The 121,693-nt window shown below is 41.3% G+C and overlaps 1 protein-coding gene across 2 annotated transcripts; it reads right to left on the reverse strand.

Annotated features, from left to right (window-relative positions):
• Positions 1-17,019: 17,019 nt before the first annotated feature.
• Positions 17,020-115,849, reverse strand: LOC100662726 (aldehyde oxidase 3-like). 2 transcript variants are annotated; one of them, XM_064286338.1, is made up of 36 exons: positions 115,128-115,849; positions 113,510-113,577; positions 111,923-111,927; positions 111,337-111,433; positions 109,759-109,867; positions 107,898-108,024; positions 102,786-102,847; positions 100,086-100,166; positions 98,493-98,573; positions 88,409-88,553; positions 87,780-87,872; positions 84,280-84,431; positions 82,810-82,903; positions 81,010-81,119; positions 75,886-76,070; positions 75,406-75,568; positions 74,808-74,900; positions 70,467-70,636; positions 69,285-69,399; positions 68,456-68,578; positions 66,667-66,763; positions 64,922-65,046; positions 63,223-63,356; positions 61,223-61,310; positions 59,105-59,191; positions 56,787-56,978; positions 56,353-56,580; positions 51,778-51,873; positions 50,828-50,956; positions 49,261-49,335; positions 47,839-47,891; positions 38,286-38,400; positions 34,062-34,127; positions 32,224-32,412; positions 22,859-23,026; positions 17,020-17,073 (listed from the first exon to the last, which is right to left on the reverse strand). In XM_064286338.1, the coding sequence occupies exons 1-36, from the start codon at positions 115,182-115,184 to the stop codon at positions 17,020-17,022; spliced, it is 4,026 nt and encodes a 1,341-aa protein (XP_064142408.1). In that variant the 5' UTR covers positions 115,185-115,849.
• Between the last annotated feature and the right edge of the window lie 5,844 nt (positions 115,850-121,693).

The raw sequence follows: 121,693 nt of genomic DNA on the forward strand, positions 1-121,693 counted from the left end.
GAAATACTGCAGAAATAAATTAAGTCTAGGTAGGTGAGACAAGACAAGGCGCGATGGAAGGGGGACCTTCCTCCGCACTCCTCCACCTCCAACCCTCCCCCAACCCAACTTGTCCTCGGACTAGTGCCTGGAGCTTAGTCCATTTCCGAGGCTACTTCTCTTTCTTCCCCTTCCTGCCCTTACTGAGTGACTACTGTGTGCTAGATACCAAAACCCAAAAAATCAAACTTGTTGCCATCGAGCCCGTTCCAACTCATGGAGACCCCGTGTGTTACAGAGTAGAACTGCACCATAGGTCTTCTTGGCTGCAGTCTCTACCACTGGAGTCCCTGGGTGGTGCAAATGGCTCAGCGCTGGACTACTAACTGAAAGTTTGGTGATTCAAACACACCCAGAGGTGCCTTGGAAGTAAGGCCTGGAGATCTGCTTCTGAAAGGTCACAGCTTTGAAAATTCTATGGAGCAGTTCTACTCTGCACAGTTGGGGTCATCATGAGTAGGTATCAATTCAATGGCAACTGACAGCAACACAACAAAATTTACAGAAGCAGATCACAGTCCTTTCTTCCAGATGCTAAATACAGCAGGGAATAAAATAGTCTCTGCCCTTCTCAGGCAGTCGACAATAATGTCGTTGTGTGCCATCGAGTCTATTCTAACTCATAGCAACCTTACAGGACAGAGTAGAACTGCCCCATAGGGTTTCCTAGGCAGTAATCTTTGTGGGTGAAGAGTGCAAGGTCTTTTCTCCAGTAGGGAGGAGGGTGAGTTTGAACCACCTACGTTTTCGTTAGCAGCCAAGAGTTTAACCAATGAGATACCAGGGCTCCTTTAACAAACAATAAACCCATCAAGATACGTACATACAATAATGTCTGGTGGTGGTCAGAAGGAAAAAGAAAAACAAAGCAGACAAGTGCCTAGAAAGCACTGGAGGCTGCTCTATTTTTTTTTGGAGACTGCTCTTTTAGATCAATCACTTAAGGAAGACCTCTTAAGGAAAAGCATTTGAGTAGGAACCTGAAAGAAGTGAAGGGCCAGCAGGAGAATATCTGGGGGAAGAATTTTCCAGGTAGAGGGGAAAACAAGTGCAAAGGCTCTGAGGTGGGAATGTGCTTGGTATGGTCAAAGACCAGCATGAAGGAGCACGGCAAACATGTGACCCTAATACTCCCTAGCATGTTTTCTCCTTTTCAAAATAGGTGACTGAGAGCTCGACTTAACTAATGCCACGATGAACCTGTAAGTTTTTCTCCTTCCTCTGCCTCCCTTCTCCTTTCCACATAACTCTGTTACTGACTTTGTTTTGATCTGATGCTAATAACTTTGTTCTGTCAGACCACCTGTGACTTACGACCTCTGACCCCCCGCATGGAGATTAGAGCCCAAGTGTCTGACATGTACATCTTTAACCTGATAAAGAGATGTCCAGCATGTTTCTCCTTAGACTGAGAAAGAGTTTCTTGTCACTATCTTGCAATGAATATCTCCTCCAGACATGCCATCTGCAGGCTACAAAGGTACTTCGAACCCCTGTAAAAATTTTATATAAACTCTAACGAAAAATTGCTTTTTGGGACTCCCTGGAGACAGTCTGTGTCACTGTCAGAATCCATGTACTGTCACTTCCTAAATAAACTTTCTCACTCTTTCTGACTTCGAGTGTGTTTCGTTGGCTCGGCTGCTCAAGGGCATGGACCCTAATCGGGCATCAAGCAGTAATAATAAAAACAGGTACATAAACAGAAAAAAAAAAAGCAGTAATAATAAAAACAGGTACATAGGCTTGCTATATGTACCAGAGACTGTTCTCTGGATGCCTGTAATCCTCACAACAGCTCGGTAAGGTGTGATCATCATCTTCCTTTTACAGATGAGGAAACTGAGGCACAGAGACATTATGTAACTTGCTCAAGATCACAGAGCCACTGGTGGCAGAGTTGCTCCATGGTCTTTAATCTCCTTGCTGTGCTGCAGGAGGAAGCATGGTAGGAAATTACACAAAGGAGTAGCTAGTGGTCAGATTATGTAGGGTGGGCCTTGTAGGCACAGGAAGGGCAGTGCAGAACCTTCTAAATATGATGGGAAGCCATTGGAGGGTTTTGAGAAGGTAGTAAGAGGATCTGATATAAGCTTTAAAAAGATTGCTTTGGCTGCTTGCTGTGCAGAGAATGAAGGGTGGGGGGCAAGTGTGGAGGAAAGAAGATAGTTAGAAGTTAGGACAATGGCACAGCCAAGAGATGATGAGGCTTGGTGATGGTGGGGGAGGTAATGAGAGATGCCAGATTTTTTGATAGACTAGATGTGCTCTGTGTGTGTGTGTGTGTGAGTGTGTGTGTGTGTGAGGGAGAGAGTGAGAGAGAGGGAGGAGAGAGAGCTATCGCTAGAGTGAGCTTGAGCGTGAGAGCCAAGAGTCCAGGATGTATCCAAATCTTTGGGGCCGGGCAGTTGGGCGTGGTGAGTTTGCAGTGCCTAAAAACATGCAAATGGAGATGAATATTCAAGGGTGCCCCCTTTGCTTTCGGTTTTGAGGAAAGGGAGAGTTCCAGGTCTAGGGCAGGATTTCACCTTAGAGTCTTCAATCCAGTCATACTTTAAGCCTCTGGTTCTGACCTCACCAACTGGGCAATATGGCCACTTTGCTGCTCCCTCACTTCCCAGGTTCATCCCTTCTGAGTGCTCCCTGCTCAAACAGGGTTTTGAAAGATGAGTAGGAAGGAGCTCACCAGAAGCACAAAGAAAGGACATTTGCAGCTAGGGGAATCATTTGCATGAAGTTACAAATGTTTGAGACTTACGATTAGTTGATTTTATTCTTGCATATTTTTGTATATGTCTTAGAATAAGTACAACCAGAATGTTCCTTAGAAGCAAGGATGGCAAGACTGCATCTTACATACTTTGGACTTGTTGTCAGGAGGGATGAGTCCCTGGAGAAGGACATCATGCTTGGCAAAGTACAGGGTCAGCGGAAAAGAGGAAGACCCTCAATGAGGTGGATTGACATAGTGGCTGCAACAATGGACTCAAGTATAATAATGATTGTGAGCATGGCACAGGACTGGGTAGTATTTCGTTCTGTGGTACATAGTGTCGCTATGAGTGGAACTGACTCCACGACTCCATGGCAGCTAACAACAACAACGTTCTTACATATGAATTGTACAGGAACGAGTGCCAGGACTGTGAGTATCAACTGAGATCATTCGTTCAAAAATATTTACTGTGTGTCTGACAAGACCCTTGTTCTAATGGACCTTAGATGTGTGCATGTGCGTGCTTGAATCTGTGAAACTGCAAAGTACCAGAAAAATGTCATGTGTTTCTATTGTGGAGGATAATAAACAACTAGAGAAACAAGGTAACTTCAGGAAATAAAGTAATGTAATAAACAAACTAAGATAATGTAGAACGACTTAAGAGACCAGTCTGGTTCTGGTAGTCTCTGCCAGAGCGCATTTGAACTGAGTCCTAGATGGCAAGCCTGTCAAGAGGAGGCAGGGGGAGAGAACAGCAATGTAGGGGCCCCAAGGGAACATAGAGCTTGGTGTGCAGAAACAGCAGAAAGAAGGCCAGTGTGGCTGAGGGTGGAGAGCAGGGGGAAGATGGCATGAGGAAAGGTCAGAGAGATGACAGGGGCCAGGGCAAGGAGTTTGGAGGTTTCTATGTGGGAGGGAAGCCATTGGAGAGTCTTAAGCTGGGATGCTGTTGTTGTTACATGCCATCCAGTCGACTCCAACTCATAGTGACGCTACATACAGCAGAATGAAACACTGACGGTCCTGCACCATCCTCACAATCTTTTTTATGCTTGAGCCCATTGTTGCAGCTACAGTGCCAGTCCATCTTGTTGAGGATCTTTCTCTTTTTTGCTGATCCTCTACTAAGCAAGATGTCCTTCTCCAGGGACTGGTCCCTCCTGACAACATGTCCAAAGTATGTGAGACGTAGTCTTGCCATCCTTGTTTCTAAGGAGCATTCGGGCTGTACTTCTTCCAAGATAGCTTTGTTTGTTCTTTTGGCAGTTCCTGGTATATTCAACATTCTTCGCCAACACCATACTTCGAAGGTGTCAATTCTGCTTTGGTTTTCCTTATTCATCGTTCAGCTGGAATGTAACATGATGTAATTTACATTAGTTCTACCGTATAGAGAATAAACTATTGCTGTTAAAAGGGTAGCATGGGGACCAGATCTAAAGCTATTTCTGTATATTCTGGGCTAGAGGTGATAATGGCTTGGACTAGCATATAGGGCAACGCCTTCAGAGATGGAGAGAAGAGGACACACTGGCATGAGGTTGATTTAGGAAATAATATTGGAGTCATTATTACCTGTCCTTGAGCGTAGAGAATGTGATCCAGCTGGAGGTGGGCTCACAAGGACTCACAAGGAAGGACACATTAACTGGGCCCTGAGGTATAAAGACAATAGATAGGATAATCTTGGAAAATATATTTTAGAGAAACTTTCACAGAAGCCAGAACACAAAAGACTTTCCTCTCTTATCTTTTTCTACTAACATTTAGCGAATAGAAATTTGTTGAACCAATGAAGACCCTCCTGACTGGCCTTACTGAAATCTGTACCGATGATTGTTAAGAAAGACAATTCAAAATGTAGGATGACAGTTTCCAGGCAATCTGTGAAAAGGTGAAGCTTTCAATGGTTTTGCCCATTTGTAATGTTAATATATACTGATGACTGTAACCTTCCTTGTACTCAGACAGACATGGCTGTGGCAGCGTGCTTGTCCATTTTCCCACTTTTGTCTATTCTGTAATTTCCTTGGACTTAGACAGACATGGCCGTGGCACCATGCTTGTCCATTTCCCCCATTCTTGCTTACTCTGTAATATTTCCTTGGATTCAGGCAGACATAGCTCTGACAACATGCTTGTCTGCTTCTCAAGTTTCATCCTTTTTGAATATATGCTGAATAAAACTTTCTTTTTGCTTTACTAAACTTGGAGATTTTTTTCCCCTACAACAAAGTATGGAGGTAGAACCAACTGGACCAATTGATTAGATGGGGAAGGTATAAGAGAGACTTTAAAGGATGACTCCTAGGCTTCTGGCTTGAACAGTTGGGTGAATGGCAGTGCCATTTGCTGAGGTGGGGAGACTAGGAATGTAACAGTTTGGGCATGAGGGCAAGGGACTCAAAAGTTCTCTCTTGGATCTGTTCAAGTCTCCTGTTTGAGCTCCAAGGGCATATATCAGTTGAAATCTGGAGGTTAAGAGAGGAATCTGGACTGGAGGTATCAATTTAACTTATCAGAATATGAATGACATAGGCAAAAACTCTGTGGAAAGTGCTAGAAAAAAAATCTACATGTTCCTATTGTGGCAGGATCCTATTTTGAACTATTAGCTGATGTGCTTCCCCCTTGCAGCTTGTTTCCCACTCTTCAGGCATCAGAGAGGGCATTCCAGATTCCTGTCTTCCCGGTCAGGTTCTCCTGGCAGGAATGCAAGAGAGGTCAGTCAATACTCAGTTTGAATTTCAAAGTAGGCCTTTGAAATTTGTGGCAGAGACATTAGGAACAAAGATGAGTAACATGGTAGACAGAGATGCCTAAGTCTGAACGTCTTCTCCCAAAATCACTGCTCTGAATCTACTACAAAACTTGGTATTGCTGGGTTTTCTCTCAGTTGAGTAGAACTGAGTTTCTGCTGCCAAGTGGAATGTGGCTTAAGATAGAATTTATGTAATATATATGTCGTTGTTGTTGTTAGGTGCCGTCGAGTTGGTTCTGACTCATAGTGACCCTATACACCAGAGAATGAAACACTGCCTGGTCCTGCGCTGTCTTTACAATCATTGTTAAGCTTGAGCCGGTTGTTGCAGCCACTGTGTCAATCCATCTCGTTGAAGGTCTTCCTCTTTTCCACTGACCCTGTACTTTAGCAAGCATGATGTTCTTCTCCAGGGACTGATCCCTCCTGAAAATATGTCCAAAGTACATAAGATGCAGTCTTGCCATCCTTGCTTCTAAGGAGCATTCTGGTTGTACTTCTTCTAAGACAGATCTGTTTGTTCTTCTGGCAGTCCATGGTATATTCAATATTCTTCACCAACACCACAATTCAAAGGCATCAGTTCTTCTTCGGTCTTCCTTATTCATTGTACAGCTTTAATATGCATACGATCTGAATGAAAATACCATGGCTTGGATCAGGCACACCATAGCCTTCAAGGTGACATCTATATATCTATATCTGTATCTATATCTATCTATATATATATATAGACTCACTGCCACTGAGTAGATTCTGACTCACAGATTATATATATATACACACACTTGTATGTGTACATATATATGTTGTTAAGAGCCATTGAGTCGGTTCTGACTTATGTACAACAAAACAAAACACTGCCCAGTCCTGTGCCATCCTCATAATCATTGCTATGTTTGAGCCCATTGTTGCAGCCACTGTGTCAATCCATTTCTTTGAAGGTCTTTTTTTTTGATGACCCTCTACTTTACCAAGCATGATGTCCTTCTCTAGGGACTGGTCCCTCCTGATAACATGTCCAAAGTACATGAGATGAAGTCTCACCATCATTGCTTCCAAGAAGCACTCTGGCTGTACTTCTTTCAAAACAGCCTGTTCGTTCTTCTGGCAGTCTATGGTATATTCAGTGTTCTTTGTCAACATCATAATTCAAAGGCATTGATTCTTCTTCGGTCTTCCTTATTCATTGTCCAGCTCTTGCATGCATATGAGGCAATTGAAAATACCATGGCTTGAGTCAGAGGACCTTAGTCCTCAAAGTGACATCTTTGCTTTTCAATACTTTTTAAAGAGGTCTTTTGCAGCAGATCTGCCAATGCAATATGTCATTTGATTTCTTGACCGCTGTTTCCATGTGTTTTGATTTGGGATCTAAGCAAAATGAAGTCCTTGACAGCTTCAATATTTTCTCCATTTATCAAGATGTTGCTTATTGGTCCAGTTGTGAAGATTTTTGTTTTCTTTATGTTGAGGTGTAATCCATATTGAAGGCTCTGGTCTTTGATCTTCATCAGTAAGTGTTTCAAGTCCTTTTTGCTTTCAGCAAGCAAAGTTGTGTCATCTGAATATCACAGGTTGTTAATGAGTCTTCCACAAATCTTGATGCTGTGTTCTTCTTCAAATAGTCCAGCTTCTTGCACGAAGACTGAATAAGTATGGTGAAATGATACAACCCCGATGCACACCTTTCCTGATTTTAAACCACACAGTATCCCCTTGTTCTATTCGAACGACTGCCTCTTGGTCTATGTATAGGTTCCTCATGAGCACAATTAAGTGTCCTGGAATTCCCATTCTTTGCAATGTTATTCATAATGATCCATACAATCTAATGCCTTTGCATAGTCAATAAAGCACAGGTAAACATCTTTCTGGTACTTTCTGGTTTCAGCCAAGATCCACCAGACATTGGTCCATGTATATGTATGTAAGTATATTGTAGTTCTTGTTAGCCGCTGTCAAATCAGCTCTAAGACAATTGCGATTCACAGGATTGTCATTGGCTGATATTCAGCAGTAGATTGCCAGACCTTTCTTCCTAGTCTGTCTTTGTCTGGAAACTCTGCTGAAACCTGTTTAGTATCATAGCAACACAAAAGCTTCCAGTGACAGATGGGTGGTGACTGCACATGTGGTGCGTTGTCTGGGAATAGAACCTGGGTTTCTGGCATGGAAGGCAAAGAATTTTACAAGTAAATGCAATTCTCTCTCTCTCACTCTCTCTCCCTCCCACCCCCTCTCTCCCTCTTTCTATATCTGTGTGTGTGTGTCTGTGTCCATTTTTAAACTTGATAGACAGATAGCTGCCTTCAAGTCGACTCTGACTCAGGTGACCAATTGCCCTGGATTGAATTGTGTCCCCCCAAAAATGTGTGTATCAGTTTGATTAGGTCATGATTCCCAGTATTCTGTGGTGGTCCTCCATTTTGTTATAGTAATTTTATGTTAAAGAGGATTAGGGTGGGATTGTAACACCCTTACCAGGTCACATCCCTGATCCAACGTAAAGGGAGTTTCCTTGGGGTGTGGCCTCTAACACCTTCTATCTCTCAAGAGATAAAAGGAAAGAGAAGCAAGTAGAGAGTTGGGGACCTCATACTACCAAGAAAGTAGCACCAGGAGCACAGTGTGTACTTTGAACCTGAGGTTCTTGCCCTGAGATGCTCCCAGACCAAGGGAAGACTGATGACAAGGACCTTCCCCGAGTCCACAGAGAGAGAAGGCCTTCCTCTGGAGCTGGTGCCCTGGCTTCTAGCCTACTGGACTGAGAGAATAAACTTCTCTTTGTTAAAGCCATCCACTTGTGGTATTTCTGTTACAGCAGCACTAGGTGACTAAGACACCTATGTACAACAGAATGAAATGTTGCCCAGTCCTGTGTCATCCTCACAATTGCCAGCATGTTCAAGTCCATTGTTGTGGCTATTGTACCAGTCTATCACATGGAGGGTCTCTCACTCCCTCGCTGGCCCTCTACTTCACCAAACATGATGTCCTCCTCCAGTAGCCGATCTTCCTAATGACATGTCCAAAGCAAGCAAGTCAGACAATGTTCTGTTGTGATCTATAAGTTTTCATAGGCTAATTTTGAGAAGTAGTAGATTGCCAGGCCTTTCTTCATAGTCTGCCTTAGTCTGGAAGCTCTGCTGAAATAGGTCACTCTGCTGTATTAGAAATACTGGTGGTGTATTTTCCAGCATCACTGTAACGTGCAAACCACCACAGTACGAAAAACTGACAGATGGGGTGGGGGTGGGGTGGAATTTATGTAATCGCTAACATTTATTCAGAGCCCTGGTGGCACTGTAGTTAAGAGCTCTGCAGTTCTAATCCACCAGCTGCTCCTTGGAAACCCTATGGGGCAGTTCTACTCTGTGCTGTAGGGTTGCTATGAGTCGGAATTGACTCAACGGCAACGGGTTTGGTTTTTTTGTAACTTTTGTTCAGATGTGTCCCTGTATTATCTCATTTTATCTTCCTGACAATATCTGAGGTGGAACTGTAATCATCATTTTACCTATGAGGAATCTGAGGCACCCAGTGTTTTGGGCACCTGAGTTTATGCCCTGTGAAATTCCTATTAAAATTTCACTTGGCTTGTTTCCTCAACCACTTGGTGAGACAGAGAATAATTAGTTTCTCTGGAATACTGGGATAGTCTGCTTTAATGGAGTAATAAATTTTCACCATGTGTGAAATAGAAACTACCATAGCTTTTTAGTTTTGAGGCAATTTATTTGCTAGCTTTTATGCATCAAGTCTTCAAAAATTGTAAGGCCAGGCCCTGGATGCCTTCTAGCCCCCAGCTGGGTTGGTTTAGCTTTAACACTGATGGGGCTTCTTAAGAGGACCCAGCACCACCCTCCTGAGACACGTTGGCAATTCTACTTCCAGTCTATTTGGATATTTTTCAAACAGGTGGAGCTGTGGTGCCTCACTGGTAGATAGAAATGTATATATCTATGTTATGGATTGACCTGTGTCCCCCCAAAATATGTATTGAAATCCTGGCCCCTATACCTGTAAATATAATACCGTTTGGAAATAGAGTTTTCTTTGTTAATTTGTCATACTGTGTAGGGTGGGTTCTAAATCACTTCTGAGAGACAGATGTAGTAGCCACAAAGATTTCCGGCAGATACTAGAAGGTGAAATAGATAAGGAAGGACGTCCCCCGAGAGCCAGGCCCTGAATTTGGACTTCTAGTCTGCTGAACTGTGAGAAAATAAATTTCTGTTCCTTAAAGCCACCCACTTGTGGTACTTGTGTTATAGCAGCACTAAGTATAATAAAAAATGCCAAATGTCCTCAAAGTTTTTTTTTCTTTTCTTTTTTGTTTTTATTGTGCCTTAGGTGAAAGTTTACAGCTAAAGTTAATTCCTCATTCAAAAATTTCTACACATACTGTTTTTTAACATTAGTTGCAATCCCCACAATATGACAGCACACTCTGCCTTTCTACCTTGGGTTCCCTGTGTCCATTCGACTACTTTCTGTCCCTTCCTGCTGTCTCATCCTGCTTTTGGACAGGAGCTTCCCATTTGGTCTCATGTATTATCTGTTTTATAGTCCTGCCTAATCTTTGTCTGAAGAGGTCTTTAAAGATTTAATAGCACAGGCCCGTCTAGAGAACGAGAGCTATTGGTTCAAGCTTGTAATACTGGAGTGGTGTCATTTTTCCTAGCGTGTGAAAACCAGCAATTATATCTTGGATTTAGGTATTTCCTGAGCTTTAGGCTTAGATCTTGTTTGCTCAAATATGTAAAACTACAGACTTTTCATTGTCATGATGGTGAAGGCTCATCCTCCCTGGAAAAGCAGGCCATGTCGGGGGTTCAGCTGCCTTGCAGGTCTGAGACTTCATCATGGGATTGAATCTAAAAGCACCAGCTGTTTAAACCCACACTACGCAGAGCCCTGGTGGCCTACTGGTTAAGAGCTACTGCTGATAACCAAAAGGTCAGCAGTTTGAATCCACCAGCTGCAACCTGGAAACCCAATGGGGCAGTTCTACTCTGCCCTGTAGGGTCGCTATGAGTCGGAATTAACTCAAGAGCAATGGGTTTGCTTTAGTTTTTTAGTTTACAACACCCACACAGAAACAAGGCTCCTTGAGACAGAATTGTCTAAGGGGTACTGGTTTCCTAAAACAATTTCATAGCCTTTATATATAATTCACAATTTGTACTTGACTTTGCCGTTACTGAGTTCTGGTTCATTTATAAGAGTGACGCCCTCAGTTCCATAGACTCACACCACTAAGTGGCTGGCCAAGAACTCCATAGTATTCTCTTGCCCTGCAGCTGCTATCTACCCCAGGAGTAATTGTAAAATAAACTTCCCAGTCAGGAATGGGATCTTCCTGTGACAGTTCTCTGTGGGCGTGCTGAACCCGAGAGCCAGCGCAGACTTCTCTGCCATCACACCTACTCACCTGCGTGTTCATCGCTTCTCCAGCATCTCTGGAGACAAGCGGTTCTCAGCAAAGGGCGTTTCTGCTAGCACATTCCATATTGTCATTTGTAGCAAAATTGTGTTTCCAAGGCTCTTTAGCTTTTGCAGTTGGGATATGGATAAGACTGACAAGGGAGCTCTGTTTCGTCCTCCTTCCTCCTCCCCACCCTCTCACGAGGAGAGAGAATGTTTTCCTCCCCACACTGGTTTCTGTTGTCATTTGTTGACCACAGAGGTGGGTAATAGGTGGAGAGGAAACAAAGGAAAACAGAAAGAGATGGGGCTTAGGAAGGGAGACAGACAAGCCAGACCCAGGCCAGAATTTGAGTGGTTTCAGAGAAAGAGCAGTTGTGGGGCTTGAGAGAATTGTTAGGAAACACGGTTTTTAGAAGTGTGGTGACTTACAGAATTCAGTGAATATCTTTTAAGAGACACAAAGATTGGAAAACATTATTTTCAGTTACCAGACCGTTTCTCTCAGTGCAGCGAGGTACACGGACCTGGAATGTGAATCTGCGGCACCTGAATCTGGCCACACAGGGCTAGAACATGTATTGGTGATCCAACTGTACTTCGTTGGGCACACAACCAGTCATATTTCCATGGCGAGGGACCCCATGGGAGTAACCCTTCCTTTTATTGGCATGTTCAACTCCAGTCTCCCTCCCTACCACCTCTTTCTTGAGACCTGCCTGCCTGTGATTCTGGGATTCTGCTTTCTGAGGGCCAACATATCCATTAGGCACAGTGCCTAGGGCCCACAACACTTTTAGGGGTCCATGAAAAGCCTTTCATTTAAAACTGAACAAATGAATATGAACAAACCTGAATTATATTTCTCCTACCAATGCATTTGCAAAATATAATCATACAAAAAAAAAAAAAAAACCCTATATCGTATAGGAAGAGGCCCACAAAGGCAAAGTGCCTAGGGCCCACAAAAGTCATTCCAAAAAACCCGTTGCTGTCCAAAAAACCTGTTGCCGTCAGTCAATTCTGACTCATATGGTGACCCTATAGGACAGAGTAGAACTACCTCATAGGGTTTCCAAGGAGCCACTGGTGGGTTCAAACTGCTGACCTTTTGGATAGCAGCCGTAGCTCTCAACCACCAAAGTCATTATGAGGCCCTTATTGTACTCTAAAGAGGCCAGCTTCTGCACTATCTCCCAATCACAGGGCTGACTACAGTTCTGAGGGTAAGTCACATTAAGGAGTGGAATAGTTTTGAAATTGCTTGCCTGCAGACCCAAACCAAGTTCCTCAATCTGTTTTTAATAAATGAATGCGGTAACTTGATCTTCATCTGCGTAATTCCTCTATCCATCATTCAGTTGTCCCGAATTCGGGTGGTCCCCTGGAACCCTGGCACATCAGCATCACTAATCATTTCAGAGTCCCAGACACTTATTTCAATGGGTCAAACCCATTCATTCTTTTCATAAATTGCCATGTTTTAGTTATTCTCAACAGCTTTTGATTCAACCAAACTTAATTCGAATAAAAGTTTTCTTTTTTATTGCTTGAGGAACTTCAATTCTCTGTCCTAGGATTTGGATGTTATTTTGTAGCATGTGGCACACCCAGACAGATGTGAGCCTTTTAGGACCAAATTTGGCTAAGGGGACTTTGTATTTGGTTGTGTTCACCATAACCTTGGCTTTGATAGCCAGGTTGAAAGCCTATTCTTTCATAGATTTCTCTTTTCCATTTGAATTCCCTCAAACTTGTTTTCCACACTGCAATCAGAATGATCTCTTAAAAATACAAATCTAAATGTCACTCATGGGCCTAAAATCCTTCAGACACTTGCCCTGTATTTGGGAGGAAATAAAGATCCTAGCATGGTCCACACAGTGGATAGTCTGGGGGTCTGGTCCTCACTCCTCTCAAGGCTCTCCATCTCACTGACAATGCTCCCACCACAGGCCTTCTTCCAGTCACTGGACCACACCACACCTTTGCCATCCCAAAGATTTCAAGCATGCTATTCCCAGGCACAGTCTTCTGCAGCTCTTTCCCTGGCTAATAGCTCCTTATCCTTAAGGGCACAGCATTGCTGTCGCTTTCTCAAAGAAGTTGTCTCTGACCCTCAAATCTAAAAGTCCCTGGTTCTCTTCACTGACTCCTTCATTTTTCTTCTTAGCACTCATCTAAACTTGCAATGACGTTAGGGTGATTACTTATTTAATGTCCATCTCCTCTATTGGGTCATAAGCTCCATGCAGGTAGTGTCTGTGTCTATCTTGTTGACCATGTGCCCCCAATGTTAGCACAATACCTAGTTCACTTATGGCTTTATACAGACAAAAGGATTTTTTTGGAATGACTGAATCCATATTGTAATGAGATCTTTATGCTAAATTTACAGTGGGCTCTGCTATCAGTTTCCTGTTCCTTCTCACTAAAGAACTGATAATAAGCCTTTGTAGTGGACTGAGAGAATAATCTATGTTCTTTCCGGACCCTCTTCTGGGTGGCCCATGTTACTCTTGTCCTGCTGTGAGTTCCACTATTTATTTCGGGGCTCTCAGTCCTCATCACAGACATTTCTTAGCCTTTGCTTATGCACTTGCTCAAAGAAAAGTCTTTAGGCACAAAATCCCTACCAATTGATTTCTACTGAAGGCTTCTCTTTGGAAATTTCTGGATGGCTGTTTTACTTTTTAATGAAAAGGATTGCATGATGCTGCAGATCTGTCTAACTTGAGCCTCCTGTATCTGTGTTCTCCTTGGTAGCTGTATTCCTCTCTGCACGATTGGCATTGTCTCTGTAACTGCAATGGTAAGGAAACCTGGTTCTGTAATTATGATAAAAAAAATTATAATAAGAGTTACTATTTATCAAGTACTTACAATATGCGAGGCACTGTCCTAAGTATAAACTCACTTAATCCTCAAAACAAACTAATGAGGCAGGTATTATATTCCCCATTTATAGATTAGAAAAATTGAGACATGGAGGATTGAAGTAACTTGCCCAAGATCATACTCTAGTAGTAGTAGAGCCAGGACTCAAACCCAGGCAGCCTGGCTCTACTACTACTAGAGTATGATCTTGGGCAAGTTACTTCAATCCTCCATGTCTGGAGTACCCTGGCTTGTAACCACTATGTACCAGTGCCTCCCTAAGGACCTGTTGAACATCATGAAATTTCTGGACAGTTTCATTAATTAAATTCCCTTTGATAATAATAGTTCAGGGAACCCATCCCACCCCCACCCCATTCCCCTGGCCAATGTTGTAGTGTAGTTAGGGGTTAGGTATTTGGAATTTTCTTCTTGCTGTCAAGTAACTGCTAGCTTGGCCATTTACTCTTTCTCAAGTGGAACTAGCTGCTTTTTTGTCGGCAAGAAATGGAATTGACATATATGTGGGACATAAATAAGTTAGATGTTTATGATGATTCTTATATGCCAGAGTACTGGTCATAATAAAACCAAACCAAACCAAACCAAACCAAACCAAACCAAACCAAACCAAACCAAACCAAACCAAACCAAACCAAACCAAACCCGTTGCTGTCAAGTCAATTCTGACTCACAGTAACCATACAGGACAGAGTAGAACTGCCCCATGGTTTCCACGGAGCACCTGGTGGATTCAAACTGCTGACTTTTTGGTTAGCAGCCGGAGCACTTAACCACTATGCCACCAGGGTTTCCACTGGTCATAATAGGAACTAAAAAATGACTGTTTAATGAAGAAAATAATGTGAATGGGATGGCTTCCTCACTTTGGGCTCCTGGCTCATTTTCTATGTTGGAATCTATTTCTCTCATTTAACATAAGATATAATTAAAGTCACCAAAGAAAACCAAAGGATCAAAGCATAATGCAGGCAAAAAGTTAATCAGTTTTAAGTCTCAATAATCAAGAGCAGGTGAGTAAGACATTTCTTAATGGGTTTTGATGTGCCACCATAACCAAGTAGCAGCTGGATTTTCTCTGAGGATTGTCTTCCATGTGCATTACCTCACTACCCTTGTGCCTCTCCCAGGAAAGTTCTGATTCTAGCTGGGCAGACAAGGATCTTGTCGAGTCTTATTTGGCATTGAGGAAAGTGTATTTCATTCAGAAGTGATTTGAACAAGGGGGTATGCTTTAACAAGTATTGAGAGAATGCTGTAGTAATAATTCTGGTTGATTCAAGTGAAGGTGTGCTGTACTTTCTGGAGGTGAGGGAGATGAAATCTGGTTCCAGGGGCACAGAAAACAGTCCGTCATTTGACTTGACTGGCCTACCATCTGGTCTAAATGTAGTCCCCAGCTGAGAAGACACTGTGTGACAGTGCAGAGAGTTTGGGGACCCCAGTAGTTGGTGATACTTGACACTATTAGATGGTAAGAGCACAGCCCAGTGGCAGTCCCCAGCAAAGAGACTGAAAAGAGTCAGCCATACACTAGTGGGTTGAGAGCTGGGTACTGGTCTCAGCAATCAACTGGAACACCAGAACAAGAAACTGAGGCAAGAGTCTAGTTCCACGGGTTAGGCCAGCACACTTGGGGCAGGGGCAGGCTGTGGTTTTTTGAGTGCAAGGTGTGAAGCTCTAGCCTAGGACCAACCCTTTCCAGGTGTATTCTTACAAACTTCTCTTCTGGCCTCCCTGGGTCCAGGCCCCTACCTCTAGTCCATCCTTCATGGATTTTCTTACAGTCTTCTCTGATGGTATCACTGGTCTCCTTAAAGCCTTAATGGCTCTTTCGCTGTCAAAGCCAGCAAATCTTCTACTTGAAGCTCTTAACCACCTGGCAGTCTAAGAATTTTGTGTTGCTTAGATGTGTGTGTACGTTCCCGAAATAGAAGACTCAATCCCTGCCCTCAAGAAACTGATACCTGCACATACCAAAAAAAAACCCAACAAATCTATTTCCGTCAAGTGGATTCCGACTTATACCAACCCCATAGGACAGAGTAGATAGAACTACCCCATAGGGTCTCCAAGGAGCCACTGGTGGATTCAAACTGCTGACCTTTTGGTTAGCAGCTGAACTCTTAACCACTGTGCCACCAAGCCTCCATATTGTGACTCAAAAAAAAAATGTATAAAGCAAGATTTCACTGAGTACACAGGCAGCCTTTGCACCCTTCACTTGGCCCCCATACAATTTGCCCTTGAACTGGTGGATGTATGAGAGAGGAGCAGCTGAAGAGAAAAAGGTGAGAGAAAATGAGCGGAAGTTTTCAATAGGATATATTGAGTTGAATGTATTCATGGTGGTGTTATGTTGAAAATCACAGGCCATTAAAAGTGTGCATATGTATAAACCAGAAGGTTTAGATACTTAAAATATTAAGTGTTTGTGCCTTTTGAGTCTAATAATTAACACAAATACAATCACTCTTCATTTTGAACATGCACAGAGGGAAAAAAATTCAATGAATAGAATAATTAGGCTAAGCATCGCTTTGTTGAAGTTATGGTGATAAACATTTCCATAAAACTATTGTTTCCTTAAATTCCTCTCCAATAAATCATCTTAGGAAGTGACTCACCAACATTTTATTGAGTGAAATCATTGAGTCCCCAGTAATGGAGATCCCTAGAAAATCAGGTAGATTACCAATGAATAAGCAATGTATTAGCTCTTATAGTCATCTTGGATTATCACTCATTATACTCCAGTATTTAATACAGACTAATGATAAATGATAAAAGCTCAATCAAATAGATTTTTAGGTATAACATCTTAAATAAAAGACTTTGCAAACAAAGAAACGACCACAAAATCCTTTAACATTAATGGTCTAAGTATGCATTTTCTTTATAAAATCAGCATGGAAGTTCTGCAGACAAGTAAAAAATGCTAGATTGACAAAATTAAATGTCATATTTTTGTTGAAGCTCCAGGACCATAATTGCTTGTACATATAATCAGGGGGTATAAGGTAGTTCGTAAATATAAAAGTATTTAAGAATTATCCCCAGTTTTCTATACATTTTAAAGATGTTTATATATATATATATATTTTTTTTATATTAGTGACCTGCCGAGTCTTAAAATCCATCAGAAAATCTACTTCTGTTCTTGAACCCCACATTAGGCAACAGGGATGGACCAAGGCTTACAGCACGTAGAATCAATTTGTGGAATCTGAAAGACAAAATTTAGAAGACTTAAAGATGATTTAAAAATAGTAAAAATATTTAGAGCAAATCACCATAATTAGCAGCAAAGTAATTTGTTTTTGGAAAAGCATTTGATGTTTTTATTCCTCAAAATGTGCTGAACTTACATAAGCTTGTTTTCTCTCTTCCCAAACAGGTATTCATTATGTTGGTGGCTAAAGAAAAAGGATTCCTCATTCTCTGACACACCAAAGCAGAAACTAAGTGCATGCAATACTGACTCTAGCTGAAAAGAAACCAGGTAGGAGTGTTTGCAATACAGCAGTAGATATGGGGAATCTACAGGTTTAAATCATGACAAATGTCGTTCTTATTTAAATTTTTCCTTCTATGTTTATATTAATCCTATTTTGAATCCTTTGGCATTAATAACATTTTCTAGGAGGTTTTTATTAGTATGAGTAGAACACAACCAATTCAAGGTTAAAATTCCTGAGTTTAAATGGGAAGTAGACTTTCACCAAAATTGAAACAAAGAAAAATTATTCTAGGACAAAGAATGCTCTTTAGGTATGTCATGTTTACGCACAGTGAGTATTAAAAACTATAGAAACTTAAAAAAAAAAAATAGTACTTGAAGGAAAGGAACTGCCTGATAAAATCCAAGTAATAATTTTTTCCAGTGTGAGTTTGTTTGCAAGTGTAAAATAGAAGTTTTTTTTTTTTTTTGGTTTTAAAGAAAGCTAAAATAAAGAAAAAGCAAAGTCAAATTAGTATAAAATTAAATTATATTATCTTGTTAGAAAAAGTTTTCTATTAGTTTCCAAAAAAACCAAAAGGGTATGTAATCTTTAAAAACACTGGAGAGATTTGGGAACTGAGGAACAATTCTGAATCTGATAAGAAAAAAAGTGAAACGCACAAGTAAAACAGAATTTATATTTACCAAACTCTCCCATCAGCAGTCTTTCATTTAAATAAGAGAAACTTTACAGATGGATACTAAGCCACAAAAACCAAACCCGTTGTGGCTGAATCAATTCCGACTCATAATGACCTGATAGGACAGAGTGGAACTGCCCCATAGGGTTTCCAAGGAGCACCTGGTGGATTCGAACTGCTGACCTTCTTGGTTAGCAGCCTGAGCTCTTAACCACTGTACCACTAGGGTTTCCACAGATGGATACTGGGATTCACTAATATTTGGTAGGGTCAAAGTTTATCTTATAAGTAAGTTTGTATTTAGCGCACAGAATAGAACTTCCCCATTTATTTTTCAGTACTTGTCAGTTCCTGATAAGCCAAAAGCACAAGATGACATCCTCATAGCATAATTAGTTTAAAAGACATTTTCTCAGGCTTTATATAATTTCTTTACATATGCAAAGAGGTGTGATATAGAATAGTTATTCAGACAGGGTCTTTCCCACTATTAGACACCGTGGCATAGTTCAGTAGGGTCATTAAATTTAAGCAGGCAAAACCAGCTTGCAAAGTTCCAGCAGCCGGTAAGATTCTCAGTTTTCTGCATTTTGTAGCTGACAGTCATTTGCAGCTTTCTCTTCCGGTGATATGTACGGTAGGTTTATAGCAGATACACCAAGGGCAGAATTTTGCTGTCCAAATTCAACACCACTTAATAATTATTGATACTTTTCAAGAGCAAGGATATACAGTTTTCCAAAATCATTTTCTCCTACCAATAAAAAAGGGCGAATGTAATTCGAAGACTGTTTCTTCAAAGAGGTAAGCTAGACAGGGCTTCCAGGTGGCTCGTTCTGTATACTGTGCTAAAAAACAACGTCAGCAATTAAAGTTACAAGTGAACTTTGCAGTCTTGCTTACTCACCATCCTAGGCAGAACTTCCACACCTCATGTTATTCCAAGTTCTTCTTTACTGATTTCCTAAGTCCAGTCCCACTGCCTTGTCCTGTCCAGAGCATAGCAAACCAATACACTGAAAACAAGGACAGCCCCTCTGCAATAGTGAAATAATTTGTCCAGTTATTCTCAGGGAGGCCAGATTACTGGTGATATAATCCTCAAACGAACACTGGCACAATTTTGTCTTTGCTCAGTTTCAAGAAAGGCAATATCTTTTCCCCACTTGGAAAACAAGTATCTGCAGCAGTTAAGCTCTTTTCCCAGCACACAGCAGGCACTTGTTGAAGAAACACCCATTTCTTGAAAGCAGGATATACATCCATTTGGACTTGCATTAGAGACAGGTTAAAATGAGGATGAATTACGTAATGAGATTTATTTTGAGTTTTTTGGAAAACTTCCACAGAGGTGCGAAGGAAACATTAAGTTGTTTGAAGCCATGTAAGGAACTTTTCTTTACAGAATGGAAACCTTTGGCCCTTGACATACACAGTGTTCCATCTGTGTCTCCTACCACCATCCTGGCTGCTGTCCTGAGGACACAAATCAGCCAGGTCACCTCTACAGAGAATGATCCAAAGATCACACCCTCTTTTGGTCAGGAAGGTCCTGTTACATAAAATCCAAGCTACATTCTTTCCAAGAACCACCGAATCTACTGGAGAAAACAGTCAAATTGACCCGCATATATTTTGCTTAGATTCTCTTTGCCCCAGAACACTAGCAGTAACGCCATCACTTTTGCCTTCAGTCATCAAGACAACGGGTGTGCTGTTCAGAAGGGTTTCCTGGAGGGAGACTGAAGAGTTGCTGCTGCTCAGCCTTGTCACTGTCCCCTGTAAGCGGGCGCGGTGGCCAGACCTGAGGTGGCAGCGTCCCTGGTCCTGCATCCCCAAGTACTGCAAGATGGCGCCGCTGCGGGGTCAAGGTCAAGGGCACGGCCACACGCCCCAACCTAGGAGAGCAACGGCGGTTGGGGCTTCTGGGCCCCGCCACGTCCAGGTGTCTGGGACGTCACCCCTGGGGAGCCCGGGGCCTTCCTGGTCATCCAGTCTCCATCTCGCCCCGTGACCCGCTGGGGGTCTCTGAGAAGCGCGGTATGGGAGTTGGGACGGCCACACTTTCCGTTTGACTGTATCTGAAAAAGCAAACGTTTGTCTATCCAGGTTGACTCGGAAAATAACAGTAGAGCAGCAACGCTTCAGGGAAAACTGTAATTCGCATTTGTCACGAGGTGGTGTGTGGCCCCACGTAAATTCACAAGGCTTTTGGAGGCTCCAGTTGATTGGCGTGGTGGAGAGTTTGGGCACGGGAAGAGTCAGGGTCAAAATGGCCAGTTACCTCAGACCAGTGCTGATTTAGTTCACCAAGTTGGGGCCCAATGGCCTCCCAGGCAGGCACACAGTTTGTGAGTCAGCGTGCATTAGTTCTAAAAGTCACCAAGACATTCCCCAGGCCCACCCAAATTCTTATGACCTCCGTACCATCTGTTTAGGAAAGACTTCCTCCTATGCCCCTCATACAGCCAGGTCCCTTCTGGCATGAGGTCCCATGTGGTGGCTTCCTCTCTGCAGTGACTCACCCATCTGCATGTTTATGGTGGCATCATTCATGCCACTGCCAAGTGACATTTGTCTAGTAGTTGACAAGAGTTGATGATCCTTCACCCTGCATCTTGTGGGGGTGGTAAAGAGGGAGGAAGCCAGGAAAGAGGACCTGAGCACCCCTGGGTTTGGGTGCCTTCCTCCATGGTGGTCATGGCGGTGGGGTTTTCAGGCCAATAGTGGAGAGGTTTTCTTTGTGGTTTTTTTTTTTAAAGGAGGTGTATATGGGAGATGGGGCATAAAGTGGGGGTAATTTTCAGGACCTTTATAATCTTGCTGTCTACTGGTAACCTCCTTCGTGAAGCCCAGGTTGGCTTTGCCTGAAGGAGCGAAAGTTTGCTGGTGCTGTGAGTGCACATGCGGAGCCTTAGGACCCCACCCTTGGTTCCAAGGTATTTGGTGCCTCCTGCCTCCTAGTCCTGTCTCTCAGACCTGTCTTCCCATTTGGTGTCCCCATGGAGTAGTCCTGGCTTGCTCCTTCCTCTCTTTGCTTCTTCCATTTTTGTTCTCCTCTCTTCTACACTTTCCTCTTTTTGCCTTCTGCAGTCTCGCCCTCTGGTGAGTTTTATCTAATCTCATCGCTTTAATTACTAACTTGCAGTCATAACTCATAGATCTGTCTGCAGCCCAGACCTCTTGCCAATCCTGAATTAACTGCCTGTTACATAAATCCCTTGGCGACTGTTATTGTTAGGTGCGGTGGAATCGATTTTGACTCATAGCGACCTCACATGATAGAGCAGAACTGCCCCATAGGGCTTTCTTGGTTATAACCTATACGGAAGCAGATGTTTTTGATCTTTTTCCCTCAGAGCCTATGAGTGGGTTCAAATCACCAACTTTTCAGTTAGCAGCTGAGCGCTTAACTGTTGCACCACCAGGACTGACTACCAGATTATAAATCTAAAATCAAATTCACCACTTTCCCTTTGAAACTAGCTCCTTCTTCCCCCTGTATTGTCTCTTTCTGTTGAGGGCACCACTGTCCTTCCACTCACCTGAGCACAAATGTGAGGTCATCTCCAACTCCTTCTCTCCTGCCCACCCCATCCAATCACATGGCAGGTGCTGTCCTTGACTATCTTTCCTCTATTACCACCTTCACTGATCCCTCTCCAGCCTGTCACCTCTTGCCTGGACTATTACAGTAGCTTCTCCACTGTTCCTTCCCATGCCAATTTGTGTCATACAATCTGTCAGATTAGTCTTCCTGATAATCCCTCAAAGGCCTGCACTGTCAACAGAATAAAGCCTGAGGTCTTTATAAGAATATCTACGAACTGGTCCAAGCTGATTTTTCACTTTTATTTCCAACTTTTCCCCTTCATAATCTACCCTCCAGCCAAATCAAATTATCTACAGTCTGAGATACACCTAGTACTTTGCTGCCCCTCCATGTGTTTGCTTTGGCTTGATCATCCCTTCCTTCTTTTCTCCCTCTCATCTTTTCTCCCTCCCTCCCTTCCTTCCTTTTCTTTCTTTGCATGTATTTTTTAATCCTGGGCCCTGTGAAGGTTTATTTTTTAAGTAATTAAGGTTGATCTCCTCTCCCAGCCTCCCATATCCAGTAAATCTCTTTCAACTGCCGAATGCCTCAGAGTCCTTCCTTTTTTCCCTTAGTTCAGGATGTCATAGAGATTGTCCACAGCAGCACTGTCCAATAGAAAGAAAATGCAAGCCACTGTTGGAATCCACATATGGAATTTAAAAATCTCCTAACATTAAAAAAAAAAAGATGTAATTTTTTAACCCAGTATATTTAAACTATTATTATTTCAACATGTACTCAGTAGAAAAATTATTAGTGAGATATTGTACATTCTTATAGTAGCATGTATTTCACACGTATAGCACATCTCAGTCTGGACTAGCCTCATTGTAAGCGCTCAATGGTCACATGTGCTGGCTAGCAAATATTGTATTGGAGCCATAGGCAGGGCTTCCAACCTTTTTAGGTCACAGAACTCTTAGGAAATGAAAATATTTGGGCAGCACATCTGGGGTAAATGGATTGTGGCTGAAGGTTGCTGTGAGGCGGAAACGATCAATACAACCCATTTGGGACCCAGCTGGGAAGTACCATGTCTCGGCTCTTTAAAATCCATTTTCCCCTTTGACAAATTTAAAAACCTTACAGCTTGCTATATGAAGATTCAGAATAGGTGATTTTCATTTTCCAAATGATAGCATTATACATGTTGAAACTGTAAATCCCCTTTTAAATTGGCATATGATTCCCCCTGCCCTTATTATATGCACTGAGCATAATAATCACTGGAGGGGGTGCAGAGAATTCACAGACAGGAAGGAAGAGCCCATACCAGGTCTGTAAACTGATCCACACAAGCCATTCGAATCTGCTCCGGCGTGGCTGGGCTGTTCATTATCAAAGTTGGGGCCAGGCCCCTCTCCTTTCGAGCAGCAGCCACAGCATCAGTTATAGCGAAGAACACAGAAGAACCCAGAAACATTCCTGACTCTCCCAGGCCCTAGGTGTGGAGGAGACAAAATTAAAAGAGAGGATTTTTAGTAAGCATACCTTAGGACACCCAGCCCATGGGGTGTTGAGGAACCTTTGGGCCCTGAAGGAGCTCTGTCCAGGAGGTGGGTAGGCCAGGCTGTAATTCAGAAGTTGGCAAAGCTTGCCAAGCGATGAGAAGCTGGCTGAGGCCTGGCATGCACAGGCCCGAGGGGACCGTGCAGGGTGAGGCTGGTGACTCGAGAACTTCGGTATCACCCACAAAGCTAACTGGAACTTGAAGGATGAATAGGGTTTAGAAGCAGTTGCTTTTTGTCTGACACTCCTAGTTGGGCCCCTGCCAAGGATTTAGCCTCAGTACTTCAAATTAAGAAAATAATAGGCTTTAAAGAGCTTTTCCCAAATTATAAACTTAGGAATTATAATAATGAGTCAATGTTTTTTTAAGTTATACCTGGCCCTTGCTGGAGGCTGGTGGGCAGTACCTGCTATTGAGGGCCTCTGGGTTAGACATCCCCTGGGGCCTGTTCCAGTTCTGATGGTGTATGTTTCTCTGTCCTTCCCATTGCCAATTACTACTGACCTCTACCCTGGCCTTCCATCCTAAGGCATGATCTGCTTTGATAGCCTTATCCATCCTCTAGTTTCTTTCTCTGCCCACTCTACCTTGCTAAGCCCTCTTGCTGCTTCCCCATCCCCCCCAAGCTCCACATCTCCTTAAACATCTTCCTTTCAAATTGAACCCCAAGCAGCCTAGAACCCGGGCCCTGCTCAGCTGTGTCAAGGGGCCACTCACTCATCCTTGCATGTATTGAAGACACTGTCTCACGTACCGTCTGGCACTGTTTAGCCCTGGCTGGACAAGGGCTGCCAGCCAGCGGGGTGAAGTCCAGCCCACACTGCTCACCAGCCCTGACCTGGCGTGGGACACGTCCACCTGCAGGAAGGGAGCCTTTTGTAAGGTGCCCAGAGATGTTTCCTAGGCTACAGTAGCCTTGCTCGTTGTTAGTTGCTGTGGAGTCGAGTCTCACTCCTGGTGACCCTATGTGTGCAGAGGAGAACTGCTCCATAGGTTTTTTTGTTTGTTTGTTTTTTATTGTGCTTTAGGTGAAAGTTTATAGCACAAGTTAGTTTCTCATTCAAAAATTTATACACAATTTTTTTTGTGACATTGACTGCAATCCCCGCAAAGTATCAGCAGTCTCCCCCTTTCCTTTAAACTCTGGGTTCCCCGTGTCCATTCGTACAGTTTTCCTGTTCCTTTTCTGCCTTCTCATCTTTGCTTTTGGGCAGGTGTTGCCCATTTGGTCTCATATACTTGACTGAACTAAGAAGCACATGTGTTGTTTGTTTTATAGGCCTGTCTAATCTTTGGCTGAAAGATTAACTTCGTGAGTTGCGCAGGTCTGAGTTAGCAGGGTGTTGAGGGGCCGTAGTCTCAGAGGTTCCTCCAGTCTGTGTCAGACCAGTAAGTCTGGTCTTGTTTTTGAGAATTTGAATTTTGTTCTACATTTTTCTCCTGTTCTGTCTGGGACCCTCTATTGTGATCCCTGTCAGAGCAATCGGTGGTGGTAACTGGGCACTATCTAGTTTTTTCTGGGCTCAGGCTAGTGGAGGCTGTGCTTCATGTGGTCCCTTAGTGCTTTGGACTGATATTTGCGTCTTTGGTTTTTTTCATTTTCCTTTTTTCCGGACAGGATGGGACCAATAGATGTCTCTTAGATGGCTGCTCGCAAGCTTATAAGACCCCAGGAACTACTCACCAAAGTAGGATGTAGAACATTTTCTTTACGAACTCTGTATGTCAATTGATCTAGATGTTTCCTGAGACCATGGTCCCTAGCCCTCAGCCCCAGTATCTTGGTCCCTCAAGGTGTTTGGATATGTCTAGGAAGCTTCTATGACTGCTTTAGTCAAGTTGTGCTAACTCCCCCTATATTGTGTGTTGTTGTCTTTCCCTTCACCAAAGTTAACACTTGTCTACTATCTAGTTAGTGATTTCTCCTCCTCCCCCTCCCTTGTAACCATCAAAGATTTTTTTTTTCTGTGTGTAACCTTTCCTTGGGTTTTTATAATAGTGGTTTCATACAATATTTGTCCTTTCGTGATTTACTTCACTCAGCAAAATGCCCTCCAGATTCATCCACATTGTGAGATGTTTCATGGATTCATCATTGTTCTTTACTGTTGTGTAATATTCCATTGTGTGTATGTACCATAATTTGTTTGTCCTTTCTTCTGTTGGTGGCACTTAGGTTGTTTCCATCTTTTTCCTATTGTGAATAATACTGCAGTGAACATGGGTATGTGTCATGGATTGAATTGTGTCCCCCCCCAAAATATGTGTCAACTTGTTTAGACCATAATTCCCCGTATTGTGTGGTTGTCCTCCATTTTGTGATTGTAATTTTATGTTAAATAGGATTTTTTTTTCTTAGGATTAGGGTGGGATTGTAACACTCTTATCCAGGTCACATCCTTGATCTAATGTAAAGGGAGTTTCCCTGGGGTGTGGCCTGTACCACTTTTTGTTTCTCAAGAGATGAAAGGGAAGCAAGCAGAAGCCTGGCGTGGGGGTGGAGGGGTGGGGGGTTGGAGGGTGGAGGGGTGGGGGGACCTCATACCACCAAGAAAGCAGTGCTGGGAGCAGAGTGCATTCTTTCAACCCAGGGTCCCTGCACAGAGGAGCTCCTAGTCCGGGGAAAGACTGATGAGAAGGCCAACAGAGAAAGCTTTCCTTCCCCTGGAGCTGACGCCGTGAATTTGGACTTCTAACCTACTTTCTGTGAATAAATAAATTTCTCTTTGTTAAAGCCATCCACTTGTGGTATTTCTGTTACAGCAGCACTGGATGACTAAGGCAGTGTGCGTTTGTCTATTCTTGTAAAGCTCATTTCTCTAGGATATATTCCTAGGTGTGAGAGTGCTGGAGCACATGGTATTTTTATTTCTAGCTTTTTAAAGGAGCACCATATCATTATCCATAGTGGTTGTACCCTTTTACATTTCCACCAGCAGTGCATAAGAGTTCTAATATCCCACAACCTCCCCAACATTTGTTATTTTCTATTTTTTTGGTTAGTGCCAGTAATGTCAGAGTGAGATGGTCCATGGGGTTTTCACTGCTGTGACCTTTCAGAAGCAGATCACCAGGCCTGTCTTCCGAGGCACTTCTGGGTGGGTTTGAGCCCCCAACCTTTTGACCACTAGTTAAGTGCTTAATTGTTTGCTCCAGCGCTGCAGTGGTGACCAAAACCCACATGGCCCCTGTCCCAGCTGAGCTTAGATTCATGTGGGTGAGGGACACAATGAGTAGATATGCAAGCACACAAATGTATACTTAGAGTGGGGGGAAGGGCAACAAAGGAAGAATAACAGGTGCTATGAGACAGAAGAGTTGTGCCTGTCAGATGTGGGAGGGAGGGGAAATCCTGAGCAGGGGGTGGCATATGAAAAGGCCCTGACAAAGGGAAAAGCTGGGCTTACTCAAGGGGTGGAAAGAAGGGCTGTGTGGCTGGAGCGCAGTAATCGTGACACAAGTCGACCTGGAAAAGGTAGACAGGGGCTAGACCATGCAGGGCTTTGGAAACCACGTTAGTAATTTTGTGTTTTATTATCAGTACAAGGAGAAGCTATCAAATGGTTTTTACTGTGGATTATATAACTTCTTCCTATTAATGTCTTTTGTAGCTAATCTCTTGCCTTAACAGATCAATCATGCCTTAATTCATGTAACACATCTAGGATCCCTGAAGCAGCAACTAACGCTGGGAATTGGCAGGCAGTTGGGATAGTTATTTTGCCTCAAGGAGGCTTCAAGAGCCTTCGAATGACATCAGCAGGTAGCTAATTACTCCACCTATACTTGTTCAGTCTTGTCTTATAGCAGTGACCAATTGGCAGGCTCCTGCCTTCTGCCCTTATCAACTGGCAGGTCCTGGCAGTCAGGCTGGTACACAGGTGCTTCCCTTCCCAGCCCCCAAAATAGGAGCTGGCTAGAATGCTGGAGATGGGCAACAGGGATCCTAACCTTGTGATTCTTATACCTGCCTTCCGCATGGCACTGCCAATACATGGCCACATAGATTATTGGATTCTTTCAAGAATCCTGGAACAATAAGGGCTCCTGCACTCAGAGTGTCCTGCTCAAGGTCAGGTGGCTGAATGTGGTTGAACTGGAGCTCAGTTCAAGGTCTTCAGAGTCCATAGCCAGGACTTTTGCTACCATGCCTTGGCTGCCTGCATACAAGAGTTTCCAGGGTTGAGAGGCATCACAAGGCAATGAGACTTCAGGTCAAACAGGCCCTGTAGGGTGGCATTAATTATAGTCTGGAATCTAAACCTTAGCTCACCAGGCAAAAAGAAGTCTAACTGTATTAGGGCTCTAGAGTTGATTGGCCCCTGGAACACTAATCGAACTCCCCAGAGATTGATATATAAACCAGACCCATTACATTAACTTACAAGGAGAAACTAAACTGTGCAGAGAGGAATGGTCCCATTGCCAGGCTGGTATGCTCTTCCTGCAGGCAGATCTACGGGGAAGCCAAACTATGGGCTCCTCAGTGGGCTCAGAGTTAGACAGAAATATATTAAGTGATATTTCATTCCAGCCATAGAGAAACTTAATGAAATATGCCACTACTTGGCCAATAACAGGGTTCCAAACCCCCATATAGCAGGTACTTGATGTAAGTATTTATCAAATGAATAAATGAATGAGTAAATACCTGTCTATGATGAGTGTGGTTATTAGTGATAACAACGTAAATGCTATCAACGGCCTACACTTTTCATCAGTTTACCATGTGCAGACTCTCTGCCAAGCCCTTTGCCTGGATTGCATCCTTTAATCCTCACAACATCTCTGTGAGGTGGGCACTGCTACTGTCCCCATTTTAGATGAGGAATCTAGGACTTAGAGCAGTTGGGTAACTGCCCAAGGCCCAACAGCTAGTGAGCACTGGAGCTGGGACTGGACCGTATTCAGTCGGACTTGCAAGGTTACAGTTTAAGCCACGTACTAATCTGATTCAGCATTTCTCTCCTCTGGACAAGGCTGCGTCTACATAACCAAGTCTTTCCTCTTTGAGACCCATTTTCTATAGTTGATTATGACTCATCCCCTCTCTAGACACATTCTTCTTCAGATATGGAAATACTATTTCCTCTACAGGTAGTAATATTTGCTGATACCCCTGACTTTTATTCTGATAACTCAAGTAATATCCAAGTTACATGGTGATTTCTCCATGATGAGAAATATTGCAGGTGTCCTCCTGTCTCTAGTATGCAGGGTGCTCCCTTATTGCCTTAGAAGGCTCTCCTCCTTTGCCCCAGTTGGTATGTAGCCGCTATGTAATTTGGGTATTTAGACCTGTGAGTGCTAGACTCGGGGAGAAGCCCAGCAACCAAGACAGGTAATAAAGCCCAGTCCATTTGCACACATAAATGAAGAGTCCCAGGGTGCCAAGAACTCTCAGAGAGAAGATATTACACCACCCAGGGCAAAAGAACAAGTTCTACAAGAAAGTTGATAATCCTATTTCTCCAATGAAGTTCCCCTCCCTCCTCTCCATCTATGGCCTAGATGGGTGGGGAGGAGGAGGAAACTGGAACAGAATAGCATATGTTGTGCTGGGTCAAGAGGTTTCTGTTACCTATATGTGTCTTGGTTGAAAAATGAACACCTAAAAAAGTAAACCATTGAGAGAGAGTGTTGTAAAACATCATTACGGCCTTTTCCCTGTGTGGTCCTGAAACTGACAAGGTGACACACTCCCAAGTTACTTCCAGACAGACCATTGTCTTTTAAGTTATACTCCTGGGTCTCAAAAGGCCGCAACCATTGGAAGAGAGATTCTACAACTACTAATACCTTTATTTCTAGGATCTGAAAAAGGTTCCTAGCTGTCCCTCTTGTAAACCGCGGGGAGAGGGTAGAGTGTGAGAATCACGAGTCACCTCTACAGGCCTGATGAGAATCTGCAGTGGTCCAACCTTAGACACATTTGTAGAATTCATAGGATTCTACAGCTAGTCTAGAGTTCCCATGACCCGTTTCCCATTAAAACTATGCATTTCCTGAAATAGAATATTTTGATGCTATCAAATTAGATTCTGACAAAATATATCATGATACATTTTAATTATATATAAAAAAATATAGTTTTTATTTTGATGAAATCTGTTTAAAAGAGGAAAAAATTTAAGGGAAAATACAAGCCCCAAACTTTTGAGTTGCCTAGCCTTTTATGACACTATTAAAATGAAAAGATGGCTTCTTCCTAAACTTGTTTTGGAATGGATTTAAGTTCATGATGCTTGTTAGGGCTGCAGAAGAAGAATATATATCGTGCTATGTTGTTTATGAGATAAACTGTACTAGGATTCACACTTGACCTTGGTTATAGGATGTGGACACTTCAGAGAAATGTTTCTCACTTTTTTGGCCAATCAACTGTAAGATATATATATTATACTGTCTACTAGTTCACTCATGTGTTCAGCATGCATGTACAGATGCATACACACACACACAACCCTACACAGTTAAGAAATTGATCCCTCTCCTTATTATGTGTGAAACATTTTGATATTTTCTATGTTACTGTACTCTCTTCTACTCAATTAAAAAATGGTGGTAAATTAACTTTATGATCCTCTAAAGGACAGTGAACTGCAGGTTGCAAAACTCTTTGAGAAATTTTACCCATGGGACAGGAGAAAGGTAAAAGAAAGGATGATCACTTATCTTTCTCCAAAAAGTACAGCATATTGAGCTTTACACTTTTGTAGAAGATGATGAATTTCAGGGCACTGATGGAGTGGGTCTGGAGCCAGCTAGATTTGATTTGATTAGAGATAGAAAAGCTCCATCAACCTATCAAATATTTATTAAGTGCATACTGTGTTTAGCCACTGGATTGAGGACACAGGGTGAGTGACATCGGCCTTACCTTCAAGGTGCTTATAGATATTTACTAGTGGATTACCTAGTGAATCCCCAGGATAAAAGCCAAAGAGGTCCAGGGCAGAGTCACTAGGAACATCAACATTTAAGGATGAGCAGATAAATAAGCACTTGCAAAAATCAACCGACAAACCAATCATCACCAAAAATCAAAACAAAGAAAGAGAATCCCAAGAGAGAGGGAGAAATTTAGGAGGGTAAGACATCTCAGAAACCAAGGAATAAGAGTGTTTTAAGAAGGAGGGAGTGGTCAGCTGTGATGAATCCACGGAAAAGTCTAGAGGGTTATGGGCCAAAGAGAGCCCAATGAATCCAGCAGCAAAGAGGTCATTGGGGATCTTGGGGACAACTGTTTTAGTGGCGTGGTGAGAGCAGAGGCCAGATTAAAGGGATGAGAAGTGAGTGGGCTATAAGCTGTGTCAACCAGTTTAAGTGAAACACTATCCAGAGGCATTAGGCTTGAAATTATAAGCTCAGAGAACCAGAACAGGACCATAACTGTGTGTGCGTTGATATGTTGCTACATCACAAACAATGGTCAATTCTGTAGATGTTATCAAAAGGGTATGATTAAGTCCAGCCTCTTTGTGCCAACATATTCAACATAGACTAGAGATTAAGATAAACATGTCCATCTGGCCATGTCAGTCTTTAAAACTTGAAACAACAACAACAACAAAATCATGAAAAATGGAAGACTAGGTTCTCCTAGTAATTGGGTGATGCAAAAGGTTAAGTTTTCAACTACTAGTCAAAAGGTTGTCTGTTCAAGACCACCCATAGGTCCCTCAGAAGACAGGCCTGGTGATCTGCTTCTGAAAAATCACAGCCTTGACAACTTTATGGAACAGTCAGTTCTACTCTGCATGCATGGGGTCGCCATGAGTTGAAATTGACTCAATGGCAACTAACAACGAGATTCTCCAAGGCTGTAACTCCCCAAGCTCCACTCATATTAAAATAGAATCTCAGGTCTCAACCCCCTTATGTGACATTTAGGTACAGGCAGGCAGGGTTATGAATGTCTGACTTACATACAACCTATAGGTATGAACCAAACCTCATAAAGCTTATCAAATTAAAAATTCAAGGTACATACAAGGATTTATAATTAAAAGGGTGCTACTTTGCAACTTGCATAAAAACATTATTATTATTATTACTGTATTATGTTAAAGATGTTTTAGTATATATGGAAGTACTTCTTTAACTTTTTTTATGCATAGAAATGTATATACTATATACTAAGACAAACATTTGGCTAACTTACATTACATATAAACCTTACCTAAACATTCTGACTTATGTATAAATTCAACTTAAAGACAGTCTTAGGAATGGAACTGGTTCATAATCTGGGGACTGCCTGTAATTACATAAAACTCTCAGTTGCCTTAAGCAGAGATAATGAACAACATAAATATTCCTGAGAAAAGGCAGTATAATTGGCTTTAGACAGGAGGGAGTAAAGAGAAATTCGTGGAAAGTCAGATGTGGTGATGAATCAAATCATCCATAGACAGAAAGAATTGATTATATTACAAAATGGGTTGAGATTTGTGTACAATGACATCTCTGAGCTCGGCTTGGGATAGTGGAGCCATGGCTTCACATTGGAGGTGCTGAGGAGGGGCAGAGGGTCCCTTTGTGCATCACACGGGGGTTTGGGAGAAATGGAGGAATAAGCAATAAAGATGTAGGACTGGCTTTCTGTTTCAGCACCTATTGTCACATGAGGGGGAGAGGAGCTGAACTGTGAGGGGATATGAAATGATTCCGATTTATCTTTTTATTTGAGTACTGGCTCAAATGCATCCCTCTGAGTCAGGCATGAGAAGTGTATGGCTGACTTCTCTGGTGTTGGCCGGCATCACAAAGACAAGAAACCTCCCAAGATTCTGCAAAAGGGCACCAATATGGCTTCTGTGTTTCATCAAAAGACTTCAAGGGCTTCCAGACACTGAAATGGGTGTCCTGGTGCTAGAAATACCCCCGTGAGGGACTAATTATCGTAGCTGCCAGCTGTGAATTACTCTGTCCACCTTGGCATTATCTTAATGCAGTTTCCCCCTTATGTATTCTCTTTCATATTTTTCATATCTATTTCTCTCCAGGCTATAATCTCAGAGAGTTCCTTAATATGATTTGTGTTCTGATAGGGAGTTTGGTTTATTCAGTCATTAAGAGAAATTTATAGGTGACAAGTTATATGAAGACTGGCCTTAGATGCTTACCTTGGAGGAGTAGATTGCTATTGGATTTTGGGTTGGGGTCAACAGGGACACATGAAGCTTCTCTGGGATATCGGTAATTGAAGGAATTTTGTACTGCCTCGGACCCCGGGTGTATAGGACCCCATCAGGTGAATATTTCAGCTCCTCTAGGGTATAAAGTCCAAGGCCTTGAGTAAATGCCCCTTCAACCTGAGACAGAGAAATAAATGAGCCTTGCTTTTTCATGATGTACTGTGAATTTCCAAGTAACATCTAAAAATGTAGTTCCTGTAAGCAACTGACTTGCTTTGGAGTCCAGGTCTCTCTGGATCTCCATATCCTAGTTGCAGATGCAAGTAATGTCTTTCTGATATTCTTGGGTAAAATTCTTTAGAAAAATGCCTAGACTTGCCTGTAAAAACAAATAATACTAATATTTAACGGTCCCAGATAAACCATTGGCATAGTAGCGATTTTAGAAACAGATGTCCAATTCTCCCATCTCCCATCTTTGGGAATCAGGTTCATTCACCCCAATGTCACTTGTCCAGTTAGCAGGCTTTCTTTCAAGGTCTAAGGTTGGTGATCAAGGTCTTGGATCTTCTCCCTTAAGAGAGAATGCCCCAGCCAATTTCTTTACCAGTAGATTCATATCCCAGCATCATTCCCCTTCTTTCCCTGATTACAAGGACTAAATTCTAACACAATCTGATAGAATTTTTAATTTAGTGGTCTTTGAATAGAATTTAGTCCTCTGAAAAGGAGGCTCAGGAAGAATTAATGATAGAAATTTGCATGGTATGCTGAAATAAACTTTCAAACATTTTCTTTGTTCATATTTGTGACATGGTAAAACATTTTGCTTATATTTAAAATTTTAATGAGTACAATTGTGAAATATTTCACTTAGGAGTTAAGGCCCCAAGCTTTCACCATTGGCCCATTCACACACACACACACACATGCACACGCACACACACACACACACACACTCTGTAAAGTGATCATGGATTCTCATGTGGTTTCAAGTACCACTTCTCTGAGGATCATTCCAAAATCTACATCAACAGCCCAGGCTTTGAATTTTGGACTTGAAATCCAACTTTCTTCTTGATACCTTCACCTGGCTCTCCCCCAGGCACCCCAAAGTCAACAGAATAAACTGAACTCAATCTTACCTTTTAATTTTAAGTGCACTTCCTTCTTTACTTGAAATTTCAGTCCCTGGGATTACCACTCACATAGGTTTCCATGACAGAAATTCGGGTCCCATTTGTATTCCTTCCCTTCTCTCAACTACTGCCTCCTCCCACCAACCACTGCCAATTGTCGATTTTACCTCATAAGTATTTCTGAACATCTGTATCTTCTACCTCATTCCTACTTCCATTGCCCTAGTTTATGCCTCTGCCATCTCTTGCCTGTTTGTAACAAGTTCCTAACTCATATCCTTGCCTTTAGCCAGTCAGTCATCAGTCAACGGTTCCCATTATCTACCAGTGGGTACCACTCACTCCTGGGAGACTTATTGAAAACACAGATTCCTGGGCCCCATTTGATTCAGTGGTTCTTGGGTCAGGCCTACAACTATGTAATATAATCCATAAATGTTTGTTTAATGAATAAATAAAATTCAATTCAATTTGCCCATACTATTATGGGTAAAAAAAAAAAAAGAAGAAGAAAGACGGGAAATAATTTAAGCTAATAGAGCAAACTATTTAGAGACACCTAGAAAACAGAAGAAAGAGAATTGTGTCTCTCAACCTGTATCCAGAAAAGGTAAAATATTATATGATTAGTATATGGAACATCCACATATTAACTCATGGATACCAGAGAAGAAAGTATGCACATACCTGTCCTATGTCCACAGCAGGATTTATACTGAAAGAAGCATCCATGACAATGTCAGTTCTAATGTTCTATACAGAATTGAAAAGAAACAGGTGTTATGGTACGTGCTTCATTTTATGAGCAACAAGAATACTTTCTTATTCCGGAGTTAAAAGGGGATCAGAAAACATCACAGAAAAGTTCTACTCTTGGTAAGGGTCTTATAAAATATCAAATAATGTCAGTTAAAATATATTTCTTAAATAAAATTTAGAAATTATTGGCTAAGTATTGATTATGAAATTGTTGATGTGGATTCTAACAAAAATTTTACATGTTTATAAGTACCTAGTCCATCTTCCTATAAAATAGAAGTTTCAAGTCTCACCTTCGTTGGTCTTAATATTATATATAAAAAAAAAACTCACTGTCATTGAGTTGATCCTGACTCATAGTGACCCCACAGGATTTCCAAGGCTGTCAATCTCTATGGAAGCAGACTGCCACATCTTTCTACCACGGAGTGGATGATGGTTTTGAACCACCAACCTTTCCATTAACAGTCAATCACTTTAAGCATGGCATCGCAAAGGCTCCTTAATATTATATAGTGATCTAAAATAATGGTTATGAAGATTAAGTAATAATGTGGGCAAATGGTTATGATAGCAGCACATCAAGTAAAAAAAAAAAGGCTAGGAAACTATGTACAAAAATGAAAATCAATTTGTAAAAGTATATGGAAAAGCACTGGAAGTAAGTATACCAAAAATAATAATATGGAAGAGTTTTAGAAGATGTAACTTGTACAATGAAAACATGTTAAATATAAAATGTCCTAGGGATGTCGCATAGTGGCAGGGGTTATCTTTAGCCTCAGGGTTAATGAATAAAAACCAAAAGAACCCACTGCTGTTGAGTCGATTCCATCTCATAGCAACCCTATAGGACAGAGTAGAACTGCCCAAAAGAGTTTCCAAGGAGGGTTAATGAATAAATGCCATTCATTGAGTATTCACTATGTGTAAGAGATATTGCTAACACATTTATACTTAGCATAGCATTGAATCCATACAAGCACCCACATAAGAGATTTTAGTACTTTTTTTTTTTCCTTCAGAACTTTGCTTCGTAAAACCTATTCTTTCCCTCTGGTTATTTGATAATTTTCTTTGTGAAAGTTTATAGTTGAAAAACACTGTAAGTTTCTGTCAGAAAAGGGTATGGAAATCTAGGTTGACAATCATTTTCTCTCATCCTTTTGAAGATATTAATTACTGTATTGTTTTGTGACAGCTGTGCTGCTGAAGAGAAGTCTGGTGTCATTCTTTTATAAGTAGTTTGCCTTTTATCACTGGCGGCTTTTTAATATTTTATCTTTGTCTTTCATGTATCATCACAATGTGTTTAGATGGGTATATATCTTTATGTATCCTGCTCAGCACTTGGTGTGCCCTTTGAATTTTAAGACCAATATCTTTCAGTGTTAGAAAACTCTCAGCTACCATCTCTCTGCCATTCCCTTATTTTTTACTTCTGAAATGCCTATCAGATATATGCCTGGGAGTATCAGTTTGTCCTTTATGTCTCTTATTTCTCTTTCATAATTTTCATCTTTGTACTCTTCTGGGCTAAGTAAATTCCTCCGTATGATTTTTCAATTCACCAATTATTTTTGACTGGGTCTTGTCTAAAGTTTTGTAAGTTCAATGAATATTTTTTAACCATCAGGATATTTTTACTGGTTCTTTTAATATGTACTAGTTCTTGATTCATAGTCACTGACTTTTTCCATACCCCCCCCCCTTTTTTTCTAAACAGGTATTAAAAAAAAATCTTACACATATTTGTCTTAAGGTCACTTTGGTTTGCTCTATTATATTCATCCCCTGGTAATATATTCTCCTATTTGTTGTATTTCACAGCATTAGTTTGTGTGCTTTTAATTTTAGATTGCAAGCTCATCTGAGTGGAGTTTCTTTTATTTTCTTTCCTCCATTTCTCGGTTCTGGTAGTTTTGTGGTTGCCTTAAATTTGTCCCAAGTTCCTTGGTTTAGAATCAGATTTTCTGTTAGCAGCTCTGGACTCTTGGGTGTGTAGGAATATTGCTCCTGGCTTGGACCGTTTCCTAGTTTCCAGGCAACAAATGCTGTTTTCTCAAACTCAGGAAGAATGAGCAAGAAGCTCTGCCTCAGTCCTTATTTCTTACAGGTATTGAAGCTCTGTTCTCCTACAATGGTGGTGGCTTTTAGTTCCCATTTTCCTGAAAGAGCGGAACTCCTGGCTTTCTTGCCTGTTTCCCATCCCAGGATTTGATGGGTCTAGGACTTTAGCCCCTACTTATCACTGTGTGTCCCATTCCATTTCTATAAACTCTGATTTACGGATGAAAAAAAAAAGGCTTAGAGAGTATATGTCACTATACCAAGGTCACCTAGCTAATGCATGGTTAACTGACTATATAGGCCTGTCTTAAGCATTCAAAGTGCATACTCGTAACTACTTGCTACAACAACTTGCTTCCCTCTCTGACCATGAGCACCTCAGGAGCAAAAGCTATATCTTATTTGACTTTGTAGCCTGGGAGAAGGTATTCCCAGTGCTCAGTATATGGGTGCTGAACAGATCTAAACTACTGTTCTAGTAGACGAGACTTTGGGTCAAGTTCCAAATTTTTATTAAGATACTGACTTGGCAGCAGCCTCCTTTCCCTCAGGCCTAGACTAATATGTCCCTCTTCTAGAAAGCCACAGTGTGCTTTCTAGAAGGTTTTAATATGTTTATGTTTGTGAGAATTATTTTATTGCCAGAAGAAATAAGAATAGAAGATCTGTGGCTTTCTCTGGCTAGAAGGGCAGAATGACAAGGATGTCCTACCACATATGGAAATCCATTATACCCAACTCTTCCATAAGCTATCTTTATGTATTGGTATATTATGAACAAATCAGTAATGATTTGCCATTTGGGGTAGTTTATATTTCACTTTGTTCAAAACCTAGAATCACTGTGGTATAGTGAAAAGATTATGCAATTTAGAGTCAACAATTTTTAGTCTCAGTGCCACCACTTACTAATTGTAACTTTGATCTGGCCATTTAACCTCTTTGAGCCTCAGTCTCCTTATCTGTAAAATGGCAATAACAATGATAATACCTAGCTCATGGAGTTGTTATAAAGATTAACAAGATAACATACCAGAAAGGTTTTTGCTAACTGCAAAGTATATAAATGTTAGTAGTACAAAAAAGTAAATTTGTGGTATATAATTATTATAATAATATAATATTAGTAGTGCTACAAATTAAGCTAAAATTTATTAATTCAGCAACCATTTATTGACCACCTATTATGTGCCAGGCACTGGGCCAGGCTCTGAAAAAATAAAACTGAATGAAACATGAATCCACTCACCCAAGCTAGAAATGACCATTGATATTTCCTTTTCACACACTCACCCTTACACCACCAGGTTCCATTAGTTTTCCTTCTGAAATACATCTTAAATCTATCCCTTCAGGCTCACATCTTCTCTTGCTTAGTTTACCGCAGCAGACTCTAAAGTGGTCCCCTTGTTCAGGTCCTGCTTTCTCCTCAGATCCCTCCTCTACAGTCACTAGATTGACCTATCTAAGTCACAGATTTGCCCATGCTTTTCTGCTGCTGAAAAAACTCTCCATTGGTGTTGCACCCTACGAGGTAAATTCCAATTGTGTTAATGGTCTGGAACATGGCCTCCATGATTCTTAACTCCTTCCCCAGCCTCATCTCCATAATTCTATCCTTTGCCTTTTCTGCATTGTACTCTTGGTGGTCCCCAGACCTAGCCAGCTGGTTTTGCTGTTTTCTCTGTATAGTAAACCCCCATCTGCCACCTCCTCTACATTTTCCTGGTACTGCTCGGCTAATTCTGTAAGACTCACCTTTGAGGTCACTTTCTTCAAAAGTTTTCCCCGGTTACCTTTTTACCTCTTCACCAACCTCAGGTTGAGTTAGGAAAAATGCCTAATAATAATATTTACCAACTCAAATTGTACGAACATTGTAAGGGCATTTGATACATTTTTCAGGCAAGGTTAAATCACTTTAAATAAATTAGGCCCAGCACTGTATGAGGGCAATCAGTTTTCCACATGATTGCTGACACAAAAATTATAGTTTGTGAAATATTTGCCAATGTGATAGCTTAAAAGGTATGTCTCAGAATTTCCATTAAAAATGTCATATGAGGTGGTATTACTGCTTACCTTGTGTGCTCCTGTCAGACAGTCAATTTCAACCTCAGAACAGGCAGCTCCAAATACAAAGTAAGGAAATATGTCACCTTCTCCCTTCTCCCAGTCTATGTTAGCTTCATAGCCCCTGATGAGAAATTAAATATAGTCTGCAGTCAGGTCGTGGTGTGGCAGTGGGGCTTTCTCTAAGGATGTGGAAATAAGTGAAATCAAATTGGCTTTAAAGAGTTAAACTATGCTACAAACACAGAATGCAATGCTTCTCAAAGTTTTACCAACTATTTAGAGAAGAGAAGGGACAGGGACCCATCATGAGGAGACTGAGCCACTTCAAGTGTGAAAATTCAAGGAAGCAGGCTCTACTTTTAACTTAAAAAGTCTAAAAATTAACAAGGCTAGCATTAATCCAAAAAACACAAAATAATAAATGTTGGAGAGGTTGTGGAGAGGCTGGAACACTTATACACTGCTGGTGGGGATGTAAAATGGTACAAGCACTTTGGAAATCGATTTGGCACTTCTTTAAAAAGCTAGAAATAGAACTACCATACGACCCAGCAATCCCTAAAGAAATAAGAGCCTTCACATGAACAGATAAATGCACACCCATGTTCACTGCAGTACTGTTTACAATAGCAAAAAGATGGACGCAACCAAGGTGCCCATCAACAGATGAATGGATAAATAAATTATGGTATATTCACACAATGGAATACTATACATTGATAAAGAACAGTGAGGAATCTGTGAAACATTTCATAACATGGAGGAATCTGGAAGGCATTATGCTGAGTGAAATTAGTTGCAAAAGGACAAATATTATATAAGACCACTATTATAAAAAGAACTCAAGAAATAGTTTAAACAGGGAAGAAAATATTCTTTGATGGTTATGACAGTGGGGAGGGAGACAGGGAGAAGGGTATTACTAATTAGATAGTAGACAAGAACTATTTCAGGTAAAGGGAAAGACAACACACAATACAGGTGAGGTCAGTACACTGGACTAAACCAAAAGCAAAGAAGTTTCCTGAATAAACTGAACGCTTTGAAGGCCAGAGTAGCAGGGGTGGGGGTCTGGGGACCATGGTTTCAGGGGACATCTAGGTCAACTGGTATAATAAAATCTATTAAGAAAACATTCTGCATCCCACTTTGGTGAGTGGCATCTGGGGTCTTAAACACTAGCAAGTGGCCATCGATGATGCATCAATGGGTCTCAACCCACCTGGAGCAAAGGAGAATGAAGAACACTAAAAGGCACAAGGTAATTATGAGCCCAAGAGACAGAAAGGGCCACTGAACCAGAGACTACATCAGCCTGAAACCAAGAGAACTAGACGGTGTCCAGCTACAACTGATAACTGCCCTGACAGGGAACACAACAGAGAATCTCTGAGGGAGCCGGAGAGCAGTGGGATGCAGACTTCAAATTCTCATAAAAAGGCCAGACTTAATAGTCTGACTGAGACTAGACGGACCCCGGAGATCATGGTCCCCAGATCTTCTGTAAGCCCAAGACTGGAACCATTCCCAAAGCCCAAGACTGGAACCATTCCCAAAGCCCAAGACTGGAACCATTCCCAAAGCAAACTCTTCAGACCAGGATTGTACTGGACGATAAGATAGAAAATGATACTGGTGAAGAGTGAGCTTCTTAAGACTATGTGGGCAGCTCCTGTCTGGAGGGAGATGACAAGGCAGAGGAGGACAGAAGCTGGCTGAATGAACATGGGAATACAGGGTGGAGAGAAGGGGTGTGCTGTCTCATTAGGAGGAGAGCAATTGGGAGTATATAGCAAGGTGTATATAAATTTTTCCGTGAGAGACTGACTTGATTTGTAAACTTTCACTTAAAGCACAATAAAAATTTTTAAAAAGACTAGAAATTTTAAAGTCTACTATCTATCTGCATTTTTAAATCTAAAAGAACATTTTAAATTAATGCAATTGGGGAAAAAGGAAAATGTCTAAAATGTTTTTTTTTTTTTTAGACTATCTTGTTGGTTGGTGGGCAAGTTGCTGTGGCATTAAGTTTTCCAGGAAGTAGGGCTAAATGAATGCAAATGACAGAGTTTATCAGCTCCCGCGCACAGCAGACAATTCCTCCTCTCTGACGCTAGAACCCAGACTCACATACATTTGGGGACACAACAGTGCATTACTTTTCAAGCTATGCTGGGCAGTCAGGACACTGAGAGGTCCAGAATTCTGCCAAAGATGTACAATATTTCAATCTACCCAGGGGACTCTTGGTGGAACTTTCAATAAAATGCCTTCCAGCTGAATGGACAAAGCCTTTCTCAGTGAAAAACTTTGACTGATGATGTTGTTCTTTATTTCAACAATAACACAGACATGTTCATCACTTGTGATTTAAGAGCCTTTAATGACTCATAAGATTCTATGATCAACTCTCTCCATTCAACTTTCAAATATTTTCTTTGCCATAGTCTTTTCATGTGAGGCCAAAGTATTTACAATTGTGCCTTGCAAGGAAAAAAAAAAAATCTGCTAAATAGGCTAACTTTTCAAAGCCACTCTTTGAAATTTAAAATCACTCACTTTATTTAGGTTTTGCATCACCTGAGTACCAGATCTAAGTGCTCGAGTTCTCTCTCACACACATTCTCTCTTTCTCTGTGTCCTCCCTCCTCCATGAAGAAAAATAACAGTACAACCATGAGTTTGAAAACTGATGAATGCCTTCTCTTGATTCAGCAAACTAACATTAATATAGTAGAAAAAAAACTTAAGTCCTTTTCCCATTTCTTTACCAGTTGTTCTAAAGTAGGCAGATATCCAAATCCTTGCTCTTACAATTTAAAGAAAGCTTAAACCAAAAACGAAAAACAAACAAAAAAAACCAACCTAACCCATTGCTGTGGAGTTCATTCCGACTCTTTAGTAGAACTGCCCTGTAGCGTTTCCAAGGAAGGCAACGGGTTTAGTTTCTTTTTAGTTTTGTGAGTTTCGCCTTCCTAGGTAATTCTGAAATTAACCCTTATCTTCAAACAGTTTTGTTTTGCTCCCCTTAGTCAAAGTTTTTATTAGTTGCAAAACTGCTGATGATTTTCCCTCAAAATGATATGATTTGTTTTTAAGCTAGCTTCAAGCAGGATGGATCTATACAGATATTTCTTAGAGGTTTTTTTTTTGGCACCTTAACACCAAAGTAAGTATCATTTGTATCTCTGCCATAATAAGGCTCATTTAAAAAAAAAACCTAAAAAGCCTGTGTTCATACTAAATGTTTAACCGTTGCTGTAGTATATTGATTTCTTCAGTATAGTTTCAGTAATATAGATAACACCTTGACTTTGAGTTCAGCACAAGTTTGTGCGGGGGCGGGGGTGCTGAGGGATGATGCCTTTATAGCCATCACAGCTACAGATAACTGATATCTGCACTCGTTCCATCATCCAGTACATTTTCATTGATTTTAAAGTATGCTTCCAACCCCTACCCATTTCCAGTTGAAAATGTAATTGAAAGAGCGTTACACTAAAAAAAAAAAAAAAAAAAGTGAATGACACTCAAATCAGGAAACTCAGACTTTTCAGTGCTTTTTATATTATTGCTGAGCTCACAGTGGTGGAAAGTAGAACACTAACTTTGGGCTTGTAAGTAAAACATCTGATCAAGCATAATGGTTTGGCAAGTTGAATTACTTTGTAGGAAACAACACCTGTGTGTGTGTGTGTGTGTGTGTGGGCAACGCTACCTGGAATGAGAATATCTGCAATCTTGTCTGACTTGTCAGGGAGGAAGCTCCAGAGGACGGTAGTTCAGAGCACCCCTTCTCTGTCCACTGTATTGCCGTGAACTTGAATGAACAAATACACCACAGAGTTTACTTTTGTAACTTTGTTGTTGAGTCCCCTGTGATTTACCTGATAGTGAAGATCCAAATGGACAAAACTGCTCATACTAAACAGCTGATGCTAGTATTGGGCAGCTGACCCATCATTTCCAACATGGTCATTTAATGAATGGGAGTCCCTTCTCTCTAGAAGCACTGCTTTCTCTTTCTTCCATAAACTCCCTGAATCCGCTTCTGCCAACTCTTATCATTCATCCTATGGTATTAGTATTTTAAATAAGATAGATAATGCATTATCCTGAATGTGACAACCTCTTTTTTTTACCATTTTTCATGTAGAAAAATTGCTGTTGACGTAGACACTTTAAAAACTGCATAGTATTTTCAGGACTATCTGTCAGAAAGTACCTATACTAACACATCAATTGGAAGAAGAGTTTGGAAAACCTGGTGAGCTTGGGGAAAAGAAAGAAACAGAGGGCAATAGTGGCAGAGGGCAGGGAACCCCTGCCAAGTTTGGATACTTCCTGACTCTGCTGACAGTGAGGCAGATGTGTAAGGCTGCTTAGTACGGCTGCATTAAAGAGTCAGTTCATCGACCTCCTTTCCCATTCTGTGCTTATGAGGAAAACTGCTGGGTAGGATTTGGCTTCCTGTGTAGTCCTGCCTATGGGGAGAGAAAATGTGAAGGGCGTGTGGATTCTGAGTCATCTGCTCCCTTCACAGTTGTTCTTTGTTCTCCAACTGGGGGGAGCAAAAAAAGGAAGGAGGGCTTTCTGGTGACAGCCTGGCTTCACATCTAAGTTGACTTTCAAGGAAAAAGCAAAAAAAAAAAAAAAAAAAAGATGCTACAGGCCCACAATCCAATAGAGTGAATTCAAGAAATAATCACAATACTGTGAGTTCATCAGAGGAGTATGAAAAGCAAAGATAATGGAGCAATTCTCCTGTTACTGGTAATACCTTAGGACTCCTTCTAGAGGGCTTTTTTTTTTTTTTTTTTTTTGAAGTTTGGAGAAGAGAGAAAATTAAAATAGAATTAAGAGAAAGGTAATAAAAATAATGATTGCACTATAGGAAAATGGGTCATAAATTTGGCCATTGGGAGCCCCTTCAAGCCCCTTCTGTGTCTGTCTGATCTGTCTCCATCATCCTTTGAGTGCTTCCTTGTTTCCAGCACAATTAGATAGTCTAGGCCCATCTTTGACTTCCCTGCCCCAGGCCTGGGTAGAATCAGTCACTGGGGTCATTCAAGCATCAAAATAAATGATAGTAAATAATAGTCAATAAACAATCATAGCAACAAATTGTCACTCACTGAAAAAATAAGAAACCCCCAGTCCATACTGTTATCAATCAGTAAGGCAGTAGAATTTTTGCGAGAAAGAATATATTTACATAGTTTCAAATTCTTTCCCCACAGAGTGCTTATTAATTACAAATGGAAAAAAAAAAAAAACACTTCACAGTGGAGAAACCGTTGGGCCACTGTCATAATCCAGGAGGACGCATTGAAATCGTGTGTCACCTGATTGGATGCAAATAGAGGAACACAGAATCACTTCTATAATATTCTGGCAAAGAGGCATAACCTTCATCTACCCAGGATGAAACATCAGACGAGATCAAATTGAGAGATTGTTCACAAAATAACTGATATTTCAGAAGTGTCAAGGTCGTGGATGTCTAGAAGAGCTGAAGGACCTGTCCCAGACTAATGGACACCATGGAGACAGAACAGCTAAATGCTAAGTGAAATTCTGAGCTGGATCCTTTTCTCTAAAAGGCATGATTTTAACAATTGGAAAATCTTGAATGGGGCTGGAGGATTTACAGTAGTAATGTATCAGTGTTAATTTTGGGGTTCTGGTGACTGTACTATGCTTATGTAGAACTAAATATGAAAGTGTTCAGGGGTAACAGGACATCATGTTGGCAATTTACTCTCAAATGATTCAGGGAAAATAAAGTTCTTTGTATTGTACTTGCAACTTTTCTATAAATTTGTGATTGTTTCAAAACATAAAAAGAAGAGTTAAAATTTTTGTAAGCAGTTATAAGAACTCACTTCAAAATGGTCTTTAGGTATGACAAGGATTATTGTAAGGAGGATCTTTTTAATTGGCTAAAAAATTAGTTCATAGGAGGTTCATGTTAGAGATAAGTATTTAATTATCTCACATTTTTATTTTTTAAATGAGCCTTAAACGAGTCTATTTGCAGAAAAAGATTCATGGTAGATCCAAACAAAACAGAAGAATCAAATCATTAAAGTAGGAGTAAAAGATAAGAGCCAAAAAGTGAGATGAAATGGAGAGTAAAAGAATAGGAATTTGTATAAAGTAAAATCTAAAGTAAACATAAAAATTAAGTTTGGGTTTCCTAGTCGCCAAAGCAAAGAAGTCAAAAGTTACATAGTGTTTATTATACAATAAAAGGAAGTATATCAGATCACTAGGAAACAAAGTTTTTCCCAGCTTTGAACTCTGAAAGTAAGTTATGGCACAGACATTTAAAGTCTCATTGAAAAATAAATGCACTATATCTTTAACAGCATTTCACAAAAAAATGCAGTGACTTTTTCATATAGTTATTTCTTCTACAACACTAAGTAAAAATCAGGATCAGACTGCGGGAATTATAGTTCTGTAAATGTATTCTGACTGAGAATTATAGCAACGTAAAAAAACCCTCAAAAAACTCAGTGCAACGTAGCCCAGGAATCAAGCATTTTGGTAATTTGATTGGATGCCGGGTAAGGCTTACACAATTAAGCTAGCTTGAAACCTGTGCTCAGCCTGAGAGGGTTCATGCTAGTTTAAATTATGGAGTGTTTAGTAGTCACTGGACAGAGGCGGCTGACTGCATGGGTGAAGATGATGAGCTCTGCAGAAGAGTATGCTCCCTGACCTGGAGTTCTGGCTTCACTCCTGATCAGCTGTGTGACCTTCAGCAAGTTACTTAACTGCTCCGAGGCTCAGTTTTTGAACTCCTAAAATGGGAAAATCATACTGTCTCCTCATAGGTTGTTAAGATTTAATTAGATTACACATGGCAGCTATTTAGAATAATGCCTGGGACATTAAAAGGATTCAATAAATGTTAATTATTATTATAATTTTCATATTTTGCTAAAAGATGATTAACTGCAACATAGACTACTGAAAGAAGGGTTACATAGTGTAATGGGGACATGGACTTTGAAACTGAGCTAATATTTCATGACAATAATGAAAAAGTAGAAGAAAAGTGTTAGCTAGAAGCAATGATGCTGATTATCGAGTTCAGCTGCTATTTCTTGACCGCACTGCCCTGTTTTTCCATCAGTAAAATGAGAGTAGTTATAAGGGTGGCGAAGTGGAAAAAGCAGGGACACTTGATTCAGATAGATTTAGGTTTGAGTCTGGGCTTTGCTACTTGCCAGCTGTGTGACCTTCGGCAAGCTACCCAACCTGTTTGAGTCTCAGTTTCCTCATTTACAAAGAGGAATGAGAATCCTTCTCTTGCAGGATTTGGGGAAGATTAAATGAGATAATACATATAAAGCATGTGACCCAAGGTGGGTCCTCACATCTCTTTACATGCATCCCATGGCAGATATTGCTAATCTATTTCATTACTCTTTCTAGCTGAGCTTAGATCTGGCTCCAAAATGCTTCTTAAGAGAGTCCTTCAGGCAGTCTCTACAAATCAATTGGAGATGAAATTCATTTGTGACTCTGAAGCCACGTCATTTAGCTATAATATTTATAAGTTCATTATTGTTAGCTGCTGTCCAGTCAGTCCTAGACTCATGGCGACCCCACGTACAATGAAACAAAATGTTGTCTAGTTCTGCACCACCTCCATGATTGGTTGTGCACTGGACTGTTGTGATCCACGGGGTTTTCACTGGCTGATTTTTGGAAGTAGATGGCCAGCACTTCCTTTCCAGTCTGTCTTAGTCTAGACGCTCCATTAAAGCCTGTTCAACATCACGGCAACACGCAACCTTCCACTGACAGACGGGTGGTATCTGCGCATGAGGTGCATTGGGCAGGTATGGCACCGTGGTCTCCTCCATGGAAGGTGAGAATTCTACCTCTGAAGCAACAATGCCTCCTCACTTACAAGTTTGAAGTAAGTTTAATTACAGAGTATATATAAAAAACAGTTCAGTAGAAAATGTCTTGTGACATTAAAGAGAGTATTTGAGGTAGAGTGGTGTCAAGAGGTAGACATTTTGCAGGGGATTAAGAAATGAGGGTGCTGGGGAAGTAAAAACTGAAACCAAGCCTGTTGCCATCAAGTTGATTCCAACTCACAGGGACCCTATAGAACAGAGTAGAACTGCCCCATAGGGTTTCCAAGGAGTGGCTGGTGGAATCGAACTACTGACCTTTTGGTTAGCAGCCTGAGCTCTTAACTACTGTGCCACCAGAGCCCCTGCTGGGTAAGTGGAGGCAGCTAAACTAGACTTACCTTAAAATGTTTGGTGGGAAAAAAAATAATAAAATTTTTTTATTATTATTATTATTTTTACCTTAAAATGTTTGGTGGGAAAAAGAAGGGGAAAAATGAAACCATAGCTGAGTTCAAGAGGGGTAGCATGAGTAACAAAGCTTTTGTTTGTTGCTGTTGCTTGATTTTGCTTGTTGTTTTTTAATGGGTTAGGGCAAGCTGAGCATATTTGTAAGAGGAAGTTCATGAACCATGGGACAGATACAGAGAAACGAGATAATTGATGGACCAAGGTCTCAGAGGAGATAGGAGCGGACAGGACCATAGGACAGGTAAAGGATCAGTCTTGGAAGGAAGAAGGAATTCTTCAATGAGGCAGGAGGTAAGGAAGGAAAAAAAAAAAAAAGGTGGCAATGCAGAATAATTGGAAGGGGAGGGAAGCAAAGAACGCAAGCTACAGCTGTGATAGGTCATTGACATTGGGAATGCCTCCCATTCAAATGAGAGCCGACCCACTTCCAGAGAACAGCCTATCTTTATAGACATCACCAGTAAAATCCCAATAAGCCCAAGAGATATGCCCATATATGCCCATATGGTAAAAGAGCAGGCTGTTAATTTCTGGTTGCTTCTAGTGGACATTCCTTGTTGCCTGCTTGGATGAACTCCCTAGTTTGATGTGGTACTTTGTTTAGCTCCCACACTGTTTCAATGGGGCTGTTTGGGTCGTATCTGGTTTGACTCCCACCTTCTATAACCAAGCCCTTATTTGGCAAGAAAAGAAGGCCCCAGAAGATAGGCCATCTGGCAAGATTCCTGGAGATCAAGAAATAGTAGAAAGCACCAAAGGCTACTTGAGAAAACACTATTAAATAATTGAGAGGGGAGGGAAGCAAAGAGTGAAAGGTGTAAGTACTAAATGCATTCTGGATAGCACTAGAACTTTTCCAAAATCCCTCTGTTCTGAACTGTCCACACCATGCACAGGCCTGTTAACATCACACTTATAAACCTGGGGCTGGTTTATGTGGAATATGGCAAATTGTCAAACCGTTCCTGGTCTATATGGAATATGGCATTACATGCAGGACATTGTGGGGCTCATCTCAAAGCTGTCTTCCTTCCAGTCATGATAATACAGCAGAAAAACACACATTTCTAATGAAAACTCTTCAATGAAAGTGAAATAAAATAAATAATAAAGGACTTAATATTAAAAACATAACAATTAAGCACAACATTTCTAAGCTTCTTTGTACTCCAAAAGAGAATAATTTTAGGAAAGTATTCAATGACACTTACCTAAAATATCCAGTGGCAGACAGACTAATGCTTTGGGTAAATGCTTCATTAACCTGCAAAAGAGGAATGTTTTCAAAAGGCAAATATAAAATTGGACAAATGAAGAGAAGCATGGGAAATAACCATTTTGTGGCTGTCATACTTTTTCTTATTATTGGGAACATTATCTTGCTGAATGAACAAGTATAGTGCCCAAGTGGGCTGTGACACAGGCTCAAGATGTAGAATTGGCTTTGTCTGCCTTCCGCTGAGGAGACAGTCACTGTTTCGGTGGATCTGTCTACAGAATAAATGAAAAAGTGACAAAGGTAAAAACCTGTGGTAGAAGTTTAAATGCAGGTTCACAAACAAAATCTGACAAAAAGTCTCCATCTTCCTGTCTGTCCCCATACATGGAGAAATGGGCCTAGATTGGAGCGACAGCTATGGTAGTGCGGTGGTTAAGAGCTCAACTGCTAACAAAAGGTTGGCCGGTTGAATCCACCAGCTGCTCCTTGGAAACCATATGGGGCTGTTCTACTCTGTCGTACAGGATCACTATGAGTCAGAATCGACTCGGCAGCACACAACAACAACATATATATATATATATATATACTTCACAGGAACCAAGTGAAAAGGAGATGAGTTTGGTAGACCACTCATGTTGCTGCCAGTGAGTCCCATTCATCACTGCTTCCTGAGGTTTTGCATAACCTCTGTTCCCTCAAACTTTTATCGGGGTCATGTTCTATTATCAAAACTTTTATTCCTGAAGGAAGAACAAGGATTACCACCCAGAAAATACCTATCCAGTTTTCCCCCATGAATGTTCTAAACGTGTGCATGGAAAACAGCAAGTGTTTGTAGCCTTTACCGAAGAAACTTTTCAAAACATGTTCTAAGATAGCAGCTTCTTATGCAAGAACTCCCTTTCAATTTATTGTTTCTTTTTCCTTTAAATTTCTAAAAGTGCACTAAATGGTGTAGGTTCTACCTTCTTTGGCTAATAACCAGGCACACACTAAGTTGTATTTAAATATGAACAGCAGTTAACACCGCTGAGATACGGCTCCAGGTGGGACTAAATGTCCAGCTGAACTGGAAATTTCTGTTCAGTAAGATCTGGTTGTTAGATGTATTGATGATATATATCTGCCTCTGTGCTTTTGGGACCCAAAGTGTGGTCCTGTGGCAGAGGCATTGCATAAGAGCTTGATAGAAATGCAGACTCCCCAGCTACTTCCAACACCTACTAAATCAGAATCTGCATTTTAACAAGATGCCCAGGTGATCCGTCTCTTCATGAAAGGTTGAGAAGCACTGCCCTGTGCTGTTCAGCAGAGAAGAGGAAGCTGTGTGGGATGCAGATAGTGGGACAGGTGTCTCTACCAAGTAGCTCCAGTGAGAGCTATGCAGCCTTCAAAGATATTTGGTACTCACCCAGTCCTTCCAGGAACCATGAGGACTCTTGCTGATGATGGGTTCCAGGCGTCTCCTCAGGGTCTGACAGGCATTCTGCAGGTGGATAAGGACAGGAGCGTCAGCTAATTCAAGTGCAACTGTGTTTATCACCCTATACTAACCATTCCTCTCCCCTCCTCTCAGGTATCTTCTATTTGGTTTGTCTCCATATCTAGGCAAGGTATTCCCTGGTATTCCCTGCAGCCATGAGCCAAGGTGGGACTTTGGGAGCTGCCTCGGGAGATCAGGGGAGTGGAAGCCAGACAGAATACAAGTCCCACTTTCCCAGTTCAACCAAAAAAGCTCTGTTTTTTACTTGCTTTACGTGTTAAGGTTCCATTTAACATCTGTTGCATACTTAGCAAGACTATGAAAACCACCGTGGAGAGCAGCGAGCATAAGAGCTGTTCTCAGATCAGGCACTGGGAAGGACATGTAGTGTGGAAGGAGATGTGGGTTTTGGATCAGATATCCCTGGGATCAAATAGCCCTGCTTCTTCTCAGCACGTGAGTGACTGGCACTCTCCACACCTTGGTGATCTCATCCGTAACATGGAGACATCAATTCTAGGACAAATCTAGGATTTGCCCAGGACAATCCCCATTTAAACTTGCTGTCTTTGTGTTAACATCTGTGGCTTCTTCTACTCACAGAAGTACTCTGGTTTGGATGATATAGCCACTCTAATATCTACCTTGGAGGTTGTTTTAAATATTAAATAAAATTAGGTAATTACAGCGCTTGTTATCAGTATCTCAGTTATTCTAGGTGCACCCGTCAAGAGCTGTTGAAGAAATGCCTGTAACATGAATGGTTACAAAGGTATCAGGTATTGAGTATTTACTCTTGGCATTGGTATTGAAGCTTAGCTGACTGAAGGAGGGAGATCTTCCCCACTCCCCTTTCAAAGTACGAAACTGCACTTGCCCTCTTTCAGTCTCCAGAGCCTTGGGTTCAAGAAGACTTCGCTCTATTCAGTTGAGAGACCTCTTTGGGGCCATCTCTGTTCTGAGTTGTTATAACTTCGTTCTGCTTTGGGGTAGAGAGTGAAATGGCAAGGGTGTAGGAGTGGTGCCAATTTATATCTGAAGGCTTCAAAGAGACAGCTTCCTTGTTTGTTAATACAGAGCTCAAGACACAATAATCTCCATCTGAGGATTCTCCCTGTGTGGCCTTCCTTCTGTGGGTTTCCACGGCCAGGCTGCGAATGGTTGGGCCATATTACGTTCGGTACTGCAAATAATGCTTCAGGAAAGAGGCAGTAGAGGCAGTGTTTCCTGCCTTTGTGAAGTTACAGTCTTGGGAATGTGTTCTTAAAATTATTTTTTTTTTGGCAAAAATAGAATGTATGCTGCCAAGCAATACCCCAGGGCCCATTATTTCAGGTGGAACAGAGAAACACCGTGAAATGGCGTTTTACGCTCTTTTGCCCAACGTTCATGTGAAAAAGCATCAGGAGGAACTTCCTAGACTAGAGCAGAGGGGCTCCTCTGGAAAAGGGGTCTGAGGTTTCAAAGAAGTTTGGGGGGTCAGTAAAGCCATCACCTGCACAGCTTTTCCATTGACATCTGCGCCCGTGGATGCAGCAGTGGCGACCGTGTTGGGCACTGTCACAGTGTTCATCTCGCCAAGGTGTATGTAAGACATGGGTATCTTTAATTCTCGGCTGGCCACCTGCACATAAAAGAAGCAGACAGAATGTGTCGGTCTAGAGTGAAACTGGAACGATAATTGAAACCTATTTTTTTTATTAGTAAAGACATTTTCCCCCTTTTACAAAGCTGTAAGGAGATTTATAATCTGTGGTTTATGTAGACACATGCAAGTAAACCTAAACTTTTGAAGAGTTTTCAAATTCTTTAAAATAGAAGTTTTCTCCATCCCCCCAAACTGCTGTATACTTTAGGGTTTGGGAAGAATTCCATAATACCTCATGGCATGGGTTTAAAAATAGGCTCTGTTGGGGGAGGGGGATCTTACAAAGCCATGTGTTAGCAAAGAAAGAGAAAGGACAGGTTCTCCATCTTTTCATCACCCACAGAGGCCTGCTGGGGCTGAGTACTTTGCTGGACATGAACATCGGTCTACATTCCAGAGGAAGGACTCTCGCCCTGTGTGGGTCTCCTTTTTTGTAGGGGGAGCTTGAGAATGTGGACTTGTTGATGGGGGAATGAACAGGTTGTGTGGAACCAGGAAGTCTGAATTTGGGCTGCTAACTATGTTCAGGAGTTGCCAGGGAGAGGAAGGGAGCTGCCGGTGCCTTGGGAAACTGAGTTTTGGTATGGTCCCTATCACTAGAGAAGGGAGCTGAACCCCCCTTCCTGTGTTCCAGTTGGCCCATTTCCAGGTAATCCAGGGTGACTTTTGGGAACACTTATGGGCAATTCTGGTCATTGCATCACAAAACCTGAAGATTAACCGAACGACACAGAGTCTGGGATTTCTCTATAAATTCTAATCTTGGCCAATGGCAAAACTGAAACAATCTATCTCACCTGTAACATTTTGGTGTTAATGCCCTGTCCCAGTTCAACGCCACCGTGAGCAACCAGCACAGAACCATCTGTGTAGATGTGAACCAGAGCAGCAGCCTGAAAATAGAATTAGAAATCTGTTTTTCTTGCCATCTGTACATGCATCTTTAACAGTGAGGCAGTCACAAAAAATACCAAAAGGCACTGAAATAAAGCCACAGTTTCATTTTAGCAGGTATGGGAACAATGGCTTCATCACAAGGTGGAATAAACCCTTATGCCATTTGAGAATAATAAAGGTAGCATTTCATGAAAACTGGGTTCTAAGCCTAAATGTATATCTTATCGTTAGAATTAAGTCATAGTTCTTTCACTGGTTTCAGAAGCATTAATTAGCTATATACTGAATGCCCGCTGGGCGTTGTCCTATTTTTTGCACCTCTCCTAGCTAGAGCTCCTCACCTTGCTTCTCCTATTCTGCAAAGTAACAAACATTGACCCACATTGGTAACAACCAGTACTGAATTTAGAACTCGTTGTTCTTTACTCCTTGGAAACTCTATGGGGCAGTTCTACTCTGTCCTATAGGGTCGCTATGAGTAGGAATCGATCTGACGGCAACGGCTTTTAACAGCTATTCTTTGCTGAATTACAGACTCTCTTTTCTCTTAGTTGTCATTTGGGGATTGGTAAAGTCTAGTGAGTTCATTCTCCTTATTCAAATACTCTAAGCATATTACTCTCATTCCCCTCTAGGAAGTAAAAAGTAAGTGGAGAAATACCCAGAATAGGTAAATGTATAGAGATTAGAGTTTAGTAGTGGTTACCAGGAGCATTGAGATTTTCTTTATGGGAACAGAAAATATGACAACAGGAATTGATGATGATTGCACAACATGATTGATGTAATTGGTTTTATTAAATTGTACATGTGAAAAATGTTGAATTAGCAAATGTCACGTTTTCCATATTTTTACAACAATTAAAAAAATACAATAATACAACAATAAAACGAAGTAGAAAGACAAGTCATCCTCAGGTGCTATCAAGTCAGTTCCGACTCATAGTGACCCTACGTATAACAGAACAAAACACTGCCTGGGCCTCCACCATCCTCACAATCGTTGCTGTGTTTGAGTCCATTGTTGCAGCCACTGTGTCAATTCATTTCATTGGGTGTCTTCCTCTCTTTCGCTGACCCTTTATTTTACCAAGCATGATGTCCTTCTCCAGGGACTTGTCTCTCCTGATAACCTGTCCAAAGTACATGAGATGAAATCTCACCATCCTTACTTCTAAGCAGCATTTTGGCTCTACTTCTTCCAAGTGAACAGATTTGTTCATTTTTCTGGCAGTCCACAGTATATTCAATATTCTTCACCAACACCATAATTCAAAGGTGTTCAAATCTTCATAATTAGACATATGCATAAATGGACATATGCAAGCAAATCTAAACTTTTCAAGAGTTTTCAAATTCTTTAAAATAAAATTTTCTCCATCCCCCAAAACTGTTGTACACTTTAGGGTTTGGGAAAAATTCCACAAAATAATAACCATTTTGGCTGTGGTTAAACATTTGAAAGGAGTCTCACTTTACAAAGTAAGGATTATGTTTCTTCTTCAGTCTTCCTCATTTATTGTTCAGTTTTCAAATGCCTATGAGACAGTTGAAAATACCATGGCTTGGGGCAGGCTCACCTTAGTCCTAAAAGTGAAGTCTTTGTTTTTTAATACTTTAAAGAGGTCTTTTTCAGCAGATATGCCCAATGCAATATGTCGTTTGATTTCTTGACTGCTGCTTCCATGTTGTCTGTGGATCCAAGTAAAATGAAACCCTTCTTCCTTCAGTACCATCAGTAATGGGTTGGAATTTCTTTTTGGAGTAATGAAAATGTTCTAAAATTAGTTTGTAATGATGGCTGCAAACTCTATGAATATATTTCAAACCGTAAATAGGTGCATTTTGTGGTATGTGAACTATGTCTCGATAAAGCCGTTAAGGAGTCCCCTGGGTGGTACAAACGGTTATGGCTTGGCTGCTAACCAAAAGGTTGGAAGTCTGATTTCACTCAGGGTTGTCTCAGAAGGAAGGCCTGGCAATCTACTTCTGAAAAATCAGCCATTGAAATCCCTATGGAGCACGGCTCTACTCTAACACACATAGGGTCACCTTAAGTCAGAACCGACTTGAAGGCAAGTGGTATGTAGTAGGTGAGGAAGAAAGATGGTAAGTGGGAGATGAGAGGAACATTCTTCTATGAAGATATTAAAATATCACACACTAAACCCTGTATGTGTGTATGAATGTTTACTTATGATTGTATGAGCATGGAGAAAGAAATGGAAGGATGTAAACCAGACTATGAACATTGATTACCTGGTGGCAGGAGAGAAGGCAATATTCCCCTCCCTCCCCTGAAAAAGGAAAAATCTGTTAAAATATGACCACAACTGAACGTGAGCTGTATAAAATTAATAGACATGTGTATATGGGCATACAGAAGTATATAAAAGAAGGATAACAAAATAATAATGGCAATTATCTCTGGATGGTGGGCTATAGGTGATTTTAATTTTTTTCCTTTGGATTTTTTGTAGTGTTTTATTTTTTTTTTTCAATAACAAGAAACATGTCTTATTTATATGTTGTTGCTATTAGGTGCTGTAGAGTCATTTTTGACTCAGAGTGATCCCATGAGACAGAGTAGAACTGCCTCATAGGATTTTCTAAACTGTAATCTTTACCAGAACAGATTGCTAAATCTTTCTCCAGAGAGGCCGTTGGAAGGGATTCGACCCGCCAACCTTTCAGTTAGCAGCCAAGTGATTAACTGTTGTGCTACCAGGACTCCACATTATTTACATAATCACACACACACAAAAAAGGAGTAAAGCTATTTTCATTAGAAAAAAATATTGGCCACTAAAATATATTTTAACAAATTTTCTTTGAAAGAAAATGTGCTAAGGAGCCATCTATGTGTTCTCGTGTAAAGATGATTGCAGTCCTCTTCTCCAAGCGTGTCTCCTATGGGCTCTGAGGGTATTCAGTTTTCTAGATTGGGGAAACATGGAGATTTAAGTTCCATCTCTAGAAATTCTTTACTAAAATACAGATTTTACCGGGTGCAATTTATTAATCTATGTTCTCAGATTAGCGTCTCTCAAAAGGGGAGTGGAGAATGTCTTGAGCAAGTACAATCCAAGTCAGGTAATTTTTGCAAGAGGAAGGCAGGAAAATTCTGGAACATAGGGTGTGACTAAAGGGCAGATCAGAGTTAGGCAGCTTTGGGCATGTAAAACATGCATATACATTGATAATGAAAAAAAGTAAAACTAATTATTGTTTTCCCTAAGCTTAATAATTGCTTTAAATCACCATTTTGGGTGTGGTTAAACATCTGAAAGGAGTCTCATTGTACAAAATAAAGATTATGTTTCTAAATCATCTAGTGGCAAAATGCAAATAGAGAGATGGAGCTGTTGAAGGAGACACATGACCCCTTTTGGAGCAACTTAATGCACTAGGGTTGCTCCCTCTCCCAGGTCTTGGGTCCACCCATGGGAATGTGGTTGCTGGAAGCATGAGAAGTACCTTGTAAAAAGTCCCACCTCTTAGGCAAGAGGCGCTTGGACATTCAGTGTAGGCTTATGTTTAGGTATTTTCATCTTTTTTCTGACAATCTTCTAAAATAGCCCTGCAAGACTCATTCTTTAAAAAAAAAAAAAATTGTCCTAAAATCCCACCAATACTGCCTTTTGGAGATCTGTCTGCTTGATTTGGAAGGCATTGCCTTTAAAAAGATTCATTACTAGCTTACCAAAGTGAAATAAATTCTTTGGGAAATCTACAGACAACAACGAATCACTGGTAGTAATGTTGGTGTGTTCTCTGTAGTTTCCAAGACTCCACTGTGCCTTGGTAGGAAAGACCATACGATCCAGAGTTGATTTTTCTAGGACTAGTAGAGCAGTTTTGAGGAAACTACATGGGCAGATCCAATACCCACAAAAATTGTTTCACCTTCTCATTTATGTAACAATTCATCCGCTCGCCTGGCCATCATCCATCCAACCATCCATTCATTCATTGTTCTATACAGACATTTATGTCCTGTACTAAGCAGAGAAGTAAAAAAACTAAAACAAGGGTTTAGCTTATAGCCTAGAGTGAAGAGACCTAAGAGGAAATTGACAATTTCAATACAGTGTGACTGTAATGGAAGTAGAATCAAGAGTGAGTGGTGTAGGCATTGCAGATCAGAGAAGCCCTCCAGAAGTAATGCTTGAGGGTTACACAAAAGCATCACAACAGCTATTTAATGTGATCCAGATTTAAGGCAGTCCTCAAAATGATTTGTAAATTAGAACTGTGGTGTGTGTTTTTTAATATCAGTTTTCCTTGCAACCAGTAATTGCCCATTAATCAATAGCACCATAACTGCTATAGCAAAAGAAACGTATCTATCTATCCAACCAATACCCAAACTCTCTGGAGTTGCAAAGTGATTTTCTAAAAATTAGTGTCAACAGATCTTTTATTAAAGCCCTTGAAATTTTTTTTCAGACTTGCAAAATATTTCTGAAAATTACCTGATAAAAAAATGTCTTTGGATATCCAACTGAGAATTTCATGGGGATAATGGCAATTCCTCTTTTCTTCCAATAATTCTGCTGGTTAAATTCCTCTGCAGCCTTTTTTCTGAGGTAGTAGGAAGAGTTTTCCATACATTTCTCCCAGCATCTTATCAAATTCTTTGGATCAAATTCTTGCTTGTGAATTGTCCTATCAATTGTTTTGTACATGTTTAACTCCCGAACCTGGTAGATAAAAAGAACAAACTTCACAGCCAGACTCACAAAGAGTGAGTCCATGATAAAGATCAACCTTTAGATTATTCTGGAATTCAGCATGAAAGAATGCATTGAAAATAAACATGTTAGAGACCACATGATTTTGAGAATTTAAAGACTGAGCTTTTATCTGTGTAAAGACTTTTCTTGATCACCAGTTCCTATCAGGTTACCTTCTCTGGTGGCAGGTGGCATTTGGCTGCCACAGCGGTCATCCAGGCCTCTGTTACAAAGGCTCCCTGGGGAAAACCAAACCCCCGGAAGGCTGTATTGGATGGCAAATTGGTCTTGCAGGCTCGACCTCGGACACGCAGGTTGGGAATCTTATAAGCATTTTCCAATTTGAGCAAAGCATATTCTATTACCTGAAAAGTTTTCCAAGGTGAAAAGTCAATTAAAATCATGAAATCTGGATTGATACCATCTTAAGTAGGCACTGGAAACCCTGGTGGCGTAGTGGTTAAGTGCCATGGCTGTTAACCAAGCAGTTAGCCGTTCAAATCCGCCAGGCGCTCCTTGGAAACTCTATGGGGCAGTTCTACTCTGTCCTATAGGGTTGCTATGAGTCAGAATCGACTTGACAGCAGTAGGTTTGGTTTTTGGTTTTGGTAAGTAGGCACTAATCAGATTCCCTAAGGAGCCTTGGTGATACAATGGTTAAGCCCTTGGCTGTTAACCAAAAAGTTCAAACCCACCCAGTGGCCCTGTGTGCCTGAGGGAGAAAGACCTGGTGATCTGCTTCAGCCAAGAAAACCCTATGGGGAAGTTTTATTCTGTCACATGGTGTCACTATGAGTTGGAATGGACTCAATGGCACCCAAGTCAAACCCCCTTCCAGGCAGGTGAAATTCCAGCCCTTCTGAGATGTGTTTCTCTATTCAGTTCTCAGAGGCAACCACAAAGAGGAATCTACCAAGTTACCTGACCAGCTACTTAAGTGACCAGCTACTATTTTAATTTATACACCTTTTATTTATGTATACATCCATATTTATGTATGTAGATGAAATTTTTTTCTGCAATTCAAATCAATTTATATTCCGTATTTGATAGAAATGGAAATAACTTATGTTAGCTTTTTTTTTTTTTTAATTCCTTGACACCCAAAAAATGTTATCATGAACACTCAGGCTTTTTATTATGCTTTAGGCTAGAGATTTCCAACTTCTTTATTATTTCCTGTGACTTTTTCCACCTTCTTTTCTGTACAGAAGACACGAAGGCCCAAACAAAGCCCAATGTTTCTGATAATGGCCTGACCAAAGTATTTTGGTCTCAGTGGCTTAGCAGAACTCTCCTGAATCATTGAATCTGACTCCAGGTGCAGAAAAGGGTAGAAAGCACAGCTCTGCCCAATGGGCATAGCTGCCATTCCCAACCTTTTCTGGAGTTAAGACAAACAACCATTCGCTGGATCTCAGGACAGCATTTCTCCTCCTCCAATATACTATAACATACATTTGTTATTTAAATTAGAATATATTTGTTTTGAGCATTAAAAATGACACCTTCATGTGTCATAAAACCATGGATAGGTGGGTCATGAAAATTCTATCCATTTCATTTGTAAGTAGAGTGGGCTGTGGGTTTCTATTCTAGGACTCACTGGGAAGCAAAGGTAACAAGTGGTGTTTCCCCTTTATGAGATGAGCAAGCAGACAAAAGACTAGTTCAGAAACTTCTGGAATATGCAGAAACATTGGTGGAGAGCGGAGAAGTGCCAAATAGGCCAGTGATATCCTCACACTTATTGTCAAAGGTATTAGACTGTGAATGAAAGGTCTGGCAGTCTGCTTCTAGAAGGTCACAACCTTGAAAACCCTATAGAGCACAGTTCTACTCTGCACACACAAGGTTACCATGAGTTGGAATCAACTCAATGGCAACTGTTTTTTTTGTTTTGCTTTTTATTTCAACACACTACATTCCCTGATCCCACTGGCCTTGTCTAGGGTGAGAAGGTAAGGAGAGAAGAGCGGAAGGATTGAGTGATCTCTGAGGAAGTTTTGGGGGGACATGCCATGACTAGAGGGTAGCAAATGGAAATGTGTGTTGGGTATTTTCCATGACAAAGTGCTGCAAAGCAGCAGAGAAACCCAGCAGCTCCCTGACCACCTTACAGGCAAAGAATGATAGTGGTCTGGAAGCTAGTCCAGTCGTCCTTGTTTACAACTGGCATTCCACGCAAGATGGGCATGAGTCAGTATACACAACACCAAACAAAAAAAACAAACCTGTTGCCATTGAGTTGATTCCTATTCATAGCGACCCTATAGGACAAAGTGGAACTGCTCCATAGAGTTTCCAAGGAGTGCCTGGTGGATTTGAACTGCCGACCGTTTGGTTAGTAGCCATAACACTTAACCGTCATGCCACCAGGGTTTCAGGTATACACAACAGACCTTCTAAATTAAGTCTTAAGACACCAAGCTTGCATTTACTCTATCACTGCACATAACTGAAGCCCCAGTTGCTTTTGTAAGTCACGTACCAGTTCAGAGTCATCTGGTGTGCAGCCTCCATTGATGTGACATTCAATGTCTGCGGCCTCAATTTTCCCATTGTTCATAAAGCCAACCTGTGAGTGGTAAACAACACTTACTTCAGTGAGTATGCGAGGTTCACCTGCTGACTCCTGGGCACTTGAAGAATTCAAATGGGAGACCTTCCATTCCTGGTAAGAATGTGGGCTGGGGATTCAGACTGCCTGGGTTTGAACTCTGGTTCCACCATTTACAAGTCAAATGACTTTGGGCAGTCCATTCAACCTTTCTGTGCCTCAGTAACCCCCTACGTAAAAATTATGTGTGTAAAATTATTTCCTAATCCAATGATTCTCAAAACTTAATATGCATGCTTCGAAGGCCAGTGTAGCAGGGGTGGGGGTTTGGGGATCATGGTTTCAGGGGACATCTAAGTCAATTGGCATAATAAAATCTTTTAAGAAAACATTCTGCATCCCACTTTGGAGAGTGGCGTCTGGGGTTTTAAACGCTATTAAGCGGCCATCTAAGATGCATCACTGTGTCTCAACCCACCTGGAGCAAAGGAGAATGAAGAACACCAAAGACACAACAAGGTAATTATGAGACCAAGAGACAGAAAGGGCCACATAAACCAGAAACTACATCAGCCTGAGTCCGGAAGAACTAGATGGTGCCCGGCTACAACTAATGACTGCCCTGACAGGGAACACAACAGAGAACTACCGAGTGAGCAGGAGAGCAGTGGGACGCAGACCCCAAATTCTCATAAAAAGACCAGACTTAATGGTCTGACTGAGACTAGAAGGCCCCCGGAGGTCATCGTCCCCAGACCTTCTGTTAGCCCAAGACAGGAACCTTTCCCAAAGCCAACTCTTCAGACAGGGATTGGACTGGACTATGGGAAAGAAAATGATACTGGTGAAGAATGAGCTTCTTGGATCAAGTAGACACATGAGACTATGTTGGCATCTCCTGTCTGGAGGGGAGATGAGAGAGCAGAGGGGGTCAGAAGCTGGCTGAATGGACATGAAAATAGAGAGTGGAGGGAAGGAGTGTGGTGTCTCATTAGGGGGAGAGCCATTAGGAGTATACAGCAAGGTGTATATAAGTTTTTGTATGAGAGACTGACTTGATTTGTAAACTTTCACTTAAAGCACAATAAAAATTAAAAAAAAAAACAAAAACTTAATGTGCATCTAAATCACCTGGAGATTAAAACACAAATGGCAGGGCCCCATTCAGCTGGATGAATTAACAAACTGTAGGATATGGGGGCTCAGTCAGGGAACTTTCCTAGAGAAGGTGGTATCGGACCAAGGATTTTGCTTCTAATCCATAGTGCTGTGGAAACCACACCAAGGTTTGTAAGTTAGAATCGATAAAGCTCTAAGAACCAAAGTTCCTCTCTTACTGACTTCAATCTCCTGGGGTTTAGTGCTGGAGATTTGTGATGGTTACTTTACATACTTAGTGTTATTTTCTGCTCCCTTCTTGATTCGAGGCTATATTCCACAGGGTTGAAATTGCTGGAAGACTATCCTTTAGCAAGGTGGGAGCACTTCTATAATGAGCTTACTAATGTATAGGACAAATCAAGTTTGAATAAATGTCACCCCAAATCCTAACATGTCTGTATTCCTGAGGCCCCCAGAAATGGGAGATCTGTGAATGCCATAGCTTCTGCTCACATCTTCTTCTTGCTTTTAGCCTTTCTCTCATTCCCTATATTAGTGTTCACTGGGTGGTACAAACTAGTAATGAGCTCGGCTGCTAGCCAAAAGGTTGGTGGTTCAAGTCTACCCAGAAGTGCCTTGGAAGAAAGGCCTAGAGATCTACTTGTAAAAAAATCAGCCATTGAAAGCCCTATGGAGCACAGTTCTACTCTGACACACATAGGGTTGCCATGAGTTGAAGTCCACTCAATGGCAAATGGTTTGGTTTCTTTTGTGTGGAGTGACTCAATGCACACAAAGTGTAGTGCCAAGGCTTGGTGAAAGACACAGCAATCCTGTCGTCTGGGGAGTGTGTGGGTGAGTACAAGGCTCCGCAGATATTTGAAACCACAAGTTAGTGAATCACTTAATTTGTCTATATTATGTGTAATGACTTTCCTATCCACTCACCTTATATTTCCCACGTAGTGGGTGGCGTCCTCCCGTTATTAACATGTCATCCCCACGCTCTAAAATAAAACGGATTGGGTGGCCAGTCCTGGAGAGAGGGGAATAAAATAGAATCAGAACTTTAAGACATTTGAGATTGAGAGGTCAAGCTTGTGGAATGTTCCAGAAACCACTGGCAGATTCCCTTGACCACACAATTAAGAGACAAGGAAAAGAATTATTCCCAGGAAGCAATAAGCCAAAAAAAAAAAAAAACCAAACCCATTGCCATCGAGTTGATTCTGACTCATAGCAACCCTATAGGACAAAGTAGAACTGCCCCACAGAGTTTCCAAGGAGCGCCTGGTGGATTCGAACTGCTGACATTCTGGTTAGCAGCTAGAGCACTTAACCACTAAGCCACCAGGGTTTCTTAGGAAGGAATAGGGAACTATAAATTTCTTGCTTCTTAATATAAATAAGGCAGTTATGAAGCTATCTTTATGTTTAAAAATTCCTTTTATCTTGGTCTTTCTTAGGAGTCATGATAGATAATTTTTTTGTGGTTGTTCTATACCTAACTTTCAGTTAGTAAGAGTGGTCATCAACAGCTATTTATTGAATAGCCTCTGTGTAATTTGGGAATTTAAAACCATCTGAAGTTTGAGGTTTCTGTGATTCATTTATTATTACCTCTAGGGACCAAATTCTTCATTTATGTTAATAACATTAATTGTAAACTGATCTCCAAGTTCAATTTTAAAGTCTTAACTTCTCATTCTTCATCCAAATACCCAGGTCATCTTCAAAATCTTGCCATTTATTTCTTGTCTCACAACATTTCCAGAACCCAATTCTGCGTTTTCAATAGCTATCCCCTTGTTTGAGCTTGAATTTTCTTACATTCAGATTGCCGCAGTTGTTCGAATTCCAGAATTTTCCCTGGACTTTTTCAGCTTCAATTCCACCCCCATAAGAGCAGCAGGACCTAGGTTCTATAAAAGCATCTCTTTGATTGTGACTCCCATACTTAGAAATCTGTGGTGGTTCCTCTTCAGGATTCCAAGACCTACCTTTCTCCTCCTTCAATATTTCAGTTAGGTTCACCTTCTTTACAAAGCACTTAAGATCACAGTCCACCTAATTTTTGTTGATCTACTAAAACTGAACACTTGCCTGGTGGGTTTGGTAATTTTGTTCTTTTCTGGAAAGCGGTGTGTGTGTGTGTAATGGCTCATGACCACTGAATACTCTACCTAGAAGCTTGCTTGCATGAGAACATGTCTGGTCTGCTTTGGAAAAACAGAATTTGGGATCTGATCCTTCTAGTTTCATATCAGCCTTCTCTTATTAGTTGTGTACATTAGTAATGGTTACAAGCTTTTTAAAAATAATTAATTTTGCTGAATAGGTAATAAATACACATTACAAAATTCAGTAGGTTAAAAAAGGAATTCAATGAAAAGTAAGAGTCTCTCCCTGTCCTGTCCCTCCAGCAACACAGATCTTCCTGAAGTACAACTGTCAGCAGTTTCTTGAGTATTATTCTAAATACATTCCATTTTTGATATGTTATCAGGTGTCCTTTCACTCAAGAAATAGTGCAAGATCTGAATGTTCTTTCTTTTTCCTAACTTCTAAATCATAGGATTCTGCCCACACCTCAAAAAATACTATTGACTAACCAAATCACCCATTTCACTTAATCTTACTTTCTTTGCTATTGAGAAATAGGAAGGCCTTTAAGCTAAAAGCAGTGAGAGCACTGAAGCAGAACCCAATATCTGATAGGCTTCCTCAGGTATGCAGCACAAAGAGAAATGTGCCCAACTTTGTGCCACATGGCAGTGGCCCTAATTAATTAGGTCTGGATGCTAACACCCATCCACTGCTAGACAGTCTCTTCCTCCCCTGGCCTTTAGCATTGAGAGATTTTGAAGGACCTCTTGGACATATGTCCAGTTAGGAATAGAGGGCTGAGGACTGGAATACAGAGGGTCCCAAGCCACAGGCACACTCACTTGTTTGCCGCCACGGCTGCCACCGCCGCCAGGAGTGCAGGCTTTCCTGCTTTCCCTCCGAAGGCTCCCCCAACCCTTTTCACATGGCAGTTGATTCTGTTCTTTGGAATATCCAAGGCATAAGCCACCATTTCCTGTAAGGGAGTCAGGAGTTGGTTACGAGCCCCCAGAAGGTAACTCAGAAGATGCGTTCTAAGCAAGGGGTTTATTAACTGAAATAGAAAATCCTTTATAATTTTCCCTACTGCCCAGCATAAAAATATATTTCTATTCTGGGGGAAAGACTGGAGAAAAGTCTTTATTTTTCAGAACTGACTAGAGAAACGGCTATAAATGCCTGCAAAGCCCAAGTTGAGAAAATAAATAGCTATTGCTTTTCAAAATTTATTAATGAGATATCACATTCCAGAATGTAATTAAAATGATCACAAGTTGCTCCTCATTCTCCTTGGCTGGCAGCCCCTAGAGTCCCTCATAGGGTCGCTTAAGACTCCTTCTTAAATATTAGCACGATCATGCGTAAGAGAATTGGCAGATGGGACAGTCAGAGGGAACAATGCACCATCTGGAGGGAAATCATAAAAGTGATGCTGAGTCAGGTGGGCAGGGCTGGGCAGCAGTCGATTTAACATGCAGGTAAACCTGGGTCTGCTGCCCATGCTTCACCCAAGACACAGAGGCCCAGGAGAAGAGGCTGGTGGAAGCAGCAGGTGAGAAGTGGTAACGGCAGCCCTGCAGCCACACAAGTGGAAGGAAGTTTAAAGAAAGACATCACCCGTGTTTAACTCAGACATCAATCAGGAGATAATTTCTCCTGCCTCACTGGGCAGAATCTGGCCCACCAGCACAGAAAGCTATGGTCAGCTCACACTTGAAATAGAGAGCTGAGCAGTAGCGCTGGAGGATGAGAGGTCCTAGACATGGCAGGAGGCAGTCTTTGCAGTGAGTGACAGTGGGGGCCAAGCCTCTGGGGAAACATGATGATGGACTTGCTGTCTGTGGGAACTGAGAATAATGCGTGTAGTGCAAGAAGGGTCTTCAGTCAAAGACATGATGTCTACTGAGCTGTGTGGGCTAAGGAAGATTAAGAAGAAAAAAACAAAAACAAAAAAATCAGTTGCCATCAAGTTGATTTCTACTCATGGCGACTCCATGTGAGTCATAGTAGAACTGTGCTCTGAAGGGTTTTCAATAGCTGATTTTTTGGAAGTAGATCTTCAGGTCTTTCTTTCGAGGTGCCTCTGGGTGGACTTGAACCTCCAGCCTTTCCATTAGCAGCTGAGGGACTCCAAGGAAGATAATAGAAACACATGAATATCATAGTATTGGGGCAGAGTAATAAAATAAGGACAGAGGCCAACTAAAACTGGCTGAGGATTCACCAATTCATGGATCTAGGATGAATTGAAAAGTAATATCAAAGCCCCACTGCATGTAACTTCTATTTTATTCTTTATAATTACATTCATGTTACGTAAAATTTTAAAGGGTCTTTAAAGGTGTAAGAGTGCATACCTAATTCTGGATAACGCTCTGAGAAAAATTAGAGCTGGGCTTTGTCTCTATCTTAATGTCAAATATCTGGCTAACCATTACCACTCTACCTGAGTTCCACAGTTATAAATCAAGACAATGACACCACCTTACTTTGAAGTTCATCGACTGTGACACAAGAAACAGTGATTGGGAAGGGACTGGCCTGTGTAAGTGCTGCATCCTGGCTTGACACATATATATCCATTTCTTTATCCTCTGCTTTTGGGACTACAAGAACACTTTGAGTTTCCATATAAAAATGTTCTTGTCCTCCAAAGTGCACTTCCCCTGAAAAGACAGCAAGCAAATGGATTCTTATCTTTAGAGATATTTAGTTCAAATATATTCAAAACAGAGTGCAAAGTATTTTACTAAATGTTATTTTCTTCCAGGTCATGGGGATAACATTTGGTTTCCTGCCTTGATTTCAACACATCATTATTGTTTGACAAAATTTCACAGGCAGCTATTATCATACACCTGACACCCAGCCAGCCATACATTTTTCATCTGCTTACTAGAAAGATTAAACCTCAAACTACAATGTCAGTGCCTATTGAGAAACTTCATTAAAACCTACACGGACCTCAGCTACAAAGAAGAAATGGGCGTATGTGAAGGGTAGGGAAAAGGAACGGAGGGGATAAAACAATTTTTTTCCAAATTTCATCCAAGTAGGGATTAAAAACTTCAGAAATCTATAATTAGTTATAGGTATTAAAAAATAAAATTTGTTTGCAATCAAGAAGCTGGAGATGGCACAGAAAAGTACCAGGGCAATTGGAAAGACTTGGTTAAGGATTTAGTAATTAACCCATAAATATAAACTTTAAATTGACCTGGTTTTTTTAAAAAAAAAAAAAAACTATGGGCAGCCCTTGAATTCATACCCCTGAGCTTAAACATCCCTAACTGTACAGGATGGGCAACCTGGAACTATTAGTTCTCTAGGTGACAGAAGTTTGAGAGCTTAAAACTAACTCCAGATGAAAGTGTCACCAAGATTCTATCTTCAGGCCTTCTCTCTGGTTCTCTTTGTCTCTGTCTCACTCTGTTTCTCTTCCCTCCCTTCTGCCATGTGTTTGTAGGCTATAATTTCATCGACCAGTCATAGTGCTGATTCCTCCCCTCTCATTTCCCTTCAATTGTCTTTTTCTCTGGAAGCCACCTCAAAACCTCTGTGGGAACTAAGTGAGAGAAATGTTTTAAAAATAGTTTTTTAGGTATTATTCTCTCCTTTGGTGACTTCATTCACTCTTATAGCTTCTCCCAAATCCACATCTCTAGACTCAGCCTTTCCTAAAGCACTGGAATTCCCATCTGACTGCCTGTGGACATCTCCTTGCAAAAGGCCTGCTGGCCCCTTAAACCTTTCAGCTTCTTCTGCCTCCAAATATGTCGTGATGTTTCCTACATTCTTAATGACACCACCTTTTCCTCAGTCAACCAATCTCTAACTTCAAAGTTGTCTTTGATTCTCCTTCACTAGTCAGTGATTAAATACCTCTTACACCTATGTTCTCTTCTCTACTCCACTGCACCAGTCGTCATCTCTTACCTGGCATACTGTAATGGCCTGTGGCCTGATCTCTGGTGGATGCCATCTTTCCTCTTCAAGCCACAAAGCACTTCCTGGTGCACTAAAGGGCAACTACAATCCTATCACCTTCCCATTCAAAATCTCAAATGCCTTACATAGTCTACAGGACCAGTACAAATTCTTTAAACAAGGGTTCAGGGTCCTTCACAAAACCTCTCCTCTTCTCTGAGTCTGATGTCCTGGATTGTCCACCTCTTTACTAACTTGCATTAGAAGAATTAAGATGAGTTGATTGCACCCAAGTTCTATAGACCAAGCGTCATTGATTAAAATTACGTTAATCTCTAGAAAAGGACTTAAGAATTCACCTTCAATAATTTGATCAACGGATTGAAATGCCTCCTCAATGTTTCCTTGTTCTAGTTTTTTTTCAGGCCCAATGAATGATTGGTGTTTTATTGCATCCTGTGGGTGGTAACAAATAAAATGGTATTATCAATGTAGCACAATTCAAGATTGCCAACTTTGGTCACTCCCACTTTCCTCTCACTAAAAACTATAAGTGATGTTAATCATCACTCCCAGAATTTCCTAGGATGATGGTACAGTGGTTAAGAGCTTGGCTGCTAACCAAAAGGTCTGCAGTTCAAATCCACCAGCCACTCTTTGGAAACCCTATGGGGCAGTTCTACTGTATCCTACGGGGTCACTATGAGTTGGAATTGACTTGATGGCAATGGGTTGGCCCATATTCATGAGTCAAGTTGAATTTCTCAGACCACATATCCTGACCTGGAACAATTTAGAAAATACTATCACCACATAATGCAGTCCCATCATATATATATATTTAACTAACCTACGAACTTTAACCTTCTCTGAAATTGGGACTCCTCTCTCTCTCCTTTAATTCTCACAACACCAAACATATCTACTGTGGAGGCTTAATATGTAATTAGATTCAACCCTGCAGGTAAGCAGGTGCTCTTTAGAATTCTCCTCCTGTCCCCCATCCCCAGCCAGGAATTTGATGGCTCTCTTGAGAAAGAATGGTTTCTGTAGCCAGACACCTGCATAGAAACTTAACCTTTGTGTCTTATTTTTGTTAAGTTGCTCGCAAACTTCAGTTTGCATAAGTGTAGCTGAATAGGATTATATGTATAAAACCTATGTTCTGTACTTTATGGACAATTTAAGGGATTTTTTAAAAGGTTACTTTTAAATTTTATTTTTCAGAATTAGGTAGCATATTATAATGGTTTAAATTTGAAGCAGAATAAAAATGTATTCTCATTCCCGCCCTGTCCCTCTATCCAGTTTCTACCCCCACCCACCAAAGATGATACTGCCATTAGTTTCTTGTTTCAGAATTTCTTTATGAAAATGCAAAAAAATATGAATGTATATTATTACCTCCTCTATTTTAATGTACTTTTCTGCACCTTTTTCTTCTCATTTATCAATATAAATTGGAGATTTTTCTAAATCAGTGCATAAAGAACACCCTTATCTTTTTTTATATATACAGCTATCTAGAGTTCCATTTTATAGATAGATAGATAGATGCTTGAATTGTTTCTAGTATTTTACTACTACAAACAATGCTGCAACGAATAACTATGATAACATATTATTTTGTATGTGCACAAGCTAAGGCACGGTGGGGACAGGGACCAAGTGCAGTTAGTGAGCAGCCCACTGTGAGCTGGGAGGATCTCATTACTACCCAGAATAATCTGGGGGTGGGGGGCAGAGAAAGAAAAGCAGCCCACCCAGGACATCGGGAAGGATCAGGGAGACCAGGGTTCTGGAATAACTGGACCTTTTAGGAGAAAATATGCTTTCTAGATTCTGTTATTGCCACAAAACCTGTTGCTGTCAAGTCAATTCCAACTTATAGCAAACCTATTGGACAGAGTAGAACTGCCCCATAGGGTTTCCAAGGAGCAGCTGGTGGATTCCAACTGCCGAACTCTTGGTCAATAGCCTTAGCTCTTAATCACCGCACCACCAGGGCTCTGTGTTACTGCCACAGCTGCTGGGAAATGCCACACAAGACAAAGGAGTTTCACAAATACTGTGCTAACAACATGCTTTGGAACTTTCTGAAACCACTCGCTGCCAAATCACCACAAGACCGAGCAGATTTCTCCATACCTGAATGCTCACAATCACAGGCTCCATGTCTTGGTACGCAATCTTCACCTTTCTGGCAGCCTGCTTGGCATGAGCGTACGAATCGGCAGCCACAGTACAGATAATCTGACCCACACAAATCACCTGCAGAAAAACAGACCAATAAACATGGCAGAACAGAACCAAAATGTACACCAGAGACTTCCTTGTCAGCACGGGGGTGACATGCCCTGAGATGATGTGTATGGAGTTGTTGGTGAGTAATAGCTTGGCTACCACTAGCTATATAGCCTCAGGCATTTACTAAAACTCTCTAAGCCTCAATGTCTTCATCTTAAAATGGAGACAACCGTGTTAAATTTGTCCTGAAACAATACCGTTGTTTTTGCTAGCTGCCTGTGAGTCAGTACAGTGGAACAAAACACTGCCTGGCCCTGTGCCACCCCCACGATCAGATGAGATCTGACCGTTATCATCTATAAGGCTTCCATTGTCAGGCTTTTGGAAGTAGATCACCAGCCCTTTCTCTTAGTCTGCCTTAGTCTGGAAGCTCTGCTTAAACCTGTTCAGCATCACAGCAACATGTAAGCCTCCATTGACAGATGGGTGGTGGTCTGAGGTGCATTGGCCTGGAATCAAACCCGGGTCTTCTGCATGGGAGGCAAGAATTCCACCATTAAACCACCAATGGCTCTCAAAACAAGGTTAGCACAAAAGAATACCCCAAAGTTGTTAGGAGGGCTGTAAGTGGTCATGTGTATAAAGGCACCTGGAAAATAGCACCAGGGAATAGCAGCTGCCACTATAAACTAATACAGCAAATTAATCTTAAGTGCTGTTATCAGACTACCTCATCCTGTGCATACAGTCTTTCTTCTTCGCTGCCATTGTCACCTGGCACATCTCGAGCTGTTATCACATCCACCACACCAGGCAATGCCAGTGCCTCAGAGGCATCAATGGAACTGGGAAAGAAACAAAACGATGAGGGTGCAAAGTTACATGGAATATATGGCCCCTCCAAAGGGTCGGCAGTTCGAATCCGCCAGGCACTCCTTGAAAACTCTATGGGGCAGTTCTACTCTGTCCTGTAGGGTCGCTATGAGTTGAAATCGACTCGACGGCACTGGGTTTGTTTTTTTTGATTTCTGCTATGTGAATCAGGTGGTACAAACAGTTAAAACTCTCAGTCGCTAACTGAAAGTTTGAAGGTTCAAGTCCTCACAGTGGCCTTGGAAGAAAGACCTGGAAATCTGCTTTCAAAAAACCAGCCATTGAAAACCCCATGGAGCACAGCTCTACTCTAATACACATGGGGTCGCCATGAGTCGGAATCAATTATAGCAACTGGTGGTGGTGGTGGTGAGTCCTAAGAACCCAGTCCCAGTGCCATCAAGTCGATTCCAACTCATAGCGACCCTATAGGACAGAGTAGAACTGCCCCATAGAGCTTCCAAGGAGCGCCTGGAGGATTTGAACTGCCGACCCTTAGAACCCCACTGTAATTTGCATGAGTGCCACCAGGCAATCCATGAGGGGAAGTGTGGTAAAACCATGCTAACAGTATGGGGAGTGGAAAATATTGGTTTTTACTGGATGCAGAGGTGACAAAAAGTGGGATCCTTAGGAGAGCATTTTATTATTCTCACCTTCCGCATAGATGTAGCCTTGAGGTTTCATAAACTCATGCCCAATTGGTAGCACTTTTAGGAACTCAGGCTCCTCTGAAGATAGACATCCAGAGAAAAGGTAGAGAGAATTACAGCTCTTTGGGGATCTCATGAGCAGAGGAAGTGGTTCTAACCCCTTTAAATTCTTTGGCAAATTAGATACCAACTCTGTCTTAACAGTAGTTTACTCTTTTGTCTTCTCACAAACCCACGTGTTTCTTTCTTCTTTTTATCAAAATATATGCTGGGATTGCTTTTTAGTGAACTATGTCAAGGTGTTGGATTGGGTAGGTCCTTCATAAATGAGAACTCCCTTAAGTGTCTTTTAGGTGTCACTGGCTTTACAGGACTTCTTTACTTACATGAGCTTAGCGTGCGGCCTGGTGCTGGTCACTACAGCCAGGAAGAGTTCTTCTGGGAAAGCAGGCATGTCGTCACAAAATACAGCCTCCCCTGTGGCATGTTTAATACCTGACTGATGCATAATGGGCCGTCCAACTGGGTCTTGTGGGGGCTGCTGGGGATCTACACACTGTGTTTAAAAACAAAGCAAACTGATCAAGCATGAGAATTTATTAAATAGAAACATTTACCAGGAAGCTGGTGGACCTTTCTCTACTCTGTGTGAGGCCAGCTTTCCAAACCAGTCTGTTTTTAGCTTAACCTGGGCTTTTCTTCTCACTCACTTTTTATCTACATGAAGTAAAGACAGTAAGTGTGACGACGATGAGGAAGGGTAGGGACTGGACCCAAAGTGAGCATTGGCTTTGTGACAGCTATTGTTATAGTTAGCTGCCATCTAGTCAACCCTAGACTCATGGCAACTCCATGCACAATGGAACAAAATGCTGCCTGGTCCTGTGCCACTCCCATGATTGATTGTGGATCAAACCCTTGTGATCCATAGGGTTTTCACTGGCTGATTTTCAGAATTGGATTTCTAGGCCTTTCTTCCCAGTCTGTCTTAATCTAGAAGCTCTGCTGAAACCTGTTCAGCATCATAGCAACTGCACTGACTGGATCTGTGCAGAGGTGCCATCTCCACAGACAGCTGAGCTGGGCATGGGACTGACGGCTTTAGTGGCAGCTGAGGACAAGTGCCTGCAAGGCCTCCCCCACCACCCCCCCCTTCATTGATGGGAACTGGATTCTATGCCCTGTGTGAGGGCAGCCCAGGAAGCAAAGTACAAAATGCTAGACCAGGGGAGGCCAGAGAGGGCAATAGGAGGAAAGTGGTCCAAAGCATTGGAAAGAGCCTGAAGCAGCAGACTGCAGAGGGGATCTGTTCTGACCCAAGCGTCTACTTGTCAGCAGAAGAAGGGAGCTGGCTAAGTCTTTTACACTCACGCTCTTATTTTATCTCTCACCTTTCCCTCCCAACTTCTCCTCATTTCCAATCCCAAAGCCATGACGCTAATATGACTGTGGTTGCTGGTGTCTGCTCAGAAAGCAAATGAGAATTTCTGGCAGTTTCCTGGTTTCTGCTCCCCTTTGCCCAGTTTAGGGAGCCCTGGTGGCACAGTGGGCAAAGCAATCAACTGCTAACCAAAAAAAGTCAGCGGTTTGAAACCACCAGCAGCAACATGGGAGAAAGATGTGGCAGTCTGCTTCTGCAAAAATTTTTTAAAAATTACAGCCTTGGAAACTCTATAGGGTCACTAGGAGTCGGAATTGACTCAGCAGCAGAGAATTTGGTTTGGGCTTTTTGCCTAGTTTATTGACTGTTGGGAAAGGGATCTCAGTGACAAAATGCAGATTTTGGACTTCACCTGTTTGTTCAATGCCAGCTTCTCCAAGAGACAAAACAGCCTGACTCAGTAACAACTCAGAAACAGAGGTGCCTCTGGTGGACGGCACAGATAAGAGTCTTCATAGTGTGCGGTGCACATATTCTGGCCTGGATAGAACACTCAGATACCATCTAGCCAGCTCCCAATTGGTTACTTATTGTTGCTAAGGAGATGATAAGAAATTATGATACATCTCCATTCTTGCTGCACTCTGTCACCTCAGGAACTGTGTCAGCGAAAAGCTACTTTTGTAAAACTTGAACAAAAAATACGTAGAGGCCGCAAACTTGCTCTGCTGCCCCCTGCTGCTGGGCTCCGGGAACCCCAAACATTTCTTTTTTTAATTTTAACAAAGAATATGCTTTTTGATTTCAGTTATTTTTATTATTAACTGAGAGAGTACACTTGTGAAAAGAAAGTCGAACTTAATCATTGGTGGGTATTATCAAATTTTTAAATTGTTGCCAATCTAAATTGTTGTATTCTAGAAAATCTGAGTGAGGTTCAATAGAGCTTAATACTTTTTTCCCAGTAATCTTCCAGTGGGTATACTTTAACTTTGTTTCTTAAACCATTCTTTGGTTTGTTTGGAAACCCTGGTAGCATAGTGGTTAAGTGCTACGGCTGCTAACCAAGAGTTCAGCAGTTCAATTCTGCCAGGCTCTCCTTGGAAACTGTATGGGGCAGTTCTACTCTGTTCTGTAGGGTCGCTATGAGTCGGAATCGACTCGACAGCAGTGGGTTTGGTTTTTGGTTTGTTTATTGCTTTATAAAACTATTTGTTGAAAAGATGTTTCTTATTTTTTTTACTAAAGTTTTTCTGTTTTATATCATCACATTTATCGATCCTTTCCTTTATGGCTTCTGGGTTTCATGTTATATTTAGAGAGGACTTCCCTAAGCTATGCATTTAAAAAACACATTTACTTGTATTTTTGCCTAGTAATTTTATGGCTTTAGTTTTTAATGTTTAAATCCAAAATCAATTTGGAATTTATTTTCATTGTAAGGTGAAAGGTAGAAATAGTTTTATGTTTCAAGATTTCTTTGTTTTTAAAATGGCTTCCTAGTTTTACCAGTATGCTTTACTAAATACTAAATTTTCTTATACTTATTTGATATGTATCTTTATTTCTAATAATTTCCATTTTCCCCTTTATTTCTGGATTCTGCTTTGTTTTATAGGTCTGTTTGTCCCTTCTGTATCAGTACTTATAATTTTTTAACTACTAGAGCTATATAGGAAACCCTGGTGGCGTAGTGGTTAAGAGCTATGGCTGCTAATCAAAAGGTTGGCAGTTTGAATCCACCAGGCACTCCTTGGAAACCCTGTGGGGCAGCTCTACTCTGTGCTACACAGTCGCTGTAAGTCTCGAATCAACTCGACAGCAATTTTTTTTTTAAGAGATGTATAATGGATACAAATATTACATAGACGTAGTTCACCTCATTTTCTATTGTTATTTTTCAAAAGTGTCAATTTTTATCTTTTCAGATAAACTTTCCACCACTCATCTGTCAGTTTGTTGCGCTGTGGTGGCTTGCATGTTGCTATGATGCTGGAAGCCATGTTAACAGTATTTCAAATACCAGCAGGGTCACCTGTGGTGGACAGGTTTCATTGGCGCTTCCAGACTAGACAAATTAGGAAGAAAGGCCTGGAAGTCTACTTCCAAAAATTAGCCAATGAAAACCCTAAGATCACAATAGAATATTGTCTGATATAGTGCTAGAAGATGAACTCCCTAGGCTGGCCAAAAAATGTGAGGGAAACCTTCAGTGAGAGGGGCTGACACAGTGGGTACAACAATGGGACTCAAATATACCAATGATCACGAAGATGGGGTAGGACCCGGCAACATTTCATTCTGTCGTACATAGGGCCACCATGAGTCAGAACCTACTCAATAACTAACAACAAATGAATTTGAAAATCCAGTTTCCAAAAGCGCCGTTGGTATTTTGATTGGGAATGCATTTAATTTATAGAATAATTTAGGAGAAACTTGGTATGTTTACATATTGTGTCTTACTAGCCAATGACTAGCTATGTTTTCCCCTTTCTTTTTTAAAGTTCACCCATAGAGTTAAAAAGTTTTCTTCATGTAGACCTGCACATTTCTTGTTGAGGTTACTCCTAAAGATTTTTACAGCCTTGGAAACCCTATAGGGCAGTTGTACTCTGTCCTATAGGGTTGCTAGGAGTCAGAATAGACTCAAAGGCAATGGGTTCTTTATTTTCTTATTTTTTGGTATTGCAAATGGGAAACTTACCACATTGTATCTTGTAATGTATTATTGCTTGTATAAAGCATTTGCATACTGTTATGAGTTGAATTGTGTCTGGCAAAAACATATGCCTAAATCCTAACCCTGTATGTGTGAATATGACCTTATGTGGAAATAGGGTCTTTGCTGATAAAATCAAGTTCAGATGAGCTCATATTGGATTAGGGTGGGTCCTAATCCAATGACTGGTGTCCTTATAAGAGGAAATTTGGACACAGACACACATCCACGTGGCAATGGAGGCAGAGATTGAAGAGATGCATCTACAAGCCAAACAACACCAAGGATTATGGGAAACCACTAGAAGCTAGGAGAGAGGCATGTACCGGACTCTCTCAGAGCACTTCAGAAGGAACCAACCTTGCTGACATCTTGATTTTGGACTTCAGGCTTCCAGACTGTGAGAGAATAAATTTCTGTTGTTTTAAGCCACCCAGTTTGCGGTACTTTGTTCCAGCAGTCTTAGGAAACTAATACAGATAGCTTTGTTTAAAGCATTTACATAGCTGACCTTTTCCAAAAGGCTGACCCTATAATAGTAATTTGAAATAAAAAAGTAAAGCCATGCTGAAGGACAGTTGTCATCCCACTTGGCTTTTCTATGCTTTCATAAAATGTACTGACCTTGTATGACTGTATCCCGTGAGGTATGGTCAAAGGAAAGTCTTCTAGGACACTTAGGAATTTCTTGGAGATGTCAGGATATCCACTGGGGTCCTGAAATACAAATGCCTTTATTATTTTAATGGGAACTCTTAATTGTAAGATATTGATTGATAGAAAAAATATATTTTTAATTTATATTTCTGCATGGTTTTCAGACCTTAATTTTCATTGCTTTAGGGAAATTTATATGAATTAGAAGAGGTTTTTGGGTTTCATCCCATAAAAACCCATTGCCATCGAATCGATTCCGACTCATAGCAACCCTATAGGACGGAGTAGAACTGCCACATAGGGTTTCCAAGAAGTGGCTGGTGGATTCAAACTGCTGACCTTTTGGTTAGTAGCCTAATGCTTAGCCACTGTTTCATCAGGGCTCTTTCATCCCATTAAAAGCAAAAACAAACAAACAAAAAAACAAACCTGTTGCCATCAAGTCAGTTCTGACTCATATAGCAACCCTAGGGACCTCAAAAAATCACTTGAAAACAGCACTTGTGTTCAGCACCTGAAACAAACCCTCTTGCCCAGGGCATCCTAAAGACAAATTCATCTTTACCCTCATCTTTAACTGCTGCAAAACATCTAAGTAGAACTTGAAGAGGAAACTGATCATGAGAGTTCTTCGAAATTCCACCATTCCTCCAGGGGCAGAGACCGGAAGGGTGATTTCATCTAGAACAAGCCTGCGAGCATCACTTAACATTCCCTCATCCCAGCACCTAGGTAAAAAAGAGAAATCCAACCACCTTAGTACAGTAAAGTATCAATAGGCATGCAATAGCTACTAGAAAATTAATTGTAAAATTATGAACAAAGGTTGATAAAATCCTTTTTCTTTTATAGCAATATCATAACAAAATCTTCGTGTACACTCTTTACTTAAAGTCTTGTTTTTAACAATCAGGTACACTTCCTGTAAAATGCTATGATGTTATAGAGAAGAGATATAGGCCTCTTCCTTTGGTGACAACATCAATTGTCATGATTCCACAGGTGCTGGACTCTATGTGGTGTAATGTACGTGTTTGTAAATCACCTTCCAATAAGTTGCTGACAGGATTTACTTGCACTGACTGTAGTAGGGCCAACTCCTCCATATAAGATGTTTAAGTCCACAACAGTGTTTGTGCCATCTTTGAAAATGACACTCATTCCGGCATTCACAGTGGCAAGGGCATTTTGTTGACGTGGGGCCTGCCTGAAAGCTGACACAAACTCCCACTGGAATAGAATAGGAACAATGTTTTAGTTTGAAAGCCTTCAAGACTATGGGAAAGTGTCAAGAATACTATAATAAATACCTATATGGTTTACACTCAGATTCACCAGTTAATGCAGTGTCGCATCTTCCCACTCTCTGCAGCTAGCTACACTCACATGCACACATACGGTTCTAGCTGAAACATTGGAGAGTTAGGCACAAACACCACGACATTTCATCCCTAAATATCTCTGCCTGTGGCGCATAAAATTTCTCCTATATAACCACAATAACATTATCAAGATCATGAAAATTAATGTTGATACAATACTTGTATTTAATATACAGTTCATATTCAAATCTCTCTAACTGTACCAAAAAGAGGCCTTTATCACCCATGTGCTTCCCTCCGCCTCAATCCCCCTCAACCTAATGAAGAATCACACTTTGCATTCAGGTGTCATCTTCATAGTTTCTTTATTCTAGAAAAGCTTTCCAGCTTTTTTTTTTTTTTTTTCTGGTCTTTAATGACACATTTTTGGAGAGCCAAAGACTAGTTGTTTTGCAGACTGTCCCTCAATTTGAGTTTATCTGATTATTTCCTCATGAACTTTGGGGGTGGTGAGAATACCACATAGGTGACATTGTGTGGGACCAACTTCTTCGTTTACTTTAAAGCCACCCCAGTCATTGCTATAGTCATCCTCATGAAAAACCATGAGTTTGGAGTACCTCCATTCTCAGAATGTCTTCTCCCATCTCCTTTGGCAAAACTTTTCTCAAGTCACAGCATCGCTAAATTAACCAGCAGAGACTCTGCATGCTGGGTTCTGCTAATCAATGGTAAGTTAACAATAGAAGTCTTCATTTAATTTTATTCTTTCCCTAATTTCATCACCCCTTTCTCTGAACTTTAGCTTTCAATTTAAAATAGAAATACTGGAGGGCACTTAGGAGTCTCTGGATGGCTCAAATGGTTGCTTCTAAGCAGCTAACCAAAAGGCTGGGAGTTCAAATCCACCCAAAGGCATCTTGGAAAAAAGGCCTGGTGATCTACTTCCAAAAAAATCGGTCACTGAAAACCCAATGGAGCACAGTCCTACTCCGACACACATGGAGTACCTATGAGTTGGAATTAACACCACAGCAACTGTTTTCTGGTGTTTTTTTTTTTTCTTTTTGGAGGACATAGTAGTATTTGTGGTGAATGATGGTGATTGTTTATTTGTGCTCATATGATACTCAGTAGACTTCCATAAATTGTGAATGAGTACATTATATTGTAGGAGAGTGTGAGTAAATCGAGAGTGCTGCTCTTCTGTGTTCTAGCAAAGGCAACAGGTTTTCATTTATCGGTTGAACTGGTCTGGAGCTCAAGAACTGAGGTGCAATAGTAACACCCACATTTGGCCATGTTTCTCCATTTGGCAGACAGATATTGCTGTTAAACAGAAAGCAAGTCAAAGCCGTATTTTTTCAATGAATACATGAAGTCCGCATGTGCTGGCTGTGTCTTAGTATAATCAGAACTTCTCACCTATTCCTTTGCAGTTCTTGCAATTTGAAGAAAACATTCATCTTAGGCTGTAGTGTCAAAATGCAAAGCTTTGTCAGTTATTCTTTATTCGACTTAACTCCTCTGAGGCTGATGGTGGGTTGTGGTCCTGGCTTTGCCACCCATTCACTGTGAAGCCCTGCTGAGGTAATTATACTTCTTTGGACCTCAGTCTTTTCACCCATAAAATAAGGTTATTGGTCTTTTTCAATTATGTGATATGTGAGTCCTAGGATCCTAGGTCCTTAGAGCTTTCGAAGAAAAAAAAATATGAAAACTATTCAATGTCTTAAAGCTCTCTAATGAAGCAGATTGATATCTAATCTGTTATTATTGTTTGCACCCAGGTGCATATAAAATATTTGCTGCAAATTCCTTTTATAAAAAATTTTAATGGTATTTTAGGTGAAGGTTTACAGAACACACTAGTTTCTCATTAGACAGTTAGTACACAAATTGTTTTACGACATTAGTTGGCCACCCCACGACATGTCAACACTCTCCCTTCTCAGCCTTAGGTTCCCTATTACCAGTTTTCCTGCCCTCTCCTGCCTTCTAGTCCTTGCTGCTAGGCTGATGTGCCCCTTTACTCTTGTTTTGTTTTATGGGGCTGTCCATTCTTTGGCTGAAGGGTGAACCTTAGGAGTGACTTCATTACTGAGCTGAGAGGGTGTCCAGGGCCATACTCTTGGGGTTTCTCCAGGGGTTTCTCCAGTCTCTGTCAGGCCAGTAAGTCTGATCTTTTCTTTTTGAGTTAGAATTTTGTTCTACATTTTTCTCTAGCTCTGTCCGGGACCCACTATTGTGATCCCTGTCAGAGCAGTCAGTGGTGGTAGCTGGGCACCATCTAGTTGTACTGGAGTAAGCCTGGTGGAGAGGCTGTGGTAGATGTGGTCTATTAGTCCTTTGGACTAATCTTTCCCTTGTATCTTTAGTTTTCTTCATTCTGTCTTGTTCATAAAGGAGTGAGACCAGTGGAGTATCCTAGATGGCTACCCACAGGCTTTTAAGACCCCAGGCACTACTCACCAGGGTACAAGGTAGAACATTTTCCTTATAAACTATGTTATGCCAATTGAGCTAGATGTTCCCCAAGACCATGGTCCCCTCAGCCCTCAGCCCAGCAATTCTGTCCCTCAGGGATTTTGGATGTGTCTATGGAGCTTCCATGACCTTGCCTTGTACAAGTTGTGCTGGCTTCCCCAGTATTGTGTACTGTCTCACCCTTCACCAGAGTTTCCACTTATCTATTGCCTATTTAGTATTTTTCCATCACCACCACTCCCCTCCCTCGTAACCATCAAAGATTGTTTCTTTTTGTGTGTAAACCTTTTCATGAGTTTTTACAATAGTGGTCTCATACAATATTTGTCCTTTTGTGATCCACTTATTTCACTCAGCATAATGCCCTCCAGATTCATCCGTGTTATAAGAATCTTCACAGATTCATTGTTGTTCTTTATCATTTCGTAATACTCCATTGTATATATGTACCACAGTTTGTTTATCCATTCATCTGTTGATGGGCATCTAGGTTGTTTCCATTTTTTGCTATTGTGGACAATGCTGCAGTGAACATGGGTGTGCACATGTCTATTCGTGTGATGACCTTATTTCTCTAGGATATATTCATAGATCATATGGTATTTCTATTTCTAGCTTTCTAAGGAAGCACCATATCGTCTTCCAAAATGGTTGTATCATTTTGCATTCCCATCAGCAGTGCATAAGAGTTCTGCCCTCCCCACAGCCTCTCCAACATTTGTCATTTTCTGTTTTTTTATTTGTGCCAGTAATGCCAGGGTGAGATTGTATCTTATTGTGGTTTTGATTTGCGTTTCTCTTTTTTTTAATGGCTAGTGATGGCAAGCATTTCCTCATGTGTCTGTTGGCCACTTGAATGTCTTCTTTGATGAAATGTCTGTTTGTTTCCTTTCCCCATTTTTTGATTGGATTATTTGTCTTTTTGTTGTAGAGGTGTTGGATTTTCTTGTAGATTTTAGAGATAAGACCTTTGTCTGATTTGTTGTAGCCAAAAATTTTTCCCAGTCTGTAGGTTCTCTTTTTACTCTTTTGGTGAAGTCTTTTGATGAGCATAAGTGTTTAATTTTTAGAAGATCCTGGTTATCTAGCTCATCTTCTGGAGTTTGTGTGCTGTTCATTGTGGTTTGTAACCTGTTAAGGTTGTGCATTAGGGCCTCTAGTGTTGATTCTATTTTTTCTTCTATTAACTTCATAATTTTTGGCTTTATATTTAGGTCTTTGATCCATTTTGAATTAGTTTTTGTATATGATGTGAGGTACGGGTCCTGTTTCATTTTTTTTGCAGATGGACATCCAGCTTTGCCAGCACCGTTTGTTAAAAAGATTATTTTTTTTCCCCATTTGATGGACTTTGGCCCTTGTCAAAGATCAGGTAACCATAGGTGGATGGATTTACATCTGGGTTCTCAATTCTGTTCTATTAGTCAATGTACCTGTCATTGTACCAGTGCCAGGCTGTTTTGACTACCGTAGCCGTATAGTAGGTTCTGAGGTCAGGTAGTGTGAATCCTCCTACTTTATTCTTCTCCTTCAATAGTGCTTTACTCATCTGGGGGGGGGGGTCTTCCCTTTACGTATAAAGTTAATGAGTTTTTTTTTTCCATCTCTTTAAAGAATGTTGTTGGTATTTGGATTGGGACTGCATTGTATTTGTAAATAGCTTTGGGTAGAATTGTCATTTTCACAATGTGAGTCTATCCATCCATGAGCATGGTTTGTTCTTCCATTTATGTAGATCTCTTTTGGTTTCTTGCAGTAGTGTTTTGTAGTTTTCTTTGTATAGGTCTTTTATATCCCTGGTTAGATTTATTCTTCAGTTTTTTTTTTAGGGGCTATTATAAATGGCATTGTTTTCCTGATTTTCTTTTCATTGTTCTCTCTATTGGTGTATAGGAATCCAGCTGATTTTTGTAAGTTGATCTTGTATCCTGCTACTCTGCTCAATCTTTCTATTAGTTCCAGTAGTTTTCTCATGAAGTCTTTTGAGTTTTCTATGTATGGTATCATATCATATGCAAACGGGGACAGCTTAACTTCTTCATTACCAATTTAGATGCCCTTTATTTCCAGCACAATGTTAAATAGGAGTGGTGATAAAGGGCATCCTTGTCTTGTTCCTGTTCTCAAGGGGAATGTTTTCAGCCTGCAAATTCTATTTTTATTATATCTAATTTAATTCAAAACAAGAATAAAGCAACTAACAACATGAAGAACATAATCAACATCACTGCATTATATATGCAGAGATTGTCAAATTGGTGAATGTTTTGTTGTGTATATTCTTACCACAATAAAACAAATAAGTAAAGCAACTGAAATCAAATACAGGAAAGTAGATAGATTACATCATAATCTCATACCTTTTTAGAGACTGGAATGAAAACAGAAACTAAGACTTGTTCTGGTTTAAGGTTTGCATCTGTTGTTCCAGCAAGAAAATGATCATTTAAAGGAATTTGCTGTGTTCCTTCTGTAAGGAAAAAATATCATTTCATTTTACAGTATTATGTACTACTGAAATGACTTTATATGTTATAAAATCCAGTAGTATCCTTATAATAAAAATACATTCTAAAGTGAAATTGAAAGTCACACGTAATATAACTATCAAATAGTCTGGTTCTACCCAGGTGTAAAGAAGTCGAAAAGATATCTCGGGATACTCCTTGGAAAACCAGTCTTCCGCCTGTGCTAACACAAAACAGCACCTCCAGCTTATAGGAGACAGTGCACCAAGGTTACAATACGTGATTTATAGGGCAGAAGGGTCTAAATCCATGAGTAAATGTGGTGGCAATGACAGATAGATGGGTGTGTTGTAGGGGGGAGCATCTGGGTGACTTGGAACAGCTGAGTAGAATGGGATGGTGGTAAACATGGGTGGTAAACATGAGAACAATGACATTGACAAATGAAATACAAATGACACCAGTAACATCAATAAATGAAACACAGCTATAAAGTTCATGTGATTATTTTGAACCATAATCCTGAAACACAGACCTACAAATAAATGGTGTTCCCCTTGAAGCAGTCAACTTGGGAGAGATTTTATATTTATGTCAATAGTGGTGTCCTCCTCAAGACAGTTTGGGAACTCTTTGGGCAGATGTTTTTTCAGAGCCCATGGCCTCAGTGGTGATATATTTTTATCCTTTAAAGGTGGGTTTGATTTGCGGTAGGAGGTAAAAGACATTCAGAAGTCAGCTTGAAGGACAGGACAGTGGATCAAATTGGGTAACACTCTTTTTAGTCAAAATCCAAGTGAAAAAGAGATTGATTTTTCTTGTGCGTTTGTAAACCAAACAGTGTTCTGTTTGTCTTCGATTTCAACAGATAAGTGCCACTTCCCCAGCCCAGTCCTGCTGGGACTTTCCTTTCAAGCAAATTTACTTGACAAGGTCAATATGAAATGAGATATTTTATATTCAATAGGCCCATGACACCGTGATAGATGCCTTATGACCTTCATGAATCCTCTCAGGGATTCCATTATGGCTTAGAAATCTTCCCATAAAATGCACCAAAATATTTGCTTAAAGGAGTCCCTGGGTGGTACAAACAGTTAACATGCTTGGCTGCTAACAGAAAGTTTGGTGGTTTGAGTTCACCCAGAGGCACCTTGGAAGAAAGCCTTGATGATTGACTTCCAAAAAATCAGCTATTGTAAACCATATGGAGCACAGTTCTCCTCTGACACACCTGAGGTCACCATGAGTTAGAATTAACTGGAAGGTAACAGGTGCTGGTACTGGTATATGCTTAAAAATTGTAAATGATCTCTCAGGTCCTAAACCTATAAATCCAGGACAAAAGGAATTCACAAAGCTACTAAAATACATTTTGCCTTTAAAATAAACTCTATGTTCCATCACATTGTAGTCTTGATATATAACACTAATCATAAACTTATTTTGATTACAAATGCTTTATCTACTGATAATGAATAGACGAAAAGAAAGACAAGTTGAGATGCTTTCACTATTGTTTCCTGGTTACCCAAAATATGTCCTTTCCATCTATTATCCTCTTGCTTTGTGGATATACACTTAGCACTATAACCAATGACTTATATGAGGAGTTCACATTACCCTCCAACCCTGTGTTCAGTATGTTTATAAAACTGACGTCAGTATTTACAATGGGATTCAGTAACTCACCTATTGAAGCAACGTTGAGGACGCAATTGCCTACACCCAAAATGGGGTTGAGATCAGAATTTGAAAGTCTGCTAATAATATGACCTCCTAAGGACTAAAAGAAAGAGAGATCAACAACTTCAGGGCTTTTATTATGACAAGCGCTGAATTACACAGAGAATTCTTTGCAACCTAACTAGGCAATGAAAATTAAAAAATGCGGGCATGGATATGAGATTTCCATGCAAATTCTAAAATGTTTTAGAGGAATCTCTAATCCCTTTACTTATTTATAAAACAGAAATTGTGAAGATCAATAGTGAAAATTACTTCAATGCCACCATTTCTAATTTCTGGTTTAGAAGGGTCTCAAATTATTGTGCATAAATGAAGAATTCATTCCGAAACTATGTACATGCAGTTTGCATGAAAATAGACAAGAAATAGTTAAAGGGAATAACCTCGGGTGCTTATACCTTGGGCTGGGGGGTTAGGTGTCTGGTGAGGCAGGAGCTGAGACAGTATTTGTAAGAGGGGACCAGGCAGTTTCCCTGAGACAGTGGTGTCTACAGGATGGAAGGAGTTGATATCCTCCCAGCCAGGCCCTATTAAACCCCTTCCCATGGCTGCACAGAGCTGACAGGCAAAGCAAGATTCAGAAGTGAGGGGGGCAGAGGAGAGATGGCCTGTGGCCAACACACAGTAACAACCCTCAGTCTGGGGCAGCTGCTTCCTGAGAAAGGCAGCTGATGAGGATTCAGTATTTGAAGAATTGACTTTAAGAAATGTGCAGATAGGATGCCCGAGATGACCCTCACTGGTTAAAGGCCCTCATATAAAGATGCAACCATCCTATTTGGGCAGTCTAGAATGTGAACCTCACAGGATCCAGAGGAGGCCAACAGAAACATGAAGTCACATGAACCAAAGAAGAGGATTTCAATGGGACTGATAGAGAAAATCCAACAATTCTTTCACACAGAGGGATTGAGAACAAGGATCACTCTGCTATGTGTTATAGTTTATAGTTACATGTATATTATATTTTATAGCTATATGCTATGTAGTATAGTTGTTATACTATATAATTATCCTAACAGGTTGAGTAAATTGTGTGGTTCTCATTCGTATTTATTACTAGGTCAGTTATTCCTTCATTAACCCATTAGTTTTCTTTATAAGGTAACCAGTTAAAGAATCCCTTTGCGTACTGTTGAAGATAGAACTTTCTGAACTGGATAGACCCTTTGTGGACAGTTATAGCCAAAATCCTAGGCTCAAGGGCAGGCAGACCAGGAAAGCAGCACTTTCACCTAAAATTTGCTGACTCACTTGGCTTATGCCTCCAAGGACCTGAAATGAGGAAATTCATCTGATTCAGGCATGTGAAGAACGCAGATGGATATATTAGAAAATAGCAGAAACATTGAATGATACAGCCTTCCTCACTGAAGTACCCCCTTAGAGGGCAGGCAGGCAAAGAGAACATACTGCCATGTTCCTTATCTGTTGTCCGGCCAGGGTTTTCAGATGTTTCAAGAGAGCCCGGTACAGCTGTGTCTTCTCCTCTGGGAGCTTCCGGATCACATCAGCCAGGATGTCCTTCACCTGGGCCAGGCTGAGGCCGGCACCTACTGTAAGCCCTGAAAACAAGACACCTTTGTTAATATTCTATAAGCTGGGCCAAGAAGGTGGCAAGTGGGAAAAGAGAGTATTAAAAAATAAAGCAAAAAAAAAACCAACCCCCTGCCGTCGAGTTGATTCTGACTCATAGCAATCCTATAAGGCAAAGTAGAACTGCCTCATAGGGTTTGCAAGGCTGTAAATCTTTACAGGAGCAGACTGACACAGCTTTCTCCCCGGGAACCACTGGTAGGTTCAAACCACTAAACTTTTGGAGCTGAGTACTTAACCACTTCACCACCACAACCAAACCAAACCCATTGCCTTCAAGTCAATTCTGACTTATAGCAACCCTATAGGACAGTGTAGAATGGCCCCATAGGGTTTCCAAGGGGCACCTGGTGGATTTGAACTGCCGACCTTTTGATTAGCAGCCATAGCTCTTAACCACTGCAACCAGGACTTCACCGCCAGTGCTCCTTAAAACCAAAAAACAAAACCCATTGCTGTCAAGTCGGTTCTGACTCATGGCCACCCTGTAGGACAGAGGAGAGCTGCCCCAAGGAGCAGCTGGTAGTTTCGAACTGCCAACCTTTTGGTTGGCAGCTGAGTTCATAACCACTGGGCCACCAGGGCTCCAAATGAATAAACAAGTAATGTAATTTCAGATGTGATAAGTGCTATGAAAAACCAAAGCTGGGCACCTCGTGGTAATTACATCATGGTGGTTAAAAAGCATTGCTGTGCTAAGAGTCAGTGCTCAGGAAATCTTGTTAGACAACTGGAAATTTTCAGCTACTGAATCTCTACTTTGTAAATTACTTTTTTCTATCTTTCTTCTTCATCTTACATTAGAGTCACAAGTTTAAAAAAAGAAAATATTTTTTATAATTCTTAATTACTGATGTTTCTAAGAACTTCATGGCCTAATAGGCAACCCAGGAATGTTTTCGATGGTTTCACCTCATCAACACACATTCATTCACTCAGCAGAGGGAGCTCATGCTTTAATTTTGGGAAGTTGGACAGCCTGCAAAGCTCTTGTCCAAAAAGAACTTGAAATAAGCTTGTGACTCTGATTATATAAGGTTTCTCTCCAGTACTTCTTGAATCCCTGGCCATTTGATTAAGGACAGTTTGATTTTCATCTGTGTAAATAGATGTAACAGATGAATCCATTTTGGGACAAGCTTTTCTTCAGTAAGGTTCTGTTTTGCTTACCAGATAAGCTAACTTAGAACTGCTGAGAAATCTAAGGATTCTTCTAGAAAGGAGATAGCTGCCCACAGGCACACCTCTGTAAACTTTTTATATTGCCCTTTGAGCTCAGGACATACATTTATTTGACCTGTTTTAACATGGCTACGGTTTGTAAGTAGAGGTCTCTGTCCTCTGAGACAGTAAAACAAGTATTTATTCAGACTTCAAAGGACATTTACTACAAGGTGATCCAAGTTCAAAAGCAAAGTCAATAAAAGTTGAAAGAACAAAATAATTTTTCTCGGCTGGAGTACTAGAACCATGAAGTTGACTCAGCAGTACTGAAATCATGGGTAAAATTAGCAACTCCGACAGATGGGGCTGTGTGTGTGCGTTTTCCAGTTACCTACGGGATGATAATCGTGACGGAAAAGGATGTACCGAGGTCAAAGTTTTCCTACCATCATACATGCTCTTATCATTCACATCTGATCAGTACATTTCTACAAGATAGAAAGCAATATTTTTTTAAATCACCATTTTTTCTTATTATCAAACAGATTTATTAATCAAAAATACAGGGCAAGTTTTGAGAAGAGCATAAAAACCACAAAGTATTTTACTTACAACTTGGCATCTGACTTTAAAATTAATGTATGCAGCATTTTAAATGGTATTTTTTTTTTGCCTTTTTCCTTCTCAAAAAACCCCAAATTCTCCTTAATTAAAGTGTAAAAAATATCACTATAACCGGGGTAATCCAAAGATAGTACAGTTTTCAATACATCCCTTAGATGGTAGAGGAAGAGTCCACTGACAATAAAGGAAACTATTGAAAGTCAAATATCACACTTACTGCATTGTTCTACAATTCTCTTTTCATATGTCTACCTCCCCCATAAGTGTTCTTAGGGGCAGAAATCACATTTTTTTTTCCCCCAGTAGCCTTGGTTTTACCAGCAGCTAGCCTAGTGGCTGGCACATGGTAAATGCTTAATAACTGTAAAATTAATAAGTTAATGTTTAAAAATGATTTTAATACACCTGTACTTTTCATGGAGTAACACTGAGCTAAACAATCGAGTCCTGAATTGTGAAAACAAAAACTCATGGCCTTCCCTTGTTGGGTAACTTTGGGAGAGTTACTGAAATTAGTTCTGCTGAGTTGTGGAAGGGAAAACTGTAGGGACCCCCTGGGACGTGCTCCAGGCTGTGGTGAGGCTGACGCTATTTTACAGAGAACGTGAGTGAGTAGCTGTCCTCATCCGCTGCCAGAGGAGAGAAACAGACTTTATGCCTCCGAAAAACCACTTGCTATTGAGTAGATCAGAGGCATAACAACCTCATCTGTGTGTAAGAGTAGAACTGTGCTCCATAGAGATTTCTTTTCTTTAGATTTTAAAAAATTTTGTTGTTGTTGTTGTTGAGAAAACGCACAGCAAAACATACACCAATTCAACAGTTTCTACATGTATAATTCAGTGACTTTCATTACATTCTTCAAGTTGTGCAACCATTCTCACCCTCCTTTTCTGAGTTGCTTCTCCCCCATTTTCGTAAATTCACTGTCCCCTGAGATTCCTGTCTAATCTTTTGAGTTGCTGTTGCCACTTTGATCCCATATAGGACAGTTCTTAGAAGAGCATGATGCTCAAGGCAGACATTTTTTACTAGCTAAGCTGTATTATTGTTTGGTTTTAAGATCCATAGGGTTTTCAGTGGCTGACTTTTCAGAAGTAGATCACCAGGACTTTCTTTCGAGATGCGTCTGGGTAGACTTGAACCTCCAACTTTTCTCTTAGCAGCCAAACGTGTTAGCCATTTGCACCATCCAGGCGCCTGAAGCACTCCTAAGTACTTCAGTCCTAAGATGGTAATTAGATGCCTGGATGAGTTTCTGGGTGAATCAACAAACATTTGTTAAGGCCCAGCTATGTGCGGAAAATTGAGTCTCAAGAGAATAGAAACAGTCTTTACCAGGGGTTTCCGAACGTAGGGGATATTCTTCTCAAAAGATCACATGTGGTTCAGTATTACGGTAGAAGAGAGGAAAATAAGACTTCCTCTAGTCCGTGAGCCTGTGATTTGGTTAGTGTCAAATAGCCTTAGATTTCTTTAGCAGAACCACCTGCACCATCAGGACCTTATTTTAATAAATGAGAACACACCTTCTTTTGTGTTAGTCACAATAAACAATTTCAAAATCCGTGCAGGAGAGAGAATAACTGGATGGAAAACTTCTTTGAACTTCATAGCAGGCCCTAAAAGGTAGAAGTGGGAAAGAAGTCAGCTAGATTTTCTTTTTGCAAATAACACTGTGGCTTAGAAGAGGCTACTATAGGCCTAAAAAGCAAAGTAAAATAAAACTTTGACAAAAGAGGCTTGTTTTCCTCCTTAGTAATTTCCCTGATATTTTAATTGAGTCTGACCCAAATAGTAAACCTATCCGCAGATTCTTCACTCAAGAATCTAATGAAAGAAACATCTGTTTTACTATTTACTGATGCTTAAATGAAATTTTTGTTTGTTTATTTGTTTTTGTTTTTTAAATGAATGAAAGCTTTAAACTCAGAGAAATCCTGTTGCCTTCAAGAATTGGAATAGGAGATGAAATTTTTCTTTAGGAAGTAGAGAAATTAATTGTCTAGCAAGCTGGCTATCAGCTGGGCAAAGAGGGTGAGTTTGGAATCGCCAGATGTGCATTTTGATTTGTGAGTGGTTGCCACATTCACACCTTCTTTCGCTAATTTTGATTTTCAACCTAGGAAGTGGGAGCCGTGGCCTCTTCACTACCCACCAACAGAGGTGTTCCCCATCACAAGAGGGGCTTCGGGATACTTCATTTTCAGCCTCAGAAGGTCATTGAGAGTTCCTGGGGCGATCCAGGTTGTCCTCTCCCCGTGGAAAGTCAGAACTTTCTTCTGGGGTTCTTCTGCTATTCTCTGTGGTAGAAAAATGCAGGTTTAATGCTGACAAAACACATAGACTTTATTATAGCGCATAAGCTGAACAAAAATGAATGGAACACACCACAGATAACAAAACATAGATACACATGGAACGCTGACCTAATCAATTAAATGCACTGTTTTGCTTATTATTTTTCCATCTCTCACAGCTTAAAAAAGGACAAAATGGATTATAATTAAATCTCAACTTACAAACAAACAAGAATCCTATGTACTAGGATACCGTTTTTAATGGCAAATTCTCAACTGCAGAGATAATTGTGGACTAAGTTACAAACGATGATAGAACACCAGCAGAGAATTAACTATATGTATACTGGAGTGGGTGTGCTATTTCCTATCAGGCAAACTTACAGAGTAGAAAAATACCAAGCACACCAGGAGATGGGAGAATCAGATTCCAAGCTCAGCCTTGCCTCTAAGTCGCTGGATGGATTGAGGAAAACCCTGGAGCCTCTAGGTCTTGGTGTGCTTTACCCGCAAATTAGGGATTGAACTAGACAATGTAGGAAGCTCTTTTGCTCTCAGAGGCCATACTTCTGTGGGGTAAGGCTGGCTGTTTTGATGAACAGCAGAAATTTGGTAAAAGCATAGAACGTCAGACTTTTTAAAGCCAGTGAGGACCTTCCTCTCTGTTTCTCTGAGCAAGACTGAGGGGTTTCACAGCAACAGTTGACAATAGGACTTTTCTCAATTAGCAGAAGTAGTTAATTGGCAGAATTAAAGTTTTCCTTCCATCTAATTTTCTAAAACCAATGGCTCCGCAAGTATTAGCTGACAAATACAGTGAACAGATAGAAAATATTTACGAGGGTAATTCTCAAATAGTTGACCATGCTTAACTGAGTGGCCTTCTCTTTTCTTTTTGTTTACTTTTTTTTCTTAATGGACTTCTGTGCTCCCAGTTTTGATTCGGTGTATGGATCTTATAATACAATCATATTTTCTAAGGGTAAAGTTGTACCTAATCCACTTAGTGTAATTAAATGTGTCACTATTTTATGGTGTTCAGTAAAAAATATGGCATTTGAGAAAAAGCCCGACTTCCCACGGCTCGTTTACATGAGTCTGAGGATCACTGGTCTAGTCTCAAGGAAGAAAAAGTAGTGAGGCCCACAGAGGGAAAGTGGACTGGTCAAGATGACACAGATGGTTAACAGGAAAAGGAGCATGAACAGTGGGCCCCCGGCTCCCAACCCACGGTCCTCTGAAACTGGCATAATTTCGTGCATCTGGGAGAACCATAGTTTTAACAATTTCTGCTGGTTAATCATAAACAGGGAAGCCATTTCCCAAATGGGAATTGAACCATTTAATTTATTTCAAACTGAATTTGTAACTAAATGATACCTTTACAAAAATATTTTATGCAGCACAATCTTGTTCTTTGTGTTGTTGTTGTTAGGTGCCATCGAGTCACTTCAGACTCATAGCAGCCCTATGTATAACAGAAGGAAACACTGCTGGGTCCTGCGCCATCCTCACAATCGTTGTTATGCTTGAGCCCATTGTTGCAGCCACTGTGTCAATCCATCTTGTTCAGGGTCTTCCTCTTTCTCAGAAAAGGGCAAATCTTTTGGTGGAATTTCCAAGTTTTGATAAGTTGTTTCACTCTGAATAGTTTCAACATTGAACAAAAATTGTGGTGGAGGCTGATAAACTGATAGAAGTCATGGAAATTGAACAATAATCAAAGACAGGTTGGTTAACTGAGGATATTTTTAACATTAAAAAAAAAAAAACCATTGCCATTGAGCAGATTCCTACTCAGTGACCCTGTGGGACAGAGTAGAACTGCCCCATAGGGTTTTCAAAGCTGTAATTTTTATGGAGCCACACTGCCACATCTTTCTCCCACAGAGCAGCTGGTAGATTCAGATTGTTGACCTTTTGGTATGCAGCCAAGCACTTTAACCACGGCACCACTAGAGCTCCATTTTTAATATAGGATTCTATGAATGCTGCCTTAAATTATGTGTTTCATTGGAAAGGATGTCAGAGAATTAGGCAGTCCTGGGGACGGACCTCAGGTTAGTGAAATAATTCTGCAGTCCTTTCATTAAGTTAGGCCACTCGTTCTCAGGGTATAATTCAGGGATCCCTGGGAGTCCCCAATACTGGGGTCAAAACTTTTATAATGAAAGACGTTATTTGTCTTCTTCACTCTCAATCTCTTATGAGGGTACATGGTATCACAACCAACTGAATGCAGAAGCAGATATGAGGCTCCAGCTATCTTTTTTTTAAGCCAGCATTAAAGAGATTTAAAAAATGTAAAACAATGCCACTCTTCTCATTGAATTGTTCTTGAAAATACAATTTTTTTCATGAACAATAGATTATTTATGTTAAAGCGCAATGAGTTTATTACTTTTAAATAAATAAATGAATAAGTATTTAAAATATTTCCAGTTTTAATTTCAAATATTATAAATATTAACAGCTATAACCCACATAAACAAAAGCTCTTTAGGGTCCTTAATAATTTTTAAGAGAAGGGAATCACTGTGTTAGGCAAACTCAACCCTTCCCTCATAGAGCTGACGTGAGCTACAACCTAGTGAGTAAATAGGCAGTCATGATTCGGCAAGAAAATACCCCACTGGGTAAGGACAGAGTTCTATGGGATCACAGGGAGTTCCGCCCCAGATTTGGAAGGAGGGTTTCAGTGAAAAGTTTCTGAAAGAAATAGAGAAGGTGTTCCTTCATCAGTGCTCTAGAGCCCACCCCTCCTTCCTCTCAGTATCCTTCTACTGTTGATTCTCTTTTCCATCTCTTAGGTATTCATTGTCTCCCTCTTAACTGTAGTCTTCCTTATCAACATTTACATACATCCAAGTTTCTTCCATTAATAAAAAAGACAAAACTCAAAACTCTTCAACCCCAACCTCCCTCCAGCTACTGCCTGCTATTTTCTCTTCTTCAACCAACTATTTACAGCAACCTTTCACCTCGCTGTCTCCATTTCTTCCCTTCCTGCTCTCTCTTCAACCCACTCTTTACTGATTTTGTGAAGATTAGCAGTGACGTCCCTGTCACTATTTGCAGTTTTTATACTACCTGATGTCTCAACAACACTTGCTGCATTTGATCATTCTCTCCTTCCGGAAACAATTTCTTCCACTCCTCCTGGAATACCCATTCTTCAGATTTTTACGCCACCTCTCCAGCTTCTTCTTCTCAGTCTCTTGGATCTATTCATCCTCTTCCACCCATTTATTAGTTGTGTGTGAGGGCACTCTAAAAGTTAGGTACTTGGCATGATTAAAAATGACTGACCCACCCAAGAGACAGAAAGGGCCACATGAACTAGAGACCTACATCATCCTGAGACCAGAAGAACTAGTTGGTGCCTGGCCACAATTGATGACTGCCTTGACAGGGAGCAAAACAGAGAACCCCTGAGGGAGCAGGAGATCAGTGGGCTGCAGACCCCAAATTCTCATAAAAAGACCATACTTAATGGTCTGACTGAGACTAGAGGAATCCCGGTGGCCATGGTCCCCAAACGTTCTGTTGGCACAGGACAGGAACCATCCCGAAGACAATTCATCAGACATGAAAGGGAGTGGACAGTGGGTGGGAGAGAGATGCTGATGAAGAGTGAGCTAATTATATCAGGTGGACACTTGAGACTGTGTTGGCATCTCCTGTCTGGAGGGGGGATGGGAGGATAGAGAGAGTGGGAAGCTGGCAAAATTGTCACAAAAGGAGAGACTGGAAGGGCTGACTCATTAGGGGGAGAGCAAGTGGGAGTACGGAGTAAGATGTATGTAAACTTATATGTGACAGACTGACTTGAATTGTAAACGTTCACTTGAAGCTCAATAAAAGTTAATAAAAAAAAATTTACTGATTTTACAGCAGAGTCTACTGAAAAATAGGATTGTAGAAAAATCTTCTTTAAATATTCCTTCTATAATAGAATAAAGCTTATTTTTGAAAAACATTAAAAAAAAAATGACCCAAATCTGAATCAAAACTCCATTTTAAATTAAACTTTAGCTTGTCCTAAGCTCCCCTGCACTTCCGTCAGTTTGTCATACTGTGGGGGCTTGCATGTTGCTGTGATGTTGGAAGCTGTGCCACTGGTATTCAAATACCAGCAGGGTTGACCATTGTGGACAGGTTTCAGCTGAGCTTTCAGACTAAAACAGACTAGGAAGAAGGACCCAGCAGTCTACTTCTGAAAAGAATTAGCCAGTGAAAATCTTATGAAGAGTGGTGGAAGATTGCCTGATATAGTGCCAGAAGAGGAGTCCCTCAGGTTGGAAGGAGCTCAAAATAAGACTGGGGAAGAGCTTCCTCTTCAAAGTAGAATCAACCTTAATGACATGGTTGGAATCAAGCTTTTGGGACCTTCATTTGCTGATGTGGCATGACTCAAAATGAGAAGAAACAGCTGCAAACATCCATTAATAATCAGAATGTGGAATGTACAAAGCACAAATTCAGGAAAATCATAAAAAATGAAATGGAACGCATAAACATCGATACCCTAGGCGTTAGTGAGCTGAAACGGAACGGTATTGTCCATTGTAAATCAGACAGTCATATGGTCTACTATGCCGGGAATGACAACTTGAAGTGGAATGGCATTTCATTCATCATGAAAAAGAACATTTCAAAATAAACACTGAAGTAAAATGCTGTCAGTGATAGGATAATATCCATATGCCTACAAGGAAGACCAGTTAACACGACTATTATTCAAATTTACGTACAAACCATTAAGGCCAAAGATGATGAGACTGAAGTTTTTTTTACCGATTTCTGCAGTCTGAAATTGATCAAACATGCAAGCAGGCTGCATTGATAATTACTGGTGATTGGAATTCAAAAGTTGGAAACAAAGAAGAAGGATCGATAGTTGGAAAACATGGCCTTCGTGATAGAAACGATGCCAGAGATCACATGATAGAATTTTGCAAGACCAACAACCTCTTCATTGCAAATATACATGGACCTTGCCAGATGGAATACACAGGAATCAGACTGACTGCATCTGTGGAAAGAGATGATAGAAAAGCTCAATATCATCAGTCAGAACAAGGCCGGGGGCCGACTTCAGAACAGACCATCATTTGGTCATATGCACGTTCAAGTTGAAACTGAAGAAAATTAGAACAAGTCCACAAGAGCCAAAGTACCAACTTGAGTATATCCCATCTGAATTTAGAGACCGTCTCAAGAATAGATTTGATGCATTGAACGCTAATGACCGAAGACCAAATGAGTTGCAGAATGACACCAAGGACATCATACATCAAGAAAGCAAGAGGTCATTAAAAAGACAAGAAAGAAAGAAAAGACCAAAATGGATGTCAGAAGAGACTCTGAAACTTGTTCTTGAACATTGAGTAGCTAAAGCGAAAGGAAGAAATGATGACGTAAAAGAGCTGAGCAGAAGATTTCAAAGGACAGCTGGAGAAGACAAAGTAAGTATTATAATGCCATGTACAAAGACCTGGAGATAGAAAACCAAAAGGGAAGAACACGCCTGGCATTTCTCAAACTGAAAGAACTGAAGAAAAAATTCAAGCCTTGAGTTGCAATATTGAAGGACTGTAATGGAAACCCTGGTGGCGTAGTGGTTAAGTGCTACGGCTGCAAACCAAAGGGTAGTCAGTTCGAATCCGCCAGGCACTCCTTGGAAACGCTTTGGGGCGGTTCTACTCTGTCCTATAGGGTTGCTATGAGTCGGAGTCGACTCAATGGCACTGGGTGTTTGGTTTATGGGGAAAATATTACACAATGCAGGAAGCATCAAAAGAAGATGGAAGGTTAATCACTATACCAGAAAGAATTTCCCCCGACTGAAGGCATCGGGGAAAAACAAGGCTCCGGGAATTGACAGAATACCAATTGAGATGTTTCAACAAATGGGCACAGCACTGGAAGTACTCACTTGGAAGACAGTTACCTGGTCAACTAGCTGGAAGAGATTGATATTTATGCCTATTCTCAAGAAAGGTGATTCAGCCGAATGTATAAATTATCAAACAATATCGTTAATATCGTACGCAAGTAATATTTTGCTGAAGATCATCCAAAAGGGGCTGCAGCAGTGTATTGATAGGGAACTGCCAGAAATTCAAGCCAGATTCAGAAGATGTAGAGCCAGGGATATCATAGCTGATGTCAGATGGATCCTGGCTAAAAGCAGAGAATACCAGAAAGATGTTTACCTGTGTTTTATTGATTATGCAAAGGCATTCTACTGTGTGGATCATGACAAATTATGAATAACATTGGGAAGAATGGGAATTCCAGAACAGTTAATTGTGCCCATGAGGAACCTGTACATAGATCAAGAGGAAGTCATTCAAACACAACAAGGGGATATTGCATGGTTTAAAACCAGGAAAGGTGTGCCTCAGGGTTGTATCATTTCACCATACTTATTCAATCTCTATGCTGAGAAAATAATCCAAGAAGCTGGACTATATGAAGAAGAATGCAGCATCATTAATAACCTGCGTTATGCAGATGACACAACAGTGCTTGCTGAAAGTGAAGAGGACTTGAAACACTTACTGATGACGACCAAAGACCACAGCCTTCAGTATGGATTGCACCTCAACATAAAACAAAAATCCTCACAACTGGGCCAATAAGCAACATCATGATAAATGGAGAAAAAATTAAAGTTGTCAAGGATTTCATTTTACTTAGATCCACAATCACTACCCACAGACACAGCAGTCAAGAAATCAAAAGATGTGTTGCATTGGGCAAATCTGCTGCAAAAGACCTCTTTAAAGTGTCGAAAAGCAAAGATGTCACCTTGAAGACTAAGGTGTGCCTGACACAATCCATGGTGTTTTCAATCACATCATATGCTTATGAAAGCTGGATGATGAATGAGGAAGGCTGAAGAAGAATTGATGCCTTTGAACTGTGGTGTTAGTGGAGAATACTGAATATACCCTGGACTACCAAAAGAATGAACAAATCTGTCTTGGAAGAAGTACAATCAGAATGCTCCTTAGAAACAAGAATGGCGAGACTCTGTCTCATACTTTGGACATGTTATCAGGAGGGATCAGTCCTTGGAGAAGGACATGATGCTTGGTAAAGTAAAAGGTCAGTGTCTTAGTCATCTAGTGCTGCTATAACAGAAATACCACAAGTGGATAGCTTTAACAAAGAGAAATTTATTCTCTCACAGCTGAGTAAGTAGGCTACAAGTTCAAACTTAGGTGCCTGCTCCAGGGGAAGGCTTTCTCTCTCTGTTGGCTCTGGAAGAAGATCCTTGTCATCAGTCTTCTCTTGGTCTGGGAACATCTCAGCGCAGGAACCTCAGGTCCAAAGGACGCGCTCAACTCCCAGCACTGCTTTCTTAATGATATGAGGTTCCCAACTCTCTGCTTGCTTCCCTTTCCTTTTATCTCTTGAGAGATAAAAGGTGGTGTAGGCCACACCCCAGGGAAATTCCCTTTATGTTGGATCAGGGAGGTGACCCAAGTAAGGGCAGTGTTACAATCCCACCCTAATCCTCTTAAAATAAAATTATAATCACAAAATGGAGGACAATCACAGAATACTGGGAATCAGGGCCTAACCAAGTTAATACACACATTTTGGGGGGGATACAATTCAATTCATGACAGTCAGTGAAAAAGAGGAAGACCCTCAGCTAGGTGGATTGACACAGTGGTTGCAACTACGGGCTCAAGCATAACAACAATTGTGAGGATGGCGAAGGACTGGGCAATATTTTGTTCTGTTGTACATAGGGTTACTAGGAATCAGAACCAACTGGAGGACACCTAACAATGAGTTCTCATTTCCACTTCCCTAAAAATATAATCTGTGATTTATAGTCTGGTGACCAGTTACTCCTTGTAAAACTTTAACCGCCCTCAAAAAACAATGAAGGGAGCAAGAATGTGGTTTGTGAAGAATGTTCGTCAGGAAATGTTTATCAAGATAGTCTCGGGAGAATGCTTGCGGAGCATGCCCCAGGAAGAATGTACATGTAGATATCTCAGAAAATTGCTTGGCAGGTTGGCTCCAGGAAGTCTGTGTCAGAAAATAGATGAGCTAACCTTGTAAGATTTTAACTCGAGACTGTCTTTTGTTGTTGTTGTTGTTAGTTGATATCAAGTCGGTTTTGATACACAGAGATCCTATGTATAAAAGAATGAAACACTGCCCATTCCTGCCCCATCCTCACAATCATTGCTATGTTTGAGCCCATTGTTGTAGGCATGTGTAATTCCAAGCATGATTATGGTCATGTATTCTCTTCCACATTTTTCTCTATAAAAATCTCACTTGTTCCTCAGAAAGTTGGAACATTTTATGATCTTGCATTACATTGAGTTGCCCAGCTGGAGTTCTTCCAATCCTCCAGTAAAACTCTTTGCTTTCACTTTCAACAGAGTGTAAGTTTTGTTCAGCACTACGACAGTTGGAATTCCCTAAGGCTTAGACCCAGGGTCTCTTCTCAGCCATGCTTTCATTGATACTAACGGTTCTGATCCCAATGACTTGAAAATATATACATCTGGCCCTGACCTCTCCTCTGAGCTTCCAGCTACCTACTTAACATTTTCCTTTGAATTTCTTAAAAGGATGTCTATCTAGTATGTAAAAATCTGAACTCCTGATCTGCTCTTTCAAAAGTGGCTCTATACCAGTATCTCTAACTCAGCATCTTGTCGGGCAAACTGTAACCGTAAAAGTCGCCCATGACCCTTCTCCCTCTGTCATCCATACCCAATCCACACTGTTGATTTTACCTTTTAAACATCTCTCCCCTTTATCCTTCTCTCCAGCCACACCACCAGGATCCTAATCCTGGGTGCCATTGTCTTTCTCCTATGCTGCCGTGGTGATCACCTGTTACTTTGTGTTCACTTGTGATCCCTTCCAGTCTTCATACAACAGCCGAGATGATCTTTCAAAATAGCAAATGTTTGTGAGTTTCCCTTGCTTAAAATCCTTCAATGGCTCCCCATTCCCTGTGCAAAAAACGTATACCCTTTAGATCTAAGTATAATAAAGGCCCATCAGGATCTGGCCTCCACCTCCCTTTCCAGATTCATACTTTGGGGCAATGGACCTCCAACATGCCATGTTCTAGTCATTTGGAATTGTTTGTTTTTCCTGAAAGTTCCATGCTCTGCAAAGCCACAGGCCTATGCTCATGATGTTCCCCTTGCCCAGAGTTCTCTTTCCATGAGCCATTCATTGCCCTTCCCCACTCTCTGATCACTACTATTATAATTCAAGTTTTAGCTCAAGTTGGCTCTGTGGAGAAGCCTCTCTGACTGTCCCCCCAGCCAAACTCTTGCTCTCTGCTCTACTCCCAGAACCCGTTCTCAGGTCTCAGTGAGAACCGTCTTCACATTCCGTTGTTAATTTTATTGACACATCTGACTATCTCCTCCACTTGATTACCACTTCCTTATGGGCAAGTGGTTTTGCCATTTCTGTGTCTCAAGTGCCTAGCTCAGTGCATGAGGTCCCCAATAAATTCTGTGAAACAAATACAAGTGAATTAAAGGGATGCCTGGATGAACAACTTTTTAAAAAATAAAATAAGAGGAGGCAGTGAAATGCTTTAAACTTGTGCCAAGCTATTACGTAATACAAGATTGTGAACTTGTAACTTTCCTTTCCTGTTTACGATTTGTACCCGAATTTTAATAAAGATACTTGTATGTCAGAATGGACTCTGCTAGTGCTGCCCTGAGGGAGGTGAGCTCTATCACATGAAAGATCAGAGGTAAAGTACATCCACCCATGGGCAAGGCCTGGGAGGAAACATGCCTTTCACAGGTTACCGAGGGTGACAGGAATGCAAAGATACCGGGAGCAAATGGCAGTGGACACGAAACTGGGAAGAAACTGATAGGGCTGATTATTCCCTTACAGAAATAAATTAGGTGAAAAAGAACATACCATTAGTTCAGGTGGAAATATGAATTCCTGGGTTGGGTCGAAGGGCTGAAACTCTTCCTTTTCGTACAATTTGGTGCAAACCTTACCAAAAAAAAATGTGATGTTTTAGTCTTTATGGTAAAAACAAAGTCAAAGGGTGATAAATATAGTCATTAATATCCAAGTATTGAGTTTCTTCTGTTTTAAAGGGTCTGAGCTGGGTGCCAGGGAGACGAGGGGCTGAAATGTGGACCAGCGTTTCAGTTCTACTCTGGCTGGCGAAGACCGGGGGTTGGCAGAAGGAAACCGGCAGTTCTTAAGCTTCTGATTAGTGCCTGGCACCGGGACCAGCTGAGAAAAAATGAATTACAACTTGTTGTTACTGTTAGCTGCCATCAAGTTGGCCAACAACCATGGCGACCCCATGTACAATGGAGTGAAACGGCACCCAGTCCTGTGCCATCCCCACGATCCGTTGTGGATCGGACCATTGTCATCCATAGGGTTTTCACTGGGTAATTTTCAAAAGTGGATCACCAGGTCTTTCTTCCTAGTCTGCCCAAGTTTGAAAGCTTTGCTAAAACATGTTAAGCATTATAGCAGCACACACGTCTCCACTGACAGGTGGTGGCTACACATGCAGTGCGTTGGCTTGGAATGGAACCTGGGTATCTTGCATGGAAGGCAAGAATTCTACCACTAGCAGAAGCTCGGTGTCAAAAGAGTGATACAAACAGTAAGCTCTGCAGGGGATCAGGGGAGCAAGTGGTGGCAGAGGCTTCTTGGAGGAGGGAGAGAAGAGCAATGTAGCCAGCACAGATTTATTTTTACTTATTTTAAATAATTTTTATTGTGCTTTAAGTGAAAGTTTACAAATCAAGTCAGTCTCTCACACAAAAACCCATATACAACTTGCTACATACTCCAATTACTTTCCCCTCCATGAGACAGCCTGCTCCCTCCTTCCACTCTCTCTTTTTGGCCAGCACAGATTTAGATGGAGGTTATTTGTAGAATATTAGAAAGAAATCAGGTAGGTCCCTACACTAGAGGAGAGACTAGTAGGAGACAGGACACTCTCTAATTCCCATCCACTCTGTGAGCCATCTTTTGCCAAGACTGATTTTACAGCAATTCCAAACATCGGTTATTAGGAAAAAACTAGCATTTACTAAGCAACTGCTACGTGCTAGTAACTGTGTCCAGAGTTTGATGTATATCATTTTACATGTATAATTTAATCTTCCCAACAATCTTCTTGAAGTACTATCCCTACCAAGAAGAAAGCTACAGTTGAACTGGAAAGTCACAAGGCTGAGACTTGAGCTGGGTTCTCTCTTGCCAAAGCTGGTATCATCATGCTGGTGCCATCTTTGAACAGTTATTATTTACTGGCACCCCAGTATGGAGGATTCCTTCCTTTCAGGAAGTCTTGGGTTTGCAGTGGTTGAGGGTTAACGGAAGGAAAGAGATAGAAAGACTGGGAGAGAAAGAATTATTTTGAGAACTTTCACAAGCCCCCTCTACCACCAATCCAAGCCCTTTCAGTGCCATGGGATGCACTGAAGACGAATATGAAAAGCCGAAGCTGAAAAAGGAGAGGAAAAGACTTACATTAGCTTTTTTCTCAGGCTCGTTTTCTTCCTGATCCAAACAACATTTCCCCTCCTTGTTCATCTGGCAGCAAGATGAACTCTAAAGAAGAAAATGATGGTGGCAAAGTCAGAGAATCCTAGAGTCGTAATGTACCACAAAAGGTAATAGTATCGATAATAATAATGGTGAATGTCATAGTGATCACTATAGTAATTGTTTTAGAGGTTTTGTAGAGCACTTAATATGTGTTTGGCATGATGTTTTGTAATTTGCAGACATGGTCTTGTGGTCACAACCCCATTTTACAGATGAGAAAACAGGCTTAGAAAGGTTAAGTCATTTAGCTAAATTATAGAGCTAGAAAATAGCAGAACCAGAATTTGAAGCTAGGCATGCTGACAATGGAGCTCATGTTTGTGAAACAAAATTTTATATTCCCTCTAGTTATGAATAATAACTACAATGTCTTGATTATCTACCGCATTCCAGGCGTTGTTCTCAGAGCTGCACAAACATTCAATCCTTAAAATACCTCCTCCAGATAGAGGAGTGGGGTACAGGCTACCCAGGGGAGGGCTGAAAGGCCTGGCACTCCTAAACCAAAAAAACCCATTGCCATTGAGTCGATTCCGACTCATGGTGACCCTTTAGGACAGAGTAGAACTGCCCCATAGAGTTTCCAAGGAGCGCCTGGTAGATTCCCAACTACGAACTGTTTGGTTAGCAGTCATAGCTCTTAACCACTACACCACCAGGGTTTCCCTGGCACAGCCTCCTAAATCAGAAAAATATCCTTCCAGCTGCCACCGAGTCCCTGGGGTTGAGTTCCACTGAGGAATTCTTCCTGGGACTGTGTTCCACTGAGGAATTCTTCCTGGGATGGGGTTCTACTGAGGAATACTTCCTGGGATTGAGTTCCACTGAGAAATTCTTCCTGGAATTGAGTTCCACTGAGGAATTCTTCCTGGGATTGGGTTCCACTGAGGAATTCTTCCTAGGATTGAGTTCCACTGAGGAATTCTTTCTGGGATTGAGTTCCAGTGAGGAATTATTCCTGGGATTGGGTTCCACTGAGGAATTCTTCCTGGGATTGAGTTTCACTGAGGAATACTTCCTGGGATTGGGTTCCACTGAGGAATTCTTCCTGGGATTGAGTTCCACTGAGCAGTACTTCCTGGGATTGGGTTCTACTGAGGAATTCTTCCTGGGATTGAGTTCTACTGAGGAATATTTCCTGGGATTGAGTTCTACTGAGGAATTCTTCCTGGGATTGGGTTCCACTGAGGAATTCTTCCTGGGATTGGGTTCCACTGAGGAATTCTTCCTGGGATTGGGTTCCACTGAGAAATTCTTTCTTTGGTTGAATCCATGCCTCCTCCCATCTATTTCAGCCAGGGAATCCAGCACAAATATTTGTTTATTTGACCCAGACCTCTAGCTAATTACATTGATTCAAAGAATCTTTAAATCCATGAGGAAACTGAAAATGAAATACAGGTGATGACGGAAGGTAGCTAGATTCTATAACACATAATTTCAAATAAATGAAGAAATGCATGAACGAATTGAAGAATGAATGAACAAACACATAAATAGATCTCATTGCAACTTCTTTTGCTTTTCCAATTCAAGCAGATGGTAATACTAACATGTGTAGCTGTACCACAATAAACATTTTACATGGATCACATGTGTCAATTTTATTTGCGTAGGTCTCCAGTCCCCACGCTTTCCTTTAAGCATATTTCTTTATAGGTCCCCTTTAGGCATCATTTTAACTCTTTCTCACTTTTCCACATCCTTTTAAGAATATACAAATCCAAACATCTCTGGATATTTACTTTTTGCAGCTTTTAGGATCTATCTTGGCAGGAAAAAGAATGTATATAGATATAAAATTAACGGTGCCATATCGTATAGTCTTCCTAAGCGCCCTGGTGGTGCAACAATTAAGTGCTCAGCTGCTAATCAAAGGTTGGCAGTTTGAACCCACCCAGCAGCTGTGAGGGTGAAAGACCTAGCAATCTGCTCCCATAGATCACACCCTAGAAATCCCTATGGGGCAGTTCTACTCTGTTACATGGGTTTCTATGAACTGAAAATTGACTCTACAGCAAACCACAATGGTCTTTCCAGCTACTTACCACAGGTTTTTTGGGGCGTGTGTGTGCAGAGAGCAGGTGGAGGAAGGTCTGAAACTAGTGCTCTATGGAAGTTGCAGGTTGCTAGGGGCTGTTGATGCCACACACCATGAAAGATGAAAATGGTTTCTCTCTCTTCCCCAAATACTATTAGTACTAATCAAAGATGGAATCACCTGCAGAGAGGATATGGGCATTTATTTCACAAAATGCCTCACTGTGGCAGCGACTCACAAAAAGTGCTGCTGAAATGGCCGTGTGAGAAATGGACTCTTCTCTGAATCTCGCTATCACAAAGCTAGACGTTAGGAAGATGGCCTCAACCATTTTCACTTAGAATGTGCTATTTCATAACCTTCACCTTCAAAAAAGCCATTAAGGTGTTACCTGTCTACATTTCGGAGAAAAATATCTAGTTACCCTCACTGAGATGGGCAAAATGGTAAACCTCTGAGTCTCTAAAACACGATATTGTGCTTTCCTTGAAAACCAATTCCATCGCATCACAGGTGTGATGCTTTGCTGTTTTATTCAGGAGAGGAGCAGGCTCAGCTGCTATCTGTTTTTTCATACTCACAGGACTAAAACTCTTCCCACTCTCCACAATGGGTCTGTATCCAGTACAGCGGCATAAATTACCTGGATAGAAGGAAATACATTGTTTCAACCAAAGGCTCCTTCTCTGCCCTTGGCATGTCTCCCTCTTCCATAGCCAGGACCACTTCCCCTACCCACCCCTTCCCCCCATCATATTTAAAAACCAGGACTTTTTTTAGATTGAACTAATGTCATCTAAAGACATTTAGGATGTATTTCTGGGGTTGTACTCTGGAGAAGGACCAAAAAACCAATAACCAAACCCCTTGCATTGATTCTGACTCATAGTGACCCTATAGGACAGAATAGAACTGCCCATAGGGTTTCCAAGGAGCAGTTGGAAGACTTGAACTGCTGACCTTTTGGTTAGCATCCGAACACTTAAGCACTGTGTCACCAGGGCTCCAGAATGGGAAATCAGTGAAAAGATAACCGGCTGAGGAAACCCCTACAATGGGTACAAGTTACATGTCAAAGATGCGTACATCTTGTGAGCAGAGGCCCTGGCTGCCTTTGTTCCAGACTACGTTTTTGAGGATGTTTGTCTTTATTATACTAAACAGTATGCATTTCTGCCCATGCCTCCAAAGGGAGGTACTGTCTCTATCTTCCGAGGCTGTACACTATACAGTGTCTCCCTCTGGGCCAAAGATCAGGCAGGATTTTAGGTGAAGGCAAGGACAACACACAATGCAGGGGAAGTCAGCACAACTGGACTAAACCAAAAGCGAAGAAGTTTCCTAGATACAACCAAACACATCAAGGGACAGAGTAGCAGGGGTGGGGGCCTGGGGACCAGGGTTTCAGGGGACATTTAGGACAATTGGCATAACAAAGTTTATTAAGAAAATGTTCTGCATCCCACTTTGGTGAGTGACGTCTGGGGTCTTAAAAGCTAGCAAGTGGCCATCTAAGAGGCATCAATTTGTCCCAACCAACGTGGAGTGAAGGAGAATGAAGAACACCAAAGACATACGGAAAATATGAGCCCAAGAGACAGAAAGGGCCACATAAACCAGAAACTCCATCAGCCTGAGACCTGAAGAACTAGATGGTGCCTGGCTACCACCAATGACCACGCTGACAGGGAACACAACAGAGAGCCTCTGATGGAGCAGTAGAAATGTGGGGTGCAGAACTCAAATTCTAGTCAAAAGACCAGACGTAATGGTCTGACTGAGACTAGAGGGACCCCAGAAGACATGGCCCCCGGACTCTCTGTTAGCTCAAAACTAACACCATTCCCAAAGCCAGCTCTTTAGACAAAGATTAGACTGGACTATAAGACAGAAAATGATACTGGTGAGAAGTGTGCTTCTTAGCTCAAGTAGACACGTGAGACTATGTGGGCAGCTCCTGCCTGGAGGCAAGATGAGAAGGCAGAGGGGGACAGAAGCTGGTTGAATGGACACGGGAAATACAGGATAGAGAGGAGGAGTGTGCTGTCACATTATAGGGGGAGTAACAAGGGTTACATAACAATGTGTGTATAAGTTTTTGTATAAGAAACTGACCTGAATTGTAAACTTTCACTTAAAGCACAACAACAAAAAAATAACAGCGATATGTATCAGTCATAAAGTGGTTACCTGTAGGACAGAAAGATGGGAGGGAAGTGTGATTGGGGATTAGGATTTCAACTCTATCCGTGACACTTCATTTCTTATAATAAAGAGATGATACATGGTTTTGAAAAAAAAGAAAAAAAAGATCAGGCAGGATTACTGCCCGTTATAAAGACTTGAGTTGCCTAGGCTCAGGTTTCTTTTCCTGTAATGCATGTGCAGGCATCAGCTGGCCTTCCCTGCATTGCCCTGTGGCAACTGAGGCTCAGGGAACTGGTGTAAATGCTGGTACTCAGGCATTGGTGGTTCAGTGGTAGAATTCTCGCCTTCCATATGGGAGACCCAGATTTGATTACTGGCCAATGCACCTCTTGTGCAGCCCTCATGTGTCTGTCAGTGGAGGCTTGTGTGTTTCTACGATGCTGAAGAGGTTTAAGTGGAACTTCTAGACTAAGGCAAACTAGGAAGAAAGGCCTGGCAATCTACTTCTGAAAATTAGCCAATAAAAACCCTATGGATCACAATGGCCCAGGCCCCAACCAATCATGGGGATGGTGGAAGACAGGCATTGTTGTGTTCCATTGTGCTTGGGGTGTCCTGCATGGAAGGTGAGACTTTTACCGCTGAAACCACCACTGCCTCTAACAATCAGGTGACCCTTTGCTGTCAGGTTGATTCTGACTCATAGCGACCCTATAGCAAAGAGTAGAACTGCCCCACCGGGTTTCCAAGGAGCAGCTGGTGGATTCGAACTGCCGAATTTTTGGTTAGCAGCCAAACGCTTAACTGCTATTTGACTTCTGGCTTGTCTGACCCCCTAATTTCAGCATCATCTGCAGCCTGTAGTGTGGGATTTATCCTTTCACATCTCCAGTTGAACCAACATCTAGCCTCTAGTTGTCAGGGGAGTGTGGTGTTGGACAATACAACCCACCAGGTCCAATTAGAAAAAGGGTATGAAAGGGACTTCTCTAAAGCAGATTACAAAACCAGAACAGAGAGAGATACAGCTGGAAAGAGATTCTTCAACTACCCAGGTTTGAGAAGGTCAACCTCTACTAAAAGAAGGAGCAGGAGAAGAAGGAGAAAAAGTTGTTGTCGAGTCGATTCTGATCCAGGGTGACCCATGTGTGTCAGAGTAGAACTCTGCTCCATAGGGTTTTCAGTGGCTGATTTTTCAGAAATAGATCACCAGGCCTTTCTTCTGAGGCACCTCTATGTAGACTCAAATCTCCAACCTTTGAGTTAGCAGCTGAGTACGTTAACTATTTGCACCACTCAGAGGGACTAAAAAGTTCTTGAATGGCTCAAAAGTGAGAGGAATCACAGAAGAAAATGGCTATCAAGTTAACCACAAAATTTGTGACATGAAAGTGACAGAATATTGGGAGAGAGCATCTTTAGGTTCATACCAAGAGGAAGAGAATCCTGGCCACTGTTCTCCAAGGCCACGTGCTTGCAGAAAGCTGATTTCAGAAAGTTCAGAGCAATGGGCCCTCTTCCATTGTTCAGAAACTGTAAGAAGGAAAGATAGTACAAAAAGGCATAGGAAGCTCTTGGAAATGAAATTTGAAAGATACAATTGCTTATGCGCTGGATAAGGTAGAAATAAGGAGTTGGAGGGTGTGGAGCGGCACTGTAATCAGAGAGCTCTCTTGTCAGCTCAGACAAAGAAAGGACATGAACAAATGATGAAAGTAATTGGGCAAGACTGACAATGAGAGAAAAAGTGTGTGCAAAACAGTGTCAAGTTGGCTAAACACCAGACTGAGATATATTTTATGGAAAATGCTACCAGCAACAAAAAGTATCAGAAAGAGAACAGATATACTGCTCAATGAAGGCTGAGTAATAGTAACAATACTAAAGTCAAAGAGAAGACAAAACTACCTCATTCCTATTTCTGCTTCCATATTTCTCACCAAAGAGATTGCTTGGTAAAACTGAAAGTATCAAATAAGCACAGTTATAAAAGACTTGGAGCCCAAGCTACACAGAGATTTTAAAACACTTAGCTTCTTTAAATTCATTCAAGTGTGTCAGATCAAGGTGAATTATGCCCCATGGCCTTGAGATAATCTGCAGGTGAGATTGTGAAACCATTGTTAGCAGTTTCTGAGAAATCATAAAATGAAAACACTGGGCGGGGGCAACTATTGATTCTGGTTTTGAAAATGATGGCTGTAGACGAGGTTGAGTTTGCCCTGAAGCAACTTTCTGGATCTGTTCTCCAGTGGATTCTTGACTAGAGGGTCTGGGAGAAGTGGTTCCTAGGGGAGATTGAGCACCCGAGAAAACTAGCCTCATTTCCCTTTGGGATAAGATTTCTAGACTGAGAATCCGATCAGTGCCATAGACACAGTATGTGGCGATTTCACAAGGCATTTGATAGCGCCTTCTTTAGGAGTCCATGGGTGGCATCAGCTACTAACTGGAAGGTTAGAGGTTTGAATCCACCCAGAAGTGCCTTCGAAGAAAGCCCTGATGATCTGCTCCTGAAAGATCACAGCTACGGAAAACCCTATGCAGCACAGTTCTACTCTGAAACACATGGTGTCGCCATGAGTCCAAATCAACTCAATGGGAACCGGTTTGGTTTACGCTTCTTCTGTGGAGAGGACGAAGAATTGTGAATGTATGATGCTGAAGAAGGATTTGTACTTGTACTTGATTGAACAAATGTATCCAGTGTTGACTACTTTTTTAATGTTTCATAGTTCTTCGCTTGGCTTATTTTGCTCAATATTTCAATTAATGACTTATGCAGAGACAGAAGTCAAATGTTTATCATATTTGCAGAGAATAGAATTAAGATTAGAAAGTATCTTGACAGGATAGAATGCAAATATGAAATTGAACAAGGAAAATGAGGTTCAAAGAGGACAAAAAGGGGAGATGGCATTTAAAAAGCCTTAGGGCGTTTCAACTGAGTGCAAGTTTATGGATCATAAGTGAGTTTTTCCTAATTCTCAAGAGTCTATGATTTCTTAAGCATTAATCATACTTAAAAAAAAATAGAAAACTGTGGTGGCAACAGCGACAATAACAAATAAAAAAGCCCAAAACGTCACTGCCCCTTTTGGCTAGCTTTAAGTACATAATTAAGATTTTGAAGTCCTAACATTTCCAAACACCATTCCAATAAGTTGCAATTGCATCAGACACCCACACACAGACTGTTTCAATAAGCATATGCTACCAAATATATATTACTCTAAAAATTACCATAAGCACTTGATATGGTGCCAAGAATGTAATAGTTACATGAAAAATTCTTTGCTTTCCGGCTGGCTGCCTCAGTTTCCTAGCTTGTTAAATGGGGGAGGGGAAGATGGTGGATAATATTTGTGAATACCACTCAAGAGGTGTGGAGCATAAAGGTCAATGAATAAATCTTTGTCGAGCCCTTTGGCCTAATCCCTTGGAGGAAACTTCTCTAGCATCCCTGCTCCTCTTGTTAGGAGGAGGCTGAAGATGGAGCTAAGTTTACATTTCCTTTACGACAGTTTAAGAGGTTAGTGACTTACCACCTAAGGTTTCCATTAACTGCTCTGTGGAGGGCTCCGGGTGGTTCCTCAGGAGAGTGTAGATGCTCATCACCATTCCTGGGGTGCAGAACCCGCACTGGGTGCCGTGACCTTTAGCAATCCTTTCCTGAAAGTAAAGAACACAGGGGTCCGGCATGAAAGCTTAAGTGCTTAGGGGTAGAAGGCTTTTTGAAATGAAACAGGGGGTTCTGGTTGGCACAGTTAAAGGGAGGCACACGCTATCAACTGAAGTGCTGATTGTCCACGTTTAAGATGATGAAGGAAGCTTTCTGGAAAGAGATTCCATTGAGGTAGTTGGGAGAGGAAGTCCTCAATGACAATCCATTTGATTAATTCAAGGGCACAATTTAGATGTAATTAAGACCACAGAAATTGAGATTACCTACTTTTGTTATTTCCCTCATTCTACTATCATTTGAGGAAGGTAGGAAGGTTGAATTGGAAGGATTTATTGTAAGGGCTTCTGTCTGTGAAGAAAGCTCCAGGTTTTCCATTTCTCATTTTTTGTTCTGATCTTTGAGGATACTTGGTGTTTCATTCACTTTTGGACATTTTTACTAAGGAAACGTCATCACATGAGTTTTAAAAATCTTATACAAACTTGGCCCTGAGACCAACATACCCAGCTGGCAGGTCTCTGATGGCGCAAGGGTGCCTGCTGAGACAGAGGACAAGCAGGCAGTGATGTTCTTTCCCTCTGGCTTTTGGTTCAGTGGTCTCAAAACAACCTTTATGGAGCACCAATTCCTTGCAGTGTGGGAAGATATTTTATAGTCCTTGCCCCCAGCATGTCTCTAACTTGGTTTGTGAGATGCCAAAAAAAGACAACAACAATAGCAAACTTGATTGACGACTTGATTGGCAACAAATGCCAAACTAAAATATTCAGGTCCCTAAGTTGATTTTTCTATCTAGAATTAGTAGCATGTTTATTTACACAGACCAAACACAGAATACGCATCCTTGTTTTCCACATTTTTTAAATGGAATCAAGGTAAATGGGAATTTTCCCTCCACTGTCTTTGTGCATATGATCCAAAGCATCCCTGGAGGGAGACCTTTTCCTTGAGGCAATGAGAGCGTCTGAAGGAACCCACATTGTGTGCTACTACCTCCTCACCACTGCCTCCCCATTTTTATGGAAGCATGCTTTTGTTGTTAGGTGCCATCGAGTTGGTTCCAACTCACAGTGACCCCCACATATAACAGAATGAAACACTGCTCGGCCCTGCACCATCCTTACGATCGCTACTATGTTCAAGCCCATTGTTGCAGCTGCTGTATCAATTCACCTCGCTGAGGTTCTTCCTCTTTTTTTGCCAGCCCTCTACCTTACCAAGCATGATGTCCTTCTTCAGGAACTGGTGCCTCCTGATAATATGTCCAAAGTATGTGAGACTAAGTTTTACCATCCTTGCTTCTAAGGAGCGTTCTGGCAGTACTTCTTCCAAGACAGATTTGTTCATTCTTCTGGAGTCTATGGAATATTCAATATCCTTTGCCAGCACCGTAATTTGAAGGCACCAATTCTTCTTCGGTCTACCTTATTCACTGTCCAGCTTTTGCATGCATATGGTGAAAACACCATGGCTTGGGTCAGGTGCACCTTAGAACTCAAAGTGACATCTTTGCTTTTTAATATGGAAGTATAATAAGCTTCAGATAGTAATAGTAAAAAAAAAAAAGTTGCAGAAGTAAAAAGAAAATTGAGAGAAGGGTAATATTTTTTTGTTGTAAATGCCGTCTTTGTTCTATGGAGCCATGCTAAGCCTTCGTTTGGACAACTGAAGAAGTCACCTAAAGTCATGTTTGTCCTAAACTTGTTAAGACATGCTCTCACCTGCACGGGGTGAATCCTGGTTTTAATGCTTCCGACACCTTCCACGGTGGTGACAGCAACTCCATACAGAGAGCAGATGGGCACCAGGCAGGCGGTGACCGAGAAGTGACTTCAGAGTTTATACAGCAAAGCCGAGAAAAATTGGAACAGTGACAGTAGTTTCCAAAAAATGAAAAGGAAAAATGTATTTAGATGATTATAGTAATAATTACTTTGCCATGAATATAATTAATTGAGTGTACATTAAAGCTAGGCTATCATATAAATTATTTTGAATTCAGGTATGGTTCTCTAAAAATAAATGCTGTATTATATGGGATTAAGAAAGCCATTTTACCCTCCAAACTATTTAGCTAAACAATGTCAGGAATTGAAATGTTCTCTATTTACCCTCAATTTACTTATTCCCTTTTCAGTTTGTCAGTTGTGAAAGCTGGTCCAATAATTAGCTTGATACACTTCAAACAATCTCTAGGTTATCTGTGTCTTATACAGAGCCAGAAAGATACGGGGAAGAAGTTAAATGAGACTACCTGAAAACCAAGTCAGTCAATAACTTCACCAGAGTGTAAGCTCCATGATTGGGAACAGTAGTGATTCAGTGGTAAAACTCTTACCTCCCAGGCGGGAGACTTAGGTTCGATTCCCGGCCAATGCACCACATACACAGCCACCCAACCTATCGGTGAAAGCTTATGGGTTGCTATGATGCTGAATAGGTTTCAGGGGAGCTTTCAGACAAAGATAGCCTAGGAAAAAAGTCCTGGTAATTGTACTTCTGAAAATCAGTCAGCGAAAACCCTGTGGGTCACATTGGTGCGTAGCATGGGACTGGGCAGCATTTCCTTCTGTTGTGCATGGCATTGCCATGAGTTGAGGGCCAACTGAAAGGCTGCTGACAATGACAAGTTCATGAGGCCAGGTAACTTTGTCTGGCTCACCTTTCTACTCTCAAAGACAGGAGTAGTTCATTGGTTTGATGAATAATCAGGACAACTGGGCATTTCCGCAGATATTCAGACTGCTGAATGCACTCATTGCACCTCTCAAGAGCAGAATGAGAGACATTGAGTTTGGTCCAGGATTTGGTCATCTATCTTCAGGAGAATTATTAGGAAGGGTGGGGGCAGCAGACTTTTAGACCTGTCCTGGGGGGATGGTATACAGCAGGGAGAATCTGGGCTTTACAGACAGGCCTGGATCTCAGGCTCTAACACCCACTGGCTGTATGTATGGTCTTGATTAAATGACAAATTCCCACAGAGCTTCAGTTTCATATATTTGCAAAATGAGGGTGCTAAGAACAACTAAGACTACCAGGGTGCAGAATCTGCATGACACACCTTCCCTGAATTAGTTGAATTCTGAAGATTCAGTTTTAAAACAACTGTAAAATTACTGTTGCTAGCATTGGTATATTTTATTCCTTGTCAACACAGAAAGTTGTTTATTTTAGTTTCAGCTCATAAAAACTGAGGTTGCTCAACTTCCTTTGTTGAGTGAGGTGTGAGCCAGGAATAAAAATCTTGTGGGAAATCAACATGAGAGTCACATGTTCTAGTCTTGGAGCAAGGATACCAGATCTTTTTAGAGATGGGGTCGTATCTTGAGATCATCACCGTGCAGGCACCACAGTCCCCTCCTCCACAGCCATACTTGGTCCCTGTGAGTTGGACTGAAGGGCCACAGTCAAGGTAAAAAAAGGAACTTGAACTTTCTTAATCTTTAAAATTTCCTTAAATTTTCACACATAGGGAGAATGACTTCACTTTCAGGATAGGTACAGTCCTTCTTGAGATACCTGGGCCACACATTTTAATGGATTAAATTGTGTCCCCCAAAAGGTATGTTGAAGTCCTAAACTCTACTCTGGTGAATATGACCTTGTTCGGGGAAATAAGGTTTTTCTTTGCAGATGTTCTGGTTAACAAAGCCATGCTTGAGTAGGGTGGGTCCTAACCCTAATCCCTCTGAGTGGTGGTTATAAAAGAGAAGCACAGACACAGAAAGGGAGTAGGTAGATGCCACGTGACGACTGAGGCAGATGGAGCCACAAGCAGGAAAGGAACACCAAGGAACTACAAAGATCGGCTGCCACAAGCAACTAGGAGAGAAGCAGAGACAGTTCCTCTCCCGAAGCCTGCAGAAAGAATCAACATAGCACATACCCTGCACTTGGACTTCTGGCCCCCAGAGCTGTGAGACAATACATTTCTGTTTTTAAAGTTACCCACTTTGTGGCATTTCGTAATGGCAGCCCTAAGAAACGAGGACATTCTACAAGCAATTGGTGCCCAAGTATAAATTAGAGTGTAACACCTCACAAGAAACTATCCATTAACATATGACTAATGAGGGGCAGCCATTTGCCAAAGGAAGGAAATCAGCTATGTCAACTAACTCCAAATCAGGGATCGAGACCTCCTGATAGCCTAAAGGCCTAATCATTCCTGGTTTAGAAAGACTCCAACTTTGACTTCAGTTCAACACTATTTTATTTTAATTCACACAAAGTCAGGGAAGAGGTCCAAAAGGCATACAAATCATCAAGAACGGAAAATTTGCAATCTAATTGGAGCCTCCACAATACCAACTCTTCCGACAAGGAAATGTAGAATGATTGAAAAAGAATCTAATGTAACTTCGAGTGCTTGTCATAAAAAAAGAAGAAATCTGTAGTGGACTGACACAGGAAGCCTGAACTCTCAGTTTATTCATAATTGGAGGATGGGTAGAAGGGATGAGGTGAGTTGGAGCAGGTTGTCTGGGTGGGTGTGGGACATACCCCAAGGCTGTTGTGGGACATTTATCCAGTTATATGAATGTGAAAATGTCAACATGGAAAGAATGTCCACAAACAGGGTACTGCCCATTCAGTTTCTAAGGGCTGTTTTGAAATATATTGGGGGAGTGTATGTTAAACAAAAATCAGTGTCTCCTAGAGTCCTTCCTGATGCTGGCTGGTACAGGTGTAGATGTGTTTTCTGGTCTCTAAACCTACCCTTGGTGGTAAAAATGGTTAAGGGCTTTGGCAGCCAACTGAAAGGTTGAAGATTTGAGTCTACCCACAGATTCCTCAGAAAAAAGTTCTGAGAATTTGCTTCCAAAAAAAATCAGCCATTCAAAGCCCCGTGGAGCACAGTTCTACTCTGACATACGCGGAGTCACCATGAGCCAGAGTCGACTCAATGGCAACTGGTTGAACTTAGAAGGGGTGCCTGTCTTTACCCTGTGTTTGAAGTTTGGGAATCCATCAAACGACCTCCAGGAGGCAGACTGGTCAACCCACTTTGTGGTTCAACTTTGGCCCATTTAGGCTGACCGCAGCTCTCCAGAGCTTCTGTTGGCCAGTTTATGGAGGGGCTGAACAGGCAATGACCACTTGCTCACAGTTGGCCAGGCAGTGACCTGGAGACCAAGGCAAGAACCTCAGCTACATGTGATAATGACCAAGAGGCTGAGGTCCCTATAAACAAACGTTTCTCAGAGCGAATCAGAATCTCCAGGAGTGAGACTTGAAAAATTCACATTTTAAAGAAGATCCCTAGATGATCATTATCCTTGCTTAAACTCAGCAACCATCGTCACATATCATTCCACTTGCAAGACAAACCACCTGCTTTACTCCTTTCATTCCTGTGCACAATCAGAATGTTTGCAATGAACCGTGACAGAAGGAAAAGTTCTATAAATGCAAGGGAAATAACAAAGTTTCCAGAGTTTCTCATTTGCTTTGATTTCTCAAACAAACAAAAGGATATGATTTTTTCTCAGGTAGAACAATAAATTTACTTCAGGGTCTGGGTTCCTCTCGATGACCTGTACAGAGGAAATGAGTATAGATTGAGGCAACTTCCCTGTAGCCCCTGATTTCCTAGCAGTAAGAATCATTTAGAATGTGTTTGATCTTATTTGCCTGACTTGATCAAATATCACTCTTGGCAATTAGAAAGTTACATAACACTGCATTGTTTTTGGCTTTGTGTTGGCAGTGCAAATGTTTGGCTTTGTTTCAGAGGGTAACCAACAAGAATTTGCACATTAACACAAGACTGGTTTGGGGAAAAGAATAAAAGGTTATGAAACACTTTGTAGTTACAAACATTTTATATTCTTGAGTTCACCCATTTGAAAGAAAGGAAAACTGAATCTAAGAGCTTTGGTTCCCATCACCACCTGCAAAACATACTCTTTGTTCTTTGCTCATATTTGAAAAGTTAAGCAAACAAGATCTTGGCAGCAGGAGATAAACAACATCATATCTGCACCCACTGGGAAACATTCACACAACCACCATCACAGCTCTTTAGTGAAGGGATTCTAGAAGATTTGTCAACTTCTTAAGAGAGGAGACATGATACAGGAGAAAGAACACAAACTTTGGGAGGAGGCAGATGAAGACCAAGGTCCCTCTACCACTGGGTGACCTGCACATGTTATGTAACTGCCCTGATCCTCTGTTCCTTTTCCTAGCTTATGTGGAGTGTTCAGCACACAGGACTGTTAATTCTGTTTCAGCTTTGACTCCTTCCTCTTGGCCAGTGGTGCGGAAAACAAGGATATTGGGTTGCAGTTCAGGCACAGTGTCAAGGACAGTGAAAAGCAAAGCGATCATTCCACTTCTGGATTTTGCCTTCACTAAATATGTAAAATTTTTTTTTTTAAATATGTAGAACTCAGAACAAAAATGAGACCAAAAAAATTATTTGGTTCATTTTCTCACGTGATTTAAGAATCAACTGCCTAAAGGAGCAAAGTGTTAAAATGGGAACTAACTCTGAAATTTATTCCTGACTTCCCGGTATTACTTCTCTTTCATTCTTGCTGATCAAAAGTTTTATAACTATTTGCAAATGATCCGAAGATTTTAGGCTTTTAATTTTTGTGCGTGTGTGTGGTAGTGGTGGTGGTATAAAAGTTTCAGGAGACAGCTGGGGAGGAGTGGGGAGGAGGAGAGAGACGAAGATGGTCCTGATAAACAGAAGTTGAGGCCTAAGTCTTAGATGAATACAAATTCAACTACAAAATGATGTCTGAAGACATCAAAGGAATCAAGTGCTTTTCATCTAGCAATCCCAATACCTTTCACAAGTAGGCGTCCTCTCCTCTCCTCTCTTTCTCTCTCTCTTCGTCCCCCTCTCCCTTACCTTCTCTCTTCCCCCTCCTCCTCTCTCTCACTTATTGCTCTCTCTTCAGAGAGCTCCAAATATAAGATTGATATAAGGCTTCTCATACTCATACAGCAAACCTGCAGCTCACACACCAGTCACTTGAACCTAATACCTTCTTGGAAAACATTGATAAGAGACTGCTTATACCATGGTTTCATTCTCCATATGAATTTAGTAATAGCAGTGTTGAAAGCTTACCTTTCTTCCATTTACAAAGAAAACAAGCTCATCTGACTCCTTAGAGTGAGACATCATACCAGAATAACTGGCTGAATGTTGTGAAGTTATATCAAAAGCAAGAGATGGCTTCACACTTGCTGCTGTGCCGAACTGAGATACTTGCTGAGAACACTCCCTGCTAGGGATCAACAGCTAGATGGAAGGCAGTACCAATGCAGAGATTTGGGTCTGCTTTCCGGGTGTGTTCCTCCAATCAAATTCTGTCTATGCTCCCAACCCTCTTATTTCCCTACCTTCCTCCAACACCCCTACTTTTCTCGTCCCTTAAGCCAATTTGGAAATTCAGTTTCAACAGGGCTCTTGCACAACCTACACTTCTCCCTGCCCTGGGGGCAACCCACTGAAATAAGACTTCTTACAGCCAACAAGAACCTACTGCAGTCAATGAAACGGAACTGAATCAAGCAAAGGTACTGTTTTCAGGTGGATTCCTAGGCACTAGATATGTTTGTTTTTAAACAACAACACTAATGCTTACTTTACAAAATCAAGCAATAAGTGCAAGTTCTCCCTCCTCATTTCTGCTTTTCAGAGTTAACTATCCCCAGACCCCTATGTATCCACACTGAATTTTCCCATGTACATATTGATCTGTACGTACATACACGCATTATTTTTGTGTTTCAAAAACGTGAAAACGAGCAATTTATACTCTTTCAAAATTTACCTTTTTTTGAAAAACTTTCTTAGGATCTCTGTGCCTCCGTTGTCTCACCTGTGAAATGGACAAAACAGTAATATCTCCCTCAGGGTTGTTGTGAGGGTTAAATCAACGAATACATATAAAGCGCTTAAAACTTTGCCTGGCACATAGTGTGCCCTTAATAAATGTCAACTATTGGTATTATTGACATAATTTATTAAACAGTCTTCTACTGATTTAGATTTAAATCTTTTTTTTTTACGAATAATGCTGCAATGAAATTCTTGTATTTTATCTGTGCACATTTAAGTAGTTCTGTTAGGTGAATTCCTGAAACTGGAATTCCTGAGCTGAAGGGTATGCACGCTGCTAGGTCCAACTAAATTGCCTTTCAACATGTGTGAACTAATACAACTAGTCATGTATGTGAGAGTGCCTGTCTCTGCATGGCCTTCACCGACACTGAGTATTACCAATACTTCCCATTTTTCCACTTTGTAGCTGGCATTTCTCTTGTTATTGTGAGGTTATTTCTCTTGCCACACATTAGTGAATGTTTTTATTTCTCCTTTTCTGGCTAATGTCAAGTGGCCAGGTCATTTTTTTTTTTTCTTTTTTTACTGGTTGTTTAGTGCCTCTCGCATGGTGGGAGATTTCTTGTGGGTATTAAGATGTGATAAAAAGATCTTCATAGATGGTATTTATTCTCATATATCCACTCATGTGCCACTTGTCCCTTTCCCTTTCCAGGCCCCTGACCAGATGGCTAAACCATTCACTACTACCTATGATTCTGTGTATGTTCTAACTCTAGGTCACTCCATTTTCCAAACGAAGTGGATAACAGGTGCACTACTCAAACCTCTACCCATTGGGAAGATTTCCCCTCACTGCTGAGTAAACCCTGGTGGCGTAGTGGTTAAGAGCTATAGCTGCTAACCAAAAGGTTGGCAGTTCAAATCCATCAGGTGCTCCTTGGAAACACTATAGGGCAGTTCTACTCTGTCCTATAGGGTCAGTATGAGTTGGAATTGGCTCCAAGGCAATGGGGTTTTTTTTGGAGGGGGGGGCTGTCTGAGTAAAGGTATAGTCAGCCATTGTCCATAGCTGGCTTTCACTCACTGAGGAGCCCAGCTCTAGGCTACAATCCTAGGTGTGATTTTTCAGGCCTAACATAGGCGATGATAAGACTTTACCTGACAGGACTTGTTGGGGGAAGCTGCCCTCCCCACAGCAGACTTGGTGCCCAACAGTGCATTGAAGTTTTCTGGAGGAAGTTGTAGCCAAGGACTCAGGCTCCTTCCCAGGCCATCCATGCTCATACACAGCTGCATTCCTAGCCCAGAGGCCTCCATTTGGAGGAAGTTGTAGCCAAGGACTCAGGCTCCTTCCCAGGCCAACTATGCTCATACACACAGCTGCATTCCTAGCCCAGGGGCCTCCATTTGGAGGTTTCCTTATTAGGAGCCTCGGTTGAGGTACTTCTCAGGCACCTCCACCAAATCTCCGTATTGAGGGCTTTGGCTGAGGTATTTTTCTCAGCTTTGACTCAGTACATTTCCACTCCTAGCCCTCCCCACCTGATCCACTAACCCCCGGCCCACAGGTACTCTTGAAGAGGTTGGAGCCTTTTGTTCAGGGCTCCTTGGCAGTGAGATGAATTCCCCATCTGTACTGCATCCACATGACCATGTCATTCCGTGGGGGAAAAATGGAGCGCTGGGGAGCTGGCAACTCTTTTTGCCTTTTGCTTGCACTGTTGTAGCAAGTGAGTAAAGGCTTGACTGTAACTTTAAGTTTGGCCCATTGTTCTAATTGACCACATCTATATCTGATTGTTCAAAACCCACATGCTGAGCCAACCCACCTGTGAACCAAGATCGGGCTTTTCTCCATCAGCTTGTCACAAGGGTCCCCTCACTCTACCATGTAGCACAGGCGTGAAATGAGGGAGAGGTGCTGATCCAACAGTAGCAGATAACTGGGCTCTGGGTTTCCAACTTACTTGTGCCTTTCATTCCCGCTTGTGCTTGATTCTGAATGTACCACTTCCATCTACTACTTTGCTGCTGAGTTTGCCTTGCATTTCAACAAGCTCTTCAGGTTATTTGTATGCATATTAAAATTTGAGAAGCACTCCATAGAAACAGACAAAAGGAGGGGTAGAGTGATAGCATATTCCAGGCAGAGAGCACACAGGCAAAGGTGCCAAAATGAGAAAATGAAAGGGAAATCTAGATGGCAAAAGAGAGGGAGCAGGAGATGAAGTGGGAGATATAGGCAGAGGCTAGATTGCGTAGGGCTCATATGCCATCTTAGGGATTTGGGACATCATTCTGGTAGAATGAAGAGGAAATCATGAAAGGGTTTTTTTTTTTTTTTTTTTTTTTATAATAACTTTTATTAAGCTTCAAGTGAACGTTTACAAATCCAATCAGTCTGTCACATATAAGTTTACATACATCTCACTCCCTACTCCCACTTACTCTCCCCGTCTTGAGTCAGCCCTTTCAGTCTCTCCTTTCTTGACAATTTTGCCGGCTTCCCTCTCTCTCTATCCTCCCATCCCCCCTCCAGGCAAGAGTTGCCAACACAATCTCAAGTGTCCACCTGATATAATTAGCTCACTCTTCATCAGCATCTCTCTCCCACCCGCTGACCAGTCCCTTTCATTTCTGATGAGTTGTCTTCGGGGATGGTTCCTGTCCTGTGTCAACAGAAGGTCTGGGGAGCATGGCCGCCGGGATTCCTCCAGTCTCAGTCAGACCATTAAGTTTGGTCTTCTTATGAGAATTTGGGGTCTGCATCCCACTGATCTCCTGCTCCCTCAGGGGTCCTCTGCTGAGCTCCCTGTCAGGGCAGTCATCTTTTGTGGCCGGGCATGAAAGGGTTTTAGGCAGGAGAGTAATATGATGGTGCATGTGGGTATTCACACATTTATACGTAACACTGGCTTTAATGTAGAAAATGTCTTGGAAGGGAGGCAAAATGAATTCAGGGAAATCAGGAGGAGACAATTCCAATAGTCAGGGGAGGAATGATGCTGGTTTGAAATAACATAGTAGTCATGGAAACAGAGTGAGAGGCAGATTTGAGAACTATCTATGAGGTGGGATTGAAAGGACTTCATGCCTGAATAGACACAGTGAGAGAATGGAGCATCTTGGGTCACTCCCCCATTCCTACTTAGAAACCTGACCTCAAAAGGAGATCTGTTTGAGGCACATTAAGTTTGAGGTGGAGTCCCTGGGTAGTGCAAATGGTTAAGCACTTGGCTGCTCACCAAAAGGTTGGCGGTTTGAGCCCACCCAGAGATGCCTCAGAAGAAAAACCTGGAGATCCACTTCCAAAAAATCAGCCATTGAAACCCCAATGAAGTACAGTTCTACTCTCTCACACATGGGGTCATCATGAGTCAGAATCTATTCCACAACAACAGTCATAAGTGTGAAGTGCCTTTGAGACATTCAAGCAGCAGCAAAGGGCAGGAGTTGGGTTTACAGAGCTTGAGCTTGAAAGAGAGAGGCCTGACCTGAAGATAGATTCAGGAGTCACCTGCTGCAATGGGAGTGAAGAAGTCACCTGCCAGGGAAAGGGTGTGGGGCAATGAGAAATGAGGGACCACGGCGCTCTTGGGAATTCCAACATTTATAGAGGTGGAATGGAGGAGGAGGAGTTGCCAAAGGGACAAGAGAGAGGCACTCACTGAAGACAGGGCAGAAATAGATCTAACCTTCTACCCTTGCCAACACAGCGGCCAGATTCATCTTTTAAAATATAAGTTCTTATTACTCTTCTATTCTGCATTTCACTCATTTTAAAAGCCCAGCACCTTACAGTGGTCTCAAGGCTCTGACTTACCCCTCATCAACTCCAGTCCAGCCAAGCAGGCCCCATTAATGTTCCACAAATGGGCCAGCTACCCTCCCTCCTTAGAGACTGTACTGTAGCTGCTCTCCCCCTGGAACGCTCTTTCTCTGGTTGTCTGCTTGGCTCACGCCCTCCCATCTTCATTTCCTCAGTGAGGACGGGCCTGACCTATTTCAGCTACAACCTGCCTCCTGCTCCCCTCACTCTCCATCTGCCTTACCCTGCTCTACTTTAACTTTTTCCCTCCACACTGATCTCCATCAGTCACACTCTGTAACTTACTGTGTTTTTTTCTTGACTGTCTCCCCTGACCAGAATATAAATGTCACAAGGGCAGGAATCTGTGTCTATTTTGTTTATTCATGTATTCCAGATGCCTAGATTAGGGCCTGGCACATAGTAGGGGCTCAATAAATGTATGTGGTAATGACAAGAAAATCTGCTCTTTGAAGGGAGATGCACATGTAACCACATTGAGAATGACCTTACTCATTACTCTGAGGCCACTGAAGAAGGGTTACAATCCCAACCCGGCCCAAGTTGACACTGCGACAGCGAGTAGACATCATACGTCAAGTCTCTAGTGCTTTGTATCTCAGTGCAGGCACTTCTCTCTGCAATTAACAGAACTGGAGTTTTCCAGTGATTACCTCTTGCTCGGTAGCCCTCTTTGGGGTCTGCATGTTACTGATTCTCACAACTTCCCAGCCATTCCCAAGTTTTCTGTTTCTCTCCCACATACGCTCTTTTAAAAAACTGAGATATAATTGATAGTTCACGTCATGGGTTGAATTGTGTCCCTCCAAAATACGTGCATCAACTTGGCTAGGCCGTGATTCCTGGTATTGTGTAATTGTCTACCATTTTGTCATCCGATCTAATTTTCCTATGTGTTGTAAATCCTATCTCTATAATGTTAATGAGATGGGATTAGTGGCAGTTATGTTAATGAGGCAGGACTCAATCTACAAGATTAGATTGTGTCTTAAGCCAATCACTTTTGTTTGTTTATTTATTTATTTATATTGTACTTTAGATGAAGGTTTACAGAACAAACTAGTTTCTCATTAAACAATACATGTTGTTTTATGACATTGGTCAACAACCCTACAACATGTCAACACTCTCCCTTCTCAACCTTGGGTTCCCTATTACCAGCTTTCCTGTCCCCTCCTGCCTTCTTGTCCTTGCTTCTGGGCTGGTGCACTGCTTTAGTCTCATTTGGTTTTATGGGCCTATCTAATCTTTGGTTGAGGAGTGAACCTTGGGGATGACTTCATTACTGAGCTAAAAGGGTGTCTGCGGGTCATACTCTCAGGGTTTCTGCAGTCTCTGTCAGGCTAGTAAGTCTGGTCTTTTATTGTGAATTAGGATTTTGTTCTACATTTTTCTCTAGCTCTGTCGGGGACGTTTTGTTGTGATCCCTGCCAGAGCAGTCAGTGCTGGTAGGTGGGCACCATCTAGCTGTACTGGACTCAGATTGGTGGAGGCTGTGGTAGATGTGGTCCATTAGTCCTTTGGACTAACCTTCCCCTTCTATGCTTAGTTTTCTTCACTCTTCCTTGCCCCTGAAGGGGTGAGACCAGTAGAGTATGTTAGATGGCTGCTCACAGTTAAGCCAATCTCTTTTGAGATATAAAAGAGAGAAGCGAGCAGAGAGACTGGGGGACCTCATACCACCAAGAAAGAAGTGCCAGAAGCACAGTGAGTCCTTTGGACCCAGGATCCCTGCGTGGAGAAGCTCCTAGGCTAGGGGAAGATTGATGACAAGGACCTTCCTCCAGAGACGACAGAGAGAGAAAGCCTTCCCCTGGAGCTGGCACCCTGAATTTCGACTTCCAGCCTCCTAGACTGTGAAAGAATACATTTCTCTTTGTTAAAGCCATCCACTTGTGGTATTTCTGTTACAGCAGTACTAGATAACTAAGACAGTTCACATAACCATAAAATTCATCCTTTTAAAGTATACAATTCAGTAGTTTTTAGTATACTCATAATGTTGAACAACCAT

The sequence above is a fragment of the Loxodonta africana genome, chromosome 6 (genome assembly GCF_030014295.1).
Source record: "Loxodonta africana isolate mLoxAfr1 chromosome 6, mLoxAfr1.hap2, whole genome shotgun sequence".
In the NCBI taxonomy this organism is placed as follows: domain Eukaryota; kingdom Metazoa; phylum Chordata; class Mammalia; order Proboscidea; family Elephantidae; genus Loxodonta; species Loxodonta africana.

Excerpts from the sequence above, each read along its gene's own strand:
- LOC100662726 (XM_064286338.1), bottom strand. The coding sequence starts at position 115,184 with ATGATGTCTCACTCTAAGGAGTCAGATGAGCTTGTTTTCTTTGTAAAT. Across the intron at positions 69,400-70,466 it reads AGGCCGCACGCTAAGCTCAT|TTCCATTGATGCCTCTGAGG; the intron begins GTAAGTAAAGAA and ends TTTCTTTCCCAG. Across the intron at positions 66,764-68,455 it reads CTGTGATTGTGAGCATTCAG|GATGCAATAAAACACCAATC; the intron begins GTATGGAGAAAT and ends TACCACCCACAG.